Source organism: Pteropus medius, unplaced genomic scaffold, assembly GCF_902729225.1.
Source record: "Pteropus medius unplaced genomic scaffold, Ma_sr-lr_union100, whole genome shotgun sequence".
Taxonomy (NCBI): Eukaryota; Metazoa; Chordata; class Mammalia; order Chiroptera; family Pteropodidae; genus Pteropus; species Pteropus medius.
The window spans coordinates 2,695,425-2,839,603 of record NW_024356397.1 but is presented as its reverse complement, the minus strand read 5'-3'; the positions used below and the strand labels follow the sequence as shown (position 1 = coordinate 2,839,603).

Here is a 144,179-nt window from a genome sequence, read left to right as displayed (position 1 = left end):
AGCTCAACTCAGAGACAGTCACTGCCCTGCACTTGACCTCTCCTTTATTCAAATCCTTACTCTCATTTCCATCAAATGAGAATGGACCTTTTAGGCTTTCCCAGAGAGGGGCAGAGGGCTGTATGAAGAGCTGAGTTCACCCATCTTTGGCATAGCCACTCACTGGGTCCCTCTGGTCCTCTTCACTCTGGTCCTCAGCTTTACTTCCAGGGCTGGAGATGTCAGAACAGGCCCGTGGGAGACAGAGGAGGTTTGGACAATACCACCATTTTAAAAATCACAACTTACCATATCAAGTCAAGCAACAGTAATCTCCATTTTACACAGATGGAAACTGAAGCACAGGGAGGATAGGTAACTTGGCCAAGGTCACATAGCTAGGAAGTAGCAGAAGCAGGATTTGCATGCAGACCCAGGTCTCTCCAAAGCCCACTCGTTGCCTTAACCATGCCGCACACTGCCTTGCATTTGGCTGGTGCTTGGAGCTTTGCCAAAGCACTTTCATATACACCTTCTCATTAGCTTCCCACACAGGGAGTGTTTATGTGATTTGGCCAAGGTAAGACAGCTAAATTAGTGACAGGGCTGAGTCAGCTGCCTGCCTCCATTATATCCAGTGCCTCCCGGCATTCAGAGGCCCTTGGCCCTAGGATTAGCTGCCCCTCCTATTCCTGACTTCTGTTCTAGGCAATGACTACATGGACTAAGCCCATGCTCATAGCTCCTGTCCAGGGGTCTCCCACTTGAACTTGGGCTAAGATGTTTCTGACCTCAGAGGGCATCTGACAGGCATCAGGGCCTCCCCTTTCACGCCTGAGTTGTTCCATGCTGCTGTAGGTGGGAGTCAGTTGTCCTGCCAAATGTGGGCAGTGATCACCAAGAGTGAGGCCACCTTGGGCAGCCCAGTATCCTTCGTGGTTCCACCAGCTCCAGACTATCTCTTCTCTTTGACAGTCCTGTTCTGTTTTTTTACCCTGGTGCCCCTGAAAGTGGTTTTCTCTGGTTAACTTTGGATGCCTAAAGTGAATGGCATTGTTGAGGAACAGGAGCTAGGGAAGTACGTGCAATGATACTGGCTTCTGATGGATAACTTGAGCCAAAGTATATTTCAAACCCCTCACTTTAGCATGTACAATTCATCACGTGAATTTGCCTGCCTCATTCTTTTATACCCTTCCTGTGATGGGTAGGAACACAGCTCATCTGTCAGTGAGGAGAATAGGCCCTGGGTAGTGCACACACATCTTTGGTAAATGAGCACAAGCCCTATGTTCTTTGGTGTGCCCAGAGGTTAACATAACAACCCTGGACATATCAAAGAACCTTGTGGGCTTGTGGGTCTGAGGTACACTGAGAGCACAGCATCGAAACCCTCCCTGGGACTGTTGCATTGGGTTGCTGGCTAATAGAGGGGGTCTGTTCTAAGTTTTGCTGACAAACTGACACTCCCCCCACCCCATATATATATATATATACACATGGGGAGAGCCCTGTCCTACCCTCTGCAGAGGTCAGGATCTGGGATGACTGGCTCTGGGGCAAGAAAACTATTTCTCCTTTTGGTTAGTCTGCGGCTTGGAACAAATGACGAGGAAATTGGGAAGTTGGTGACAGTCACAGTCATGAACACCCAACAGATTCCCTCCCCACAATACCACACAGCTCCCACCTGCAAAAGGCCCAAGTTTTTTTGGAGACTGGCCCCCACCAGGAGGCTTCTCTTGGCTTTCTCCTTCTGCTCAGGAGCAACGTGGCAGTGGCAGGAGGGAACCTCTCTGAAAGATTTTCTGAAGCAGGGCACATGGGGTGGCCCAAACTGGCATATGGGGCACCTAAGGAATGCAGCGGCATTGGTGGGTGAAGGGAAGGAAGAAGGATAGAGTCCTGGAGGGAGTGCTAACGCTTGTCCCTCTCTCACCCCACCCCTCCAAGTCTCAGAGGTCTGAGCTTTTTTTTCATTCATCCTTTAAGGAAGGCGCAAAGGTGGGCAGGGGTCCTTTGGAGAAGGCGCTAGAGGCCACCACGACATATTAGGACCAGTCTGGTCCACCCTCTTCATTTTACTGGGGCGGGGAAGGGGAGGAAGATGGGGAGGGAAAAGGTCCATGAGGGATGGGGCCTGGCAGAAGTGAGCTCTGTTCGGCTGGAAGAGTCCCAGAAACCGGGGAGGGTTCTGAGTTCCAAAGTCGTGGCAGGGGGAGTCAGGGAGCAGGGGAGGGGAGTCGCGGGCTGCTTCTGCGCTTACCTGTCGCCCCAAAGCAGAGCCGCAGCCACGCTGCGAAGCAGCTCGCGGGTTTCCCGACGGGACGTCCTGGAGGGCGGAGCCGGGGCGGGGCCTGGCACTGCCAGAAGGGCGAGTCATACAGGCTTCTCCCGGGGCCAGGTGAAGGGGGCCACCCACTGGGCCCCCGAGCGCCGCTCTGGGCCGCGCCACGCCCCGGAGCTCCCAGGGCCGCCCCGAGGCTGGCCCCCAGCCCCATGCACCATCACCCACTCTCGCAGCCTGCGGCCGCTGCTAGGTGCCAGCTTCTCCAGTTTTTCCAGATCTCAGCTCACCCAGGGGTATAGTCTCTGCCGGCAGGCTCTCAGCGCCGGAAAAGATTGGAGGGTCTCAGGCACCCCAAAGACGACAGGCATTAGCCGAGCCGCCAGTGGCGCGGAGCAGCATGTGCAGGGAACCGCACGCCCCGTGGCGGCGCGGCTGGCGCGCTCAGAGGAGGCAGCGGCGCTGGAGGGAAAACCGCGGCCAGGCAGTGAGGAGCCCGGGGCTCTGTCCCAGGTTTGCTTCTTATTGACAGAGTGGTCTTGTCAGAGTGGGTTTGCTTGGAGGAGCAAAAGGCTCCTCCGCTCCATCCAACAGCAAGAGCAGTTATTAACTGTGTGCCACAAACAATGTTAAGGGCTTCATATAACAGGTCTTAGGTAAAGCCCAGCCCCAGCAAATACTGACGAGTAATACCCGGAATATATATGAGAGGCGGCTAATCGCACAGCTAGAGTGATGCTCAAAGTGTGGTTTCCGGACCTGCAGCTTCAGCAGCAGCTGATAATTTGTTAGAAATGTAGATTCTTGGATCCCACCCCAGAACTAATAATCCGATTCTCTGGGGATAGGACCTAGATATTTGGGTTTTTAAAAGCCCTCCAGGTGGTTCTGATTGGTGTGTACTCTCGATTTTGAGAACAATTGAACAAATAGTGACAGGGCTGGAATTAGAATACAGGTAAATTCAGTCCCTAAACCCATGCTCTAAATCAACCCTCCAGGGCCGCAGGCTGCTCACTGGTCCTCTTCAGCTCTAAGATTCTGTGATATAATCTTTGGGTCCTTACTCAGTAATAGAGAAGTAGCACAATTGACTTTAAATAACTGATAATCTGGAAATTTTCTATGACAGAAACCTGGACCACAAATTCTAGTTTGTTTGTTTGTTTGTTTGTTTAATATTTAAACGAGTTTATATTTCTAAGTCCATAAGACCTGGCAGCAGGAGTGGGTGGGTAGACAGTTCTGACATGAACTGGGACAGGCAGGGGAAGCCACTTGGAGATTAATAGTTGGATGAAGAGAAGTAATCTTGTTTTCTAATCTGGGACCCTATGGTAGGATTGAGCAGGAAGTTTTCCAGAGGTTTTCCAGTGATGGAGTCTGGAGAGACAAGGCCAATGGAGCATCGAGAATAAAATCTTGTCCTGCTATACTTGACCAGAGGGATGGTGAAAGATGGACATTCCCAAAGGAGTAGAAAAGGAAGCTTCCACTCACTCTTGGCATGGTCTCCCATCTCCCCTCACTCCAAGTAGCTGAGTAAACCCCCATCCCCCAGCAATCTTTCTTTCACACTAGATGCTTTCTGGGGTTCAAATTCCTAAAGAGAGACTTTCTACAGAGTTTACTTCGATCATCCATTTTAGCCCCTTTGCAGACACTCAGGGCTCATTTTAAATCCTGTTACTCAAGCTGCCAGTATTCTTGTCATTTGTCTTATTTGACGGCTATCTTAGAATAAGGACATTCTCTGTTGAAGACTGTGGAGTGCTGCCCCTCATATCTCTCTTTCTAGGGGCTGGACATTCCTGTACAAGTCTGACCCTACAGGCTTTGCTCTACCCTTCCTCTAACTCTGCTCTGTGACCCCAGGGGTTGTGTGATCCTGACCTAGCCCTGGAGACTTAGATTGGGCCCAGCCTGACCTGAGGGTAATAGACTAGGCTGGACTCACAGCCTCAGTTCTTCCCTAGGACAGAGTCACAACCACTAACCTCATCCTGCGGGTCCTGAGAGGGTGGTGCCCAGTTTCCCAAGGAAGCAGCATCAGTCTGCGTTGTGTGCTCCACTTTCCAGAAGCAAATTACTCATCCAATTTTAGTTCACCTGACTCTGATTTTAAACGTGACTTTGAGTTCTCAGAATCATTAACTTCCTAATTTGGAGGCATACGTAGTCTACAGGATGTGGGACCCACCCCTAATGTGTCATGGACTGAGCTGTTCTCTACTTGCAGGAAGGACGGTTCAGTCTCCCTGCCCTCTGCTCTAGGAAGGTCTGGAGTTGAGCCACTACAGAATGTTGGCTGTTCCCCCAGCTTGCCACTGGTGGCAGGCCATTTTTAAAAAGTTTTCTTTAATTGAAAAAGTTATTTAGGCACATGGTTTAAAAAAAATCGAGCACTATCAAAAGGCATACATTGAAAAATATATTTCCTCCCTCCCCAGACCTTCGGTCCTTCTCTCCAGAAATCATCTCCACATATTCGTGACCGAAACTCTTACCATCATTAAGCATTTCTGCAAGACACGCCTGAATTTTCTGTTCCTCAGGAAGTCCTGCGAATTTCACTTTTTTTTTTCTTGTTTTTATTTCTTGGCAATTTTAGCTTTTGCTTTGGGGTGTTCTGAATTTAACTTTTTACATCAGTGTGCGTCAGTGGGTTCTCCCCATCACAAGGCAGGAAATGTGGTGAGGGCGGATCAGTAGAGGCAAGGAGACAAGAGCAGCTCTGTGAGTCTGTTGACATCAGCTTTGGCCCTTATCAAGACTCTTCAACAAGCAGTCCCAGGTGAGGGAACACCCACCTCCGGGTGGGGTAGAATGAGGGAGATTTGCCCATCCTATCAGAAATCAGTGCTGGCTACACTTAGTAAGCAAAGTTTGCAGAGGAAGCTGCCTCGAGTTTGCCCGGAAGGTTAGGAGGGAGGGCAGCTGGCCTGCCAACAATCTGCCCATCCTACTTAGCACTCTACCTCTCCACCCCCCAGGGTGGCTAATCACAGAAGGAACCAAATATGTCTCTTTAACTTTCTTGCATCTCAGTTTCTTATCTGTAAAGCGGGATTAATGATACCTAGGGTTGTTGTGAAGCTCAAGCAGATATCTGAGGTGAAAGTGTGACAGCTGGGTTCTTCTACTACAGTTGTTTCTTCATCTCTTTTCTCCCTATGTTTCCCTTTCCTCCTCATCTCATTCCCAGGCCCAGAAGAGAAACAGTCAAAGTAAAAAATGTTTTAGGAACCTAAGCAGACCTGTTTCAAGTTCTTCCATAATTATTCACGCATTACTATTCACCCACCTTTGTGTGCCTCAATTTTCTCATCTGTAAGATGGGTATACTATTTTTATTTTTCAGTTTTTAGATTAAGTGAAATGTTTAACCCGCTGCCTAGTACACAAGAAGCACTCAGTAGATGTTAGAATATTAGCCATTATCATTAACATTATCCTGTTTTCCTTCTTCCCTTCCCTTCAACAAAACAATGTTGAAGCCCACCGTGGGTAGTCTCTGTGCAAGTTATTGGGTAGGACGCAGAGATACAAAGGTAAATAAGCCACATATTTCTCCTCAGGACACCTATAGTGTAGGAAAGAAAGTTGACAAGTGTAAAAAGGATTGTAACTGGGCAAAGCCAGGATAAAGTAAGGTGAGTGAGGCATATGACTTGGGTGCAGAATTGAAGGGGACAACAAAAAACTCAATAATCAAATCATATTTAATGTAACATTTTAAGAAATCAAAATTGATGCAAAAAATTTGTGACAAACAAAATATCAACAATTTAAAATAAAGAATAGTGTCCTGCTGAGCCATATTGGGGCAAAAGGCAAAAGGAAAAATGGGTATCCCATATTCATGTTTTTCTATATTTTTAAAATGGTTTTCTATTACAGTAGTTGAAAAAATATTGACAAATTGAAAAGTAACTGTATTAAAACTCATAACATTAATTTAAGTTTACTTTATTTAGACCCAAACAGAATTTACTATGATTTTACTTCAGTTTAAGTTAATTAAAATTTATTTAAGATCACCACTTGGTCAAGAGAAATTTTTGAATATGGCAATTTCTCAACTGACAATGAAATAAGCAAAGAATTAGATTTTGAAAGTATTGTTGATGACTTTGCTTGCATTAAAGCCAATTTCCTTTTTCCTCAGGCTCCAATATGGCTCAGCATGGCACTGGATTGCAGTCTGGACAAAGAACCTGGAGAGAATGGAGGGGAAAATAAGAGAAAGGGAGAAGGGTTAAAAGAATTGGAGGGGTGGGTAATATAGTATTTATTGTTTTTATTAATTACCCAAATATCATATGTTTAGAAAGCACAAAAAATCACAGAGAAGATAAGCTACCCATAAATATGGTACTTAGAGATAATCACTATAACTATTTTGATATATTATGTTCTATTTTTTTCTATGTATATATGTATTTCATCAATTCTAAGATGCATATTTTTTCACTTTTTAACATTTCTGAAGTTAGGATGTATCTTAAATTGATGATGCCATAATTTAATTAGCGGTGTTGTTTCCTTTACTGCTATATAAAACAATGTTTTGTCTTACAATCTATGTTAGATGACTATATATATAGTTGTGAAATTATATGTATACATGTATATGAAATTACATATGTATGTAATTACTATGTGTTTATTACAAAACTGGAATCATATTGAATATACTATTTTATGACCTGATTTTTTTTTTACTTACTATATTATGTATTTCTCAAGGTGAGAAAATAATCTTCTCACATAAGATTATGAATCACCGCCTAGTGGTCTGTTATGTAGATAAACCATATATATTTTTTAAACCAACCTCCTAATGCAGGACTTTTAGGTTGTTTGCCTTTTTGTTTTTCTATTATATGTAGCTGGCTATCCCACTAGCAGTTAAGTCCATGTACACGTTTTCTTTTCCTCTCTGCCCCACCTCAAGTGAGAGAGGAGCCAGGAAGTCACTTTGGTTAGCATTTGTAGGATAAGTCATCTTTGAGTCCTTAAAGTAGCTCCTGCCTGGTCTGTAAGGTTCTTGTTAAAATTATTCCTTGGTATTTTATATTTTGGTTGCTACTATAAATATTATCTATTCCAGAAGACTCTTGATCCATTTTTTAAAATATAACTCAATCCTCATATCAGACAATGAATAATTTTTCCTCCCTTGGGAAACACATGGGATTGGCAAATTGTTAACTATGGATTCTTCTGCTTAAACCTTTACACAAGATCGCCTTAAAAGCACTCACGATGCCCGGAATCTGTGTGTACCTTTTGTAAATGAGAAATTTAATGATTGCGAAGAATAAAACATCTAAATGCTTGCAAGGTTTTGTTGTGAGAACTCTTTCTGCCCCAAATTATGGTAGCTTATTGCTTTATAGGTCTCTTAAAAAAGGGGGCGGGGAGGAGATGCACATTGAACTTTCTGAAACAGAGGTAATTGGATTTCAACCTAAAAATTATTTTGCTTAAAGGGAAGTGATAAAAAGAGTAATAAACTACCCCCCAGAGCAAACTACTACCCAGCTAACAGCAAAACTTCTGTTATCTATCCCTAAAAAATAAGAGAGGAAATTCCTGTCTTCTTAGACATTTGAAAAAACAATGAATTTCATTAGAAAAAGCTGAAATCCCTTTGATAGCATCAGAATGTTGTTTATTATTGTTTTGCATTGAAAGTAGAGACATAGAAGAATTCGGTGGCTGTTCTAATGTCCTGAAGACTCACGTCCTCTTTATGTCTTGAAATTTTTGCCTTGCTGCTTGTTAATTCCCATGGAATCTTTTTAATTTATTTATTTTCAATAGGTAAGATGTACACATGGTACAAGAACTAAAAGTTCACAAGTCTAGTGATATGTAAGTCTCCTTCCTACTCCCATCCCTGGTCACCTCGTTTTCCTCCCCAGAGTCAGCCATTGGTAGAGAAGGAATCATGCTGATTTTAATAAGTACCTTAAGTTGTAACTTTCTTCATGATATTGTCTGAAATGATTAAAGTTATTATAAAAGCAGTTAAATTACCGAGTCCTCCTTATAGCTCTGATAGATTTCCAGTTGATTCTCTTGGGTTTTCTAAGTAGACAGACATATCAACAGCATGTGATTTGGGCAAAGTGAAAACAGTTTTAGAGTAAGACCTGCGTGGAATGCTGGCTCTTCCAGTTACCTGCTGTCTGATTTTGAATCCAATCTTTATAAAATGTTGGCATTTTCTAAAGGCAGCATGTAGACACAAAGTGATCCTTTTCCCTGGTTGTGGTGGATAGAGTGGGCAGAGGCCACACAGAGCCAAGCACTGTCCCTCTGCCCTCTCCTGGGTTTGTTTCACCTGGATCTGTGAATAAATCCAGAGTGCCTTGACCTAGAGATCAGGAGGAAAGACTAGAAAGGAAGCCCTAAATTAGAAAAACTTTTTCTTCCTTAATGAAGGGAATATGGGTTATGTTCACTGACATCAAGTCAAAATAGATTTTATTGTTTGAAATCAGGGATTTATAGAAACTCTTTGAAGAGCTACTGATTATCAGTGAGGTCCTGTAAACCTCCCCCGACTATGGTAGTAACCAAATAGCTAGGCACAATGGGGATGTATGTAGATTTTCTCAGAGTTGGGACCCACTGCCAGAGAACTAGTTGGTGGTAAAGAGTGGTACTTAGAAAAACCTATGGTTAGTGAGGGGGGAAAAACCCCCAAATTCTTACTTATCCATGGAATTTTATCAATTTGAAAGGATGCCTCAGAACATTTGATCCCTTTAACCACTCCATGTAAAAGGTAGATGGAGATGTGGATTATCTAGTTTGTTTACATGACATAATTTATTTCAGCAGGACCTTAAAGGAGCGTGAATGAACTCCTTTATATCTCATACTTCTAGGGGAAAACAGATCAAGTGGTGCCTTATTCTATGCACATTCTGCCAGACTACAGTAAGATGTGACAGGCATATATTGTCACAACAAGAGATGGGCTCAAACTTTGAAAAGATATTGACTCTGCTTATTAATTATCAAGACTTAAAATATCCTAAGAGTTCAACTGTTATAAGAAGTTTATATGAAACTGTTCCAGACTTGCCAAATCACAAGTGACTTAACAGGTACAAAACAAGGATGCCTCAAGAATAGAAGAATAGAAGAATAGAAGACTGGGGAGCTGAGATGGACTTTCAGACCCTGATGGGCTCTGTAATGTATTATCCTTCCCTGGCATTCAATACCCTGATAAACCTGATGCGTGACAGGGCAGATTTCCTACCTACAGGGAGCTCAAGCCCTGCACCAAGAGAGAAGGGTTCTTGGCTGAGCGCAAGAAAGAATTCAAATGCATGCCAGAGTTAGAGTCAAAAAGAAAGTTTATTAGAGAAGGGTTAACACTCCATAGACAGAAAAAGCAAAGACAAGAGAAAGTCAAGACAAGAAGCCAAGACAAGAAAAAGCTCCTCGTGTTCAGGAAATTCAGTTTATATATCATTCTTAGTTTCTGTGAATTCCAGTTTAAAGACTTCGTTTACTCATTTTCCTTTGACGGTAGGGGCATACAGTGAGACAGAATAAGAGTATGAAGTGTAAAAAAGCCTGCTGGCAATTCTCAGCCTTTGATCCATAGGTTCCCCATGGTTTTAGCCATAGGGAATAAATGATTTTATTTTGAATAGGGTGCCACTTAAAGACTCTGTTTTTCTGTTTTCCCTTCACAATGTAGGGAAATAGTTGTTAGCAATCCCAGCAGAAATCTTCCTTTGTTCCACAGGTTTCCTCCTGGTCTGGCCATAGGGCTGATCAACATATTGTAGTCTCTGAATATAGCTTGATTCAACTTTTAGTTCTCTTGCCTCTTCCCTACATTAAATCCACAGGTACTAAATTGGAAGGTTATAGTGGTCAGGGTATTTGACCTTCTGGCATTTATTTGTCCCGTGGCCATTATTCTAAGCTCAACATGGTGATCCCATTCTCCTTGCCAGTGATGGGCAAAGAAGGGTGTCTGCTGGGGGCCCCCAGGAAAGCTCTAATTCCTTTGGGAAAAACAAAACAAAACAAAACAAAACAAAACAAAACAAAACATATAACAAGAATAACACAGTCTCTCTGAAGCCTGAGAACAAAGCCCATGCAGTGACAGGGCAAAACAAAGGAATGTTATAACCTGGGCCCCTGTTGATACTACTGAGCGGGAGCTTATGCTACTCTTGGGGTCTACGCCACCCTGCTGTCTGTTATGTGAGATAACTCAGTAGGCTGTTCTGGAGCCAAGGGAGGGACTAAAGGGTAAAACAGGGGACACTAACCCAAAGGGACTTGGGCTTCCTCCAAAGGACATTAAGATTTTGCTTTGAGTCTACCTAAACTAAAATTTTCTCCAGAACCTAGAATGTGACAGTGGAAACAATCGTCCCTGGGGAGCCAGAGAACCTTAATGCCCATATGAATCTAATCTTTTAACCCCAAAAGCTGAGAAAGCCATGTCCAAATGGGAACTTTAGCCTGCTGCCTATCTGAGCAGTTTCTCTGACACCTTGCAGAGGAGTCAAGTCCTGGAGCTGGGACTCGTGTACTTCTTGCCTTTGGAACCAGAAAATTGAAGCCCAGGGAACGTTCTGGGTGACTTTGCCCATTCTTCACAGGGTTATCTTACGGCCAGATGCTATGGGAGAGGCACATCTCAGTGTCTGGGGCTGGGAGGCCCTGATAGAACACCCCCCAATCAAGAAGAGACTCACAGTGTGATGGCATGAAGGCCCATAGATAGCTAGCAGTTCTACAATTGGTGGCAAGTTGTTTAACCTCAGTTTTCTCTTTTTAAAAAGAGGATATTGGTATGAGTCTGTTGTGAAATTTAGATGAGATAATGTATGTAAATCACTCGTAATGTGCTTAGAACATGATGTTCTGTGTTCAACAACAACAGTAACAGCAACAATAACACAGACACCTAGGGCCACTCCTCTCCGCCACCAAGGAGAGCCGTGGAACTCTAATAAATGTGTGAGGGCCATTTAAGCCTGAAGACAAGGGTCGGTGGAACCAACATTTGGATTTCTTAGTATGTGCCTATAACTCTACCCAAAAGCTTTATCTACTTGTTTTCAGAGCTTGGGCAGGAGCCTAACAGCCTGTTGGGGAGCTCGGCTGACCCATACAGTTTGGTCTGGGTTTGAAGGTGGGCAAGAACAACCCCTTGGATCCTGTTCAAAGTTCTTTCATTTTGATTTACTCCCAAAGCAACTGAAAGCAGTGCAAAGAATAGAAATGAGGCAAGGGTACATCTAGTGGGTGGTTACTGCTCCCTGTGGCCTCTTGTGTCAATTCACAGAGACGCATCCCCCAGAGTGTGATGGTGTTAGCAGCCAGTGAGGAGGAAGATGTCCATCCGACTGGAGGAATGCAGAACTGCAGGTTTGCTGCCTTTATACCCCAGCCACAGCACAGCCAGAAACAACAAAACACTGCATACAAAGACAACAATTCTGTTACTCAAGCCATGTGACACGTGTCTAAAGTCCAAGCCTCGAAATCCTTCCTGTATCACCCTTGGGGAAATCACCTTATCTGTACCTGTGCTGCAGAAATGTAGTTGTCAGCTGGTAAGGAGCCTTTTGAATTGTTAGAAGGCCTCCCTTCCTCTGGGCAGATACAGACCTGGTCAGGACACAAGGTGCACAAACACCTGCGGCAGCCATGCTGCAGGGCCTTGGAGTTCCCATATTTGTCCAGGGCCTGCCTCAGTTATCTCTGTCTTAGGGTAGCCAAGGGAAGTGGGCTTCACTCAGGTGAGGCCAGAATTCTGGGCATACTCTAGAGATTGTACCACTTAGCCACTGTTGCTGTTTGCCATAAGAGTAGACCCAAATCTAATTCCAGGAGCTGCATGAAGGAGGCCAACAACTGCTTTGAAACCCAGGGCTGTCTGCTCAACATAAAATTGTCAGTCTGTGGAAGTTGACTCCTGACCAAATGCAGGAGAGACTGGGGAGCTTGGCTATGTACAAGGACAGACAGAGATTGGGACAGGTCTAGTGAATTGGAATGGATCTGCTTTCTTCTTTGTCTAGCATATCTTCAGGGAACCACCTCCCTTGTTGATTCTTAGTCCATGAAGTTCAGATGAGGCCCCACCTCACGCCCCACCACCACGGGTGGATATATGATATCTATGTGCACACATCCTTTGGCCACCATGATTGGTTTAGAGTTGGTCACATTATCTAAGTCAGGCTACTCAGAGCCTTCTTTGAGGTATTTCCTGGACCTAGCAAAAAAGATAACCCTTCCCCTTCTTCACACCTCCTATATGACCACTAATGAGATCATTAGCTGGGAAGGCTATATAAGTTTAGAGCAGCTAGTGGCCATCTTTGCCACTAGCAAAGGAGAGAGGAGAGTCGGTCTGACATGAAGCTGACATCGAGAAAGAAGGGAATAAAGAGCGAGAGGACTCCAGTGGTATGTTTTGGACTCCTGGGTCCTATTGCACCTGAAATTATTTATTCCTACACTTCTTCCTCTTCCCCTTTCCTTTCGTTTCCTCACCTCCTTACCTCCCTACCTCCCTCTCTCCCTTCCTTTCCTCCTTTCTTCCTTCTTGTTTTGGTTGAAATTTGTTTGAACGTGGTTTTGTTACCCCCTCAAAAAAAATCTGACCAATAAATAATATGATGCACTAAATTAACTTATTTTATAAGGTGGTTGAAGAAAGAGCTGTCCTTGTTCCTTTAAACCCAGGCCTGGCAGGGAGGAAGCAGAGAGAGATTCCCAAGAAAAACTTAAGAAATGATGCTTCTGACTCTCCAAAGAGCAGTAGGGAGGTGGGAACATATTGGATTGGGTAGGATGGACTGCCCACTTTTCTAGACTTTATCCTATAAGATGCCTTTGAAACAGGCAATTTCCCAGGTAGAACTGGGAGATACATGGGAGACCAAGGGAAATGGAGGACCTCCCCTTGGGAGAGGAGGTGACCCCTAGACTAGAGAGGCAAGAGGCTGGTCCAGTGTCTGGTTTATCTACAGCACCAGTCCCCCAACTTGGGGGGGCATGCTGTACCTCAACCCCTGCTAGTGCTGGGTGAGCCTAGGAGATGACCATTTTCTCCACTTTATTACAACTTTAGACTCAGACGTATTGATGTTCTGTGGCCAACTATGCCCTTTGTCTCTGCTTTGGAGAGTTTGCACCAAATTTCCCAGTGCGCTCTCCCCTGTTACATATAAATAATGCTACTGTAACCCCCTCTCCTCCTGACCTCACTTTCCTAAGGCAAACGTCTTGGAGTGGAATTTGCTGGGTCAAAGGCTATAAACATTATTAAGGTTTTTGGTTCTTCTTCCAGGAGGAAATATTATCCGTTACTAGAAAAGAGATGTAAAAAGCTCCTGCTCTTGTCATCTAGGAGAGGACTGATGGCCAAATAGCTAATGTAAGAGGTAGGCTGTTTTTCTGAAAAACAGACATGTCACAATGTCTGTAATAAATTAAATTAGGATGATACAGTGTGGTGTGGGTTCAGCAGATCACATGGTATTAAATAAATTGGACTGCCTGATTCCCTGGAGATAGATGGGACAGAAAGCACCAGAAAGACATAATGGGGTTATCAGATGCTTCCTGAAAGTAGGAAGTGTGGTAGTGGCAGCAGCTGAAATTGCATTTACAGAGGACAACTTCTGTGAAAAAGGGGTTAGGACCAGAGGAGGGCGAAGAACTAGCGTTTCTCTCTCAGGGAACTCTTTGTTTCATGAGGGAGATCACCAGCTACAAATATAATCATCCCAAGAGAGAGATTTCGGCCTGGTATAAGCAAGAACATTCTAACATTCTATCCACGGGTTGGAAAATTTAATCCATATGAAAACACTATACAGGGAGCCATAAAGCATTATCGGTGTGGAGCACAGTGCTAGGTACTAGGGAGTCAGAGATGAAAGACATATTTTCTATCTGTAAGGAACTCCCAGTCTACTGAACCATTCCTCTGGAATGTGATAAGAACAGGAACAGAGGAACATGTAAGGGGCCCAGGGATGACATAAAGGAGAGAGGGATTAATTTACCTGCTGGAAGAAGAGGTGACATGGTTTGTGAAGAATGAGTAGAAGTTTGTCAGGTGAGTAAGTGGGAGAGATGCAGGTAGAGTGAGGGGCATACATGTGACCTGGGTGGTCTCCACAATTTGGAATGCAAATAACATGTTTTAACTAGTTCCCAGGATTTAGTGCCCCAGGCCCCACATGCAGTGATTTTAGATTCAGAGATCCAATCTGAGGGCCTTTGAGTCTCCACTCTCTCCCCAGGATCTCTGGAACTGGTTACTAGTATTGTGTGACAACAGAGCCCAGTTTGATCCTGGCTAGGTGGGCTTGTTGCAGCAGAGGGTCACAGTTAATGAGGAGCCAACCCAGGCCAGTCAGTCCTCAGGGTGGAAGCTGAGCAAAGTCAGGAGGCATGTGAAAATGATGTCTTGCCCTGAGTGGGTATCTCCCAAGCATGAAATCCTTGTGCTCCTAGCTGGACCAGTCAGAACTTCCTGTTTAAAACTCTTTTGGTTTTTAAACCAGGAAGCTTCTACCAGGTGCTCAGCTTCCTGTCCTAGTGGTGTAGAATGCAAAGATTCTGACTGTAGATGTCTGACAAAGTACGACAAAACGGGTGGCTTAAAACAGAAATTTGTTGTCTCAATTCTGGAGAAATCTGCAGGGCCATGCTCCATCTAAAACCTATAGAGGAACTCTTCCTTGCCTCCCGCCCAGGTTAAGCCTCATTAAACAAATTTGTCATTCCTTGGACTGTAGACCTGTCACTCCAATCCTCTGTCTTCACATGGTGTTCTCTCCATGTCTCTCTGTGTCTTCACATGACCATCTCTTTATAAGGACACTAATCAGATTAGGGGCCTACTCTGCTTGAGTATGACCTTATCTTAATTAATTAAACCTGCGGTGACCCTATTTCCAAATGAAGTCACATTCTGAGGTACTGGGGGTTAAGACTTCAACATATCTTTTTTGGAGGAGGTAGGGGGACACAATTCAACCCACAACAGCGTCTCTCAGACATGTGGCAGAGCTTTCAGATGGCAAGGACCAGAACTCCCAGTTCTCTGAAGCACTGCTCAGGGGTGATAGCTCAGGAACATGGTGTTTACGTCTCTCTGCTTGAAGACCCAAGGCTGCTCAGGATTGCGGCTGCAAGAAAGTGTGGGCTACAGAGAGCTGGGGCTCTGACACACCATAGTGGTGTTGGGTGTGGAGGAAGAGGGCAGAAATGAATCCCTGTCAGGGTAGCCATTCTGAAGCCTGTTCACAGCCGTTCTTTAGAGAAAGAGACTCTAGTGTAATGCTCAGTCTGGAGCATTTTCTTTCCAGAACAGGTGAGGTGTGAGGAAGGGATCTAACTATGCATATTTTGTTTTTTGTCTTTTTGGAGTTTTCCTGGATATTTTTACTTGCTCATTGAAAAAATAAATCCTGTTAGTAATTTTATTGTGATGTCCTGAAATTTATAGGTAGGTAAAAGGAGAATTAACAGCTTTAATAAACTGAGTTTTTCCTACCAGAAATAGAGTGTGCCTTTTGATTTACTCAAGATTTCTTTTGTGACACTCAGTAGTAGTTGATTTTTTTCCATGTAGTTCTTGGTCATTGCTTGCTTGTTTGGTTTGTTACTCCTTTGCTTATTACTGTAATAGGAATCTTTTCTCTCATTCTATTATCTAATCAGTTGTGCTTTGTGTTACAGGAAAGTGACTTATTTTTGCATAATAATATTTTGCCAGCCACTTTTCTGAATTGTCTTATTGTTCACAATAGTTTTCAGTTGATTCTCTTGTTTTCCAGGTTTACCATGTTATACTTTAGTCTCTTCCATTCTTATTTTTCATATATTTTATTTTTTTCTGTTGTCAAGTGCACTACATTCCATTGGGTAACCCCCTCCCCGGGCATTAAGTAATTGTGATGATTATTCTTAACTAGTTTCTGGCTTTACTGGGAATACTTGTAGTGTTTTCCTATTAAGAATGATCTTGGATTTGATTGTTCTGGTTAGAGTCACTCGTGAATGTATCTGGCCTTGAATATATTCATCTTTTTAGTGGAGGGTATCCCTATGAAACTTTCTTGTCCCTTCTACCCCCATTCGTGATTTGGATTTTCTATCTCTTCTAACAATTTTTCTTTTCATAGAGCATTTGCTATTTAGTTGAGTTTTTCAGTTACATAGAGTTGAGCAAATTTTCTTTGTATTAATGAGGTTATTTATCCTCATTTTTTTATTTTTTGCATTTATACATTTCCTCTTGCCTGGCCCTTACCCATACTATGATTTGGTTAGCTGATGGCTTGCTTTTTTACTCAAAAGAATTAATTTTGAACGTACTTCCTCCCAGATTTATTGAGATATAATTGACACATAACATTGTAAAAGTTTAAGGTGTACAACCTGATAATTTGATATGTATATATTGCAAAATGATTGCCGTAGTAAGGTTAGTTAACGCATCCATTACCTCACATAATTTTGAAGTATGTATTACAGTATTGTTAACTATAGTTACCATGCTGTACATTAGATCCCCAGAACTTATTTATCTTATGACTGGAAGTTTGTACCCTTTGACCAATCTCTCCACATTTTCCCCACCCCTCAGCCCTTAGCAACAACCATTCTACACTCTATTTCTATGAATTTTGTTTTTTTAGATTCTACTTATAACTGATACTACACAGTATTTTGTCTTTCTCTGACATTTCACCTACCATGACACCCTCAAGTTCCATCCATACTGTCTCAAATGGCAGGTTTTCTTTCTATTTTTTATGGCTAAATAATATCTGTGTGTGTGTGTGTATACAATCTTTATACATTCATTGGCTGATGGACACTTAGGTTGTTTCCATGTCTTGACTATTGTAAATAATACTGCAATAAACATGGGAATGCAGATATTTCTTTGAGATAGTGATTTCATTTCTTTTGGATAAATTTCCAAAAATGAGATTGCTGGATCATATGATAGTTCTATTTTTAATTTTTTGAGGAATCGCTATACCTTTTTCAATGGTGAATGTACCAATTTACCCATTCCTACCAATAGTGCACAAAGGTTCCTTTTTTTCCACTTTTTTTCCAACACTCGTTATCTCTTATATTTTTGATCATTGTCATCCTAACAGGTATGAGGTGATATCTCATTGTGGTTTTGCTTTGCATTTCCCTGATAATCAGTGATGTTGAGCATCTTTTCATGTACCCATTGGCCATTCGATGTCTTCTTTGGAAAAATATCTATTCATGTCCTTTGCCCATTTTTTAAATTTCATTATTTTTATTTTATTATTATTAATTTTTGCCATTGAATTGTACGAGTTCCTTATACACTTTGGATACTAACCTCTTAACAGATATGTGGTTTGAAGATACTTTCTCCTATTCCTATAGGTTCTATTTATAATTTTTGAGGAAAAATTTCTCCCAAGGGTTGCCTTTTTTTGTTGATTGTTTCTTTTGCTATGCGGGAGCTTTTTAGTTTGGTGTAGTCCCATTTGTCTGTTTTTGCTTTTGTATCTTGTGCTTTCGGTGTGATACCCCCAAAATCATTGCCAAGACTAACGTCAAGGAGCTTTTCTCCTCTGTTTTCTTCTAGGAGTGTTATGGTTTCAGGTCTTACATTTAAGTCTTTAACCCATTTTGAGCTAATTTTTGTGAGAGGTGTAAGATAGGGTTCCAGTTTATTCTTTTGCATGTGAATATCCAATTTTCCCAACCACATTTATTGAAGAGATTGTTCTTTCCCTACTGAGTATCCTTGGCTTCTTTATCAAATATTAGTTGACTGAATATGATTGGGTTTATTTCTGGGCTCTCAATTGTGTTGCATTGGTCATGTGTCTGTTTTTATGCCAGTACCATTCTATTTTGATCACTATAGCTTCGTAATATAGTCTTAAATGTTCTCGAATATATTTATTAATTATGATGTTTTCCCATTTTCTCATTTAATAATTTTCTGCGACTCTCTAACTTCTTGAGTTGGATGCTTAATTCATTTATTTTCATTTTCATATTTATGTGTGTAATTATTTAAAACTATAAAATATTTTTGGTTCCAGTCTTCTGCTTTCAGTTTTAATTTTCTTATAAATGAATTAAGAGTTTTAAAAATTCCATTTAGTAGAGTTAAATATTTTTTTGTTACTGATTTTAAGTTTTATTACATTACGGTAATAGAATGTCTTTTACTCTATAGAATTTATTCCATTTTCTTTTGGTCTAATAATCAATTTTGGTGAATATTCCATAAGTCCTTGAAAAGATATATTCTTTGTTTTCAAAATATATAGTTTAATATATATCAATTAGGTCAATCATATCAGTTATATTACTCAAGTGTATATCTTTATTTTTTGTGTTGCTCTGTCACAGACTGAGAGAGGTAAAATAAACTCTTCTCACAAATAATATGTGTGTCAATTCTTAATATTTCTGGTAAATTTTGTTTTATATGTTTGTTGTTATGTTATTTGGTTGCATAGATATTGTTAGATCTTCATTGTAAAGTAAACGCCTATTGTTATAAAGTGCCTATAATTTTGCCCTGAAACCAGAGGGAAAGATCACGACTTACTCTAGGTCATGACTTCGTTTCTTTCTTCTTTCCTCCCTCTCTCCCTTTTTTTTGTGTCTGTCTGTCTCTTTCATTTACCTGACATACTTTTGCCCATCCTTTATCTTTCAAACTGTCTGAGTCATCTTGCTTTAAGCATGACTCTTATATTTTGAGGACATTCTATACTTTTGGCATTTGTTCAGATTGGGGCAAGAGATGTCCTGATGTAGTGCCCACCGGTCTGGGAATTTGTCTATTTGATAGAGGTCTTTTTGTTTGTTTGTTTGATTATTTGTGTTTTGAAAAATGTCTTTATTTCACTTTCATCCTCCTCACCTTTTTTGCCCCTCTACTTTCCAAATTTTAATTATAAAAATTTCCAAACATTGTAAGAAGATGAAAAACAATGACAACAAACATCTGTAGAGCCTCCACTAGATTCCACAATTGTTAACATCTTGTCATATTTACTTTATTTCTATCTATCTCTATCTAGGTATATCTATCTATATATCTAACTATATCAATCAATCAATCATCTATCTCTATCTATCATCTATCTATCTATCTATCTATCTACCTACCTATCTATCTAAATATTGCTATATCATTTGAAAATAAGTTGTAGATATCGTGATACTCTACCCCTAAACACTGCAGTTTGCATCTCCTAAGACTAAGAATCATCTACATAACCACAAACCATTATTACGTATGAAAAATTAACCGCGGTGGAGGTCTTTTTAAATTATGTATTTCATTGCTGGAAGTTCTCCTAGTGGTCTAGAATCATAGAAATGCAAAGGTCTTGCTGGAGACCGTAATCTCATCCCAATCATGCCCTCTAAAGAAGACAAAAACAAGGGAGGATGTTATATTTGGCTGTAAGTATTCAAAGGGCTGTCATGTGGAAGAGTGAAGAGATTTTCTCTTTGGAGCTAGAGAAGTGAGCACTTGGAATAAAGAATGGACATTTCAAGGAGGCAAATGGAACCTGATCTGAGGTTCCTGGCCTCATTCAGCAGCATGTTCCTTGTCACTGGAAAGATACAGGGAAAATTGGATGGCTCCTTCTCTGGGATGCTGTGGAGGAGAATTGTGTTGGATAGAAAACTGATCTATAGGACTTTCAAGCCCCTTCCAACAAATTTTAGGTGATAAGGACAAGGAGTTCTAAAGAGACCAAAGCTGATCTATAGGTTATAATTGAATTGTAATGGCCCTTGTTCATTTTGCCTACTCCAAACAAAGTTGATTATTTCTATATCAGTTTTAAGGCTGGGTTTTTTTTCTCTGCTATTCCCCGGCTGAATATCTCATAGCCCTGATTGTTCTTGGTAAATATAGCAAATACCTTTTTCCTGTTTTGTTTGTTTGTTTGTTTGTTAAAAGAAAGGACCAAGGAAATTGTCTTTTTTAAAGAGGAGGCCGGCTTTTTCAATTTGGTGAAATATCAGAGGTAGAAAAAGATAAATTGGTGAAATACCTTCAAATTCTATTTCTATTCCTTTTTGCTCCAGCCCAAATGTCTGAATGGCTCTCTTTTCTTTTTTATTAAGTGTAAAATAGAAGGCCTCAAGGGATGTTTCATGGGGAATGAGTAGCTTGGATTAAATTTATATCTATGTCAGATAATGTGTTTCCAGAGATAAGAAGCAGTAATAGTTATTTTCAGAACTTCATGAGAGTTTGTTCAGTAAACTAATGAATGGGTATCACTGACAAGCTTTCCAAAGTGGAAATTATATGACCCTGTCATCTGATAGGAAAGGGTAACAGAGGAGAAACTCTGGGTTTTTGCTATGAGGAGTTCATGTCAATTCTAAAGGAGATCCACATTTTCATTGTTCATTGAAGCCAGTTCAATTTTATGCAGGAACTGGCTGAATGGAATTCTATTTCTAGGAAGCCATTCAGTGAAGTGAAAGCATTAGTAATTCTTGACCCAGCTCTGCTATTAACTGGCCTGGGCAAGTCCCTGTTCTAGCCACATTTCAGCTTCCTAGTCCATGAAATGTTCTGTGTACATTTACACACTCATTGAAGGGAAATGAGATAAGGTGATAAAGAAGTTAAGCATACACAGAATAATATAAATGTGAGGTATTGAATTAGCTACTGTACACAGACCTGATTTCTAAGCACGGCAAGGTTTGGTTAATGCCTGTTTCTCCCAAATTTCTGAATGACTTCCCATCTGAATTTAGAAGTCCCATGGTGTCTTAACTCCAAAGGCCTCCTTTTCTATTTTGTTCTGCTTCCTCTACAGGTCCTTCCCCCTACCTTTGGCACTATCCAATATCTTAGTGGTGAATCCAGAGAAAGCAGGAAGTAGATTTTTACCATTTTACTTGTGTTCTGTCTACCAGAATCTCACTTTGTCTGGAGCAGGATTTAAATGAATACAGCATGAGGAATGTCTACGGATAATGTTGATGATGACAAATGGAGGGGACTGATTTTTCCGGTCAAGAGTCAGTTTCTGTGGTGCTTCATTGTTCTTCCCTGTGATGTGTAATGTTCCAGGCTGGCAGCACACTGTGAAAAAAGAAAATCGTGTTCTGTAGTCTCTTTAGATATACTGTGACTTGGCAAGGGCTGAAGGCAAGTCATGTACCTGCATAATCTTTTTGGCTTAACAAAGAATGGTGTCTCTCTCCCGCTCTCCTTCTCTTCACAGGAAATGCTCCCAGATGATAGCATGAGCAAGCCCTAATTAAGTCTTTCTTCGGATTTTGACATCTTTTCTACCAACCTTTTCTTGAGTTGAGATGTGTAATTAAGAGGAAATGGGAGAAACTAAATCAGGTATGAGATACAGCTGGGCATTGAGTATCTAATGTCAAGTAAGGACTAGAACCTCTGCCCTGACTGCTCTTTGGACAATTTAAAAAGGGTAGGAGATACAGTAAATTGACAGAGGAATTAAGATGCCTTTGCTGGTAAACTTGGTTGCAATTAGATGAGAACATTTTCTCGGAACTTTTGAATTTCTTGAATTTTTGCCTTTTTGTCTCTAAATAAGAGAATTTCAATGTTTCCAGCCAACAATTAAGATAATATATGTAAGGTGCATAGTGCTTCCCTGGGAAGGCCATGAACACATCTTTATCATTATATACAAAATTTAGGACTTTGTGTTCTTATCTGAAAGGAGAGTCTCATATATTTTGTTTATTCAAGATCTACCCTCTCCTCCCAAAATTTAAGAACCATTGGTATTAGAGAAGGATCTAGAGACGAAATCTGGAAGGACAGCAACATTTGGAAGCCATGAAAAGAGGGTGGAGCCTAAAAAGTTAAAGAAGGATGGTGGTTGCAGGCATCCCTGTGAGAGGCAGTAGGTGGTTAAGCATGTGCATTCTGGAATCGGATGTCTCTGAGCTCAGAGTCCACTGTCTCCATTTATTAACTGTGCTGGCTGTGTGACCTGGGCAAGTTACATTTCTAAGCCTCAGTCTTCAGTTTTCTCATCTATAACATGGGATAATGGAACCTACCTCACAGAATTGTTGCAAGGATTAATCGAGGTCATCCATGTAGCATGCCTCCTTGCCTTCCTGTTGTGCGTGAATGTGTGTGTTTGTATGTGAGTGTGTGTGTGTGTGTATGTGTGGTCACTGTCTCTGCATGTATTTTGCATTTTCCTGTCCATTTTATGCCTTGTTCTAGGCCAAGCACAGAACTCTGTGCAGGCCCCAGAAAACTCTGAGTTCTGTTCCGCTGTTTTTTCTGCTTTTGTTAGAAAAATAATCAGGGTGATGTGGTGCCTTTGGCTGAATATTCTCCTTCGAGCTCCTCCAGCACCTGCTTGCTGGCCAGGTAGAGAGCAGCACACTTGCATTTTTCCAAGTAATGTTAGGAGCAGTAGAAGCGAATTTTCTAGAGTCTGGAGCCTGGAACCAAGTGAGTCAGTCTCCTCTGGGAAGGAAGGAGAGACTAAATCAGCCCTGGGAGTGGAGAGCCTGTATGTGGCAGTGCTGTGATGGCAGCTGCTTCAGGCAGCCTCAGAGGCTTCCTCTGTGGCCTAGTCCCTTTTGTAATTTGTACTATTGACCAGAAGATGGGGCTCTTGACCCTGGAGTCAGGGGCCAGAGGCTCTGACTTGTTTCACATTTGAACTGAAGGAAAATCAGACCCACCAGAGCTCCTAGTAATCCTTTACCTCCTCATTCTTCTCCCTACTCCGCCCACTCAAGCCCACTCCCATGCCTGGGAGCTGTCTTTCTGAAGAGAGGGGAATGTGGGCATATCTTCCCTTTGGTCACCATCCTCGGCGCCTCCTGAATTACCATGTTGCCAGAGTTAGTCTAATTGACCCCTAGCTCAGGTTTCCCCCTCTAATACATCTTGCCCCTAATCCAAGATTTTGGCAATGATACCACTTGTATGGGACATGTTGCACAATGGCGAAGAGCTATAGAATCAGACAGCCTTGTCCTTGACTCATCTCATCAGGTGAGGCTCTCTTCATCTCCTCAGAGAAGCCCCTGACTCCATCTAAAGTAGCTCTCCCCATCCTCCCATGCCAGTCACGCACTATCATATAACTATCTACTTCATCGAAACAGTCATAACCTGTAATTATTTTGTTTGTTCATTTGTTTACTATCTTCCCACTAGATTGTAAGGCTCAAAGAGGCAAGACCCTGTTTATCTTATTGCTGTTTCCCCAACACCCAACACAGGGCTGAATACCTAGACTCTCAGTAAATATTTTTTGAGTTAATAAATGACTGAATCTCAGCTTAATGACTGCTTGACCTTGAGAAAGCTGCTAAACTTCTCTGAGCCTTGGTTTTCTTACCAGTGAAATGGGGAAATAATGGCGATACTATGAATATTAAATGATGCAATTCATTTATACCATTAAACCTGGGTCCTGGTGCATGGAAGAGTTCTCTAAAACTTTCTACAGTATTCTACTTTCTATCATGTGAACAAAATAAAGTCTGTACTAGTCGGCTCTCTATAATTTGGCTATACCTCTTCTTTACCACAATTTGTACTTCCTACTGCTCTTCTCTATAACTTTCCACTTTGACCCAAATCATGGCTACACTGAATAGGCCACGTACATTTCTATTCTTGTCTTTGCCCAAGAGTTAAGATGCTGGTTCTCTTTACCTTGGCTCAACTATTTTCAGATTGAGCTCAAATCCGTGTCCTCTATGCCATGTTTCTAAAGTGTCCCAAGTCATAAGGGTAAATTTCTCTTTTTGAGTTTTTATAACTTTTGTTGTTTATATTACTCATATGGTTCTATTAGCTTGTCACTGTAATAACACATAGTATATCCTGTTTCCCTGATTAGATCATAAGCCCCTTGGAATATGTATTATATTTTAGATTTCTCAGCATTTTCAGTACTATTTGGGCCTGTACTTAGTAAGTGTTCAATATGTTTTCGATTAGGTTGAATTAAAAGCACATATATTTGCTAACAATTTTCTATGTGCCCAGCATTCTTTGGAGTATATAGAAGCATTCATTTATGGAGTATATAGAAGGGCATAAAAAATAGCCCTTATTTTAAAAAATTTACACTATTATAGTAAGTGAAAGTCAACATAACATATAATTAAAGTACTTAAGTAACCACAGCACGATAACTGCTATAAGAAAGATATGAAGTGCTATGAAGATTCAGAGGAGGGAAAGATGATGTCTTAGGAGTATTAGGGAGAGTGAGATCAAGAAAGGCTTCTTGGAAGAGGTGGCCTTTGAGACTGACTCTGAGGAAAGGGTAAGATTTTGATGGGAAAAGATGGTGTGAATTCTAGACTCAAGGGACAGGATTAGGGAAGAGAGTGACAGAGACTATGATAAGGAATGCTAAGGCCCAGAAATGGGACTAAGGGCTTACATAAAAGATCAGAAACATGATTCTGCTTCAGTGATACTGAAGCACGACCTCGTTTCAAATTTCAGGGCCAATGCAAGATGCGGTATGCAGGGGTTGAAACATGGACCTGTGGTCCTCAAGTGCAGCTTCTTCGGAGAATAAGAATGATTATTCTTTTTGCTCTCATTTGGACTCACTGCAGTCTGATGTGATAGTGCACATAAAGGAAAAGGCCCCCTTTCTCCTTTTGGGGCAGAGGATTGGTTGGATTATGACCAGCCTCTCTTTTCTTTTAAATCCAAATCAAATTGAATGTGTTACTCACGATTTCCTAACCTTGCCTTAGATCGGTCGTTCTTGTTATTAAATAAAAATTTGCCTTAGATCATTTCTTGGAAAAGTTGGAAGCGTTTTTGTGGAATTACTTCAACAATCATCCTTAGCTCAACTCTGCTTTTCACTGCCAACCCAGAGAGGAGACCTAATCATAGTGAGTCTGTGGAGCGGTCAGGATCACTGCCTGCCTCTCTTTAATGCTCTTTAATTTGGCCACTAGCTCGTTGATTATAACGAGTAACCGTAGAAGGTCCTTTCCCCTCATCCTCAATAATGTCTTCTGCAATCCCACGGGATGTTTCACCAGAATTTAGGAATTATCCAAGGAAAAAATAGAACAGGCAAAACGGGCAAAACCGGCACTTTCCCAGTTTTCAAGGATCAGGTGCAGCTGCAAATAGAAGCATGGGATTTTCAGTTTCTAGCAAAGCCGTTAGAAGGACCTTCAAGCCCAGGGGCCCCTGAAGGGAGGGAGGCGGTTTCCACGGCAACCGGGGCTCGTTGGGCCGTTCCCTCCTCCTCCTCGTGGTAGCCCAGGGTACCGCCGGACAGCGTCCTCTCGTGCTCCGCGCCCTGATTGGCCGCACAGGCCGCGCGCTGATTGGCTGCGGCGATTCCTCGCGGGACCGTGGCTATGAAGGCGGTGGCGGTTGATGGTTGACCGTTGGCTCCAGGGGTTGAGGTCGCCGCTCGGGCGATCCGCTCAGACCCTGCCAGAGTGTGTGTGCTGCTGACGCTCGGCCTGGTGCCCACGGGCGAGAACTAGCTCGGCTCCGCCATGCCGGCCGGGAGTAACGAGCCGGACAGCGTCCTCAGCTATCAGGTAGGGCCCCGCCTCCCGTCCCTCCTCATCCTCTGCCCACCCTCCTTCCTCAGCCCCCGAGCCCGGCTCTGCAGGCCACTCCCTGAGGGCGAGGGGAGGCCAGCCTGGGACACCAGGGGGCGCTCTGGGTGGTTGGGGATCGCGCGGGGCTGCGAGAGGATGACCTTGGGCCGAACCCGGGAGCTGGCAGATCACTGCCGCATCCCTTGCGCGGCCAGTGGTGACCTCTGTTCTCCTGGGATCCTCCCTGTTGGGAATGAGGCTAGCTTCTGGCCTCGCTGTGTCCTGCCGTAATGTGGGAGAACTGGTAGCCAGAGATCTTGCTCTGGTGGGGCAGATCTCTTTGTTTTTATTTCTGGGATTTCAGGTTCTTCAATCGCTCCGAGGAAGAGCTGGAAAGATTGGAGGCTGGGACCAAACCCTGTCGGTGTGTCCAGTTATTTTACTCCTTCCACCCCACTGCACAGACACTGACAGATTTTGGGTAGGGAAGCAGAAATGGGCTGGAGATGTGTCGAGGGGTCAAGAACAAGTATTTATTTAAGGGAATGAGGAAATTAGGTTTAAGTAACTGATAACCCAACTGTTGCGGTGGCTAATGTAAGGAAAAACGTTCGACTAGGTGTCAGTCTGTAGGTTCAAATCTAAATCTACCTCACACAGGCATTGTAACCTTGAGTAAGTCACTTGCCTCTTTGAACCTCAGATCCCCATCTAGTAAAATGGGAATGATAATATCTGCTTCCCTTATCTCACAGGGTTGGTTTGAGAATGGGCTTTGTCAAATGTTATTGTGTGACAACCAGTAAGTGAGTGGTAGCTCATTGAATTCTCTACTTCCTCTTTCCTGTGCAATCAGGTGATATAGTTACTCCTTTGGAAAGAGGGATTAAAGCGGGGGTCAAGCCTGAAGTGGAGGGCTGTGAAGAGAATGATGGACCTCCTCTAGAAGGATGATGGGTCTTGGAAACAAGTGCTATATTGACATCAGGGATGGTTTCTGTAAGGAGACGGAAAACACTGAGTTTATAGCAAAATGAGTATCAGACACTAACTCTCTCCTTTACTTCCTGATAATAGTTTGCTATAAGAAGATCTGTAATTCCTTCTTTGCTTGCTCCATCAAAAAAGAACCATATCTAAGATTTTGGAAAATCTTTTGATATCTAATCCTTTTAAGGCCTACTAAGTATACTCTATGCTTGAGATACAATGATGAGCAAAAATAGGCAATGTTCTTGCCCCCTGGAGCTTCCCATCTAGTGGAGTGGGGAGAGAAATAACCATTTTGATTAAATAACCACACAAGTAAATATATTATTATAAACTGTGATGAATGCTTTGAAAGAAAGAGTGCTATGAGTGTGTATAACAGTGATTCCAGCCTTGGTCTCAGGGCCTTGGAGACGATGAGAACACCATATGCAAAAGTCCTGTGGCAGAAGGGGGCACATCTGTCTACAAGATCTAAAAGAGGGCCAGCATGACTGGAGTCATGGAGAGTAAATGAGCGGAATGGTGTGAGATGTACTCTGGCGTCAAAACATGTAGGGCCATTGTATCCCTTGCTGAGGAAGTTGGTATTCTCTGAGGAACAAGAGGAAGCCACTGAAGGGGTTTGAGCAGGGAGAGAAAGAAGAGAGAGCAGTAGAAAGAGAGAAAGAGAGCATGCCAGGGAGAGAAAGAGAGCCAATGAGATCATGATCAGATTTTCCTGCTGAAAAGATTTCTCTTGCTGCAGTGGGGAGAACAGGCTGGAATGAATGTGAGGAGACAGTGTCCTTAACGTGCAGAATGTGTACAGGTTGTATTGTCAAGATCATCATAACCCTTAGGCTTCTATTAGTGCTCTGTGAAATTGATAATTCCTGAGTGCTTCTGGAGTAGAATAGAAAATGATTATCTCCTTTATATATGGTTCATGAAAATTTCATGGGTGGTGGGATGAGAAGAAAAGGAATAGAGTGAGAACAGGAAGACCTCATAAAGACTAAGTGAAATGATGGGCAAATGGGAACTTGGATGTAGGGAGGAAAAAACTGGGGCTGACTTGTGGGAGACACAGTCAACTGACTGAAAATTACCAGTTAAGCCTCCTATGTGCCAACTGGGCTGTGTGGAGGGGAGATGGACCTTGCAAGGTGAGGAGATTTTATAATTTGATGTAAACAGAGACTGAAGGCATCACATCTAAATATGTCTATGCTATTTTCTCTGGTTTCAACTACTTGTACTACCTCCTAATGGTTTCCTCTGCCTTCTCTCTTGCTTTCCACTTTAAACATGGCAGCTAGAGAGAACTTTTAAAAACACAAATCAGATTATTTCATATCCTATTTTGAAACCCTTCAGTAGCTTCCCAGTGCCTTTTAAAATAAAATTCAAACTCCTTATCATGGCCTACTGAGCTTTAAAGTGATCAGGGCCTTGCCCACTCTCCCTGAGTGTCTCTCCTCCACTCTCACCATACATTCCTATACTGGCTTTCTGTTTCTTCAATATGGCAAGCTCCTTCATACTTCGGGACCTTTGTTCTTGTCTGTCCCTCTGCCTAAGATATTTTTCTACTTAGGCCTTCTCATGACTCAACTCAAATGTCACCTCCTCAGAATGGCTTTCTTTGACCTCTACCCATAGTCACTCCCTTTCATTTGATCCTGTTTTGTTTTCTTAATAGCACAAACAATTTATCTGAAGTGTTCTTGTTCTGATTTTTTGTTTATTTTCAAATAGAAGCTTCACGAGAGCAGGAATTAAGTACAAAGTCTTTTCATCTAGCACAGTGTCTGGTATGAAATAGGTACTCAGTTGCATGAGTAAATAAACGATTCTCTCATATCCAAAACCAATGTGCCTCTCCTTAAGGAGCTCAAGACCTTGTCAGGATTAGCCCAGGGCAACAGACAGCCACTGTTCGATCACACCAGCGCTTTCCTTTCTGTGCTATCATGTCTTTGCTCAGGTGGCCCAACTAGAAAATCTTTTTCCTGTTTTCCACCTAGACAATTCCATTTGAACCTTCAAGGTCTTGCTCCATATCACTATCAGAATTCCTCACTCTGTCTTCTCTGCTCATGACACCCACCAAGTTCTGTTACTTCTTCCACCCTTTACTTATGGAATATACATGTTCATCTCTGCTGATAACCTGAGAGCTCCCTTTGATATTGTTTATGTAAGCTGACTTTCATTGGTACTTGCTATGTGCCAGACACTATGTTAAGGGCTTTGATTCATTATCTCATCTAAGTCTCTCAATAACCCTGAGAGTTACATGCCCTTATTATCCCCATTTTCCAAATGAGGAAACCAAGATGTAGAGAGGTTAAGTAACTTCTAATCGGTGACAGAGCTGCCCCTCTCCAAAGGATGTGCCCTCGATCACTCTGCATTACTGTAGTTTGTGTCTTTGACTCCTAGACCAGTGTCTGGCTCAGAGTGAGCACTTGAGTGTTTGAGAAGATATGTGTGGCAAGATGTACAAAGGATATATTAGAGTGGGAAGAGACTGGTGTATAGCTGTAGATGAGAACAAAACCAGCTCAATATGTGTGTCATGGATTTAAGTTTCATGCAGTGCAATCCCTCTACTGGGTATTTACCCCAAAGACTGGAAAACTCATATCTGAAAACATATTTGCACACCGACATTCATAGTAGCATTTCATGATGGCCAGGACATGGAATCAACTGAAGTGTCCTACGATAAATGATTAGATAAAGAAGCTGTGGTACATAGGTACAATGTAGTATCACTCAGCCATAAGAAGAGATGAAATACTGCCACTTGCGACAAAATGGATAGACCTTGAGATAATCATGCTAAGCAAGATAAGCCAGACTGAAAGTTGAAAATCACATATCACTTACATGTGGGATATAAACCTAAAAGCAACAAATGAACAGGACAAACAGAGACTCACGGACATGGACAATAGACTAGTGGTTACCAGAGGGTAGGAGAGAGGGAGGAGAGAGGAGATAGACGGGGTAAAGTGGGTCAGATATGTGGTGACAGAAAGAAATCTAACTATGGAAGATGAACACACAGTGTAAATATATATATGTCTTACTGTTAAAGTGTACGGCTGAAACTTATTGGATTTTGTTAACCAATGTCACCATTAAAAAAATAATAATAAAATTAAAATTAAAAAAAAGTTTCATGCTGTGACCTTTGACCAACTTCACTGTCCTTAGCAAGCATATCAAAGTTTTCTAATTAATGATTATCTATGTTTCTTACAATGTAGCCATAAATACTTTTGTTTTTAACAGCTGGAATGGCATGACAACTGAGATAAATATCAAACTGGTGATAGTATTGATTATAAACAATTTTCTATCACAAGACCACTAGGAGGTATGGCTCCTGGCATTGCATTCTTTGTCTCTATCCGGTCAGTCGTTAGTACCCGAGTTATACTGTAAAAAAAAGTACTGTAACAGAGCTTTGTTAGCAGAGAATAATCTGCACTGACTTCTGGGTCATATTTTCCTTTCTGACTCAATCTTCCTGGAAGTAAATTACCCTATAATATATTGTTATATTCTGTGGAGTTGCCTGCTTCGTTTTTCGATTTTAAGATGCCTTCTTATTATGGTGGCTATTACACCTTTGCCTCACTGTTGGACAACTGGAATGAAGGAGGCCAATCAGGAGGCTGTAGTTTCGGATGAACTAAGGGAGGCCTGCATTATTGACTTTTGATGAGACATCCAGAGGTAGTTACTGGAATTTTAGGAATAAATGAGCTCTTAAAGTGGGTAGTAATGGAGGAAGAAGATCAGAAAACTTTAGGGAGAGTTCCTAGTTTGGACTGGAACTGGGGACTGGAACTGGGGTCATCTTCGAAGTTCTCCTGATCAGCACTTTCAAAACGAGCAGAAGGAAGTGCTGGAGGAGAAGGCTAGAGAGGTCAAAACCATCAGCACTTGAGCTAAGTGGTGCTGAGGCCTGCATGGAGATTCAGGAAAGGTAGAAGTGGCAGAGCGGGGAGCAAGCGAACTTGGATAATTACCAAGACTTTTATGTGAAACAGGCCTGCTCAGAATGGAAAATGTTGCAAAATCTTCAGAATAACAAACTCTGGTAAATGGGTGATAATTGGGAAGTATGGCTAATGCGAAGAGAGTTACATTGCATGTCTTAAGGTGGGCCTGAGAAAACTCTAAGACAGAAGTTCCTGAAGGAGACCTGAATGCTCATTCCCAATGACTCTGGCATATGTTGGAGCTCAGTAAGTATTTGCTGAGTGAATGAATGAATGGCTCTGTAGAAAGCAGATTAACTTTTCCGAGGTCAGCAGTAAGTATTTGCTGAATGTTATTGAACAAAAGTTATCAACCATAGCAGTTTCTCCTCTCACTACATTGCAATGTATAATTCATACTCCTCCACCCTCTCCCAACACAGGCTAGGTGTTTTTTCTCTATGTGGGAATTGGCGAAGCTGTGAACATTCTCTTTATCTGGCTTTATCGATTTTACTGGGGAACTTCAGTAGGAGAAGTATGGGCTGTCCTGCCAAGCAGAGAATTGAAGTTGTCTAGGGGACATTTCGGGCTGCAAATTTATTTCCTGTAAATTTCGTAGATAAATTTGTGGATAATTTTTAGCTCATGGTTTGCCTTGGCAGTATAGATAGGGCTCTCAGTCAAGCCTGCCACAATAGTAACCAGGACACAGCAAAGCAACCATGTTTGTTCTAAATCTGCTGCTAGGTAACAGTAACAAATCTTAGATAATGGAGAGCTTAGAGTTTCCCGTAGGACAGTATCACCTTACTCAGGTCTTGGTAGTTAGGAAGCCATAATGTATGTATTAGTTTCTATTGTTGCCATAACAAATTATCACAAATTTTGTGGCTTAAAACAACACAAATTGATTATCTTACAGTTCTGTAGTTCAGAAATCCAACAACCTCTCACTGGACTAAAATCGAAGTGCTGGTGTTTCCTTCTGGAGGCTCTAGGAGAGAATCTGTTTCCTTGACTTCTTCAGCTTCCAGAGGCTGCCTGTATTCCTTGGCTTATAGTGCTCTAACTCTGTCTTCAAACCTAGCAAAAATGTGTCTCAGACCCTGCTTTTGGCATCACATCTCTTTCTCTGATTATTATTCTGTCTCCCTCTTCCACTTTCAGGGATCTTTGTGATTATATTGAACCCGCCAGATAATCCAGGATAATCTCTATTTTAAATTCAGCTGATTAACAATTTTACTTCCATCTGGAACCTTATCGTGGGAGTCATTATTCCACCTACCATAATGTACTAACCAGTAATCTATACTGAACAGGAGTGACTCCAAGTGGGGTTCAATAAAAGAATCACCGAGAAACCAGAACCACTTTGAAATTTTAGGCCCCTAGCAGACTGCTTGGGTCAGAATAGGAAGTTTGTGGGTATTCAGGAACTCATGGTCACTAGAACATTTTTTTCTTGCAATAGGGTATCTGCATTGAGTGAGGAAGTCAAATTGAGGGCATTAGAGAGTTGGGGATCTGTGGATCAGATTCAGTGATGGAGTCTACAAGGGGCCAGAATTCACAGACTTTTCTGGATGAAGAAGAAGATGAAACTGAATGAGGTGGAGAACTATTGGAAGTCTGGTCAGTAAAGGGGCAGTTTGAAGTTCAAGGTTCTGGAGCATTAAGGATTTAAGAAGGTAATAATGTGGATCTTGAGCTGTTCTCACTGTGGACATTAATCTATGATTAGGTGACATGAGCTCTCTAAAATGACCAGGTTTTTTGCTTTTGGCAATATTAGAGTATAATGTTAATATAAAGAATAGAGACACTTGAGTTCTTCCTATCCCACTTAGCTCCTGTGATACATTATTTATCTTTGATTTAGGACTATTGTGAGGATTAAGTGAGGTAATATATATAAAGCACAATGCTAGGCATATAGTAAGTGCTCAATATTTGTTCCTAATACTAATTACATTAACTCAATTGCTGATTAGAAATTCTAGAAGCCACTTCTATATTTGTTGATTTAAAATTATTAAATATATCAGAACTTAATAAATGCTTGATTCTTTTTTTTTTTTTTGGTCTGGGGAGGGAGTGGGTGAGAGGATGGAGGGGTGGGAGAGTGCTATTTACAATTGATGCAAACATTGGATCCTTAGTAAAAAAGATTAAAGGGGTCTTTAGAGGTAGAAAGTCTGAGAGTGACTGCAGGAAAAGAGGTGGGATTGAGTTTGGCAGGTCTATAACATAGGCCCAGCATGGAGCATCAGGGGAAGCATGTCAGGGAGAGAGCTCAAGGTGGGCTCCACACTGCTGTCTTCTTCCTCCCCTGCAGCCTCTGTGGCTGCTTCCAAGAGCAGGAGGCATTATGTAAGACTCAGCCCTGCCCCTGGCTTTTAATTTGTCCATTAACTGTAAGTGAGATTCTGGTCTGCTACTCAGCTGTAATTCATTCATTTTTCAAGGCTCATAACGATGCTTTCTCTCTCACTATGTGCCTTTCAGTTTCCATGTTTTCATGTGTGTTTAACCCCCTTAGTTCTTTTTATCTTGTTCTTGTGATAGGCAGCCAAATCAATTCACATTTATGTAGTGGGTCATTGTTAGTGAACTAGGAGGAAGTACAGAAAAGAGGAGATTTTGAAATGGGGCCTTTTCTCTAGTTCACCTTTCTTTCCTTCCCTCCCTCCTTTCCTTTTTCTCCTAAACTTATACAATGTGGCTTTATGATTCTAATCTTTTCTGAGTCATAGCTCCCCTGAGAATCTGACGAAAGTTATGGACTCTTTCCCAAGAAAAATATACACTGACACATAATCCTCTGAAGCCCATTCATAGGAACCCTAGAAATCCATGGTTAAGAAATCCTTTCTGAGCATGCGGAGAAAAAGGAATCCTCATACACTGCTGGTGGGACTGCAAATTGGTACAGCCACTATGGAAAACAGTCTGGAGGTTCCTCAAAAAACTAAGAATTGATCTACCATATGATCTGGCAATCCCTCTACTGTGTATTTACCCCAAAGACTTGAAAACCCATATCCAAAAAGATATTTGCACACCGATGTTCATAGCAGTATTTTTCACAGTGGCCAGGACATGGAAGCAATGAAGTGTCCTACGATAGAAGTTTGGCTAAAGAAGCTGTGGTACATATATACAATGGAATATTACTCAGCCATAAAAAGGGATGAAATACTGCCATTTGCAACAACATGGATGGACCTCGAGATAATCATGCTAAACGAAATAAGCCAGACAGAAAAAGTTGAAAATCACATAATATCACTTATATGTGGGATATAAACCTAAAAGCAACAAATGAGCAGAATAAACAAGAGACTCGTGGACATGGACTATAGGCTAGTGGTTACCAGAAGACCATAGACTAGTGGTTACTAGTGGTGTGGGGGAGGTAGACGGAGTAAAGGGGTTCAAATACAGGGTTTAGGGTGAGGGTGAAGTGGGTAAAAGGAATCAAATATATGGTAGCTGAAGAAAACTGGACTTTGGGTGGTAAACGCACAATAGAATATACAGAGGTCAAATGATAATGTACACCTGAAAATTATATAGTTGTATGAACCAATGTTACCCCAATAAACTTAATTAAAAATTAAAAATAATCCTCTTGGCCATAAATAATAATGGTATCAGAGGAAATAAAGCCAACTGATGGGGAAGCTGCAGCAAAGGAAAGCTGCCGCAAGCACAGACCGAGGCTGGTGAGACTTGATGTTCCTTTCTTTTCATTTTTGTGATTTTAAGCAGATTTTATGTATACTTAAAATTTATGGAACATCTCAAACATGTAACAAAGTAGAAAGACTTATAAAAATGAATCATTATGTGCACAATGACCTGGCTTCAACAATGAACACACAACCTGTATTATTTGATCTATGTCTCCCCCATTCTCTGAATCTCAGACATCACATTATTTCATCAGTAAAAACTTTAGTATGTATCATTAAAGATTAAGGACTCTTTTTTTTAATGACATAACCGCCATATCAGAATATTATTACTTAAAAATTAACAAATTCTTTATATTTTCAAATATTTATTTGGTTCAAATTTCTGTGAGTGCCTTATAATTTTTTCGAATAGTTGACTTACTTGAATCATGATCCAAACAAGGTCCACACATTCACATTTAAGCCTGACTTTTCAAGTGCTCTGGCTAATGATGTTTGACAGCGGCTCTGTTTTCTTTGGCAAGACAAAGAAAGTGGATGAACATTTATTCAGTGAATTTAGGCTGTGGTTAATCAATTTAAATTAAGGAAACAAACAACAAGTCAATTTTCTAACCTGAATTTTTCAGACAGTTGACCTTCCTTTTCATATTTTGCTTTTATAGTCTTAGAGTCAAAAATCAATCATCCTTCCTCCCCCACTTCATCCAGATTCCTCTGTGTTCTATGCCGTGTCAGGTGTCAGTGGACAGTACTAAGCATCATAATTAATTGGTCTCTGCCCTCTGGATATTACAAACCTGTGGGGAAACCAACTTGAAAAATTGTTCACATTTGTGTACATAGATACATATATATGAAGTTTTATGGTAAAATATGTGATCATGTGATTTAAATGAAGAGTTCAGAAAACTAATAAATATTATCAAAATTTATTGGCTACTTACCACATACTGGACATTGTACTAGGTGCTAGATACATAGTAGTGAACATATAGGCATGCAGGCTACTTACAATGGTAAACTACTGTATTAGACTCTGGGAGAACATGAAGATGAAAATATGTGGCTGCTGCTGTTAGAAAATTTATGATCTTACAGATAAGCCAGGTGAACAAATAAGTCTAAAATAAAAGCAGGGTTCTTCTACCTAAAAGTTATTCTTCAGAAAAGACCCTACTTTACAAGAGAGTATTTACAACTTAGATGGAAGTGAAACTGACATGCTCTGGAAAATTGACTCAAACCACCTATGGTGATGATGAGGACATTGATGTTAAAGATGTATTTGAAGACTTCGAATAACATTTATAAAATGTGAGATAAGTAATATTTTTAAGTTAATATATTATTTTGCATATTTGTAATCTTTAATTTTTTTTACTATGTATTTTAATGTGCCACTAAGAGATAAGGATTCTTAAAAAAAATGAGCATAATACCACCTCAAAAGAAAAATAAGTTTCTTTAATATAATAAAAGGTCTGGCCAATATTCAAATTTCCAGTTGTCTCAAATGTCATAACTTTAGAAAAGTTATTAAAAAAATAAAGAATTATTTCAGTTAGTTTGTTTGAAGCAAGATTGTTGTGGTTGGTTTATTGTTTCTTTTTACCCATTGGTTTCACCTTCCTCTCTGTTTTTGTCTCTTTCTCTTCTTGCAATTATTTATTTTAAAAAAGGGGGCGGGGGAGGATTTATTCTATATAGTTTCCTACAGTCTGACCTTTGTTGATTGTATTCTCACAGTGTTGTTTTTCTGTGGAGCTCTGTTTCACTGTATTTTCAGTAAATTGGTATTTGGATTTAGAGGCTTGATCAGATTCAGGGACAATTTATTTGGTAAGATTACCTCATGGGTGATGATAACGTCTCCCATTAGGAGGCATATAATGTCTGGTTGTCTCTCTGTGACGTTTGTGAAAATCAATACAATCCATTTGGGATTGTAAAGAGCAATGTTTTAATTCTAACACTCCTTTCCATTTATTCTTTTTTATTATAAGAAACTTCCCTCATCTACTTTATGGTAATACTCTATGGTTACAATTTATATAAGAAAACCAGAGTAAATTTTTCCACTTTTGAAAATAATGAGTTGGTTTATTAGCATTATCTTCCAATGGTGACCAAATAGTTAATTTTTAAACTGACACTGTGAACTTAGGGATTTTAACATATTTAATATGTTCAATCTGTTGCAATTATTACCCTTATTGATGCTCAAATTGCCCTATTTGGCAAAAGACCTCTTTCAGTTGGCTCCTGAGTTCCTTTGACACAACCTTAGCTGTCTTTGAGTTCCTTTCAGTAGAAAATGGTACTTTAAGAGACCACAATCTAGGTGCTAATGATACTCGTTGCTACTGGCTGATTATTTTTTCTAAGCTTTTTGAATGGACAGAGATAGAAAAATATACATTTATAAATTTTAAAACATTTACAGATAAAAATAATATATTCTTGCTGATATTTCCAACTCAGATTTAGGACTGCATGGTTTTTACTTTTTTCTTACAACTGTATCTCCTCTCACCCCTGCTGAGAATTCCAGTTCTCAATCACATTGAGTGTGACAAAAGTTCACATAATTATTGTTTATTTTATCTCACAATACACAACCGTCTCAGAAGAATAAAACCGACAGACAATCAACAGGATGATAACTAAAAAGCAGTTTAAGATCTTCTTTAATTCCTTTTGTCCTTAGGATATGTGCCACTAAATCAGTTTATCATGTTTTAAAGTTACTATAAATAATTTCTCTTGGAGTAGTTATACCATCAATTTGGCATTTCTTTTCATTTTGTTTTTGATTTCTAGGAATTGCTTTAAAAATTTTAAATTTTGTTTTTAAGTTACGTAAAATATTTACAAAATAAGGTATATTCCAAGAAGTTTAGTTTCTATCTTTATCTCCTTTCCCCTATGTCCTTCCTCCTTTATAGATGACTATTTAAAAACATCTTTTATGACTTATTCTTCCTTTATGTTTTTAAGTATAAGCAGATGCTTATGTTCTAATACTCTTTCTTAGATAAAAGTTAGCAAATAATACAGTTTTCTCCACTTTGCTTTTTAAACTTAGTATTATATCTTAGAGATTATCCCATGGTAGTAATAATATGGAATTTTAAATATGTCTGTAAAACGAAATCCATAAATAAAATACTATAAGTAAATATTTGAGTATTTCATCTATTTCTCTAAAAGTTTGTTTATTCAAGTTGCCCTCAAAACCTTATTTTTTGAATCTTCTGATTGAGAAAATGGATTGTTTTATGTTCAGTTTGCCTTATTTGGAGGCATAGATTTAAATTATGTAAAATTACAAAATAGTAAAATTGGAACAGTAAGCTGAAGTTTGAGCAGGATCTGGAAAGATGGTAAGGATTTGGTGTCCTGGAGGGTGGGGAAGGGGACTGGTAAGTGACCAGACAGTGTGAGCACAAGCATGGAGGAACATGCATGGTAGGAACATGCCTGGCTGTGGCTATATGGTTGGTAAGGAAATAGACTAGTGGGAAAATCAGCTAAGACATTTTTTGAAATAATTCAGGGTCTGGCGAAGGTCTTGATAAGGTAAGTGCCATTATATTCATTCTTCTAACAAAGGTTTATTGAGCCCTTACTATGTGAAAAGTCTGTGTAGAGTGCTGGGTAAAGTCTGTGTAACTGTGGTGAGGAAGACAGATATGGTTCCTCCCCTAAGGAGCAGAGCATCCCATTACTAAGGAGAAGTATAGTATGCTATGAGGGCATAAAAACGGGGGAACCTAGCTTAGTTCAGAGGAAGGACAGTCGGGAGGGCTTCCAAGGAAGTGCATTTAGGCTGACATCTATGGGATGATGAATAAGTACTAGCTGCTGGTGGTAGAGGTGGGGGTAGCTGGCAGAGGGCAGAAGAAGCAGCTTTGAGGGAAGGAAGTTGATGTGGTTCTAGAACTGAAAAAAATGTCCAGTGTGACTGAAAGTGTTGGAGAATATGGGATCGAGTAGATGTGTGATGAGACTGAATTTGAAGGAAATTACAAAGGAGGTCTTGATAAGAAAAGGCAACTGTTTTCCTGAGGGCATGTAATAGGCACTAAATACATATAGAATGGATGAATAAAAAAGTGTGAAATTTCAGGTGTGGACTAAGAAATGATGGTGCCATAGCAAAGAGTAAGTAAGTGAGTACAGGCTACTAGTTTTGGAAGGAATATTAGTTTGGTTTTAGACACATGGCTCTTGAGGTGCGGCATCCCAGTGGTTCGTCAAATACTGAGCCACACCATTTCAGGCTGCTGTTGAAATTGTAAGACTCAAGAAAGGGAAACAAAAGGTAGAGTGCTATTTCTTGGAGATTAATGGCTGGAGAAAGATGAGCCTTAGTATGAGACAGAGGATGTACGGTCAGAGGAGTAGGTTGGAGAATTTCAAGGTCAGAGTGGTAAACAGGACCAGTTTACACCAAATGAGACAATGTGGTCAACACTACTTAAAAAATACTTGTGTTATACAGATGTATAAGTGGAGTGCAGAGGTAGAAAAGGCATGAGATCTGCAATCACAAGACCTGGGCTCAGTTCTAGCTCAGCCTTTTACCATACTTGTGACTGTGGGCAATAATTACTTACCATTTCCTAGTCTTGGGCTGCTCATTTATAAAAACGAGAAAGAGAATGGCTGCCATATTTGCATCTGAAAGTTATTGTGAGTTTCAAATTTAAAATATGCATAAACCATTGTGTTTGTTTCCCCAAGCATTGCATAAAGGATCTGGATGTACACGGTACTTAACTGAATGTTTGGATGAATATAGGGGTATTACTATAACTACTTATTTATGTTTCAACAGAGACCAGATGAAGAAGCTGTGGTGGATCAGGGTGGGACCAGTACAATTCTCAACATTCACTATGAGAAAGAAGAGTTGGAAGGTAAGAACTGCTATTCTATGTAATGGGGAAAGTTAGTGAAGGGCAGCTTGGTGTGGGAGGAGCAGCTTTGTCATCAGGGGACCTGGGTTTGAGTCCTAGCTCTCTTTCACTAGTTGTTAAGACCTTGGGAGAAAACCACTTAATTTCCCTTAGCCTCAGTTTCCTTGTCTGTTAAATAAAGGTAGGGATGATAATACCTATCTTACTATTAGGTTCTAATAGACAGCTTGTGAGACAGTGCTTTGAGCACTGTAAAGTCCACTATAAATATTACTAAATGACTTATCCCTTGAGAATGTGAAGTATACAGATCAGTTTATTGATTCTTGATAACTGATTAGAAATATAAATATATACAAAATTTTAAAAGAAAAAATACAAATAACTTTTAAAACTCAGTTTTGCTTTAAAACCCTGTTTTTTTTGTACCCCATTTCCAATGTTGGTTCTTCTCTTCTAACTATATGCATTTCTGCCTGATACTTTTTTCTAAACAAGAAAAGGGAAAACACATACACATCTATAACATATTCTTTAAGAGGTCACAGCACAGAGTTGTATAAAAACTCAGCTAAAGTGGACAGGAAGAAAAAGGCATTTTTATTGGCCCACTCTGTCTAGTTTACCTTATTAAGGCTCTTTTTCCCTTTCTTTTCTGCCTCACCCCTGCTTCCTTCATAACCATTGAGTGGTGTCCTGCTTCCCTTTTTCCCATGGGGCCTAGTTTCCTGGTAAGTGGTGATGACCAGTCTTATTAGAGAAAGGCTCATGTCTAGTACAGCTTTAATGAGAACCCACATTTGGCTCAAAAGCCTTTGCGAGCTCTCTGCAGCATCCCCTGCAATGTTGAAGGCTATGATACAGCAACTTTCTAATGACTAGGACAGCATGTGAAATAGTCTCTCTGTACTACTTGTTCCCATGACTTTTTTTTCATCAAAGTTGTATAATCCCCAGAGAAAACTTGTCCTTTGGATGGAGAGAGCGAAAGCTGTGGAGGCTGACTCAGCTTCTGGGTCTGTTACCATGAGAACTTATGTGGGTGGCTCTGTGGAGGTCAGTGGAGTTCGAATATATCAAGGTCAAGTTTTCCAAGTTATTTTAACCAGAAGGAAGAAGAACCAATGTGAATTTCAGCAACTGGGAAAAAGTAGGAGAAGGAAAGGGCGTGGGAGTGGGAAACTTACATTTGTTGAATGCCCCTTACGTGTTAGGCATTTGATTAGGGCCTTTGTGCAAGTCGTCTTTTTTTATCTTCATAGCAACAAAGACAGGTAAGTTTTATCCCTATTTTACATGTGGGGAAACTGCTCACGGTCATGTAGTCAAGTGGCAGGAGAGGCAGGAGAGACTGGGACGGAAGTCTGCTCTTTCCACTCTACCACAGTGCCTGCAAGTGAGGACAGTATCCAGCATTAACCACCAACCTCAACATCTTGTTCTATTGTATATAAACATTTTTATGTATTGCCTCACCCTCCTTCTGCCCTGATAATCCTGTTGCCATTCTACCCTCTCATTGCTTTGTGGGGGCAATGCTGCTTTCAATTTAGTTATTGGGGCCCACTAGACCTTTGTCCTCAGCAAGGAGGTAACCATTTATGGACATTCTTATGTACTTGGAAGTAGAATAATAAACTTGGGCAAACTCTCTTGAACCCTGAGGACTATGTTCCATCCATAGAGATCAGCTGAGTAATTGGCAGTAAGAGCAGCTTGTTGTGATGATATCACCTATTTGTTATGTGCTCTCCATTTTTCCATAAAAGAAAGCCATCTATGATGATGTCATTACGAGGGGATAGTGTGTTGGGAAATGGTCCTTTATACATAGACCTTTTTGAAAACTAGAAGCTTATTTATGGTAGTACTATTAACAAAAAGCACTCCAGGCAAATGGAGGACAAATGGTGCCCATTCCTCAGGCCTGATGTGTCACTTGAGCTGCTCTAGTGAGAAGAGGGATTTGCTTTAGGGTTGGACATGCTGTGGGCTCCACCCTGACTCACTCTGAAGGCAGCCTAGGACTCAGTTAGGCTGCGCTCAGGGTGGCCTTGTTTCTTCAGGTGTGGGATAAAATCAATCACACTTTGATGGGAGACAAGTAAATTACATTCTGATTTGATGTGTATGCCATGATACAAGGTTGTGTGGCTGCAGATAAATCCCTGGGTCTTTCTTCCCCTTTATTCCATACCCTCTACCTCACATGACATAAACCATTTCCTAACCCATTTTCAGAACTACTCTGATATTTAGTCTCTGGACATTGTGAGAGACTTTTGTAAATGTGGTTTTTTTTTTTTTTGGCATAAGTTAATTCCATCAGTAGAATATAGTGCATTAAAGGATGACGTTGCTTCTTTTATTCTTTTATATGTGAGAAGAGTCAAAAGCAAACATTAGAACAGATTTCTAAAAGTAAACTCATGAAGAGCAATTGTCCATGATGTGTTTCAGGGGACTCTCCTCATCCCAGAGGAATGCGGAGCAGTTGCTTTAGTTAGAGGAATGGATTTTTACATTTTCCCTGGCAGATCATTATTCTTGATTAACTAGATTTATGAATCCTAGAGTAAGGTTAGTGCCTTCTAATAAGTTTTTAGCAAATGTGTAAGAGCCATTTGGTCATATTTATAAGTTAAAAAAAAAAAAAGCTTGCATCTGTTCCATATGTTAGATTCCCCCTGTGGTTATTGATTTTGAGTCAACATCTATCCCAGGGGAATGGAACACCCTTTGTATGTGCTAATGAGTTCTGTCAACACACTTGGTAAACAGTATGTATGGAATGGTGGGCCCAATCTACATCTGTAAGGTGGGTCCCACCTGTGATTTCAGTCCCAGTTTGATTATGATGATTGCTCTCTGTATGTGTATACATACATACTTATTTTAAAAAATATACACTAAAGTTACATCTTTCTCATAGGCTTTGCTAAATGAATACTTGCCTTTGCAAACAGCCCCCAAAGAGTAGATTTGACAATGACTGGGAAAAAGAATGGAGAATAAGATAGGAAGGAGGTGAGATTTGACTGAATTGATTGGTAGATGAGGAAGATGAAGGCTGTAGGTACAAGAGCAATTGAATGGCTGGCAAAGTAACCAGATGATCAGTTTAGTAAAGTCACCAGACTGCCAGGATCCAGTTATATGGACTGGGTTTTATTGGTAATATATTCATTTCCTAGTGTCCATTTGTTTGTCATCTTTTCTGCTGATTTCAGTAGAAAATTCAGGTTTCTGCTTCAGAGTCCCCAGCCCAGAACCTGATGCCTTATTTTCTGATAGATACTTGGTCCTACTTAGCTATGACCTGCCAGGGCTTGTTTTCATTTCTGCCTATCTCGCTGCTGTTTTCAAAAGACAGGCGTGGTTGGCTAATGTTTGTGAGAACTGATTAGACTCTTCCTTCTCTAAGATTTTAGTTTTACCTTACATCCTACAAATCCATCAAAGGCATCTGTAGGATGTCTTCCCCATTATGCCTCAGGCTTGCCTGGTGGAATTTAAATATCAAACAAAACCATACATTATTTACTCAACAAGTATTAACTGAGCTTCTTTTATGGTCTCTTTTTGCATCAGTAAGTAAGGATAGTGAGGACAATTGAACCATTGTGATTTCTCCAGAGAATGCCCTAGGCTGAGACTTTCCTAGGTTTTGAACATTAGAACCTGGACTAGCCACCATCTAGACAAGATCTGAGAAGTCATTTGGTCCATCCTCCTTGTGTTATTTTAGTAGTGTCAGTGGGTAAATTAACCAAGAAAGATGCAATAACACAGGTTCTAATGCCTAATCACTGTATTTTCAACTTCTCTTTAGAATGTAGTTAAAATTAAATAATATTAGCAGTATACCAGCACAAGCCCAGTGGAGGTACTTGGAATGTGTTTAAGGAAAAGTGGAGGTCTTAGCCTGGCCAGTAACCTTCTGGGGGCTTTGCTGGAAAGAGGAAGCACATGGTCGAGATGGCTCTATTGAAGGACTGAGAGTTATCCCTCAGACTGTTCTTCACTTAAGTCTACTCTACCTAGACACATCTGATTTTACAGCAGGTAGGACACTATTATAGGGGCTGGTTGAAGTGATTCTCTAGGATATAATTATGCTTTTTATGGCCCACGTGTTCTTCATGATCTGCCCTGTCTGTCTCTCTAAACTTTTCACTCTTCTCTTCTTTCCTCTTTCACTTTATTCTGGCCCTACTAGCTGTCCTTTTGCCTTGGAACCAGCCCTGCCCATTGCTATTGTATGGCCTGTGCACTTGATCTTCTCTCTCCCTGGAATACTCTCCTCCCAGATCTTTTCATGGCCTCTCCTCATTACTCAGATGTCCCTTCTAATCATATAGTTAAAGTCTCCCTTCTTCATCCTACCCGCCACCACAGACATTCTAGCACTTTAGTATATTTCAGTCATGATAATTATCAATATTTGAGATAAGATGTTTTTGTTTTTATGATGTCTGTCTTCCCCAACTAGAGTATGTGTCTTGAAGACAGGGATTTTGTTCTGTTCACTACTGTATCCCCAGGCCATGGGACAGGAGCTGGCACAATTAGGTGACACGAGCCTAGGTTGATCTCAGTGATGTGCTATGGGGACTTAATTAACATACTATAGTTGACTATTATTAGTTAACAAATGCTATTATATTTAAGATAATATTCAATTTAGTCATTTTCACACTTTATAGTTTTCACTGATAATGTCAGAGGTCTGGAATCCCACATCTTAGCAAATGACCTCTTCTGGTTCTCTATTTCTGTTTTAATGAAGTTGCAAGATGAATACATTATGGTTAGAGATCTTCCTCTCAAAAATATCCTGAGATGTGCACAAGTCAATATAAGACTGGTTTTAAGAAGGAAGAATGTAAAAGGTATAATTCTACCAGATAATGCAAGACATAAACATTTTGTCCATCTGTCTGTCAACGCTCTAACAAATTTCTGATCATCTCCTCTAACCTTCACTGTTTCTTTTTTATTTTACTTTGTCACTTTGGAATTTGGAAGTCAGGGCAGGACAAAGCAAAGGAAGGAGAAATAGAGAAAGGGGTGCTAGGGCAGTACGCCAAGGCACTTTAACCCCACTTGGAAGTTGAGAGCACTATCAGGGACTCCTCAAAGAAACTGAACACAGTCTTAGGAAACCCCATTGCTGGGAAAAGAAGATGATGAAGAGTTGGTAACTTTTTCCATAAAGTTCTCTTACCTAGGAAGTCTTCCTGGATTAAACTTTCAATTCTCAGGTTTGCTAGGACCTTCTCAATCCTCTTATGTCCTGGTAAGTATTTCATCCACCCTAAAAACATTCACTTTGGTTGCTCATTCCTTTTGTGGCCCTCTTCAGATTAGAGGCCTTCTTAGGTTAGATTGTTTTCTCCTGAGGAGGTCTTAAGGGGTTATGTTTCTTGTGGAGGCACATAGGAGATATTCTATTTTATGAATATTTGTGGAGGGATGATCATGTATAAGACTACCATGCTTCGTTATGTGAGGGATTCCAAGAGGAAGATGGTCTGACCTGGGACCTTGAAGAGCTTGCAGATGAATAGTGGGAGACAAGACTGATAGATGCTTAACTTTAATGCAAGACATAATAAGTGCATAAGAGAATGCCTGACAAGGACGCTGAGGAATTAGAGGAAGGAGGTAGCACATCCGATCAGGAGATCAGAAGTAATACCGAGAAGGAAGGTGCATTTGCAATGAATCTTGAAGCAGTGAGCCAAGTCGGTGTTTGAGGAATAGCAGTTTGGTTCAGGTAGAAGAAAGAGGTGAAACGATGGTGGGTGCAGTAGCTGAGGCTGTGAAGAGACAGAGTCAAAACCAGGCCATTCTGTTGCTGCAGTATGTCTCTCGATTTCTTTGCCCCTAGAATGTTTATTCGATGTGAGCCTGTGTGGGATTTCTATTTTTATCTCTCTTGAGCTGATTTCTCTGTTCTTTTAGAGGTTTTTCCCTTTACTTTCCTATTGAATGTATAATTTGTCCTGGAGGAAGAAAAGACTAGAAAGCAGGATGAGGCCCCAGCATGCTGGAGCATGAAGGGTCCTGACTATGTAGGAGTTAGCCATGATCAGAGTAGTGCCTCGGGGGGATTGGTTTGTAGGATTGAATTGGTGTGGGAGACGGAAGGAGGCCCCTGCTATCCTCAAAGTGGTAGGAGAGAAAGGCTTGACATCCCTAATCTATAGGATGTAGCACTGAGGGGCAAGGGATAGAGGTGGAACTAAGGTATCTCTGAGGTTTCAAGCCTGGAGAGTTGAGAGAATGGTGATGCCATGGACAGAAACATGGACGAAATGAGCATGAGCCTGACTTGAGATGGAGGATGGTGAGTTTGCTTTGGGACACATTGAATCACTGTAGATAAAGATTTGGGAGTCATTTGTAGAAGTGAATTTTGAAATCAGGACAGCAAATATCACTAAAAACAGAGAAAAAAGGGATCAAAGAGGGAAACCCAGGGAGCTTTCTTTTGGTGGATTGCGGAAGGGATAGAGAAATACAGTCAGAAGAGGACAAGCGAGCCAGGGAGAGCAGTGGGACAGGAGCTGAGGGCGCCCAGACAACCAAGGGGAGGAAGTGGTCAAAGGATTTGGATACTGCCTGGAACGTAGTAGGCTCTTAAAGTCTTTTGAATTGAACTGAGAGAGATGTAAGATGATGGAGATCTGGTGGTAGAAATTAGATGGTCTTGTGTCCCTAATGAGGGAAGTTTCAGTGGAAAATGGCCACATGTAGAGGTTATGGAACAAGGAGATGGTAAGGAAAGGGAGCTAGGTTGGTAGACTATTCTTGAAAGTGGTTTGATGGAGAAAGGAAGAGGATGGGGCAGAAACTTGGGAGAGTTTAACTGCACTGGGAAATTTTCTTTCTAGAATAAGAGACTTGAGCGTGTGTGTGTAGTCAGGAGAAACCGGTGGAAGGGATGGATGGGAAGGAGAGACCAAGGATAACAGCAGCGGGAGACAATGTTCATTAGCCTGGCAAAGAGAAGAAGCTGGGGGAGGAAAGTGAGCTGGGCTGAGATGGAGGAGCTCACATGAGAGCCTGAGTCTTCTCATTAGAACATGAAGCGAGATAACCTGCTCAGAGGGAAGATCTGTGCAGAAGGTTGTGGATTTGAAGACAGTGACTAAAAATTGGAACAGCTCTTGTGGTAGAAGATGTGGGGAGTCAGCCTGAGATCTAGAGTGCTGAGCATCAGTAACTGGGCAGAAATGGGGGAAGATCAAGGCTCTGTGTGTCGGGGGTTGTAGCACCTGGAAGCTTCTCATTTTGGCTTGGCAGGAAGGCAAGTGAAGCCAGGTGGAGGTGAGAGAGGCCTGCAAATCATGAACAGAACAAAATATGATTTACAGAAAGAATGATGGAGTAGGAAAGGAGAAACTAGAAAGGAACACTGTTGGGTTATTTTTTCATGTTCCTCTCTTTTTGTACAATATTTAATATCTTCCTGTAACCCCAGCCTATGCGCCTTCTGATTTGTAATCAGTCTCTCACTGCTATTCTATATTGTATGTTCTACAGTGCAGGAAAAAAAATAATGGAAACTGATCCTAGAATGTATTGGCTGCTAAAACTTATTCAAGGCATTGTGTTAAGCATTTTACATATATTGTCTTAAATTTATTGCTCACGAACCCCACTAAGTTTAAATAATAAGCTTTTAGTACTCCTTTTTAAAGACAGTCACAGAGAGATTCGATAACTTGTTCAGGGTCATAAGGCTAGTGAATGATGCAGTCAAGCTTTGGACCCAGGCAGGTTGACCTGAGCACTTAACCACTTTTCTAAACTGCCTCCCTGCCAAGACTTGCTGCAGTTGTCACAGAGTGACTATATTGCTTTTTAACAATTGATCAAATTGTCATTGTAATAACAACTAGCATTTGTATTGGCCTTTAATGTTCATGCACATTATTTCCTTTGATCTTAACAACACTCCTGTGAGGTTTGCAGACATGTGCAAGACGAAAGAGACCTTCAGCTCCAAGATCCCTATATTCTTAGTCCTGGAAATCTTTGAACTTTTATAATTACAGAGTTGTGGCCAGCTGAAAGTTGTAATTTTTTTCCCCCTGCTTTAGTTCTCTCTACTACCTTCCGCTTCTTTTCAGGTCATAGAACTCTGTATGTAGGGGTTCGGATGCCACTGGGCCGGCAGAGTCATCGGCACCACCGAACCCATGGCCAGAAGCACCGGAGACGAGGCCGGGGAAAAGGAGCCAGCCAAGGGGAGGAAGGCCCGGAGGCCCTGGCCCACGGTAACAACCTTGGGAGAGAGGGTGGGTATCCATGGCTGGGAGGCTTGGTGAGGCTGAGGGAATGTGTGATGGACATTCAAGCAGGTGGTCTTGATTCTCTAGCCCTTGTAGAGTTCTCAGAGCTTGCTTCCAAGAAGAAATGCCACTAAGAATCAAAAGTATCTTACTGAAAACTACAGAGTTCAGGCCCCCAAATCAATACCAAACTAGGTGGAATCATTTTCTAGAGAATGAGTCATTCCCTTTTGATAAAATTCATCAGATTTTAAAATTCTCGTGGGTTTTCTTCAAGTGGTTTTAGTTAGTAATTTTTCTCTCCCATGAAACTGCTTCCACAGAAGAGCTTTTCAAAAAATTCCTAGGAATAAAGAAATCTTTTTGATCTGCATTCAGGATTATCTTTTATATGTTCCTGAAATTGTAAGGCCCCCAGATGAACTAAGTATGACAGAATACTATTTCTGTTCTAAGTTGAGGCTGGGAGCAGATCTTTCTCTGTGGTTGATTTTCCAGACACACCATCTCAGCGTGTTCAGTTCATTCTTGGCACTGAGGAAGATGAAGAGCATGTGCCTCATGAGCTGTTCACAGAGTTGGATGAGATTTGTATGAAAGAGGGAGAAGATGCTGAGTGGAAGGAGACAGCCAGGTGAGGCCCTCAAATAAACTGGGTCAAGATTTGCTTAGGTAGGCAAATATGTACCTTTCAGCAAGTGACAGGCCTGCCTGTCTTTTATTTCTTCATGGGAGAAATGATGACTGACATAGGGACTGATGTTCCAGAGTCCTCTGTGGAGAGTCTTGACATTGGCCTATCTGTGATGTCTCTGGTCACACCTATGCCAATTGACCTCGAGCCTGGGATTAGTGACAGAAACATGGAACCTTCAGGGAGTCTTCTCTTATTTGTCTGGGGCCTGGAATACCTCTGGGCTATTTTGACATTATAAGTCTAGTTTAGAAGATGCCCGATAGGGCCATCTTGGTTTGGACCTAGCCCAGAAGATAGTGCATACGTCCAAACTTTTCCTGTAGGTGAACCATGGAGTCATTTGGATTTTAATTCACTAGAAGTCTCAGAATTTTTGAGACTTTAACTTCCTATGGGACAGTCCAACCTCATAGCGACCCTTGGGATTATAGTCAGCCTGACAGTAGGCTTCCTAGGATAGCTGTAGAGTGACCATGCTTGTCTGAACTCAAACCCCAGAAGAGCCCTCAGATTAACCGGGGCCATGTCCAGGGCTCCTCTAGTTGCTGATCTAGTGAGCCTTGTGGATGGTACAAAGCCAGCATGCCCGAGTCTTGGAGAAGGAGACGAGGTGGGTTAACTAACAAAGCGTGGCTTGAGCTCTCATTGGAACAGCTCTTCCTGGATGCCTGCCATATCCGTGGCTGTTTTCTATGGGTAGAGAGAATTAAACAAGCCAATCGACCTGATACCAAGGGAAAAGGCAATTAATCTTGTCATTCTGTCTTTGCCGATTGCTGAAGGTCACACAGATAGGCTTTTTTAAAAAGAAAACTATTATCGTTTTATTAATGTGATTTGTCAATGTATCCAAGTGATGTAGATCTACTTTTAATTGCATAAGTAATGCATACTCATAAAAATTAGAAAGTAAAGATAAACAAAAAAAGAAAAGAAAAATTATGTATGAAACCCCAGGATAATGAAGAATATTATATTTGGTGTCTTATACATGTATCTGTTTGTATTTTTTAAATTTTCTTTAAATAAAAATGAACTGAACTATATACTCAATCTTGCACTGTTTTATAGCCTGCTGTTTTCACTTACCAATGTACTCTGAGGATATAGATTAGATTACAATGTTCAGTCTGATTATTCAGAATCTTTCTTTGTGGTTTACATTAAAGATTCTCTCTTGAAAAGTCCTCATTTTCCGTCTTTGGCATCTAGTTCTTTGCAATGCTTTCAGGTGGCTGAAGTTTGAAGAAGATGTTGAGGATGGAGGAGAACGCTGGAGCAAGCCTTATGTGGCAACCCTTTCATTGCATAGTCTCTTTGAGCTGAGGAGCTGCCTTATTAATGGAACGGTCCTTCTGGATATGCGTGCAAATAGCATAGAAGAAATTTCAGGTAAGGTTAGGTGAGGGAAAACAGAGGAGTGTTTGTGTAAATTAAGTGTGGTGTAGAGGAAATAATAAAGTGGCTGTGTGTCCTTAGGCAAGTCAGTTAACCTTCTTGACCTCAACTGTTCTCAGCTGTAGGATGGGTTTTAAACTAAGAAATTACTCTTATCTATTTCACAGGCTTATGGAATTTAGACTACATGGTGTTTATTCTTCCATTTGTCTATACATTCAACGAACACTTATTTTGTATCTATTTATGCTTGATAATGTGCTAGGCACGAGGGAGTAAAGATAAGATAGTTCTTACCTTCAAAGAGCTCACTTTCTAGTAGGAAAAATAGCCATGGAACAATGAATGTAAGTGCAACAATGGAGATATGTTTTGATAATAATTAGAGAGGGGCAACTGGGAATTCTTGAATTAAAGAAAGATTTTTAAAATATTGCAGCTAGAGAACACATGTAAGAGATTGAGCCAAAGTACCCACACTCCTTCAGCAGGTTGTGAAGGGGAGATGTCTAATGGAGTTTCCTGGAGTGGTTGAGTGCTAAGTTACTATGTTTTGGGAATTGAGTTTGGGAAACACCTGGGTGCATGTGAGGAATTTTTTCCTTAGCTTGGCTCAGTTTGGCTGGATAGGTTAAAGAAGGATTTCTCCAAACCTTTCTCCATTTCCAGTATCCAAGTAATTCTGCCTCTCTGGGATCACATGGGGACTCAAGGGAGGGGTCAGCACTGATGGGACCCTGTGTCCCCTCCAAATATTCTAGGGGAAAGTTATGCCTTGCTGCTTCTAGCTTCCAGCTTCTAGTGCCTCTAGTTATTTCTTAGCTCATGGCTGCATAACTCCAAACTGCCTCTGTCTTCACATGGATTTCTCATCTGTGTCTCTATTATAAAGATATTTGTCAGTATCGTCCAGGGTGATCTCATCTCGAGATCCTTAATTACATCTGCAAAGACCCTTTTTACAAATAAGATCACATTCATGGATCTCGGGGGATAATACATAGACATATCTTTTGGGGGGCCGCCATTCAACCCACTACAAAAGCCGAGAGGGGAGAGATTTTCAGTTCATCAATGTCACATGCCTCAGAGAGGTCAAGTTAGGTAAGGACTAGAAACATCCATCAGATTTAGCAATTGGAAGGTTATTGATGATTTTATCAAAAGCAGTTTCATTGAGGTAGCCAAACTGCAGGGGCCTGAGGAATTTTTGTTTTGAGAACCTTAAGTGATAAGAGAAGAGGCATTAGATAAAGGGGCACCTGGGATAGATATTCTTTTTTCTTTCTCAAGATGAAGGATCCCAAAGCATGTTCATAAAGGGAGTAGGGGGCGGTAGGGAACCAATTAACTTAGAGGTTAAAGATAGGGAAACATGGATCTTTGGCTTGAATATTCAAAATATATTTTCTTTATTTACTGCTACTAGCAGTTGAATAGTCATGGATGAAGTTAGAGTTGAAAGTGGTTTGAAGTATTGGGGAGGCTTGGGGAGGTATGTAGGATTGTGGTAAACCTGCTGTGGTTCTCCACATTAGGTACTTGATGTATTCATGTTAGTCATGAATCACAGCAATGTTAAAATCTTAGAGGAAGGGAATATCGAGAAATTTTGGCAGATAACAGAACAAAATGGGTAATATTTTGGGCTTTGGGTGAGACAGTCTTGGGTTTGAATCCCAGCTCTGCAACTTACTAGATGTGAGACCTTGAGAAGTTTTGTAGTGTTTGGGCCTCAGTTTCCTGATAATAACTGTTTTCTATAATAACTGTTATAATACCAGCCACTTCTCAGAGTTTTTATAAGGATTAAATTAGATGATCTATATAAAGTTCATAGTATAGCTCCTGGCACATACTAAGTGCTCAGTAGTTTCTATTTCTAATAATAATGATATACTGTATAAATAAAGTATAACTTGTCACAGCTACTGTCAGCAAATAGCTCTTTCAGGCAATGAAGTGGGAATCGTACCTCAATGACCCTGGTTGAACTGCTTCCCCCTACTGCTTACTCCTCACCCCTTATCCCACTTGATGTTGGCCTTTTTGGGTCCACTGACCATCAGTTTGAGTGTTCATGTTAGCATCTACTTCCAGACTTGGTTTTGGACCAGCAAGAACTGTTCAGTGACCTGAATGACAGCATGAGGGTTAAAGTACGAGAAGCTCTTCTCAAAAAGCATCATCATCAGAATGAAAAGAAGAGAAATAATCTCATTCCCATTGTTCGCTCCTTTGCTGAGGTTGGCAAGAAGCAGTCTGATCCACATTCAATGGATAAAAATGGTAAGATTATTAGGAGCGACTTTATCTTTTATTAATAAGGCTTTTAGGAATTAGCTGGAGATACTAAGTTACTAGAAGATAAGGGCTATATTTATCTAATATGCTTCCATACTCGCTTAGACACTGTACTTTTTGGTGATTGGCAAGTGTTTAAGCTGGGACTGGTGACTTATCTCTTGTGGCACTATGAATGCATGCCTCAGTTAGATCTCAGTGGACCCAGAGTGAGAGGTTTGTGCCCCAGAGCGGCCTCAGGGAGATATCCACATGGGGATAATTTGGGTCTGGAGAAAGTCAACTGGAACGTTTTAGAAGTAAAGAAATGTCTTAGATTAGGGAGGCAAAATATAATAGTGTATACTCTTGGGTCAGACTTCTAGGCTTGAGATTCTGGCTTCACCACTTGCAAAATGTGTGACCTTGAGCAACCTCCTAAGCCTCTTTAAGTCTCATTTTCTCCTCTGTAAAATAAGGATGATAGTAGGATCTACTCCAAAAGTTTATCGTGAGGCTTCAATAACTTAATCCATGTAAAACCCTTAGCCAGGTACATGATAGGTTATAAATATCAATGAATTTCAGCTGCTGATTGGTTTCCTCTTCTGTGGCCAGGCAAAGTGTAACCTATATTGGTCTCTCCTTGTCTCCACATTAATGGATCACAATGTGCAGGGGATATGCCTGGGACTCTATATATTTTATAAGTTTTCCATAGGGTTCTCTGATGTGCATTCCTCGTTAAGGATTACTACCTTAATAGAGGAAGAAAAGAGGATCACAAAGTGTTCAGGAGTAGTAAGACCTCTATTTACCACTAACTAGTAGGTAAGGAGATAGGTATGTATGGGTCCTGGCTTATAGTTATCTTCACCTCTTCTCCATGTGGGCTTTGCAGGAGATAGTCATAGGCAAACAGTGGTGGATGAGGCATATTAGAGAGGGAAAAAGCAGAGATTCAGAGAATTCTGTTTGATTTTCTCCAAGTAGGTCAAACTGTGTCTCCTCAGTCTGTTCCAACTACAAATCTTGAAGTAAAAAATGGAGTGAATTGTGAACACAGCCCCGTGGATTTAAGCAAGGTGAGCAGAGACATGGGAAGTTGGCTTATCGGCCTAAGAGCATCTCTAGTGGAACCCAGAGTCCAATTGCTGGGTAAGCTTTGTTATTTCAGCACCCTTTCTCCAAAACCAGAGCTCCTTCTGTGGAAAAGGAGGCCCATCTGCTTATGTCTTCTCCCTTCTACACCAGCCTGGATGGAGCTGACTCATCAGTTTGTTCTACCCGGTTCAACATGCTGAAACTGAGACTGACCATGGATAATTCTCCCTGACACAGATCTCCTGATTTTTCAGAATTATCTTTTGGTACTTACTCTCTAGCAATTCTTTCTTACCTCCAAAAATTTTGCCAAGACAATGTTTTCTAAAGCTACTTCGTGGTTGAAACTCTTTTCGGGGACTGTGACTTTGATATCCGAGGACTTCTGTAGTAGCAGTGCCTCATTGCAGTTTGTGGTTTAAGCCTTGATTTTCTCTTCCATCCTCTTTTTGCCTGGTCTACTCTTGACACTGTCTTTCTAAAATACAGATAGTGTAAGGTCACTTCTCTGCTTATAAGGCAGGGACCCTTATAAAAACTGGGAATCTCTGACAAAACATTCAAGTGTTTTTAAATGGAAAAAATTTGACCTAGAGCTTCAAAAACATTTTTCTTTGAGGAAGCATGGTGTCATGGAATTCAAATTTGAGCACCTGGATTTCAGTTCTCTCTCTCAAAAGCTCTGTCATCCTGGGCAAGTCAGCTTCACCTCTCTGGGTCTCAGTTGCTTCATTTTTAAAAAATAAAAAATGGGCTGATAAGATCTGTCTCATCTACCTTACAGAGTTGTGCAAGTATCAGATAAAATAGGGTAAGAAAACATTTCTTAAATCATAAAATGCCATATGAATGTAAGGCATGAGGAAGGTGATTGACGTTTGGGGTTATGGCTCCCAAGTTGTCAGAGGTTCTTTTGGACTTTCAGGTGGACCTTCATTTCATGAAAAAAATTCCCACTGGGGCAGAGGCTTCAAACGTCCTGGTTGGCGAGGTGGATACTCTGGACCGTCCCATCGTTGCCTTTGTGAGGCTATCTCCAGCTGTTCTTCTCTCAGGCCTGACAGAAGTGCCCATCCCAACAAGGTAAAGACAAAGGCAGCACAACTCAGTGCATTCTGTCCATAGTACAGATTTCCATGAGCTCTGAGGGAAGAAAACAGCTAATGCCAAAATATAGGATTAATTAATTTTGGGAATGATGTTTAAAATTCCGCAGTGATCTCACTGAGGTATATTTGAATGACCTTTATGAAGAAGAATTCTAGGATTTTTAAGGCTGTGACTGCACAGTACCTACTGCCTTGGAAGTGGAGAACTGAAGAGTGAGCATCCAAAGGGCATAGCAAGGGCCAGTCACTTGTTATGATGGGAAGCCTCTTACTCTCCTAGTTCTACAGAGTTGTATCCCAGAGAAATGTCTCTGAGCAAAGGCATTGATGTCTCTTTCCACAGTTCTGGCAGGATTTATTTGGCTTGCAGATATGCCCACATTTGTTAAGAAGGCTATTCATGTACTGTGAAGGTGGCAGTTCAGGTGACTCAGAGCCTCATTAATTAACAGAGTATTCAGGTGTCCAGAACACAATTTAGACTCCTCTCCAGGGTTTGATAATTTCAACTTCCTTATTCCTTTCCTCTCCCCACCATTTTCTTAGAGCAATGAATGAGATTTAGATAACCTGGAATTTGCACTACAATGCCATGTTTTGAAAAAGCAAGGAATTATGTCTATAGAAACCTTAAGAATTACAACCACATTTTTTGAATGGAGTCACACGAATAGCTTCCAATGCCCACAATGAGCTATTAGGTCAAGGCAACTCATATTGCTCCATCATTAGTCTGCCACCTTTTATTGAAGGTACCGTCCTGATTTCTGTTTGATAGGAAAGAGAAATGTTTTGCTGTTTAGAGAGAAGATGTCATTTCTTTATGTTTACTTATATAATTTCATCCTTTGTGTGTGTTGCCAGGTTTTTGTTTATCCTATTGGGTCCAGTAGGGAAAGGTCAGCAATATCACGAGATTGGCAGATCCATGGCCACCATCATGACAGATGAGGTACATGTCAGTTCTGTTTTTCATTTATTTATCTCATAAATATTTATTGAGCATTTACTTTGTGCCAAAGCACAGTGCTAGTTGTTGGGGATAGAATAACTGCAATTGCTATGTCTGCTGAGGAGCAGTTCAGGTCACTTCTATGAATGTTTATGGTGGGAGGACTGAGCCCTCTGGGAGATTTTTCTCCCTATGTCATCCCTCTCTTTTTGAATAATCAGGGGTGCAGAGAAATCTTTTTCTAGAAAAATTATTATTGCCAAGTAGGATACTTAGAGGGAAAGATATTAAGGCTGACTCAAGTTTCTAGAGAAGATGGTTAATTAAATGCACCCAACTTATTTATATAAAGAAAGCTCAGTCCTGTTCCGCGTAACTGAGACCAGTTTGTATAAGAGTTAGGGGTTTGTGCTTGGCACAGTAATGTGAAGGTACCAAGGCAACCAGACAGTTTGGCTGCCATGGTGATGAACTCCCACTGCACACCCTGGTGAGGACTTTGCTGCTCACGTAAGTTGCAAAGCAGGGCTTTCAAGGCATATGTCTTAGCAAGCAGAAGGAGATGGGAGCTGTGTTTTATCAACTCTCTTTGATTGGGAGGCTTATTTTACAGAGGATCTTCATTAGTAATTCCGTATAGTTTTTCCAACCATTATGATCAGGAAATTTTCCTATGTATCTTGCCTTTTGTTTCATTCTTTGAGGAGATGACAGAACTATGCAACTATAGAGTCCTGTCTTATCTTTTCTTATACTAATAGACATTTACTTAGTTCTATGGGACCCATCTCATCTTTAGGTTCATTTTTTTATCCTTTTATCCATGTACTTCTCCAAGGGCTAAAATTTTCCACATTTCATATCCCCATGGCAGAGACAAAAATCAAGAGATTGTATCCATCCTTCACTATATCCATTGCTGATTGTTTTAAATAAAGTCATTTTCAGTTTTCCTGAAGGTTTTTTCTTCTCTGTAGATTTTTCATGATGTGGCATATAAGGCAAAGGAGCGAGATGATCTCCTGGCAGGCATTGATGAGTTCCTAGACCAGGTGACGGTGCTCCCTCCAGGAGAGTGGGATCCCTCAATTAGAATTGAGCCACCCAAAAACGTCCCTTCCCAGGTAATGTGTACACATTAGCTAATGGTGGTTTAGTGTCACTTAACTGAGTGTCCACCATGGACAAAGCAATGACCATGTTGGGTATATATGCTAAGTAAATCAAGACATGGCCCTGTTTGGGGGCACCTAGAATGTCAGAACAGTAATAAAAAATGAATATACAAAAACACAGATTGGCTCAGGTGTGATAGGTCAGTCAGAATGACCTGGCATGAATTTTAAGCCAACTTTTGAAGGATTAATGTGGAAGGGCAGAGAGGAGAGGAAAGGACATTTCTTGGGAGTATATCATGAATGAAGCCATTAAATGAAAAGAACAAATTGTACAGAGAGAGCAAACAGAGTTCCCCGTACTTTTTTGACAGGTTCAAGATATGAAGGGCACTCCTACTGTGCACTAGACACAAGGCCACGTGCTGTACATATGCTAATTTAATCTTCTCAGCAACATCTCCAGCTAGTTATTGTTATCTTTAGTTTTACAAACGAGAAGTAAAACTTGGAATAAAATTATCTTCAAGGTTTTAAGGTAAACTAAGATTGCACAGACGCAGATTTGAAACTGGAACTTAGATCATATCTAATGCCAGAGCCTCCATTTTTCTGTTTATGGGCAAGGCAGAGTTAGGATTTAGGTACTAGTGGAAAGGAGGAGAAATTAGATATTGCTATTGGTTTTTTTTCCCAGGAAAGTCCATAAACTGCCCCAAATCAGTAAATGCATTTGAAAGCTACAAACACTTGGGTATTTTTTGGCTGCTTTTGTATTATTTTACCACCACCCTCACCCTATTAGCAGGAAGGACTTTACTAATTTTGTGTTCCTCTGTTAAAAGGAGAAAAGGAAAATGCCTGGAGTTCCTAATGGAAATGTTTGTCACATAGAACCAGAACCACATGGGGGCCACAGCGGGCCAGAACTTCAACGCACTGGGCGGTAAGTTCTATGATGTCACAACTGATACTGCTTGCTGGGCAGAAGTTGTGTAAAAGAATGAGTCATCCTTTTTGCTTGCAGCCTCCTTCTCTGTAGTATCTTAATTGGCTGGGAATGATTTTTCAATGGGACCACTGACTAAGTATTATGAATCTATCAAATATTGTATTCATTCATTCAAGTTTCTGAAACCACCTACCATGTTCTGTCTCACCTCCTGTCCTTCCCACACATTGTTCCCACAGATTTGAGCACACATGTTCCCTTCCTCATCTCCCGGCTAACTGCTACTTATCCTTTGTCTCAGCTAAGGTGTCATTTTCTTTGGAAAGCTTTCCAGGATTCTCTATAGGTGAAGTTAGGTGTTCCTGCTATGCAGTGTCACAGCTTTGTCCCCTGCTTGCCTGCTACCATCCCCAGACCCCTGGTAGAGCCCTTATCATACTTTATTATTATTGCTTGAATTGTTGTCTTTCCTTCTAGAATGTTTGCTCCATAAGGGCAGGGACCCCATTATATACCTAGTACTCAGCACCATGTCCAGCACAGAGTGGGCACTCAATATCTGATGAATGAATGAATGAATGAATATTTTTAGAATGATGCCTGTTCAGTAACATGAATGGACTGGGTATGGATAAATATTGAGTGATTATTTTAAGAAACTCCTGTAGGGTAGGAAAGTAGGTACTATTTTAGGTGTATGTCTCAGATAGGCAGTCTGCTCTTCTAGGCCAAAATTTCAAGGAGTGACATCCAAGAAGAAGATTCTCTATGGTGAAGGAAATGGGTTTCCAGACTAGGTTTTATTTGCCAGGTAAGAAGGTGGTATAAGAGGATGATATTTTGGGTTGGAGTGACACCCAGAGGTGTCTCTCAAATCGTGGGAGAAGGTTGAGACTATGGTTCTGGCTCTGTAAGTTGTGCTGTGTCTGAGAAGGATCTGCTGGGTGGAGATTCTCAGGACAGGACTCATATCATGGAAAGAAGCTTTTAATGTCCTCTACTCCCTTGCTTTCCGTTTATTTTTTCCCTCCTTGCTTAAAGTTGCTTTCCTTATTTTTCTATCAGTAGTACTCTACCCAACGGAAACGGAAGGCTTTTTTTGAATTGTGGAGAGTGATCTATTTTTTCATTCTTGGAAATTCAGAGAGAGGAAGTGAGAGGAGACTGAAGCAGGAGACAATGGCACTAAACTAACAGTGTCCTGAAAGAGGAGTATATTTCCTGGTTGGAGGAATATATTTGATGTGCAGTTTGGGTGTTTTTTGTTGAGTTTTAGATGTTCAGCTTATTGTCATTTCAAGGGGAGATGGTCAGATAACACTCCACCATGTTTCTGGAGGAAGGTATTTGAGAATAGGGAAAGATAACTAACCAGGTTCTGGGGAGGATTCACTGGAGGAAAGGAGGAGTCCTTTGATAGAAGGGTCACCAAAAAGAGGGAGCAGCTTCTAAGAGTAAATTTAACATTTTCTTTAAAGAGGTCTGAGTTTCGTAGGGAGGTCTGGTATTGAGAGACAGTTCAAGGGAAGCAGCTGTCCTTAGAATAGGTTCCAGAATTGAGAGTGTCTTAGAAGAGGTGGTCTTGGGTATGAATTTGACAGTATTTCAGAGTTATGATTTATCTTTTAACTGCAAAGGGTGTCCACACCCTAAGATTTAGAATTTGAAAGTAATGGAAAGGAAGGCAACAAGGTCTCCTCCAAACAGACAATCTGTGCAGGAGTAGGATTTCAGGTTTCTTTTGGTATCAAAGAGAGGAGAATAAACTAGGGTTCCCAGCCTTTTGAGGGGAGTCACTTCTAATCAGTTTCATATGGGAGTTTGGGAGACCATTAGTTTGGATCACAACAATTATAGAATCTCGAAAATGGTGCCTAACATCCTAAAAGAAAATCCTAGATAGCCAGAACCATCACATGTTTAATCACCAACCCCAAATACCTTTACTCATAAATTCAAATAGGATTTGAGGACGTTGTCCCATAATGTCATGTCAGGAACTTCTGGAATTGACAAAGCTGAAAGGAAGGAAGGGTTATCTGGGCTCAGAGCCTAGTTCTGCTTGGTGTGGGAGATGTGCTTCTTCTTCCTGAGCTCCTAAAGTTTTCCTGAGAGCCCTTTGTAAAAGACCTCAAGACACATGGCCTTCCTCCCATTGTAGCCTTTTTGGAGACCGTATTGGGGACCATAGTTCTATGCCAACTCTGGCCCCTTTCCCAATTTCAAATTATATAGGGAGTCAATGTGAACCTTCCCCTGCAGATGGACATTCTAGAACTTTCTGGATCCTCCTGGACTACACGGACTAAAAATAAATTAGCCTAGTTTTTATAATTTTTCATACCTTTAGTTGTGTTTCTTTGAAGTGGTACACAACCTGGGGCAAAACTGAGAGACTTAGGGAATATTATCTTCGTTGGATGGAGCATTATTGGGAGATGTAGGAATGTAGACTCTTATGGAGGAGGGAAAAGAGACAAAGTTGAACACAGTGCTCTGAATTCTGTGTTATCTGACCTGCCACACCAGGGCTCCTACAGTGTCTGGACCTCCCTGATGTTGATGTAGACAGTGATGCCAGTACATTCCCATACATAACAAAGAGGAAGATTTGATTAGAGTGTACCTAGGTTAAAAGCTTCACAGCAAAGGAGATACTCTGGAAAGGGAGTTTCCAAGGTAGATTTATGTACTTCATTGGGGATTCCATTTTGGGGAAGGGTTAATGAAGAAAAGAATCAGGAGCTGCTGTCTCGATGATCCCCCCAAACTTCAAACAGGTTTCTTCCAAAGCACACCAGACAAATGGATGGCTGGCCTGTCCCTAAAGCCCTCCAGAGAAGGGCTCCCTAAGTCAGTGCTCCAGAGCCTAGTGACCCTCTACACGGGTAAGTCCTTTTTTGTATCAAGCTTAAATTCATATCCCTGTGTGCTTCCTGCCACCACCTCCCACCCCCGCCAAAAAAAAACCTTGAACATTAAGGGTAGTGTTGAAAGGTAAAGGAAGTCTCAAATGTGGAGAGAGGCATCCATGTCTAATAGATATCTGTGGTCGATGTGCAATTATGATCTGATTTTATGCATGAGTGAGCTATGTGGCTGAATCCATAAAGTGTTCAGAAATTATTTTATTAATTTATAGTTATACCATCAGTAAGAGCCTCAGATCTTTCCTCTCCTTTTTAAATCACTTCTAGGCAGACAGATGTCCTCCCTTTCTATGCTTCTCATAAATCCATTTCACATAAATTTTTTGTCTGTTACTGAAAGATACTCCTCCTGAAGGCGCCTCCTGTGTCCCAGGGCCAACCAATCGTGGCAGCATCTCAGGTTGTCTCAGTGGGGTGAGGCTCATTATTGCAGAAGGAGATTCTTCTCCTAGAATAACACCTTTCAGAGGAAGGCCATTGGTCATTAAGAAGTGGTATTTACATGTTGGCTAAAGATCCAGAAACACTTGAATCTCACCCCAGCCTAATTGCAGCTGCCTGTAAATTCCTTAAGGGGCTATTTGCCCATAGAAGAAAGCAAGATAAACGATATTACAAACTCGAGCCTTGGTCCCAAACCGTGAGGCAGAGCTCTGGTGCTCTAGGTTAGACCCTATGGATAGCTCCTTACCTACATATGTTTGCCAGACAGGCATTTAAAACCAAAGCAGGTCACGTGGCTGGCTCTGCCTCTCTCCCTTAAGCCCAGATCCAGACTGTGATGTTACTGCTGTAAGTTGAGGAAGTGTTTATCCCAACTATGCCCCACCAGACCAGAGGAAAAGAACAAGTGGGTAAGATAGTCTTCTGTATCCACCCGACACCCATTGTACCTGGCCAGATGAGAGAGAGAGCTTTTGAACGAGAGAGTAGATTGGTTTTTTTAAAGCTGTTTGTTAGGGAAAATTTCAAACATATAAACAAGAAGAGAGGATAGTATAATGAACCCCCCATGTGTCCATCAACAGTTATCAACATTTTACCAATCTTGTTTCATCTATTTCTCCTTACTTAATTGTTTTATTTTTGTTTTCTAGATTATTTTAAACCAAATCACCGGTAGCATGTCATTTTACCTGTAACTACTTCAGTATGTATCTTTGTCTGATAAGGATATATTTTAAAACAACTATTATGCCATTATTAAATCTAACAAAATTAATAATTATTATTGAAATCACATAATGCTCAGTCCATTTTCAACTTTCTGTGATTGTCTTAGCAACATCTTTTTATAGTTCATTTGTTTGACCAATCAGTGTTTACATTTGGTTATTATGTTCCCATTCTGTAACAGTCTTCTCTCCTTTTTTTCTATGCCATTGCTTTGTAGAAGAAACCAATTTGTCCTATGGAACGCTGAGTGGCTCTTTTCATTACTCACCTAACAACTTTCACCATGGTGCAATGACTCCGCTCTTAGAAAAAGTGACTCAGTCTGGAAACACTACTCTTTGGTGGGGGATATCTTGCTGTTGATCTGTCTTTTCCTTGGGAAGTAGAGATGGGTCCTGCCACCAAGTCCTGTTGATTCTAACTCCTGATTAGACCTTGAATCCATCTAGTTTTCCTCATCTCAGTCCACTGCTTCAGTCTTGCCCCACATTCCATCCATTACAGCCCCCACCAAAGTGATCCTTCCAGATGCATGTTTAATTATGTCGTTCCTCTGTTTACAATCCTCCAGTGACTTGACATATCATTAAGATAAAGTCCTGATTCCTCAAAACAGTTTATAAGGCCTTTCGTGACTCAGCTTTTCCAGCTGCTCCAGTCTCAGCTGTTGGTATCTGGCTCTCACACTGTCTTATCCAGCCACATCTCTTTCAGCACCTTGAACCTGCCATGCGCTCTCACCTCCAGGTGTCATTTATGCTAGCACATCTGCCTTATCAGGCTAACTCCTGGTGCATTCTCAGAGTCCCCGCTGAAATGCTGTTCTGTGCTGCCATGGCACCCTCACAACACTGCCTGTCTTACGCACCAGACCTTTGGTCCTGGAGAGAAAGGCTGTGTTTATCTTGCTCACTACTGCATCTCCAGTACCTGGCACAGTGCCTGGCATGAAGTACCTGCTACTACTTGTCAACAGCATGAATGAATTATTATCCTAATTCCTCAAGGGTAAGGTGGGTAGTTGTTCAGAGTAGGAAAGTACACATGAAAGAGGCTTTTAATATAGAAAGATGTAATAAAACTAACAATTTTAATATCTTGAATTGGTTTTGCATATTTCTTCCTAACAGCTCAGAATTTGAAGTTTGAAGCTAATACTTAATTTCATATTTATTTTTTGGAACTTTTGATTGAATGGGTAATGTGCCCACCCAAATTAATTCTTTTTATGCTGGGGATAATCATTCAAATTCATGGCCTTGGTTGCAAATAGAATCTGTGCTGACCCGAGACAGATCTCTTGTACTTGGGGTCAAATCGAAGCCAAACTATTACCTGAATACAGGGCACATGTGAAGTGCTTTCAAATGTGTGTGCTGTTCATATGCTTCTGCGGGAGAGGGACTGTGTTAGAGACTTGCCTGCCATGTTTCCACAGGCTATTTGGGGGCTTGGTGCTGGACATCAAACGGAAGGCCCCTTGGTACTGGAGTGACTACCGGGATGCCCTCAGCTTACAGTGTTTGGCCTCTTTTCTGTTCCTGTACTGTGCCTGCATGTCACCTGTCATCACCTTTGGTGGATTGCTTGGAGAAGCCACTGAGGGACGCATAGTAAGAACTTTTAACTACTTCTCATGGTCCCAGAGAAGACTTGAAAGGTTGTGGTGGCAGCCAAGTTCACTGGGGGGAAGGGGGAATTCTGTGTGCTAGGACCGAGGAGATTGGAGTCTTTCTATTGAATTGCTCTGGCATTCTGACTTCATACCATGCAGCAACATAGTTCTTCCTTTAGAACAGACTCTCCTCTGCTTGAATATCAATTTCAGTAGCTGATTACCCAGTTGAATTGCCCATTGCTCCAAGGATGCAAAATGATATATTAATGTCATTTGAAAATAAGATTTAAGGTGATTCTGTATGACAGTTCATAGTGTGAACATTATCACTGTGCTTCCTATATATATTTAAATACTGAATTGAATCACTGCACAATAGAACTTAGCTAAGGAATCATGTGTGGATGGATTTGGGCACCTGAATTATCAAAGTGATATCCATTTACAGGAGTATTAGACAGTATGTACATATCATTCTTGCTAAGATGAAAGACAAGCAAATGACTTGTCAGAGCATGCATGACAGCTAAGTGAAGAATGTACATGAGCCCACATTACTCATTACAGATGAGCTGTGGACTCAGGGATGATTTTTTTTCTCTCTCAGAGTGCAATTGAATCCTTATTTGGAGCCTCCATGACCGGGATTGCCTATTCCTTGTTTGCGGGGCAGGCTCTCACCATCCTGGGAAGTACTGGGCCAGTGCTTGTGTTTGAAAAGATTTTGTTCAAATTCTGCAAGTAAGACATTTAGTTTTTGAAAACTCTAACTGGATGTGTTATTGTGCTGTTAGGGTTGAATGCCAGGGTCCCAGGCAAGTATGAGTAGGCATATGTCATTCTGGATGGTAAAAACCTGAAGTAAGAACATCATTTGGTCTCTTTTCCTGCCCCCAGGTGGTACCATACCTAAAACAGCAGATCTCCGAGTCTTAAAGAGCTTTATTAGTGTCCCTCAGTCATTACTGAAATCTTGACTTTTTAGCTTTAAAAAAACTTTCCATAGCTAATTCAAGCTCCTCCATTTCCATTTTAAGTCAGTTTTTAATTTGGCCTAACATACTCCTTAATGTTGCTAGCAGTGGTGGAGGCTTAGCAATGCCCTTGTTTCCTTACTTTTCCCATAAAATCTTTTTTTTTTTTTAATTTTGTATTAGAAGTAAGAGCACGTGGAACCAAGGGCCATCTCCTTTTTCTTATCTGCAAGAATAAGATCTTAATCGTGTTGGGCAGTAATGGCAGAAATGTGTGTGGGACAATTCCTTCTTTCTCTACCTTCTATGTCTTTGCTATAGCGAATTCTACCCATGAAGCAAATCTTTGCCACAACTGTCCCCTCAGGGCAGCATTTAGGAGTGAAGCGCAGTCAGACTTAGGGAGAAACTGGGTTGCAATACTGGTATAGATAATGTGAGATAAATGAACCATATTGCTAATCCTTTGTCTCTTAATGCCATCTATCCAGGCTTTTTGATGAACTTTGGTTTTGTTTCAGAGACTATGCTCTTTCATACCTCTCCCTGAGAGCTTGTATCGGACTATGGACCGCCTTCCTGTGTATTGTCCTTGTGGCAACTGATGCCAGTTCCCTTGTCTGCTACATTACCCGCTTCACTGAAGAAGCGTTTGCCTCCTTGATTTGCATAATTTTCATTTATGAAGCAATAGAAAAGCTGATTCATCTGGCAGAGACCTACCCGATCCACATGCATAGCCAGCTGGACCACCTTAGTCTGTATTAGTAAGTGTGCATTCTGCTGTTTTTGTTTGTTTGTTTGTTTGTTTTTAATTGAGCAGAGGTCGTGAGTATAATGGCTGATGCAGTACACCAGGTAGTGCTTACTGCTTCTGTTAAGGAAGTATCTTGGCCCTGTGTGAACAGAGCTCAGATATGGATGTAGAGACTTGGGGAGCTGCCAGAGAAGAACAGTCAAAATTGATGACAGAGAGGATGGACCGAGAGTGAAATTCAGAGGGGACTTGAAAAATGCTTTCCAAGCATGTCTTTTGGTTCCAGGCATCAAGACAAAAATAGGCTGCAAATGTAGCAGGGAGAATTCAAGTTAGTTATTGGGAAAAATTTCTTTTTCTAAGGACTTGTGAGACCCTGAACCATGTTATCAAGATTCACTGAAAGTATGTACAGGCTACTTTTAGGAATCATTAGGTAGAGATATATTAATAATTCCTTCCAGACTCACAGGTCTCTTACCCTATAGCCTAAAGATCTAGAAATATATTTACTTACCTGGATTTCAACTAATGACACTGTGTTTTATTCATGTGTTCAGAATAATTTGGACCAGCTGGAAAAGAAACACAGTATTTGGTTGTGTTTTTAATCATCTAGGAGAGTCTTGTCCTATAAAACATTTCTTCTCTGGAATAGTATCCTCCAAATTATTACCAAAGGTCCACATCCTTTAGCTCTGTATATCAAGTCCCTGCCCCTTTTGGCTATACAGTTCTCATGTGGAGGGTCTAGTTGTGAAGTGGACAGTTTCAACCTGAAACTGCCTGAGTAGAGAGAGCATACAGCATGAAGAGTCTGTTAACTAGCCACAGATACACTTTTATAGATTCTAGTTATCCATTTATTAACCTGAAAAACATAAGTCATACAAAATTTATTAGAATTTTAAAAAATTATTTTGTTACAAAATGGCAACCATTAGGGAGCATGCTCTTTGAAGCCTAGTAGATTGCCCATTGGCATTGGAGTAAGGTTCATACTTTGACCTTTTTTTTTAGCATTTATTTAACAAATATTTGTTAAGCACCTACTATATGTCAGGCACTGTTTTAGGTCCTGGAAGCATAGCAATGAACATGACAGACAAAGGATCTTCTCTCATGAGGCTTATCTTCTAGTGGGAGAAGACAAAAGTGACCGGCTGTGGATTGAGTAGACTTTGGATTCAAATACTTTAATTCTTTGTTAATAAAGCTCAAGATAGTATTTTTCTTAGTTGCATTCCACTGTTGGTTCATATGGAGTTGATGTGAAGCTAGAATTTCCTTTAAATGATTTTATCTTAATATGTGTGAAACTGATTTTTTAATGGACTTAATTTTTTTTAGAGCAGTTTTAGGTTCACAGCAAAATTGAGCAGAAAGTACAGAGTTCCCATATACTCCCTGCCCCCACAAATGCACAGCTTCCCCCACTATCAACATCCCATGCCAGAGTGGTACATAAGTTACAATCAATGAACCTGCATTGATACACCATTATTACTTAGAGTCCATAGTTTACATGAGGGCTCACTCCAGTGCTGTAAAAATCTTCTGTGCTCTGCCTATTCATTGTTCCCCACCGCCCCAGCCCCTGGCAACCAGTGATCTTTATACTGTTTCCTTATTTTTACCTTTTCCACACAACATCATACAGTTGTAATCACACAGTATTTGGCTTTTCAGATTGGCTTCGTTCCCTTAGTAATATACATTGAAAGGTCTTCTATGTGTTTTGGCTTGGTAGCTCATTTCTTTTTATTTATATTTAAATATTTTTTAAATTGAAATTAAATTTATTGCGATAACATTGATTAATAATTATATAAGTTTCAAGTGTATAATTCTTTGTCATCTACGTATTGCATTGTGTACTCAACACCCAAAGTCTAGTCTCCTTCTGTTACCATATATTTGATCCCCCTTACCCTCTTCATCCTCCCCCTACCCTGTTCACCTCTGGTAACTACCATGCTGTTGTCTGTGTATGAGTTTGTTTGTTGCTTTTGTTTGTTTGTTGCTTTCTGTTTTATATCCCACAGATGAGTGAAATCATACGGTTCTTGTCCTTTTCCATCTAACTTATTTCACTTAGCACGATACTCTCGAGATCCATTCATGTTGTTGCAAATGGCAGTATTTCATCCTTTCTTATAGCTAAGTAATATTCCATTGTATATATATATACCACATCTTCTTTATCCAGTCATCCATTGAAGGACACTTAGGTTGTTTCTTTTTAGTGCTGAATAATAGTCCATTGTTTAGATGTACTACAGTATAGCCATTCATCTACTGGAGGACATCTGTTGTTTCCAAGTTTGGAACTGATTTTTTTATACCTAAAGGTAGGACTTTATAGCTTTCCCTATTTTTGTTTTGTTGATTTTCTCCTATTACTATAGTCTGTTGAGAGCTTTTTGAATTTTAATTCTGTTCATGCTATATCCTTAGAAGACATGTTCATTAAATTCACAGATGAAACAAAGTTGGTAGGAATGGCTATGTCAGTTTAGTATACTAGGCATGAAGTATGCTGGGAGTGGGAGGCAACATAGTGGCCCACAGGATAGGTATGGTCTGGTCTGGTTTAGATTGAAGACGCAGCCTGGGAAGCCAGAGAATGGCCAAGGCAGTGGAATATTACCAGGGATGATGCAGTGTCAGGAAGAGCTTACATCACAATTCTAGGAGATTGAATTTTAGAGCAAGAATGTGGCAGGGGTATAGGGAACAAGATATTTAGGCTTGGAAGGAGCTGTGGGGAGCCTAATGAGGTATCACGTCCTCCTTGCTATGCAGATTGAATTCCATAGGATAAGCCTAAGAGATAGAAACTAAGCAAGAAACCACCAGGGCTCATTCTGGGCACATCAGATGCCAAGCTTGGTTGTCAGCATGATTTAATCCAAGACCTGCATGCTGATTTGAGTCCATCTTTATTAATAACTGATGGAAAAGTTGGGGTATGGTTGGGCCTACAGATGGGCCTCAACCAATAAGACCAATTTCAGGGATCTGAAGTGGGCAAAGGAGAAACAGGCAGGCTCTGATAGAACCTTTAGGCCAGTCATAGCTAAAAATATTTCAATGAATACTTGGCTGCTTTCCTCAGGAATCTTTATTTTTTTAATCCCTCAGCTGCAGGTGTACTCTCCCAGAGAATCCAAACAATCATACACTACAGTACTGGAAGGACCACAACATCGTGACAACAGAAGTCCACTGGGCTAACCTGACTGTTACTGTAAGTCTGGGAGCTGCCAGATGGCCTAGCACTGTGACCGCCAGGTTTAAGGGGGAGGGACTTCTAGGTAGAAGTGGGTAGTCCTTCCGCAAGGTCTGGCATTTAAAGAAGTAAAACTTTTAAAAAACTATTCTTACTGTCATTTTTTCCTCCTTCGAAATCCTCTTATACATAAAGGGAAAGAGAAAAAGAAGATTATCTCTCTCTTCTCTTCCCATATACAATAGCTATACCCTGCCCAGTGACCCTACACTAAGGATATGTGGAGATGAAACCAGGCAGGGGTGGGGGGCAGATCCAGGTTTTATGGGGCTTGAGGAACACTCAAATTTGGAAGTCTTCTGTCATAAAAATAATATAGATTGCTAGGGCCCTCCCAGAACCTTATGTTTGCTTGAGACAGTTCTGGTTTCATTTTCAAAAGTGTCTTAGTTAAAACCTTAAGTAAGTAGTCAGCCTACCTGGAAGGGGCCTGTGCAAGTGAGATCCTCACAAGTGCATGGAGGTCAGTGCCGTTGGCAGCCTGTGACCCCCAGCAAGTATGGGATGACAGTGAGTGGTGGACTCTGAAAGCAGTAGCCAGTTTACTCCCTCCTGCCTGCCTTTCATTACTCAGAATGCTTGTTCCTCTAGGAATGCCAGATGATGCATGGAGAGTTCACGGGATCTGCGTGTGGCCATCATGGACCCTATACTCCTGATGTTCTCTTTTGGTCCTGCATTCTCTTCTTCACCACCTTCATCCTCTCAAGCACCTTAAAGACATTTAAGACAAGCCGCTATTTCCCAACCAGAGTAGGTAGCATGTTCATCCTTTTCTTTTGTATTAGAATTCTAACATAACAGAACCTATTCTCAGCCTCTGTGCTGCTTGCTGAGTAGAGTAGCAGGTGAGAGCTCTAAATGTCCTGATGAGCCACATTGTAGCATCTCTTCTTCTAGTGTCCGGCAGCCTCTTTCATAGGTGTGTAGCATGGAATAAGGAGTTAAAAGCGTTTTGATTTAAAAGTGCCAGGTGAGTTTAAGGTGGAGTAGTAGTCTCGAAAACCTATTGTCTCATTTTCAGAATACTGTTAAATCTCATTTCCAGAATGTTGAGACATGTAACATGCAATAGCTGGCTCTGGAATATAGTCAATTGGGATGATCACTTTGGATATGTAGGGGACCCCAAGGTCTCCTCCCGGGGATGGCTCTTGTAATAGCTTGTGAAATTACTTGTCACATTGACTGCAGCAGCCAAAATGCTTCTGGGAAATGACTTGGTTTGCATGACTGGTTGAAGTCTCAACAACCTTTCCCCGATGCAGATGGCACTGTTTTGTCATGACCAAAGGGCAGAATTATTTAAGGGCAGAATTAGAGGCCAAGTATAGAGCGGCTAAAGGAGCCATCGCTTTGAAAAAAAGCTCAAATCAGGAAGAAATGGTAGTTTTTTTTGTAAGTAAAGTTTCAGTCAGGTACATTTTCAGAGCAGGACGTGTGAATGGATGGAGGGCTCAGTTGATTAGATAGTTACTGTACACATCTACATGACCAAAACACATTCTTAGACATCAGTGAGCCTACTGATGTCTAAGTAGTTAAAGGAGTTAAAAGGAGGCACATATATAAGTTCTAGGTCGTCGTTCTGATCTGGACAAACAGTGAACAAGTGGCAGTTGTGCACTAATTCCTTGCTCAGGTCTGGACTATATGCTATGGGGGATGCAAAATAAATTTAAAACATGGTCACTGCCATTGGACAGGAAGGGGAAACACATGAAACAACCAGGTCCACATGAGACAGTAGTAAATAGCTGTATGCCAACCTGGGATGTAAGTGCTCTAAGAGTTCCGAGGAGAGCATTTGTGTGACATTAAGAGGAGAACAAATAAAACCAGGGATGGGGAGCTGGAAACCTCAGGTTTCAAAGGAAAGCAAAGTCTGGTTAAGGTGTTAGTGATGTTACACGTGGCTGAAATATATTTTTCTCTATAACTGTTGAAAGTTCAGAGTAAGGCGGGCACTAGGCATTTCAGAGGCATTGTATTTTTTTAAAGCTACTCTAAACTATAAAGTGAGATAGTCCTTTTAGGAACAAAATGGTGGTAAGTGCTGTGGAGAAAAATGAAGCAGGAAAGTAATATAGAAAGTACTGAGGTGCAGGGTGGTGACCAGTTTTAAGTAGGGTCATCAGAGAAGATCTCATAGAGAAGGTGATATTTTAGTGAACATAAAGGAGATAAGGAAGCAACCCAAGAGGTTACTGGAGAAAGAGCATTTGAGGTAGAGGGATGAGAAAGTACAAAGACCCTGAGGCAGGCCTGAGTCTAGCATGTTTAAGAAACAAGGAGGTCTTTGTGGCTGGAACAGAGTGAGGGAGCGGGAGAGCTTTAGGAGCTGGGGCCAGAGAGGGCATGATGCTTGCGTATGTGGGCCTCTTAGGCCAAGAGGGCCTTTTAGGTTTTTAACTAAGTGAAATTAGGAACCATTTCAAGGTTTTGGTGGAGGCATTAACTTGGATATATTAACATATTCCTGTTGTTTAAATATGCTTTTATTAATTCACTATAAAATTAAAACATTCTTCTGCGGATTTTTAAACCTTCTACAATACTAAATTCTTTTCTACCACATGCCAGGTACGCTCCATGGTGAGTGACTTTGCTGTTTTCCTCACAATCTTCACAATGGTGATTATTGATTTTTTGATTGGAATCCCATCACCAAAGCTTCAAGTTCCCAGTGTGTTCAAGGTAAACAGAGCTCAGGGTACTTGATACCTCATGTAGTTTCGTAGAATCTGGTTCCAGGTTTATTTAAAAGGCCTTTCCATAGTCTAATCATGAGTCTGGCAGTCCTCTAAATCTGAACCTTGCTCTTCATGCCTTACCTTTCAGAAAAGCAGACTCCTCAGGCTTCGCTAAGTTCAAGTCAGAAAAGTCAAAAAACAGCAAACCTAAGGTTGTTTAATGATTGAAAAGTATTATTTATGATCATTAATGTCACTGTTTTTAATATGTTAAGATTTAAAACAATGGAATGTGTGCATTTACATACATATACACTAGTTACTGTGGAAATGTGGGTCTCTGGAACAAGTCTGGATGACAGCACTTTCATTGAGCACCAACTGCATAAGGGGACCGGGAAGGATGAGAAAGCTAAGCATAGAACTCGGGCCTGCCCCTCAGGATCTTGCCTTGTGAGGAGGTAATCTGGCCGAGTGGCCTCATCTGGCATCCAGGGCTCCTGCCAGAGTAACCGGGACATCTCTTCAACCCTATTTCATTGTTTGTTTGTAGAACTCTCTATAATCTATAATATTTTTCCAAAAACCTATATAAAAAATAAAATGAATGTTCAATATATAGGGACTCCAAATATATTTGTTTGGGAGCACTAACTGAGTAAACAGAGAAGATGGAGAAGCTGAGCTCAGCTCCATAGATCCCCACAGAGTGGAGAGGAAAGAAAACCTGGACATATTCAGTGACTGGAAAAGAATTATAAAATGAAAGAATGGGAGAGGCTGGGGAGGAGAAGGAAGGCAGGAATAAAGGCAGTCTTTGAATAAAGGCAGGAATAAATGCCCTGTACAGTTGGCAGTTGGCCTTTGTCTCCTCTCTCTCTCTTTCTCCCTCCCTCCCTCCCCCGCCCCATACATCTCTCTCTTTCTCTCTTTCTCTCTTCTCTCTTTCCCCCTGAAGTAGGCCTGGTTAAAAATATCTTTTTCCATATTGCCTGAAATTTTTAATTTTGTTTTGTTAAATTTGCTAAAATGCCACCAGTTCGAGATTTATGGGTTTAAAAGCACCCTCTTTAAACATATATCTCTGAGAATATGTTATTCTCACCTTAGGTGAATGAGCGCAATCAGCTTTCTCTCTAATACCTAGCTGAGGTCAGCCCTGCAGGAGGAACGGACTTTGTGTAAAAATAAGTAATTTGGGAGCATTAAGTAGTCCTTGGAAAGGTTCCCTGATGGGCAGGCTGAAGATAGTCAGAAGGCACTGAATTTCTGGGACATTTGGGAAGAAGGCCTCTGGGAAGTGGGAGAAAGGTGAGAAAGGGAAATGGAAGAATATGGAAGTCATTAAATTATTTTTTGTCAACAGTTTTGTTGTTAATTATATTTTACTTGGGCTAATGTTGAGAAAAAGTTGCTTTCTTTGTGCACGGGGATTTCGAGAGTAGGGGGAGGAAATAAAGGATTTATGAATATTCCATAAGAAGTTGATAATTGAGGATCGACTCTTTCAAAGGGGATTTGTAACAAAGTCATAGATTTCCTAAGGAGTTTCTGAATTTCATGCTTTTTGTTTGTTTGTTTTTAAAGGATTTTCATTTAAGAATAAAAAGAAATGTGACTATTGTGATTCAGTTTGATTTGTTTTGCTGTAATGGCTATAGTTAACTTAAAATACAAAAATAAAACCTTGTTTTTTCCCTTTAGCCAACAAGGGATGATCGAGGGTGGATTATTAGTCCCATTGGCCCCAATCCCTGGTGGACTGTGATAGCTGCAATTATCCCAGCTCTTCTCTGCACTATCTTAATATTCATGGACCAGCAGATCACAGCTGTCATCATTAACAGGAAGGAACACAAGCTCAAGGTAACAAGAAGTTCTGACCTAGAAGGACTAATGACAGCCTGTAACATTTTTTTAATTGTAGGGTAAACCCATTTAGGCCAGGAACTGTAGAACCTGGATGGAAGCAGTCACGGAAAGAAGGAGCTCATGAGAGGTTTCCAGGGGTTTCTAATCCCTAGAGTGGAACATGATGGTATGATGCAAAAGAAGCTTGGGCTCCATTACTCTTCTCTTAAACCTGTGGGGAAAGTGGCCAGGCTGAGTTCCTGGTGGTCCTTATATAGCCACATGCTGTGTGTCAGGTTATCTTCCTGAGGTTCAGGTCAGAGCTTGGGCTACTGTTTCCTAGATCAGGTATTCTCCCATTAGTGTCCATTACTGAGGTTTCCAGACTGAACATTAAGCCCAAGGATCCTCAAGAGGTAAGGTTGGCTCCACTGCATGTTTTAGGGAGAGGCTTCATGGCCTCATCTCTGTTCTTTCCTTACTTAGAGTAGGCAACATGCATATTTGTCAAGGATCTGGGGGTGCATTGTAGGAACCTAATAAGTACATTTAATTTCAACTCCTTTAGTGTCTACCATCTAGAATGGTCAAGATGTGGCTTGGTCTCTGGCGACTCTGCCAAGGAAGGATGAATCTTCGAATGTGTGAGACTCAGAGTGAGATCTGGGGCACTTGGATAAAGAACGGATGTTGGCATGTTTTGCATAGGCTAAGGTTTCCCTTTTTCTTCTCTGTTCCCTCCAAATGAAGAGTGGCCGAAAGACCTGTCTGGTATCACTGGACCCCTTCCTCCTTACCTATACAGCCCTTCCTGCTTTGGGCCTGAGACTCTTAGCTCACCGTTCTATGCCCTACTACAGCCAGACCATTGGTAGTGACAGAGACTCTTTTCCTCCCACAGAAAGGCTGTGGCTACCACCTGGACCTGCTGATGGTGGCCATCATGTTGGGTGTCTGCTCCATCATGGGCCTGCCCTGGTTTGTGGCTGCAACTGTCCTGTCCATCACACATGTGAATAGCCTCAAACTGGAATCTGAGTGCTCTGCTCCTGGAGAACAGCCCAAGTTCTTGGGCATCCGAGAGCAGAGAGTGACAGGCCTTATGATCTTTGTGCTGATGGGCTGCTCGGTCTTCATGACAGCAATATTAAAGGTAATCATTCATTCACTCATTAGGTAATATATTGAGTGCCTGATTTGAAAATAAGAGCTTATTCTAGTGGTGTAAGACAGATAAGACATGGTTAAGAAAGTTAGTTAAGAAAACAATAATTACAGAATAAAAGTGATCAATGAAAATATACAGTGGTCTACAGTGCTATAGAAAATTAAGGAGGTGCTGTTTTAGTTAGTGTGGTCAAAGAAGGCCTCTCTAAGGAGATGGTATTTAAGCTGAGATGCAGCCAGCCATGCCAGGGAGAGCGGGGAATGGCTTGGGGGAAAGGGAGAAAAACAGTCTAGTGAGGCCCCGAGTTGGAAAGAGTGATGAATAGGAAACCTCCGGGCCATGTGACTCAAGGATGTTGAGTAAAGGCAAAAGCACAGTGAGATGAGATTGAAGAGTAAGCAGGGGCAGACCATGCAGGGCCTTGTTGACGCTGGTAAAGGTAGCATTTGAAGGGTTTTAACAGAAGGACATGATCGATTTAGTATTTTCAAAAGATCACTCTGGCTGATGGCTAGAGTCTGAGGTTTTAGGGTTGGGGAAAAATAGAAGCAGAGAGACCAGTGAGGTTATTACAGATAGGGATGTGGTGGCTCGGGTAAGGAAGTTGGCAGTAGGGATGGATAAAAGGCATGTCTGCTGTATATCTTGGAGGCAGATCCAAAGGTCTTGCCTGTTGACTAGATGTAGAATTGAGTGAGGAAAATGGAAAAACACCTGCTAGGTTTCTGACTTGGGCAGATGGCATTTAGATGGGGAAATGATTTTGTGACAGGCGTGACTGTGGTCAGATTTTGGGTGAGATCTTTAGGAGGCATCTGAGTAAAGAAGCTAGAGGAGGGTTCTGAACTAAAAATATAAATGCGGGAGCACATAAGTGATATTGAAAGCCAAGGGAGTAGATGAGATAACTGAAGGAGAAGGGTAGATATAAAAGAGAAGTAGGACCAGAGAGAACAGTCTAAAGAGCTCCGTATTTAGAAGTTGGATAGAGGAGGAAATGTAACAGAGACTCAGAAGGAGCTGCCAGAGGTAGGAGGGAAACCAGGAGAGTGTGGTGTCAGGGAAGTGATGTGAGGGGAGTGTTTCAGGTAGGAGAGATTAGTTAGAAACTGTCTGGAAAGATGAAGACTAAACCAAGGCCATTGGATTTGACAACATGGAGGCCTAATGTGACTTGACAAGAGCAGATTCAGTGGAACAATAAGGCAGAAGCTGAATTAACAAGGGACTAATGAGTAAATAGGATGTGAGGAAGTAAAGAGTGTGAGTGGACAACTCTTTCAAGAGGTTTTTCTGTAAAGTGGAACAGAAAAATGGGCAGTGGCTGGTGTGAGATTTGAGGTTAAAAGGGAATTTTTAGAAAGATGAAAAATACCTGAATGTGAGAAAAAACTTTTGTGTGTGGGTGTAAGGCCTGCATCTGGGAAAAATGGGGTGAGAAGGAAAGCTCTGTGGCCGTATCTTCAAGCCCCAACCATTCTGGAGCACTTACTTGTGTCTCTCTTGCTTCCATTTCTCTTTTTTTCGTGAATCTCTGACCACCCTAGCCTGCACTGCAAATACTATTTAAGGGTGAGATGAGAGAGATGGGAAAGAATTCTGCACTATCTGCCTGTCCACTCAATCTTGCCACCTCTTCTCATTACCCTCTTCTACTCTCTGTCCCTAGTCCTTCCCCACTCCTACTGCTGGTCTAGGTGCCATCTGAAGAAGCCCAAAGATTGCTGCTCCTCCAGGAATGTAACCACAAAGGCATGGTGGTGGGCATTGCCTGGCCTTCCTTTAACTACCTTGGGAGGATTCTTTTAGGAAACCATTCAATAGTTCTGCAAACAAGGTAGCACCAAATTGAGACATCTACTCACTCTAGAGCTGGAACAACATAAAAATCCAATGGGGAATTTTCTAGTGCTGAGAGCAATTATGTTTGGGAATGTTCTTTAGCCTCAGAATAAAAGCAAGTCGAGTTTAGTCTTCAGCTCTGAGATTTTCCTTGCCTTGATTCTATAGACCTCATTTCCCTACCTCATAGAGTTGCTCTGAAAATTACTTGGATTAATGTATGTGATGTGGTAGGTATATATGTAGATTCAATATAAAAACGTTGTTATTTCTCCCCAGGTCATTCCTTCTCTGATAAGGTATCTTATTTCCCCACTCCTGCCCTCAAGTCTGCTTAGTAAAAGAAACTTTTCTAGTCCATGTTAAAATACACCAAATCCCTGAGGAGATGACTATGTGATTACAAAATGTTTAAGAGGTATCAGTTTTATAAAAGAGGTGTGTCTATGGGTGTGTGTGTGTGTGTGTGTGTGTGTCCACCCATCCCCACGGAAGAGGAAGAGCCAGACATAGGTGAGAGGTGAAGCCTATGATTAAACCAGGACCAGATTACACTTACATGTAATCATTTCATTTCAGAACAAAATGATTTTTATCACTGTCGACTTGCTTTTACTTCTGCTTCTTAATCATGTAAAGGCAGCAGAAACTAATGCAATATGTATACAGTGATTTTGTGACTGTGCTTCCTTCTTGAAGATTTAAAAGTTGATATAGTCCAGAGTGTGCTGATACCAAGTATAATCTCTGGTCTTTCTGCCCTTGTCTTCAGTTCATCCCGATGCCGGTACTCTACGGAGTCTTCCTCTACATGGGAGTCTCTTCACTACAGGGAATTCAGGTATTGCATGGCTCAGCCAGAGCAGTCTTCTCACTGTGAGCTCACCTGTCCTGACTGAGGGCAGGGTGGAGGGACACAGCTCCCTCCCCTAGGGAAGCACAAACCAGTTTTGAGAAACCATTTCCTAGTCTTGTTAAGCTATTGTAAACATTTCTTTGGACATCGGGCAAAATACAGTCATGTTGGCATGAGGGTGCAGACACTTACAGCTGGTCTGGCTTGATGTCATGATTCTAGTCATTTGTTAATTATTCAACAGACAATTATTAGGCACACATTAAACACTAGGTGCTTTGTCAGATGCTAGTAAACTTAGATACAAAAGATTGGTCAAGAATCAAACTGGCTTCCACACAGGAACAATGCTAGTTTTAGTGCTAGGCTAAAGTGTGAGAGAGGGGGTTTAGTTGTACATTGATGAAGAGATTGGGTAGTAGTGGGAGCTGCTCCATGTAAGCAGATATAGCTTCCTGTCACACTCTGCCTTTTCCTATCTATCAACTCATTCCTCTCAGACCTTTGAACAGAGAAACTCAGGAGCTCGTTACTGATTACTTGGGTACCCCAGATGATATGATGACTTAGCTGCTGCTTCTATTTTTGGCTAGTTCCTCTTTGTTTTTATGGAATATCTAGTGGTTATTCTTATACACTGAATTCTAATGTGACTTTGGGCAGGTTATTTAATCCCTCTGGGTCTCTGTTTTCCATTTTATAATATAAGGATGGTCATATTTTCTGTATCGATTGTTATGAGGTTTGATTTTATGTTTCCACTATAAGTAATCATGAGAATCTTCAAACTCCTCCAATAACCAGGAGGAGATTTAGTTTTGATAATAAAGAGAAAGATGCAATTACCTTATTTTGTTTTCTCAGGAGCCATAGTGTGGGGTAGGAAAAAGAAATTTGAACCTAGACTTTAAAATGGTGGATCTGAATTTTGACTCCGTCACTTACCAACCGTGGCCAAATTACATGCCCTCTCTGAGATTCAGTTTCCATTTCTGTCCAGTGGAAATGGTATTATCTACCTTTCAGAGCAGGTGATACAAGGGATACGAATGGGCCCAACAAGGCTTCTGACCCAGAGAAGCCTCCTGAAAATAAATGCCAGTCCCTCCCTTTCAGTTCTTTGATCGTCTGAAGCTCTTTGGGATGCCTGCAAAGCACCAGCCAGATTTCATCTACCTTCGGCATGTGCCACTGCGCAAAGTGCACCTCTTCACCCTCGTCCAACTAACTTGCCTTGTTCTGCTCTGGGTCATCAAGGCGTCTCCAGCCGCTATTATCTTTCCAATGATGGTGAGTTTTTCAAAAATTATTTGTTTTTTAAAACTGTGATAAAATATACATAACATATAATTTACCATCTTAACCTTTTAAAGTGTATAGTTCAGTACATTCACATTGTTGTGCAACTATTGCCACCATCCATTTCAACTTTTTTCATCTTGCAGAACTGAAACTCTGTGCTCATTAAACAGCTCATTTAACAATAATTCCCCATTTCCTTCTCCCTTCATCCCCTGGCGACCACCATTCTGCTTTCTGTCTCTATAAATATGACTACTCTAGGGATCTCATAAGAGGAAAACCATACAGTATTTGTCCTTTTGTGATGGGCTTATTTCACTTGGCATAATGTCTTCCAGGTTCATCCACGTTGTAGCGTGTGTCAGAATTTCCTTCCTTTTTAAAGACCGAATAATATTCCATATGTATGTGTATACACACATGCACACATATACCACATTATCGTGAATAATGCTAACAGGAAACAAATACCTGTTTGTGTCCCTGCTTTCATTTCTTTTGGGTATATACCCAGAAGTAGGATCACTGGATCATATGGCACTTCCATTTTTAATTTTTTGAGGACCTGTCATACTGTTTTTCATTGCAGCAATACCATTTTATATTACTAACCAGCGCAGAGGGTTCCGATTTCTCCACATTTTGCCAACACGTATTTTCTGTGTTTTTGTTTTTGAGGTTTTTGTTTGTTTGTTTGTTTTTAGATAACAGCCAAACAATGGTATCTCATTGTGGTTTTGATTTGCATTTCCCTAATGAGTAGTGATATTGAGCATCTTTTCATGTGCTTATTGGCTATTTGTATCTCTTCTTTGAGAAATGTCTATCCGAGTCCTTTGCCCATTTTTTAATTAGGTTGGTTTTTTTGTTGTTGTTGTTGTTGAGTTTTAGGAGTTCTTTATATAATATGGATATTAATCCCTTATTGATGATGACTTTTTGGTTGATCTTCATAGGAGCAGCATTATTTAGGGGACCTTGAGGTGGGGATGCATGTGTGTAACAGTTTGTTATGTTTATTTTCTAGATTATCAGTCTGCCTGGCCTTCTTTCCTTTCCTTCCTTCTTCCCTCCCTCCCTCCTTTCCTCCTTCCTTCCCTCCCTTCCTTCCCCTTTCCCTTCCTTCCTTTCCTCTTCCTCTTCCTCTTTCTCTTTCTCTCTTTCTCTTTCTCTCTCCCCCTGTCTCTCTTTCTTTTGTGAATCTGACATGGAGAGGAGCCTTCATGTTTGCAATAATTTGCATATTACTTTAAAGCAATAGAGTTCCAATTTAGAATTTATTGTGATCAGAACTGCCTAAAGTGGTAGAAGTACACTGTTTTAAGCCACTGAGGAGAGGAGGAGGTTCGTCTAGGACTGATAAGTGACTGGGACATCCTTATGTCCTTTCTAACCGAAGCAAGATCTTTGGAAAGAAGACTAGAGAAGCTGAACTATGTGTGGTGCAACAGGTGACAAGCTGTTTTCTAAATCTAGGGCGATGATGAAATTCTTGCCACCTGACTGTTTCATCGCCTCTTCTTGATTCCTTCCTTTCTCTGGCTCACTCTGTGTTACAAAGATACTGAAAATTCAGTGGAATGTTTGACAGTTACCCAAAGGGTAGGCCTCTAGAGAAAAGAGGCAATGAGGATAATGTTTGGTACTTGTTTAGGTACTTTTGAACTCTGTCTTACCGGGAGAATATTCAAGGGTGAGGAAACTAGAGGCGGGTTTCTTTTTCCCTGGTCTCCTAGGCATATGCTTTTCTGACGGTTTCTCAATTTTGTCAGAATACACATAGGGTTCTGCATTTGGGTGTTATGTTCAGGGGTTTAGTGTTTGGTTAAAGAAATAGCAAGTTCCTAACAAATCCCGGAGGGATGCTATCAATTTTGGATTTATTGGGAAAATAGTCACTGAAATTCAGAAGAAATTTGGTTGAATTTAATAAGCTTTATTTGCCTCATTCTTTGTCCAGCCACCAGATGTAGCTGGTGAACACCAGTCAATCCAGGCAGGTCTTTCTGGATTATTACTGGTTCACGTTTGACTAAAATGGCCCTTGTGGGGAAAAAAAAGTAGAGTAGCAGTTGAGATCCATTGACCTGTTTCTGTTGAGGAAATTAGGCAAGTCACTTTCTCTCCCTGGGCCTCAATTTTCTCACTTATAAAGAGTGTCAGACCAGACCAGAAGGCAGAGACAAAAACCACTAGAGATCCATGATGCAGGCATAAAGCAAGGATTTGGTGGAGAAATGCATAGGCAAGGCATCAGAGGGAATCCAGAGGGTCCTTCAAGGTCCCTTCACCCCATGGGGAGTCATGCCTGGGATGGGCATGGCTGGCCCCACCATAGCCATGCTCCTGCAGAGGCTCTGCAACCCCATGTGCCCTGTAGCTCTGCAGGCCCCAGGCCAGGGGAAGGCAGCTCTTAGGGCCATCTGCAGATGAAGTGTTTCTCTTTTCATTAAGGGAATTAAATTAGTTGCTCTCTAGGTTGTAGAGTTGTTAAGATAGTTAAATAAATATTGTATATAAAACACTTACCTTAGTATCTGGTCCGAAGAGGGCACTCAATAAAAGGCAACTATCATTATTATTATGGTTTGATTTTGCTTGAAATGTCCTCATCCGCTGTGAAAGTAAGACTTTGCTTTTAACTCCAGGAAGTAAATGAGCCCCTTTAATTCAGTTTCTTTATTTTTCTTCAGGTTTTGGCCTTGGTCTTTGTCAGGAAAGTCATGGATCTTTGCTTCTCAAAGCGAGAGCTGAGCTGGTTAGATGATCTCATGCCTGAAAGCAAAAAGAAGAAGTTGGATGATGCCAAAAAGAAGGCCAAGGAGGAAGAGGTCATAGTTCTTGCACCAACTGTACACTTTGGGGCAGCCTCAAATTTCAGAACATAGGATGGGCCACATGAAAAGTCAGCATGTCTGGAATCCCAAGGGTTATATTTAGGAGCTGGGAAGAGTCTTCCAAAGCTGTTTTCAGCTGAGAAAGGATTAAAGATTCTTGTCCCTGTCTGCCCTTCATTTTTGGATTTGACAACCAATTGTTTTGTTTGTTTGTTTATTTGTTTTCTACAGTCTACTCACCAGGTTCACACTTAGACTATGAACATAGAATCTGCTCTTATTATCAGATCTAATGGTTCATGTTCTCCTAAAAGGTCTAATTTGACAAGTATACAAAACCTATTATTTCTGAGAGTATTTGTTATGTACCTAATTGCAGATGATGTTGTGGTTGGCACCATGCAAAGATAACTTGCACAAGACTTTCTATCCTTCCTCATTTCCCTCAGCACTTGGCATCTGCCAGCCACACAATGGACCCTCAGTTGGTAGCCTATATGTGCAAAGGATGAATGTGTAGCAAAATGAAAATACCCGACCAAGAAACGAAAGAGCCGGAAAGTGTTTTCAAATACAGTTAGTGTCTGAACGTGTCCTTTGAAATACATTTTAAAAGGACTTTTTTCCTAATATCTTGAATTTTTAAAATCTTATATTATTTTTTTCCAGTCTTATTGAGATATAATTGACATGACATTGTGTAAGTTTAAGGTATACAATGTAAGGAATTGATGTATGTATATATTGAAAAATGATTACCACAATAGAGTTAGTTAATGCATTTATCACCTTACATAGTCACAATTATTATTTTTTGTGGTGAGAACTTTTAAAATCTATTCTCTTAGCAACTTTCGAATATACCTACAGTATTGTTAACAATATTGTGTATTATATTCCCAGAAATTATTCATCTTATAACTGAAAGTGTGCACCCTTTGACTATCTTCACTTATTTCCCCCCATCAGCCCTGCAAACACCAATTTATTCTTTCTATGACTTCAGTTTTTTTAGATTCCACATATTAGTGATATTATACAGTATTTGTCTGACTTCTTTCACTTAGCATAATGCCCTCAAGATTCATTCATGTTGTTGGAAATGGCAGGATTTCCTTTTTATATGGCTGAACAATATTTGTGTGTGTGTATATGTGTGTAACCTTTTCTTTATCCATCCATCTATTGATGGACATTTAGGTTGTTTCCATGTTTTGGCTATTGTAAATAGTGCTGTGATGAACATAGGGTGCAGATATCCCTTTGAGATAGTGATTTCATTTCCTTTGGTTATGTATATGTATGGATCATGTATATGTATGGATCATGCAATAATTCTCTTTGTAATTTTTTGAGGAATCTCCATACTTTTTTTCATAGTGGCTGTACCGATCTACCTTCCCACCAACAGTGCATGAGAGTTCCCTTTTTTCCCATCTTCACTAACACTTACCTCTTGTCTTTTGCCATCCTAACAGATGTGAGGTGATATCTCATTGTAGTTTCGATTTGTATTTTCCTTATGATTGATCATATTGAATGTTTTTTTCATATACCTGTTGCCCATTTATATGTCTTCTTAGGAAAAAGAAGGGCCTTTGCCTATTTTTTAATTGGATTATCATCATCATCATCATCATCATCATCATCATTTTGCTATTGAGTTGTATATGTTCTTTGTATATTTTGGACATTAACTCCTTATTAGGTTATGTGGTTTACAAATATTTTTTCCCATTCCGTAGATTGCCTTTTCATTTTGTTGATCATTTCTTTTGCTGTGTAGAAGCTTTTTGTTTGATGTAGTCGTGCTTATTTACTTTTGTTTCTGTTGCTTGTGCTTTTGGTGTCAAATCCAAAAATCATTGCCAAGACCAATGTCAAAGAGCTTTTTCCCTATGTTTTCTTCTAGGTATTTTACTGTTTCAGGTCTCACATTTAAGTATTTAATGCATTTCAAGTTAATTTTTGTGAGTGGTGTAAGAGAGGGTCCAGTTTCATTCTTCTGCATGCGACTATCCAGTTTTCCCAGCAGCATTTATTGAAGAGATTGTCCTTTCTCTATTGTGTGATCTTGGCTCCCTTGTCAAATATTAGTTGACCGTATATGCATGAGTTTATTTCTGGGCTCCCAATTCTGTTCCATTGGTCTATCTGTTTTGTGTTATTAAATAAGCTTTAATAATTATAGGCACAAAAGCAATGGAGGAAAACTTTAAAGTGAAGATTGATAGAATTCACTGCATAAAATGTGAAGCTTTTAGACATCCAAAAACACAAACAAAATTTTAAAATTACATATATGCGCACACAAATATTTATTTACGTTAGGTAGTAACATTTTATAAATATTTATAAAACGTTAGGTAGTGATATGGTTTAAGAAGACAGAAGGGGATATGGGAGTTGCTTTTTTTAGGGTGATCAAGGACGACTCCTCGAAGGAGACATTTCAGCAGAAACCTCACTAACTTAAAGTCCAAGTCATGAGAATATCTAGGAGTAGCAGCATTCCAGGCCATGGGAACAGTGAATGCAAAGGAATGAGCTTGGTGTCCTTGAGGATCATCAAGAAAACCAGTGAGGCTGGAAATGGGAGAGAAGTAGCCAGGAGACTAGTTAGAAATCTGTGGCAATAGTTCAGGCAAGAAGTGACGGTAGCTTAGGCTAAGAGAGAGGTGGTGAAAGTGGCTTGGTTTGGGACTTATTTGGAATACAGAGCTGATAAGTTTTGCCAATGTATAGTAGCATGGGTGAAAGAGAGGAATCAAGGACGACAGATTTTTGGAGTGAACAAATGGATGAATGGCCATGCTATTTATTAAGATGGGGAAGACCTAGGAACAGCAGTTTGGGGAGGAAAAATCAAGGGATCTCTTTTGGATGTTAAGTTCAAGGTGGCTGGTAAACATTATATTTCTTATTTTTCAAAATTTCTAAAGTTTAAAATGATATAATTATGTTAAAAACTAAATGAAATAAAAGAAAAAAATAGACTTTATCCCAAATCTTCACATCAGCATCTAACATTCTGTTCAGTTTTTAAAATGTTCTATTTAAATTCTTAATACAGTTTCATATAACCATAATAATTGTATGTTTTTGTGTGTTGTTATATATAAATATATTCTGATTTTTTATCCTCAACTTGATTTCATAAGACACTTTCATGTTTCTATATGTCTATAGGGTAATCATATATGTTGTTTTAATGGTTGCATAATATTCTATAGTATTATTATCTCAATTTAAACATTCTTCCTTTTTTAAAACTTATAGTTGTTTTTGGTTTTATTATTAATTATACTACTTCAACCATATTTGTACATATTTTTTCTCTAATTCTTTTTTTTAATTAATGAGATTATTTTTTGATAAAACATTTTATCATAGAACATTTCAAACATATGCAAAAGTAGAAAGAACGGTCATTATTCTTATTTCCCCAGATGACTTACTATTATTTTTATTTATTTTTTATTAAATTTATTGTGGTGACATTGGTGACTCACTATTATTTTTAACAATCAGTTTGAAATAAGATCCACATAAGGTCCATATATTACAATTGGTTGATATGCTTCTTAAATCTCCTTGGGCTTCCCCTTCTATCTCTTTTTCTTTTGGTTGCATACACTGGGTCTTTGAACTGTAAGGTTTCCCACCATTTAGATTTTACTAAATGTATCCCTTGCTGTCATTTAATATGTTCTTCTTTTCCCTATATTTCTAGTAAATTGGTAGTTGGATCTAGGGCTTATTCAAATTCAGGCTCTTTTTTAAAAAAATACTATTCTGTATACAAATATCTGGTTGCCTTTCTTTTTGTGATGAGTCAAATCTATGAAAGAACATAATTGCACTCTTTTATAATAAATGTGAGAAAAATTAGGTAGAAACTGTAGTGATAGAAAATGCACTGGTGTAGACTCACGGTTTTACTTGGTCCAAGATATTATAATGTCTTTTTTTCTTCCAGGAGGCTGAGAAAATATTAGAAATGGGAGGAGACAAGTTCTCCTTAGAAAGCAGGAAGTTACTAAGTAGTCCTGGAAAGAACAACAGTTTCAGGTAAAAACTCCCTAAACACCAAGGGGTTTACTGTTTTGGGTATTCTATAAATGTCCTGGCTTTGTTGGGGGAGGGGATGTCACACAAGCAGCTGCTGGTATAAAAAGCCAACACTCAGCCTCCCAGTTCCAACCTGTGAAAACACCTTTTCCTGTCAGGGTTTTCTGAGTAGCTACCTGCCATGTATCAGGCACTTGACCAGGTGCTGGAAATCACAAGGAGAACAGTGTGAGGGAGCCCAGGTACTGAGTGCCTTCTCTGTGCCAGGAGTCTGCTAGAAGGTTTGCTATCTACTGCCATTTAATCTTTACACCAACTCTCTGACATAAGTCTCATTATCTACATTCATGCAGCAAGGAAACCAAGGCATGGAGGGTTTTATGTAATTTGCCCAAGGTCACAATGCTGCTAAGAAGAAAGGTTAAGACTCAAACCCTAGCCTTTGTATTCCTCAAAGCAGTGTTCCTTCTGCCTTTCTTTGCCACCTTCCTAAGATGAATAGGATATGATCTTCATTTCCAGAGAGTTCTTAGCCTGGTAGGCATGAAATTCCCAAGCTTCGGCAAGCCTTTGGGGATGAGCAAAGACAGCCTGTTCCAGCTTGGCTCATGGCATCCACAGTCCTAGGAGCCAAGGAGGACCAAACTGGTATCTTAAAAATTCCTTACTTCTGCCGTAATTTTACTCCCTTTCCCTACTGAAGCTGTTGCTCTCCACAAGTCACAGGAAGCTAAGTTGGTCCATTTGTGGTTTTATTACTGGCTTTTGTTTCCTCTATGGAAGAGAGACATACACAAGCAGAAAGAAGCCCAAAGGTTGAGACGGGGCGGAAAAGGAAGAGAGGAGATCTGGGTCATCTGGATACTGGATAATTTATTGCTGAATCATTGAATTGAATTGATTATCGTTTATATTTTATATGGAGGGGAAATGAGGAAAGTTTTTTTATCTTAAAAAATTTTTGATTTGTTTATTTTTGACAAAAATAGTATATATTTAAGGTGTACAATGTGGTGTTCTGTTATATGTATACATCATGAAATGATTACTACGCTTACACTAATAACATATCTGTCCCCTCTTATAGTTACCATTCCTTTTTTGTGTTTGCAGTGAGAACACTTGAGATCGACTTTCTTAGCAAATTTCAAGTGTATAATACATGATTATTAATTATGGTCATGCTGTACATAGATCATCAGAATTTCTTTATCTTATAACTGCAAGTTTGTACTCTTTGATCAGTATCTCTCCCCTTTCCCCCACCTGTGCCCCACCCACCCACGCAGCCTCTGGTAACCACCATTCTACTTTCTGTTACTATGAGTTTGACTTTTTATTTTAACTGATCCCAAAGCATTGGAATCTTTGGGTCTTAATAAACTCTCTACAGGTTGTTCTGCAAGGAGCCATAGGCTTTGAATTCTCTGGCGGCAGAGTAGGAGCAATGTTCCTCCTCCACTGGGATGCTGCCTCCTCCACTGCCCTTTTGAAAGGAGACAGTCTGGCTTGTAGAAAACTTCAGAGTGCTCTGGGGTTCTAGGGGACCAAGGACTGGATTCTTGATTCTCCACTTACTGGTGTTTGACCTTCAAAGGTTTCTTAGCCCTAGGAGCTTTGGTTTCTGCACCTTTAAATGAAGATGTTAATATTCGCTGAGGCCGTGATAGTTAAGATAATATATTATAAAAGTCCTTCATAAACTACAAATGGGAAGCATTTGGCTATGTAAGTGAGAAAATGAAGAGTGCTTAGTGCCATGCCTGACACACACTCAGTAAGTGGGAGCTCCTGATGCCACCACTGCTGGCCTCACAGTGCTGCCATCGGCACCCCTGGAGGAACTCCTCCAAGGAGTGCAGAATAGTGGGGGTGGGGCTGGCTGCCATCTGGCACCTCAGTCAGCTCTCCGCATTGCCTCATGGGTCACCTTGCCTCTATATTCCAACTGTCCTAGCTTTCCTGAGAGCTGTTAGCTGAGCTCCCTCAGACATAATCTTTTCCCTTTCGGTGGGTGGTGGTCATTACAGACTGAGATATATATTTTGATGGAATGTTTGACATTTACTGTCCTGAGTATTGATTTCAGATGTGACCCCTCTGAGATTAATATATCTGATGAAATGCCTAAAACAACAGTGTGGAAAGCTCTCAGTATGAATTCTGGAAATTCAAAGGAACAGAGGTAAAGAGAACTATAATTGCTGATTTTTATTTATTTCTGCTTTTAAAAAAATAGTAATCGTGTTGAAAGTAGAAGATATTTTAGCTGTAAAATTGAATCTGTCTAATAAATATCGCTTCCAAGACTGCTGCTATCCCCACGAGAATAACTATAAACTCAAGAAAAGTAAAAAATGTTTTCTAACTATTTGAACAGATGTGCTTTTTTGAACTGCCCATTTACACAGATCCAAAGTCAGGATGGAATTATTTTGGGATATAAAAATTTGCTCTATCTATTTAGTTCCCTTAATCTTCTTTCTAGTTTCCATTTCAAAATCTATAGAGCATCTTTCTGGTAACTGCAACCACACAAACTGAGAAATTGCTAAAATATTCAGATAGTGTTCATAGTATTAATACAATTCCATAATAAAAATTATTGCCAAGTAAAGATTTTGAAATATTGAGTCGTAACTATTTTCTTATTTTGGAAACAAAATTCTGTACATCATTTGCCAATAGCATAGATCAGTGTTAATCAGGTTAATGAAGAAAATGGAAGGACTTGAGGCATATTTGCTTGCATTGAAGCAGACTATGCACCCAAATTGAATAATTATTTCAAACACCATTTAAGTTTAAGTAGGCAGACAACTGTAGGTAAAATCTTAGGTGTTATTAAAGGCAACTTTTTTAGTTAAAAAAAAAAAAGCAGTAGGCTAGAAGTTAGAGACCTAATTTAGTTATTAATTCCATGTATAACCTGCAGGCCACTGTTTCTGGCTCTCAGTTTATTCAGCAGGAAAATGGGAACAATCCTGCCTCACTCATAAGGCTGGTCTGAGGAGAAACTGAAGTCCTATGAAAAGTCACAGCCACCAGTGGGTGGTAGTGGTGGGTTATTTCTTCATCGAATGGGTTAAAATAAATCTATGCTGAATGTGAGTGAAATATAGAATCTTGTTTCCTTCAGAGGAAAATCCAGGCAGCTGTCGAAATGTATAAGGCACATGGTTATTTTTAGTTGAGAACTAGTCTACTTGTAAATGAACTTAAAATATAACCAGATCCAAATTGTGGTGACATCTTCAAAGTATTGTGTTAAAAGCAGGAATGAATCATGTGTTCTCTTTTTGTCTAATTGTAACACTTTTATTCAGTCTCTTCAACTAAAAGTCTTTGCTGGGAAGGAAGATTTGAGCTGTGAGGTGCCTCAGGGAAATTCTGGTTACAGAGAAGATGGCGAACCTCTGGGAGAAGAAGCAAGACCAAGTCTGACCCTGTTCTTGGTCGTGTAAAAGCCATGCCGCGGCATTCAGTTATTCATGGTGTGCACTGAAGGGCATCCAGCCATCCTCATACCAGCAGCCAGTCACCAGATGTGAATGTGGAAGCAGAAGACCACCTCCCGCTGGTACTTCTCCTCTTCCTTCTCTTTCTCTTCAGAACTGCCACCATTGAAGACCCAGCCTCCCATTTTCCAGACATTTTCTCTGAAACTCTCTGCTGACCTGCCAAGCCATATGGATCCATTCTGCCACTGAGGAGTCCTTCAATGAGGTCCCTCTTCCTGAAGGACGGGATAGGGCAGTAGGAGCAGAGAGAAAAGGGAAGGCTCTCCAGTCCCATAGTATCTGTGGGCCTTGGGTGGATTACCTGCTCTGGGGGATGCTGGTCAGACCCAGAGGCTGTTAGGAAGGTCTGCTACGAGGAGAGTCAGCAACCTGGGCATTGGCAGTGCCCACGACCGCAGCCAGAAGATGCCGCTGACCTGGGTGCATCTTCATTGTTCCTTAGCAGCAGTCTGCATAACTCAGCAAGAACCTTGGATGATGAAAGGGCCAAGAGGAGGGACATTGGTGTTGTTTAGCTTAGACGGGAAAAGACTCAGGCAAAAGTCAATAATGATAAGTGAGGATGGGAAGCTTCTCTTAGTTTCATCGAGGATAGAGTAAGAAAATGAACTTAAATTGTTACAGAAGGAATTAGTTTAGACACCAGGAAGGACTTCCTAGGCTGAAAATTTGTCATAGTTCGCTTTCTAGATATCTGGGAAAGGTTTGATAATAGTTGTTTGTGAGTAGAAAGGGAGATAAGGTGTTTTTATTGGCCATGGTGTGGAAACATCCATGTCTTGCTGCTCTCTCTTGAAGACACATTTGATTCCATACCTGGAGAGATCCAAGTGCTTACGTAATGTCTCCTTAGCTGCCTTAGTAGCAAACCATCATCATCAACTCAATGGACCAAAGCCACCTTCAGCCATGTGGTTTCTTCATCATGGATTTCTATTGGTCAACAAATATTCTGGCTCTTAGATGTAAAAAGCCAAACTGAGAAATGAACTTTAAGTGGTGAAATTAATTTTGATATTTAGTATACAACTATATTTATAGTTTTTCTCTTCTCTGTTGCATTGAATATCAAGGGTTTGGGCTCCAGTATGTATAGACCTTCCCTTCCTTTGTGCACAGAATGTGACTAGTGAGCATGTCAGGGAATATGATCGTATTAGTTTTCCATCCTGGAAACTCTCTGGATAGTGGGACATTCCTCCAGTATGCTCTCCTTTCACAGGTGAAGAGTTAGTTACAAGAACTTTACTGAATTTTCTATTCCGTACTCTTATATTAGTCTATTCTAGGCTTACTCTAAAGACTTCTGATATCAAAGGAATTCTGTATTTCTTTCATATTTCACTTCTCTTAGAGCCACAATTATTTTAAAACACAGATGATTTTCAAAATATTTAACAACTGGTACAGGATGGATACCATCCACTCAGAACGGATGCTTGCTGTAAACAAGCAGTATGGATGGCCTATTGGCTGAATGTCATGCTGCTTTCAAATAATGTTAAAATGATATTCCTTTGAATTGTGGGTATTATTCCTGGTTTGTCTGATTTCTACTCACAAGGCTGTTTTAGGGACAGCTTCAGCTTCCTTTTATATGGTGCAGATAGGAACAGGCATTTTTCTTTTTATATGAGCATTAAAATCTTTGTGAACCAAAGCGTCACCTTTTGTCACTTTAGGATAAATGTAATAATTGTACCCATTTACCTACCCAACCTAGAAAAATCAGAAGGCAACCTTTCAATGGGAAAAGCTTTCTTGCTAGCTTTTCCTGTCCCTCTCAGGCTGCTTCCTTGAGCTTACCTCCTTTTTCACCTTTGTTTCCTGAGAACGCCCATGCTTTCTTCCTCCATCTTGCCCCTCCCATCTTCTCCTGCCACCTTTGTGCAGGGAGATTGGTGACTGCTTCACCTATGTCCCTGCCTCAGCGTGGCTGTAATAATGTAATAGGGAAGAGCCCATCGTGCATCAAAACTAGGTGACAATGTCACTTAGAAAAATCTTTTTCCTAATGCACTGATGTCTTATGACGCCTTGTGTATTCTAGGCTTCTTGAGAGTAGGGAACCTGTCTTTGTTTCCTCTGTGCAGTACGGTTACAGAAGCACGTGTGTCCTTCTGAGTCCTTCCTGAGCCAGACCCTCCTAGGTTACTGCGCCTTAGGAATGTTAGCCGCTTTCGAAGGCTGTGCCAATCTTTTTAGGCCATTCAATTTTTCTCAGACAATAGCCAGCCTCATTTCTAGTATATCTCGGTAATAGGAATCATTTCCTAGTCTTACTCTCTCCCCCTTCCCAGCTCCCACCAAACACTCAAAACCAGCCCTGGCTGCTTCTATACTCAAGTCTGTGGCTGGCGACTGTGGTGGCAGAGCCAAGCTGGGCTGTGTGTGGGAGTAGAGGTGAAGCAGCAGCACTGTGTGTGTATGTACGTGCATATGCATGCATGTTTATTGACAAAGTGTATCCATAAGATTTCACTGCTGCTATTAAACGGCCTTTGCACCTAAGCTATGGGGACATCAAAAAATATGATCATTCTCCCATCTAGGTTCCCCGCTTAGACTTCTCTAATAGAATAGCTTGAAACAAATACAGGCTGCTTAGTCTATAGAAAAAGGTGTTTAAGTTCAACATTAAGGAGAAACTGATTTAGGGGTGGGAAGCATAGCAGGTATTTAGGTGATTTCCATGCCCAGGTTTGCTTGGTCAAGAGGAGTAGTCCACCTCTTATGATTTTAGGAATAGTTGAGTGATGGCAGGCCAATGCCCCAATGGGCTGGTAGTACAGAGGTAGGAAGGGAGCGGGGGCGGGGATTTAAAAAAGTGATGATTGTTGGAATCTTGGTTCTAGTGGGGAGAACTGGTATTGCTAGGAGGGTGGGTCACTTCCTAGCCCATTACATTTAGGGAGGGGTTGGTCGAGAGAAGGTGAAAACCAGCAGAAATATGCTGAAGTTGTCAAATATGTTTGGTTGCATAAAATGCAGGCTAGCTCTTTGTGGCTCTATATTATTTCAAACTTGCGATGATGGGATTATCAGGAGATCTGGTCTTTACCACATACCATTGCTATCCTTGTCTCATTCTTATAAACTTGCTATTAGGTTACAAGGATAGTGAACCATATACTTCCAAATGACATTGTGAATATCTGCCATTTCTCTGGGATGCGATTGATTGGCTTTTAAATTAGTCATAAATGTTTAATAAAAATCTGGTATATGCTAAGTCTCAGACTTGGTTAACATCTCGGGCTGTGACCACCGTGACCCTTCAAGAAGTCTCTGGTTCTAGGCATTTGTGGTTTCCGTCATCCAAAATAGACAACTCCCAGTTCTACTTTATTTTCTACCTACTCAACTCTCCAGATTCTCTCTTGGTAGAGGAGTCAGCAATTCTCCCTGCATTTTCTCCATCAATTTCAATTTCCATGTTCTGAGTCTCCACCTTTTCTTGAAGTATAGGAGAAGGCTTGACCTTGGGTCCCCTGGTTTTCCATTTAACTAGCATCAGAAGTACTATTCAGTTTGTTCTCTCTGCTACTTTAACAGCTTCTCTAAATTTCTTCTTTTGCAAGAGAATTAGCACTTCCTCTTGGGACTATAAGCAGTCTTTGCTAGTTTGTTACTGCATTTTTCTTGGACTTCTCAGGTTCCCAAGCCACATCCTGGTAGGATATTAAGAAGCCCTGTATTGAATGTTCTCAACCTTTCTGACTTTCTTTTGATCATAGCTGTCGGGCCTCCCATAAGGTGGAAATCCTTCCTACAGGCTCTGGCTGGTCCAATAAGGCATCATCCAAGACAACACCTCTTTTTACTGACTCAGCTTTTTCAAGCACCCTTTCCTCTCCTTTCTGCCTTTTCCTCAGTCTTTCAAGTTCTCCTCAGAGGGAAGAAGTTCTTGGTTAGAGGTCCTGAAAACCCACCAACGCTTAGGGGTGGTGAGAGATGTGAGGAGCTTGAACAGTTCTGGAGCTTCTCGCAAAGGGGACTTTACAGTTATTTTCCTTATTTAGAATGAGGGACTAAGGATTCTCAAGCCGTCAGGCTCATCTGTATTTCAGAGTAAAGAGAAAAAAGACATTCTAAAACCAAATAGAAGTGATTTTTCTACCAAATCTATTCTTTATGATTCTTGGTGCCCTTAGACCCTTACATTAATTATACAAAATAGGCAGTTGACTTAACATTTCTTTACCAAAAAGGAGGCTAATTTTCATAACCAAAAGAGGTATGAAGTAACTATATCACTGCTTGAAACATAAAAAGAGGAAAGGAGTCTTATGTGAGTCTTTTCAATAGGAAAATTCAGAGAGTGGAATGATTCATCCATAGGCATCATTCTTTTAGGAGATTCTGTGTGCAAAGGGAATGGAATGGTTTCTGATCCTTGTGAAAAGAAAAAGACGGGCATTTTTCTTAAACCTAACCCACTTTGAGCACCGGAGAATACAGAACTTCTTTCTTCTAGCTGATGGCATTAATATTTCCTGAGAGAGAGAAAACCCACCCACGGCACTTTTCTCAGCCCAGCAGAAATCAGCAGAGCTTGGGCTTCTCTTAGCGGGTTTGCACTTGACTCCAACATGCAGGTTTTTCACACATGCAATAATGTTGGAAGCAGAAGTACCAAACTGAATGTGCAATTACTCCTTTTGCAGAAGAGGCCAAAGTCCTCCGTTCCACTCCTCTATCCCACATTCACTCCTCCAAGATGATAAGCCTCCCTCTTGTTTATCTGCGTCTGTCTGTCTGATTGGTTAGACATGGTCGCCCTCCCAAGCTAGTGGTGTCAGGTGGTGAGCAGAGCAACCTTCCCATGGGAGGGGACAACTTGAGGTGCTGGTACATTTCCCTTGTTTCTTATGTTCTTTCTAGCAGGTCTCGTGTAAAGATAGAGATATTTTTGTTTTAGAGATTCCAAAGTATATATTTTTAGTGTAAGCAATGTACCCTCTCCACAATCCATGGTGTAAATATAATCAAGAGAACAACGTGTTATTGTGATAACCCCATAGCAATGTGGTAGGAATAGGATCCCTGTCCTTTACCAGCCAAGTCTAATGGTCTGTCTGTGAACCAGGGGAAGTGGTTGTGTCACCTCTGCCTGCCCAGACTTTCCTGTGCTCAATGGGTGAAAAATAAAATCTGTGTAAACTGCTCACACCTTTAGTGTTCTTTGAGCCGAAACCAAGGGGCTGAGCCAATGCCGACCAACTTCAGAACCCGTGAAGGGGAGTTGTGAAGATGGGTGAGAGAAGCGTGTGGTGTCTGCTGAATGTGCTTTGCGAGGGCTGTGTACACCTCCTTGAGGCAGACCCCGAACAGTCTTTGGGGCAGAGACATGGAAGGGAGCTATACTGGCCCTTTCTTTGGAGACCGCTTAGACTTATGTTTGGGTGGGAGGACAGGACAGCATGAAAAGAGAACCATTTTGGAGATAAAACCAGGCTGATGAGAGCAATTGCTAATATTTAAGGACTCTACTGCTTAGAAATTCAGATTTTTAAAATCTATCACTCCAGAGTTTTGATTTTGGGGGGTGGGGATTGCTCAATTTCTTTCCCTCTCAAAGCCAGTTGTTGGCGGGTTGGAGAAAAGGGGAAGAGGGAAGCAATGGAGTAAGAGTATAGAGAACAGTGAGGGGGTGAGAGGCAAGGGTGGTGGGAGAGGCAATCAGCAGGCTTTATGGAGTGACTCAAATGGAATCAACTGACAACATCCTGAATATGTAGCAATGTGAATATTTTATTAGAGAGAGCCAGTACAAGCTGGCCTCCCGTCTGTTAAACACAAAACTCACTAGCTTTGAGGACTTTTGCTCTTTTGGCTATTTTTTAAATATCTCGACAGTATACACATTATGTCATTTTGTCTCAGAGAGACATGCTTCAGTTGCATCGAGTATTGGGAAGGCTACCCATGCAGGAAACGGAGCTAGTTCTGATGTGGGAGAGTGGGTGTGGGGGAGCATTTATCATTCTCACATCTAGAGGACTAGCTTCAGAGTTGTTAAGGATTACATCGAGTGATACACAAAATGCGTAGACTGCTCCCTGGCACATAGGAAGCATAGAGTTAAGTAATAAGAAATCTGAAGGTAGGTATGTCCTGGGCTGGTTAATTCAGCAGCGATCACAGCAGGGTCAGATTCTCTGCAATTCTCTTGGTTTTCCTCTCATAGTCACAAGATGGCTCTAGAAGCTCTAGGCATCATATCAGCCAGCATAACTTCTAAGTGCAGAGGAGTGTGAGGGGGCATTTCTCTAGTTTCTCTCTCTTTCAAACAGGAAAATCTTTCCAAGAGGGTTGCCTCTTCCCATGTCATTGGTCGGAACTGGATCACATAACCGTCTCTAATATGGGAAAAGCATCAAGATTACCTTGTTTGGTTTGGACCAATTAGGCTTCATCCTCTGGGGCCGGGCCCATCTTCTTTGACCATGTTGATGCTCCAATACTTGTACAAAATTAGGATTTTGTTAGCAAGGAATAAGGCAGGAACTGTAAATGATAAAATATCCAAATGTGTCTTCCAAAGAATCCAGGAGAACCTGAACCATGGGGCCTTCCACAGAGCAAGAACCTCAGGGGCCAGGGAATGTGACTGAGGTCAGTGGTCCTCTACCTGCCTTGACCTGAAAGTCACCTGATGAGATTTGTAACCTCCTGGAGTCTGGCTCCCATTCTACACCAATTAAATAGAATCTCTGGGGATAAGCACAGGCACTGATGTTTAAATTCTCTCGATTATTCTTATGTGCAGGCAGGATCTCATGTCAACTGCTATAATGCTTTGGCTCTTCTGTGTCTGCTTCACTTCCAACTACCTTATTCTCGTCTTCCACCATATAAATGTTCTTCTACATTGTAGCTCTTATACAATGTCAGTGTCTCTTTGCCTAATCTGTCACAGCCTTAACTACCTCCAGCTTCTTTGGGCCTCAAACCCCATTGCTCAGTTTCACTGTCTCTGTATTTCCAAAATCACATTCCCAAGACTTAGAGTGTGATTGGTCCCTGCTCATCGTTGCTTAGCCGGCCACACAGTAGGTCCCTTACAAGCCTAAGGATTGGGGGCCTTTGAGTCTAGTGCCACCGTGGGCCACCTGAAGGAGAGTGAGGGTCAAGCAGTAAAAAATGTCAGTTGAGTGATGTTCTTCCAGCAGGGGCTATGATATGTCATTTTCCCTTGGCAGGAGACAAGGGCCAGGGGGACATAGTAACTGACATGTCTGTTATCTTAGTGCTGTCCAAAGGCTGATCCCCAGGTTACAGACAAATTCACCCCTTTTTACCTCCTGGTTGTGTTTAATTACAGGGACACACAAGCACACACTGGTAAGAAAAATGTACTAGTTATTGCATTGCTTCCTCCTTCAACCATTACCCAAAAGGTCCCCAGCCAGGGCACGCTCCCCGCAGTTTTGCCTGTGTAGTGGATAGCGATGCTCATGAGTGGAGGGAAACACAGAATCTCCCTGACGGGAAGCTCTGTGGTATGAGTGAGGCTTTCAGCAAGTGGCAGGGTATGGAACAGATAAGCTAGGAACAAGCCTGCCTGAGTTCAAGTCCCAGCTCTGCCTTCACAGCTGTGTGACCTTGGGCAACTTGTTTCCTCTGTGCTTCAGTTTCTTCACTGCAAAATGGGAGTGATAATACCATTGACTTTATAGGTCTGTGCGGAGACTAAGTGGATTAAGCATGGTAAGGCAGGCTCCTCCCTAGGTGCCCTCTGGGCCTCCTCTAATAGTAGGTCCTCTCTCCTCTCCCGGTTCTAGTCCTTGGATTTGCAACTGTGTGGTGAAATCAAGGAGAAAGGAGTCATGGTCATTGTTACCTTTGTCTGTGTGGTTTACAGGTATTTCCTCATAGGGAGAAAGAAGCCTCGCTTGGGCTTCCCGGCTGGGGTTATGGATGGGTGCTTGCCCATTACAAGATCATCAGTCCTTGTTCGGCCACTGATCTTCGAGTGTGTTCTCCCAAGGTCCAGAGGGGAGAGATGGGGAGACTAACAGGTTTACGAGCCCCTACAGGGTATTGGCCATTTCCCTTTAATTATCATAGTCCCCAAAGCTCTTCCTTTTCTCAGAAATTACACTTATTTCCCTAATAGACACAGTGGATAAAGAAAACGTGCTCAGGCCTCGACTACCCAGGCAAAAATAGTAGTAAAGGTTATCTCATAACATTGAGCTTTGTGATTCTAGCACTAATTTTGAGTCATAAGGGCCTCCATGTCCTCTTTTAACAATTATGTCATCACTAGCACTATCATCGAAGGCCTTTCTGGGGCATTTCATAACCTGCCATGCAAGGCTGAAGCACTCCATCAGAGAATCGCCGACAATAGTGACCAGCATTCTGTTGTGTGTGTGTATGATGTGCCCGGCTCAGCACTTCACACATACGTTATCTAATTTTCACAGTACTTGGAATGGGTACTATTCCTTTTACAGGTCAGGAAAACAGATACTCGCAAAGATTAAATGAATTATTTAGGTTCAGACAGCTGGTAGTAGCAGAGCCCAGAGTGAAACAGTGTTTGTGTGTTTGAATCTGTGCCCTCAGCTTCACGCTCTACTGGCTTCCTAGGTTCCTGACCATGGGGTCTGTGTCTGAAATATACTGATATACACAGGAAAATGAAAGGACATACTGAAAAATAACAGTATTAGAGAAATAGGAAATTCAAGAATATACCAATTATAGCACTTGTAAACAGCAGGAGAAATTGGGGAAACAAGAATTCGGTGTTCCAGAAAGAATGCCTAGGAAATGGCCAGACTGTTTCATCATAATCTACTGCATCCCCCCTCTGTATCTTTGGCTCAGGGGAACTGTGGTTTTTCGGTATCTGACAGTGGTCAGACCCCATAGAGAGTACTCTCTGAGTAGTCTTCAGAGGATGCTGGAAAAACAGAGATGCCCAAAGCATGCTCATAGGGAGAACATTTGAAGAAAATGGGGAAGAGACTCAAGGAGTCTTGGCAGCTGCGTTTATCACATCATTGTCCTCCAAACTCACGGTTTGAGTGCCTACCTATGAAGTATTGGGGGGAATAAAAGAGTTCTCAGAGGACCTAATTGAAAACAAGACAGCATTGACAAAGCACAGTGGCGAGGACTGAGGATTCTGCAGGTTGTGGGAGGGAACTCTTTCAGAGCCTTGGGATAGTCAGACCTCCAAAGATAAAACAGGATTGGAGGAGGGAAGAGGAGGGTGTAGACTGGGTCCCAGAGGCAAGAGCGCTGATGGAAAGTTCTGATGATAGTGAATTTCACTAGTTTGCGTGCAGTGAAGGGTTTTGTGTCAGGAAGCAATTGTACATAAAATGGAGACAGAGGACAGAAGACCTTAAAAGCCAGGTTAAGTAATGAGGACTCCCCTAGAGGCTCCACGCCACTATCAAAAGGGAGATGTATGCTTGTTTGGAAAAATTCATCTTGTGGTAATGAAGAAGAATTGGAAGATGGGAAAACTAGAGCGGGTGGGCCATGCACAAGGTGGTGAGGCTCTGGACCAGGGCTAGGTTAGTGGTGACAGAGAGGACAGGCAGATGGAGAAGACAAGGAGAAAAGTGACTGGGTGTGGGGAAAATGCAGGTGGATTGAATATCATTCTAATGTCACACATCTGAGAGAAAAGCTGCCATGTAAATAAATAAAGAGTAAACTTGTTCGACAAAGCTCCAGAGGACACAACCAGGACCAATTTGTTTTTGTAGGAGGCAGACTGGGCTCATGTTATAAACTTAGAGCTAAAGCTGTCCAGGAATGGAATTGGCTGCCTCAGGAGCCAGCGAGTGCCCAATGCCGGAGATGCTCACTGGGGCGCAGGGTGACGTCTGACGGGAAAGCTGCAGATGTGGGAGGGTGGACTGGAGAGCCCATGACTCGGTGACAGGGATAGGGAGGGTGTGCAGACAGACAACATCGCCTGGGAGGAGGATGAGAGATGGGAGGGTGGTGATGAAGGAGTGGGTGGGGAACAGATGTCTGAGTCGAATGGAGGGAGCAAACGGTGCGGGGAAGAAAGAGTGAGTGGGATGAGGCTGTCTGCTTTGAGGCCCAGCAGAGGATGAAGGCCTCAGCACTTTGAGTCCCCACCGCTCTGGGGCTGGGTCTTTGGGTTACATGTATCCCAGGTTACATGGATCTAGGTTAAAAAAAAAAGATTCCATAAACACACAAGAGGGTATTTTCCTATCTCCTGCCCACCACCTGCTATTATAGGAACTCTAGGCTCTCTTAAAAGCTCCCAGAGCCAATGCATATCTGTTTGTGAACATGGTGACTTCAGTAACAACCTTTCCATCCCAGACCCCAGTTCTAACTCTTTGTGCCTCGCCTACTATTGAGTGAGACCCTGCTGCTGCCGCCACCTCCATCACTCACTGCAGACATACTGTGCCACTCTGTCCTGGGCCAATGCTCCTGTGCGTTGTTGGCATCTGGCTCGCCAGGGCCCTCCAGGTAGCAACGCCAAGCAGTTCACCCCGATTCAGGGGTGCGGAGCCTTTTCTCCCAGCATTGAGGCCCCCTCTGCTAATGAATTCCCAAAGCTAAGTTGCCTTGGTTCTTCTAGTGGGCCAGAGCAAGAGAGTGAATTACAAGGTGGCAATTGCCTGGAAGGTCCAGGTCTCACAAAGAAGGGGACTGAACAGGTTGACCTCTACTACTAATTCCCCACTTGGGTCCAATTAGCTGTGTCCAATGTCAGCGTCATGGGGCAGTAGAAACCATGAGCGGGGGTTGCATGTAGAAAGAAGTATGAGTAAGACCGGCAGTGAGTAGCAACTCTAATATAAAAATCTACCACTCTTTGAGTATGTATCCAACTCTGGACAAAGTACTTTAAATGAATAATTTGGTTAATTTGCAGCAACTCTTTGAGGCAAGTTTCGTTACTCCAATGGGAAGCTGAGGTTAAGGAAGTTAAATGATTTGCCTGATGATGTACAGCCAGTAGATGGCAGAGCTAGGATTCAGACCTAGGTCTCCCTGAGTCTAAACCACATGCATACTCCAAAACACATCATCGTGCATTGTTCTGACCACACTGATGCAGCGCATCCAGTTTGCTAGCCCAAATGACCACTTAGGGCTGAATAATTTGGTTGGCCATATCTACACTGACTTGTTTCTTGCTTCAACAAATAATGATCGTACACTTACTCTGTGCCAGGCAGTATTCCCAGTGCTTAGGACACAGTGGTGAACAAATTCATAGAGCTTCCAGTCTAGGAGTGGGTGACATAAAGGAGCACATTGCACTAAGGAGGAGGCTGATCTCACCACAAGATGGACAGTTTGGAAGATCTTTGTAAGGGACCCCAGCCCCATGGTTGTCACACCGCCCTGGGCAGGAGGAATTCAGGAGATGTGGTTCTGGTCCTGCCTCTGCTCTTTACTAGCGTGTTTCCTTCCCTGGGCTCCAGTTTCTTCGTCAGTATAAACAAAGGGTCATGTTTAGTTTCTTAGCTCCCTTCCAAGTTTGATGTCCCCTGAGTCTATGATGAGGGCAGGAATTGCTTGGCAGGAACCACCCTGGGCTTTAGGTGTGGTGAGCCAGGAGCCACAGAGGTGGGACACACCTGGAAGATTGGACAGGTCCTAGTCTGGGGACTCATATTTAGAGGACCAGAGACAGGTAGGAGGGTCCAAGCAAGCTGGAATCTGGAATCCAGCGGGTGAAAGCTTGAGGCAGTGGCAGCAGGAGGGTGAAGTTCCTCACAGGACCTAGACCTTCAGGGACCTTGTTAAAGGCAGCCTGGTGTCCATGGCCATGTGTGGTCTCTGGACCTGGCACATTGACATTTATGAAAGTCCAAAGTAAGGGGTTTGTGGCCTTGATCTGCCTGGAAAAGGGAACACAGATCCATTCATATCATCACTCGGTTATGGATTCAGCTTTGTATGGCCTTTAATGAGTTATTGGAAAAATCCATCCAGCAGGAACCTGCATTATGTTGGCTAGTGATAGCCACACCTCCAGACAACACTGTGACCTTGCAGATCAAATCCCTGGTATCGGAGTCTGTCCCACTGGCAACATCCCAACTAGGAAGGGTGGAAATGAACACCTATAGAGAAAAGAGGGCCCTGCCTAGCCTTCCAGATCAGCCTTCCATCATCTACATCAGCGGTCCCCAAACCTTTTGGCATCAGGGACCAGTACTCCTATGAGAATCTAATACCTGATGATCTGAGGCAGAGCTGAAGTGGCGATGCTAGTCCTGGGGAGCGGGCGCACATACAGATGAAGCTTCGCTCACTTGCTCGCTTACTATTCACCTCTTGTTGTGCAGCCTTTTTTCTAACAGGCCACAGACTGGTACTGGTTCGTGGCCCCGGGGGTTGGAGACCCTTGGTCTACATGACAAATGGCTCACTACTGGTTATCTCTCCAGTGCCTTTGGGGAGGTGATGAAAACTAATCATCTGCCTGCATCTGGGTCTCATCTTTCCCACATACTACTCTTCTAACACAGCCCTTCCCCATATCTTCAACCCTCATTCTTCCCACTGGTTTATTCTCGTTCATCTCCCCCCTTGCCCAGGACAAACATGCCAAGAAGTGTCATACCTCAGAGAACACTATGGGGCCTCATTCTCCTCTTCAACCCCAGCTCCCGGTCTTCCCTGGTTCCTGCTCACATTGACTCCCCACAGTGCGTGCTCGGCAAGTCCCTCTCCTGCCTCCATCTTGTCTCCCATCTACCTATTACTCTCAGCTTCACCAGAGAATTGGAATTGGATGAGGTATATGGATGCTCTTGGGCTATACGCAGTTTCACATAAAACATACCTTTTGTATAGTTGGTATAATCCTATTTTATAGATGAAGAAACCAAGGCTCAGAGAGGCTAAGTAATTTTCCCAAGATCACACAGCTATTAAGGTAGCAGATATGACTCCAAAGTCCTTTGTACTAGGCGGATTTACCTCCCAGAGCTTCTGGAGGAGGCTTTCTTAAGCCTTTTAAAATGATGCTCACTATTCAAATATAAAATTATTTTGTAATACTAAATATGCTTTTTCTTAATCTACTTCCTGCTCCCTCCTCGCTCCCTAGAGAGTTTGCTATGCACATTCATAGAAAGAGATTCCACTCCCAACCCAGCTCCCAAGGGCCATGTGCCATCTTAGATCGGTGTGATTCCATTTGGGGAGAGGCCAAAATTCTCCTGTACTCAGCCACAGTGTACATCTGGAAAGAAAGTTATGTGCCTGTGCCTTAGAATGGGAGGCACAAGTGCCTTTGAGCCAGAATGAGTCAAAGCACCAGAGAGCAGGCCGTCGGGATGCTAGATGGGAACAGGAACCTGTCTTCCCTCTCTCCTTTGCCTGGGTCAGAAAGTGCTGAAGTCCCCTGAAAGCAGTTCCTTTTCCATTCAGTTTGTCCCAAACTGGAGGGGAATAAGTGGGCCTGGCTTCTTTCTTTTTGCATACAGCATCTTATTTGTTCCTTGAAACAATCCAAGGGCAGTTATTCTTATTTCCTTTTTAGAGAGAAGAACATTCAAGCCACAGGGCCAATTACTGCTGTCCTTACTGTCCCTTGCTACCTGTCTAGGTTCGTAGATTTCACACTCTTTCCTTTGAAAGTGGCCATTTGGCTGCAGCTTGCTTCATGGGTCAAATTTTAAAAATTCATCATAGAAGTAAAATATAGAACTGTGTTGTCAGATATGCTACTCACTAGCCACATGTGGCTATTTAAACTTAATCAAAATAAAAAATGTAAAACTTCAGTTCCTGAGTCTCACGAGCTGCATTTCCAATGCTCCATAGCCACGCATAGCTAATAGCTAATGAGTTAGTTAGCAGGGTAGAACATTTCCATCACTGCAGAAAGTTCTATTTGACACAGAGCTATTACCAGATATTTAGAAAGTAGAGAAAATTATGAAGTTACACATAAGAATAAATGTATTAGTTTTCCATTGCTCTGTAACGAATGACTACAACCTTAGTGACTTAACACATTTATTAACTCACAGTTTCCATAGATCAGGAGTCTGGATGTGGCTTAGCTGGGTTCTCTGCTCCGGGTCTCTCACAAGGCTATAATCAAGGTGTCAGGCGTCTCATCTGAGGCTCAGGGTCTTCCGAGATCATTCAAGTTGTTGGGAGAATTCAATTTCTTTTGGCTGTAGGCCGAAGCCCTCGGCTCCCAGAGGCTACCAGTCTCTATAGGCCCTTCAGACATGACTGCTTTTGATTAACCGAGAGCCACAAGATTAGCTAACTCTAATTACAGTTGAAAGATCCTTTTACCTTTGCCAGATAATGTTACATAATCCCAGGGCGACAGCCCATCACCTTTGCTGTTGTCTATGGGTTAGAAGCACTTGCTACTAGTCTCACAGGATCCACCCACACTCAAGGAGAGGAGATTATACAAAAATATGGATACAGGGGTCAGAAATCGCAGGGCCATTTGAAAGTTCCACTTGCCACAATAAAGTATAACAGTATGAAAAGAAGAATTCCACAATTGAAGAGAACCATTGGTAACATTTTGGTACATTTCCTTGCAATCTTTTTCTAAGCACATTTCTTTTTACATTACTAAAATCATGCTGTATGTAAAACTTGAGTCTGGATTATTTTTTACCACTATCTATCATGAAAAAATCATTACGAATGTCATTATTAATGACTGGATAACATCCTATCAAAGGATATATGATGACTTATTTAACCAATTCCATATTGCTGGACATACATATTGTGTGCAATTTTTTGCCTCTTATCAATACCATTGACAAACATCTTTGTGCATAAATGTTTTCTATATGTCACATTATTTCTTTAGAAGAGATTCCACTATGGAAATTATTGACGCAAAGAGTATGGCAATTGGTAAGCCTCTTGATATAATTGACTCACTGCTTTTCCCAAATGTACCCACTGATATTCCCCCACGGGGAATGCCCATTTTGCTGCACTCAGTCACAATTTGATACCTCTTGATTTTGGCAGAGTTGAAATGGTTGAGCCTGCCTAAGCAGGATTACAGGATCTCCAGCTCGGTCTCCCCACGACTGAGCACCTCTCCCAAAACAGATAGGGTAGCCTAGATTCTTCATCAGCCCCCAGGACTTGAACAGAACCTTTACCAAGAAACAAAATGTTTCCCCAGTCCAGAGAAACTGACCACTACCAGGCTGGGCTAGGCCTCCTCGACCTCTGAACTTCGAGAAGAAAGAGTAGGTTTCCGACTGTCAGGGTTTTACCTGCTATTTGAGCGAGTATAGGTACATGTCAAGAGAAATAGAGATCTCAAGAAATATTCTGAAATTTAGAAACTGTGTTTCCAGATTCTGGGGGATTTCTTCATTTTTCAGGGAAAACCGCCCCATATATACCATCAGTTTACTAGAGAGCAACTTCCCCCTCTCCTGTTGAGATCTACATCATGCAGAGGAGAGGATATTTTCTGTTCCAGTACTGAGCATGCTCATGGAACAGGGAAAATCTCTTCTGCCATTTCTCAGACTCACAACACTTCTGACACCAAATGTGTGGGTTTTTCACATCAAGCAATTCTGACACTAACTGCCTGGAGTTAGCACAGATCCCACACGTTAAAGGCCCAGTCCCACAAGACGGCCCTCCCCGCCACTTCAGATGCCATTGCAAGTAGTGGATCCCCAGTATACCCCCAACTTCTGTCCAACTTCGCTACAAACCGGAGGGTCCCATGACCCTCTCCTCAGTTTTGATAATTTGCTAATTGCTTACAGAACCCAGGAAAACAGTTTACCTACTGTTGCCAATTTATTTCAAAAGATATTTTAAAGGATACAAATGAATAGCCACATGAAGAGAGACACAGGACAAGGTCTATAAGGGTCTCAAGTTTCTGTCCCCAGGGAGCTGAGGTGCCCACCCTCCCAAGCACTGTGAATGAGTTCACCAACTCGGAATCTTTATGAACACTGTACTTCTGAGATTTTTATGGAGGCTTCATTACTTAGGCATAATCAATTATTAACTCAATTTCCAGCCCCACTTCCCTTTTCAGAGAATGGGGGTGGGGCTGAAAGTTCCAAGCTTCTAATCATGGCTTGGTCTTTCTGGTGACCAGCCCCATTCAGAAGCCCACCAAGAGCTGCCTCATTAGAATAAAAGATGCACCTATCACCCAGAAAATTCTGAGAGATTTAGGAGCCCTGTGTCAGATGCTTTCATCACTCAAGAGATTATAATAGTTTCAAAAGCTCTGTACCAGAAACCAGGGGCAGAAACCAATATATATTTTTTCTGTTATTTCACATTCCCTTTCTGCTTCAGCTACATGGATGAGGAGCAAAGGCAAGGCCTGGCCCCTCAGCCATTAGCGAGCCTTCTCCCCACTTTTCAGGCCCAAACTTCACTCCCCTTCTGGCTATTATTTCAGCTCCTCATCCCAGCTCTGCCACTCACTAACTGCGTGACTCTTTATAAGACACTTCCCTACTTTGAGTATCAGTTTCCTTCTCTGTAGAGAGAATGTTGAATTTCAAGGAGCATAAGATCCCTTCCATCACTATCACTTTATGGTATCTTTGAAATTACTCTGCTGCAATGCAATGTATATATTATGCATTTATGTATTTAATGGTGCAAACGCACCGTAAAGATGGCATTCATAGTGAGAACTGGTCTCTGTGCTTAAGCCACAAGCTTTTATTGTGTGTGAGCAGAGCTGATGCTGAGCTGAGAGATCCAGAAATGATGCAGAATAGCAGAATCTGAGGTGCTGGCATTGACACAGCCTGGGAGTCTCAGGGAGGGGCAGTGGTAACAGGGGGGACTTCCTAGTAAGGGCCCAGAGATCTGCTTGCCTGGCTCCCAGCAGCTTGCCTGGCTGCTTGTTCTTGGTCTCAGCAGCCACTGGAACCCAGCATTAGGCTGGAGGTCTGCCCCTTCTTCATTTCTACTAGTTCTAAAATGAGTTTCCAAGACCTTTCTTTCCTAGCAGAGCCCTGCCAGGGTAACATTCAAATTGCCACCAGACTCTGAAAACCACTGCTATCCAAATCCCACAGCTATGTCTGTCCTGCCCCTTGGATGAGAATGCTTGGAATGGATGTTTGCCAACACCGCTTTGGACCTAGTCTGCTTATCTCACTTAGGGAGGAGAATGGGGGCAGGGCTGCCTACTCTGCCCTGGGGTTTCCCAGAGCCACTCTGCATATTCGCCTGCAGGCTGCCTTCACAGGTGCCCAGCTGAATAGGAAAACGGAAGCTGGAATCCTGCTCACACTCCACTCACCAAGCTGTGTGCCCTAACATGGCTGCGTTCAGCTGGTAGAAGGAGCATCTTTTTCAAATTTGCACAAAGGCTAGTGGTGGCTCTGAGTTTCCCAAGCTCCTGTAATTTCATGTGTCATTACCTTGGTCCATCTTCCCTTGCCACATGCCTTAGAGTTCCTCATCTTTTCTTGCCTGGTGAAATGGGACTCTGGGACTTCCTGATCTGTCCTTGGGTGTTTTTTCTTGAACTCTTGTTTCCGTCTTCATTACTGTCCTAGCTTGCTTCTCAGACTTCAGACTGATTCTGTCACCAGCTCATTGGTTACCTGAGCTGAGAATCAATGTATCTGGGGAAAGCCTGGCTCTGGTGCCAAAAATGTTAGCAGGAAAGTTCAAGAATATAGGGGAGTATATTCTCAAAAGAAAGGGGGTTTCTAAGGACATAAAAACAGGGACTGGTTAAAAAGAGGCCAAGGAGAACATGAGCTTGAGATGGGAGAGTTAAGCTAATGGACATTTGAGAATAAGAAAGCACTGGATCTGGAAGGGGCTTCAGATGCAGAGCGAGTGCTGTCTGCTGCTCTCCCCAGGACATGCAGCCTACAGAGCATCAGGGCCGCCAGAACTGCAGCCAGAGGTGGGGCGGGGGTGCAGTGTGCTAATATCTATAAAGTGCTTGAAACAGTGTCTGGCACTGTTTGGTAAAGAAATATGGACATAACATTGATATTTCCTGGCTGCCCTTTATCTCAGAAGGCAGCCTTGCTCCGAGCACATCTCTATGGCCTTGAACAAGCCATAGGAGGTCCCTCAGGATCTGCAGCCACCGGTTCAAAGGGCAGAGCTGACTGTAGAGAAGTAGTTTTCTCATCCATACCTTTATTACCTTCGCCGCACAATAATCCCTTTTCCCTGTCTACCTTCGGAATAGATTGTAATCTCAGAAGAATCCTTTATGTGCCAAAGTTCAAAACCTGTAACTAGACTAGACTATAAACTTCTTGAAGACGGGGACCAGTTCTGTCGTGTTCATCTTTGCATTCCCAGTAAATGTGTGCATCTAGCACACAGTAAATGCTCATTAAGTGTTTGTTAAATGAGTATGTGCCCAACTCTGTGGCAGAATTGGTATATGTACTAATGTATGTGTATATATATCTTCAAGCATATGCTAATTAGGTACAGTGATATTTAAGGATAAGTCAGATTAACACCAAATAAATGAATTACAGAACAGGTTCAGTTGGGTCCACGTTGAGGGTCTGCTTATTGGTGTCTGTGCAGAAAAGAGTTAGCTCATCAGGCTTGGATTGCTCAAACCCTGCCTGGCCCTTGACCTGAGCTCATGAAATATTCTGCCTGATAAGAGTTTCTTTCTATGCTTGAGGCCTTGGGCCACACTGTATCAGTTTGACTAGGTGGTTTATGCTAACAATATGACTTATGATGAATGCCTGGTTCTGTATGCCTGAGGCTCTGGACTATGCTGTATGTTTGACCTGTAGGGAAGCAGGGAGCTAGAGACTGAGTAGCTAAGATCAATCTCATGGGCACTGAATGCTTACATGACTGGCTCCCAATAAAAACCCTGGACAACAAGGCTTGGATGTGATTCTCTGGTTGGAAACACTTGGCATGTGCTGTCACAGATAGTTTCCGGGGGGAATTAAGTGCATCCTTGTGCAATTCCACTGGGAGGAGACACCGGGAAGGTTGAGCCTGGTTTCTTCTGGACTTCACCCAATGCACTTTTGCCCTTGGCTGACTTTAATTTGTATGCTCTTTCTGTAAGAAACCATAACTGTGAGCTTTTCTAAGTCCTGAGTCCTTCCAGTAAATTATTGCACCTGAGTGTGGTCTTGAGACCCCCCCAACACAATGCCTGAGATGAAAGAAGCTTAGAAGTGAAAATAATCTTTGTCTTCAGCTATACTGATGTCTCTCCACAGAAATATTTCTTCATTAATGCTACAAATGTCTATTGAACACCTGCAATGTGTAGATGTTGCAATCCAGGAAGGGAGTACACCAGTCAGTGAAACAAAGATCTCTGCCCTCATGGAGCTTGGGTCCTAGTGGAGGCAAGGAGAGAGAGACAATAAACATAATAAACAAGGTGATAAATGTTGTGGTAAAAAGAAAAAGTGGAGCAGGTACAGGAATCTGGGGTGCTGGGTTGGGGGTAGGGCTCATTGAGAAGGTGAGATGTGGCTTGATGGAGATGAGGGAGTTGGTCATGTGGGTTACTGCTTCAAAAGTTCTCTGGAGGACCTTCCTTGACCCTCAAGTGTTGGGCAGCAGTTCTCATTCTTTAATGAACACCATAACCACTTAAGGATCTTATGAAAAACACTAGATTCCCAGATTCCTTTTGTGTGTGTGGAGGGAAGAAGTGGATTGATATTTTTAACAAACACTTCCAGTTAGTCTGACACTGGAGGTCTGTGAGCCACACCACGTTAGGCAGCCTGAAAGGTGAATAAGACACAGCCCTTCCCCTTGAAGAACTGACTCTTCAGTAAAATAGAGGGATACCTGAATAAAATGTAATGCCTTTTGGAGCATTTCTCTGCCATTAATGTATCCACAGGGCTTTCTAAATTAAAAATTGCTGAGAGCAGAGAATTCTGAAGGGATAAAATTTGAGGTGCTGGGGTAGGAGGGATTAGGAGACAGAGATGAGAACTCCTACAATGAAGATTTAGGTTCCCAAAAGCAACAGCGGAGGTGCTGAGATATTGGGATGGCGAGAGCTCTCCGAATCTCCACAGGTTTTCCTAGAGGCGGCTCCGCCTGAAGGGACAAAGTCTTTGACCATGAGGAGACTGGATAAATAGAAGGGGCCTTGGAGAGAGCAGCAAATGCTATCGGTGCTGCCTCCTGATCCCCTGAGATCCCAGTCACCAGCTTTGTGTCCATCCCACAGCTTCTGTGTGTTCGCTCCTAAAGTCTCCTGCCAGCAATTGTCTTCAGAGGATAAAACGTAGGCTACCCCAGACGTTCCACCCAGATGTACCAAAAACTGAAAGTGCCTGCGAGTTTACACCTTCCTTGGGCAGCCGTAGCCAGTGAATGATGGGTGCATGAGCATGCAAGAACAGTCCCTTTGCCCCGAGGTGGGACAAACTCTGTGCTACAAGTTATACTCCAGAGCTTCCTGCAGGGTCAGGCTGAGGCTGGGACTTCACCTGAAATCAAACATTGGCTTCTTCTTCCCTAGTCTGCCTTTCCCATCTCCTTATAGGAGTTGAGGTATTTCCTTAGTAAACCACTTGCAAATGAATCTTTGTGTCATCCGACCTAAGACAGAGAGACAGTTCAAGCACTAAACTAACCTGTGCCCTGGCTCACCGTTCTTTAGGTAGAAAGAACAAAATGAGAGGTGGATGGAAAAGTTGAACCTGTTCCCATGGCAACCCAGACACACACACACACACACACACACACACACACACACACACACACTATATTCCTTTCTCCTTTCCCATCCTGGATGGCCCAAACCTGCCTTGCCTGGCTTCTCCAGACAGGATATTGTTAGTGCCCAAGGAGAGGTGACACCAGGCTTCAGACTGCCTTGAACTGAGGAAAATGCAAACCCAATATCAATCCAGGCAAAGCCAAAGGTGTAAATCTGGAGTCCAAAGCTTGGGGCAAATAACTTTAAAACTCACACAGAAAGGACTTCTTAGTAAGCCTAGAAAGCTATCCAGATGGTTCAGGGTGTGCTGAGATCAACAGGAGACTTGGCTAAAGACAGGCTTTCGATCCCACCTTTGCCCAGCCTGCCCTCTGCTGGAGTGAATCATGAACAGTGGCTGGTCAGGAGGAACGGAGCCCAAAGCAAGAGGCCTCCATGATCTCACTCAAGCCCCACTCATCCTTCAGGCGCCAATTTAAACGTCACCTCCTCCAAGAAGCCTCTTCTATGATTCTTGCAGCTAGAAGCAAGTTCTTTAATGTGAGTTCTCACAGCCCTTCATTTCCACTTCCCTAATGGTGCTGTCTACCTTATGCCATGGTTATGTAGCACACATGTTATCTCCCTGACTAATTTGTGAGCTCCCAGGGTGAAAGGATTTTTCTTTGAACTTTACTCCTGAAGGATTTTGCACCTGCTCAGAAATCTCTCCTACAAATAAGCCCTAAATATACAGCATTAAGGAGAGTTCTTTGAATTCAAATGTATCTCCAGAAAGACCCAATTAAAATATAACTATAAAAAGATGTAAACATGTTGCTTGGACTGTGAGTCATTAACTACTTAGGGCATTACACATTAGCAGAGCTCAGAAACTCCTGGTGTTATGTGAAATTTTTTTTAGATGGCAAAGAAAGATGAGAAATGGAAGAAGGGTAAAGAATAAAGGAGATTTGAGCATGAGGTACTTTTGAAGACAGTTGATTGGATAAGGTCGGGGGGAGGTTGGGACCTTGAAGGGAGGCAGAAGGGAACTAAGGACTCACTTACCCTGAGGTAGAGGTTCCAGAAGGAAAGGTGGGGGACACTGATCAAAGGCTGTTTTATCTGGTAGGACTGGAAAGAAATTGTTGGCTCCAAATACAAAAAGAAAACAATAAAACAAAAGTGACAAAAAATTAAATGTCAGCAAAACATAACATTATGTCAACTTCATTAATTGCAAAACTTAGCATTTATAAATATTCATTCCATCTGAAAAGAATCTGTGGGTTAGATTTTCTCACTTCATAAGAATTCCCAAGTAGAGACAGTGAGTCCTGAAAAATCATAGCCAACTGCAAATGAAATATTACTCATAGCCAAATAATTCCCAAAGCAAAATTATAACTCTTCAAATTTGCGGGGCAAAATTATATTTAATGTACGATGTGAGTGCATTTTAATACATTTGATATAATAAAACTAGGAGTCACTGGGACTTGCAAAGTTTTTTAAATGTCCCTGAGTATCAAAGATCAATTTCATTCATCTCCTTCAATTCCACTCTCGGTGACATCACAGTCTAGATAAGCACCTTCCTTCTCCGAAACACAACTTAAACACAATTTACTTTCTTGTCCACCTGCCTGGGCTGATCCCTCATAATTGATTGATTGATTAAATGCTTAGGCTAGATAACTGAAAAGTTTTCCTGTTCCCAAGGGACCCCCCAATGTTCTTCATTTCTTATGTATATTTTCTGAGTATCTTATGCATTTATAAGCAAAAATTAAATATGTCTTCTCCGCCTTCCCCTTTTTCATAGCTATTAATATACTGCGTACCCTCCTCATGCAGCCATGTCCTTGTCTTTTCTACTTAACGATTGAATCCCCTTTTAAAAACCCTTAGTTATGAGGAAACTACTAGTAACCCTCCCCTCAAAATAGTCAGAAAGGAGAAACTTACAGCCCTTTAGGAAGTAGAAGCAGTCTGTATCTAGTCAGAAAACACCGCACTATAGAACGTATTTAAAGAGAACTCAAGTCATTTTACGAAGGAAGAATTTAGATACCAGTAGAGAATGCCAAAGTCAGAGGATATGGAATGAGTGAGCCCTGTAGAAGCCTGATGGCCAAGAGTGGCGTTGCTTTATTGCACCAGAAAGGTGATGGAGAAGGCCAATGCAGCATCTTTCTCCTCCCCCTCCCCGTCTTTCCCCTTTCTTTCTTCTCTCATTCTTGATAGAAATAAAAAAGATAGCTCAGAATTCTGGAGGAATGGCCACGTGGAAGCAAAGAGAAGCCAGCTATTCAGCAAAAGCTGAGCACACACTGGTAGGTGTATGGGCTGAAGGGTGTGGTTATAGTAGGGCTGCCAAGAACTCAACACCAATGTAAGAGACCGTAGAAGCCAAGCTTGAGTGCACAGTTAAAGAAGGAAAGGAAGAAAATCCAAGGTTTAGTCAAGCCATGTTTTCTCTACTTATATCTAGAAATTTAAAGAATTTAACAAACTCACATTTATTTGGTGGCTGCTGAGGTCCAGGCAGGAGGACACAGCACTGAGCAAAACAGATCAAATCCATGTTACATGGGGCTGACGTTCTAGCCAGGGAGAAAGACAACACATCAATACATGGCAAATATATGTGACCATATCAGGTGGTGATCAGTGTCACAAAGACATAGAAAGCAGGGTAATTAGACAGGATTTGTGGCGGGAGTTGGGTGTGATTTTGAACAGGGTAGTCATGGAATGCCTTTCTGGGTGTGGGGCGGAGTGTGGGCAGAGACCAGAGGAAAGCAAGGGACTGAACTATTACAGCATTTGCATAATGAGTGTTCCAGGTGGGAGCGATAACACTTGGCAAATGTGCTGGGCGTGGTGGGAGATGAGGTTGGGAAGCTGGTCACGACAAGTAGAGTCCCAGAGAGAGTCTCATTAGTGGGGTGAGAACAGCATGTAAAAAAATGAAATTTATTAGAATAGGAAAGAAATTTTTGTTTCAAATATGTTTATGTGCACAATGTAAACAGTATTTCTTATACTAGGTGTCTCAATCAGAAAAGTTTGAAAGCCAGCGAAGGCACTTAATTTAAATCTGGATCATCTTTACACACACACATGGTAATATATAACATACATATATACACATTAATATTCATATATAGTAATTAACTTTTTATTTTGGAATAATTTTAGATTTATAGAAAAGTTCTAAAGATAAAATATAGGGAGTTCCCATGTACCCCCTCACCCATTTCCCCTTAACGTTAACATCTTACATTACTATGGTACATTTGTTAAAACTAAGAAAACAATATTGGTACATTAACTGAGCTATAAACTCTATTTGGATTTTAGTAATTTTTACAGTTTTTAGTTCCAGGATCTAATCCAGGGTACTGCTTTGCATTTACTCATCATGTCTCCTTAGCCATCTCTGGTCTGTGACAATTTTTGCCTTTGTTTTTCATGACCTTGATAATTTTGAGGGGTATTGGCATAAGGTATTTTCTAGAATGTGCCTCAATCCACAAACTCTCCAGAGCTTTGGAGGGTGTTTCTAGTGTTTTCTCATGATTAGAATGGGATTATGAGTTTTTAGGAAGAATCCCGCAGAGGTGAAATGCCTATCACATCCTATCAGGGGTATATGATAGTAACCTGACTTACCTCTGGTGCTGTTATGCTTAATCATTAGGTTTAGGTCATGTTTGCCAGGTTTCTGCACTGTAAGGTGACTATTTTTCCATTTTCCATACTGTATTCTTTGGATGTGAGTCACTAAGTTCAGCCCACACTCAAGGGACGGTGAAAATTAGGCTTTGTTTCCTAAGGGTGGGGTATCTACTTATATTATTTGGAATTCTTCTTTAAGGAAGATTTGTCCTTTGTCACCCATCTGTGTGTTGAATCATTAATTTATACTAAGATGGACTTATGTATATTCTATACTTTCGGTTGTGGTCTAATACTGTGCTATTTATTTTGTTGCTCAAATTGTTCCAGCTTTGGTCATTGGGAGCGCATTCAAATTGGTTCCTGTGTCTCTGTTGGTTATTCATCTTTCTTTTTTTTTTTTTTGAGTGCTCCTTGCTTTCTGGCACTACAAGTTGCCAATCTTTATTATTTTTAAAAGTCTTTCTTTGTAGTGTATCACTTTGTTGTTTTTTTTCCTAGCAAAAATTTGCATTTTTATACTGTTATGTTAGACATGAGCTGGAAAGAGGGAAGTGAGGAGATGGAGATTCTTGCTGTCCCCTAATATCTATTCTCCCTTTCTTCCAAAATTACAGAGGTCACCAGGTAAACCTACATTTCCTAGCCTTTTTTTGCAGCCAAATGCATCTATTGACTGAGTTCGGTCCAATGATTTATAAGTAGAAGTGATATAAGACACTCCCAAGTTCCTGCCCTTAAAAAGACTGAGCATGAATGAGTTCCCTGGGTCCTTTTTTTCCTCTCTCCTGGCTGAAAGACGGCGAGACCCACAATACCATATGATCTTACTTACATGTGGAATGTAAGAAACAAATAAACAAACAAAACAGAAACAAACTCATAGATACAGAGAACATTTTGAGGCTTGCCAGATGGTAGAGGGGTTGGAGGAGTTGGTAAAAAGGGGACAGGATTAAGAAGTACAAATTGGTAGTTACACAATAGTCATGGGGGTGTAAAGTATAGCATAAGGAATATAGTCAATAATATTGTAATAACTATGTAGGGTGTCAGATGGGTATTAGATTTATTGGGGTGATCATTTTGTAAATTACATAAATGTCTAATCATGAGGTTGTACACCTGAAACTAATATAATATTGTATGCTAACTATAATTGAAAAATAAAAAAATATTTTTAAAAAAGAATATTCTGAAAAAGGGACATAAAACTGTATCCAAGTTCTTGTCACTAAGATGGTCATATTCAGTGCTGAAATATTAAATAATAAAGTTCTTCTGTGCCTAAAATAAAATACCACCTTTTAAGACTTGGGATTATTTTAATTGTTCTTTCTTCTTTTTCCTCAATGTGTAAAACAATGGGATTCCCTACCCCACCATTTTCGAGCATCAGTATACACTAGATGTTTCAAGGGGATCCCAGACAGTACCCCCATCTCCACAGCCACTCCATCAGTGGGACAGTACCCAAGACTGGTATGGTGGCCATAGGAGGACATCCGGGTCGAGCATTTCCGATTGGTTCTTTTTAAAGTTTTCTATCTCCTTTTTTGTTTTCTATATCTTTGTTAAAATTTTAACTGAATTCATCTACTTCTTCCCTAAATTCACGGAACATCCTTATAATCAGTGTTTTGAACTCTGTATCTGGTAGATTGCTTATCTCCATTTCGTTTAGTTCTTTTTCTAGAGCTTTCTTCTAGAGCTTTGTTTCCCCATTTTGGCTACTTCTCTGTGTTTATTTCTGTCTTAGGTAGGGCTCCTAAGTCTCCTGGGCTTAATAGAGTGGCTTTATGTAGTAGGTATCCTGTGGGGCCCAGCGAAGCAATCTTCTGGTCACCTGAGCCAGGTGCTCAAGGTGTGTCCCTTGAATGGGTTGTATATACTCTCCTGTTGTAGTTGAGCTTTGGTTCTGTTTACACCTCAATGGGAGAGATTTAACCTCAGGCTGATTGGCTGTGAGGATTGGCTGGTGAGAGGCTGACTCTATGGAGCAGAATTCACTTTAGCAGAGCTCTAGTGCCTCTTTGAGTGTGTCCTCCTCAAATGCTCCCTGGGTGGCACTACAGCTTTGGTCAAAGCTGGTCCCTGGGCGTGCCGGCCCAAGGGCTTCTTGGGAGTGGCCCAGCTGCAGGCCAAGTTCAGCCGCAGCCTGTACACTGCCAAGGGCCACCTGACAAGAATCACCAAGCAATCTGCAGATGGCTGCCATCCGTGCTGGGCTTAGAGGTGAGGTACCTTGAGAGGCCAAGCCAGGAATCAAGGCTGGCTATAGCTAGTGCCAGGCTTGGGACTGCTCAACAAGAAGTATGGGGCACACCAAGGCCAGATGCTGCTTCTTTGGGTTTTGTGAACCTCAGAAATTTTACGAAAGTCTGTAGCACATGCCAGGACAGGCCATTTGTATGGATCAACCTGCTGTAGGCGGCTTGGGTGGGCCCACAAGTTGAGAGGTGTGGGGTCTCAGGGAATCATTTGGGTGGAGTGACCTGTGTTATCCAGGTTGATAGAGACTCAGATATGGCGGCTACCTGCATCTGCACACTGGGAGCAGGGAGGGCTCAACAAAAGAACAATGGATTCTGTCAGCACTTCTGTCTGGGAGAAAGCCATCCCTCCAGCCCTTGTCCTAAAGCCAGACAACTCAATTCCTCCCAGTATGTCCCTGGCACTCTTTGAGCAGCTGCCTCAGTGCTGGAGCTCAGAGCAAGTGATTCCATTACTGAGTAAGTCTGCACATGGGCCTTTTAAGAGAAACATGACTCCTGCAGCTTGTCTTCCTCAGCCACAATCTCCATTGGTTTTCACAGCCAGAAGTTGTGGAGACTTCTCTTTCTGCCACTGGAACCCTGGGCTGGGGAGCCCAGTATGGAGCTGGGTCCCCTCACTCCTCAGGTTAGATGTCTGCAGCTAAGATATCCCTCCTGATTCTCAACCTCCACACGTGGTTGTGGGATCTGCCCATTTCGTGTCTGCGCCCCTCCTACAAGTCTCAAGGTGGCATCTTCTGTATGTCCCCAGTTGTAGGACTTCTGTTCAGCCAGATCTCAGGTGACTCCCAATGATAGCTGTTCTGTATTTCTGTTGTTATTTTGATGTGGTTGTGAGAGAAGGCAAGCACAGCGTTTGCCTTCTACACCATCTTCAAAGCGTGGTATTTTTTGAAATTTTTCATTCTTACAGTTTGCTTGAGCTAAATGTGCTTGTTACATTAGTGGTAAGAAGGCCTGAGGCAGCATTCATGGGACTTTAAGAAGTCAAGTGTTTTCTCAAATGTTTTCTGTATATTCTCTTAAATTTTCTCAAGGAAGCTTTAGCATTTTTTAAATTCACATTTAGATTTGAAATCCACCTGGAATTGGTTTTTATGTATGATATGAAGTAAGGACAAAATTTCAATTGTTTTAAAAACCACCCTTTTCCTGTGGCTCTGCAGTGGATAACTTTGTCATAAATCAAAGGCATTTGGCAGTATCTACTAAAATTGAACATATGCATATCCTCTTATTGACTAAATCCACTCCTAGATATATACCTAACAGAAATACATTCATATGTGCATGAAAAGACAGACTTAAGAATGTTTATAACAGCACTATTCAAAATATAGCAGCACTATTCAAAATAGCCCTAAAATGAAAACGACCCAAATGTTGATCATCAGTAGAATAGAGTCACGGTATATTCATGCAATAAAATAATATACGGCCATGAAAACATGTAAGCTAATTTACACATGATAATTTTGATAAATCCCACAACGGTATTATTGAGTGAAAGAATTGAAAAGTAAAATAACATAAATTATATCATTCTATTTGTATAAAGTTTTAAAATGGAAAAAACTAATCTGCGGTGTTAGCAGGTTACCTTTGGGGAGCAGAGTGGAGTTAGCAACTGGGGGAAACTGAGGAGGGTTTCTGAGGTGCTATTATTGTCCTATTTCTTTATCTGGGTGGTGTTTACTTTGTGATAATTCTTTTAACTGTGTACTTATATGTTTGCACTTTTTTGGATGTGTATTATACACCAATCTAAAAGTTATTTGAAAAGAGAAGTTGGATTTTATGTTATATTCTAAAGGAAGTAAGACTGAAGAGAGGCATCATACAGTTAGGACACATCATACATGGAGGTGGCCTTCTTTTGGTTTTAAAGTAGTTGTTGCATTTCTCTAGTGAAGCACCAAAACATAAAAGACACCTGATATACATGCGAACAATGTATGATATTTGATATAAAATGGTGGATGAAAGAGGAAAACCAGTAGTCAGATTTCAGCAAATCTCAAATACCACTGTACCATTATTTTAACAAACCATTTATATGGAAAATGTTACTAATTAAATATAAAACCATGCCTTAATGATGGTCCTGGGGGACACATGAATTGGTCATATCAGCTTCTCATTGCTTTGAGATTTCCTTGATTTATTCCAAGGAATTTGGCAATTTTTCCTACCTACAGTTGTCTTATTTGCTTGGCTTGTAATATTATGATAGACATGTTTTTGCATATATTACAGGAACAAAATGGAGTACGATTTCTTCTAATTGTGGATCTCTTCTGTTCTTAGTTCCTGTAAAGCTCTTGGTTGAACTTTACAAGAGAATTTAGCAGTTTGGCCATTCTTCCGAGTGAAATGTTTGCTTTATTACTACCAATTTGCCCCTGCTGCTCTGTTTCCTAGCCTTTCTGTGACAATAACCTTTTGTTTCAATGAGAAGTCTTTTAAAAGACATTTTAAACATCAGTTAAACTCATCTACTGCAATGCCAATGGAATAGCTCTGGCCAAGTTCACACATGTGAAGGTAGTGACACAGTTGCTGCCTGGCCAGCAGTGACTGTAAGAGGTGTCTCAATTTCAGAGATGTTAAAATGTGAAAAAATGTGCATCTTAGAATTGATGAATCAGTGTGTTAAAGGGAAAGGCAAAGTCAGAAAATTACTATTTACAGAGTTAGAGGAAGTCTTACACACTTGCATAATTTAGGCTGAAAATAAGCTGTGATGTATTTCAAGGACCTAGAAGAAAATCAGAGAATAAGTCAAAAGAAAATAACATAGTTTTCCTAAAGTAAATATATTGTGCTTGAATGGAAGCTGGTATTCATCAAGTTGATATGGAGAAGCATGGCTAGTCTCTTTCTTCGCTTGGGAGGCAAGGTGATGTGATAACTTAGAGCAGTGGAATGTTAGTGAATGTTTAGCAATTGGCTCTTTGGAAAAAAATGTCCATATATGTATATTATAAATTTGATTGATATAAAACACGTAGCACACAGTTTATAAGTAATAGTAAACATATAATACTCTTTGTTGTAAATTACCATATAGCCAATTGGCCAAATGAGTCCTATAGCATGCTTTTGCAAATTTTTCCCTAATTCTGTATCCATAGCCAAACTTGGTTGCAATTAACAAATAAGTACAAATCTGACATAAATGTTGGTTGATATTTTTGTTTGTGTGAGTGAATATGAGCAAAGTGAAACGGCAAAGATATATGTTGGAACTTCACTCATTTGTGAATGACATAAGTGACTTCTTCGCTGATTCAGATAACAGTCTTCTAACACTGAAAGAATTTTTCTTCAGTGTTTTTGTGTTATGAAAAATGTAACAGCTATAGACAACACATATTTTAGTCTATATTATTAACACTTTCCCACTTCTTAAGTCTAAACAATCAACAAAATGATAAATCAAGCCCCGATATGTAGTGTGTACCAATTGCTGTGTTGTAAATACTCCCATTATGGCTAATTTCCAGCTATCAATGTGATCTTACTGAATGTGGAGATGGGAAGAGATGTGTAGTAGCACACCAATAGATAATATTTCCACCCAACAGATATAAGAGATGTAAATAACATTAAGAGCACAGACACTAGTAAAAGGTAGTGATAATAATTAGGTGTGATTAATTTTGAGTATTTATTACCTTCTTCTAAATATAATTTATTTAATTGTAAGTTTTTATCAGTTAATTTTTAATAATGGTTGTATTTAACAAATGCTAACAAAATTCCTGAAATTTTAACTATCAGCTTTTGCAAGCCTGAATGAGTCAGCTCTGGAACACCTCTGCTATGGAGTCAGACAACTTTAGGTTTATATTTAACTTTACCAGTTCCTATTCTCCAACCATGGACAATACACCAAGCCTCTTCAAGCCCAGTTATTTCTACAGCAGGGCTAATGATACCTACACCATAGAGTTGAATGAGTATGGAACAAGATCAAGTTTGTGAAGTCCACACAAAGTAGGAGCACGATATTAATTTTTTTCTCTTTTTCTGGTCTTTCTCTTGTCTCATCCATTCTGAACACTGCTTGTTAAAATTATCTTCCTGAAACAGAGATATTACTATGTCATCCCTCTGACTTACATTGGTATTAAGCACAAACTTCAATTTACAAGGTACACATCTCACTTATCTCATTCTTTCATTACTATTCAGAAGGTCATCCACACCCCGATTATAAATCTGTTGACATCTCCCACATCATCCTTGTGGATCCCCTCTCTACACCTTTGCTCTCTGCATTCCTTCCCAGGAGATCTTTGTGCCATCCGTGCCACCTTCCACCTTCCCCATGGAAACACATCCCCATGAGGCTTCCTTCGTTAGCTCCATCTTATAATAATAACTAACCTGTATTGAGTGCTGGGGATGTGTCAAGAAGTGTGCAAAGTGCTTTATATGCATTATCCCATTTAGTTGGTCCAATTTAAAGATGAAGAAACAGAGGCACAGCGAGAATAAATAACTTACACAAGTAATACACCCAATGAATGGTAGAGCTGGCATAGCAAATCAGGTGGTCTGATTTCAGAACTTGGGCTCTTAGACATTATGTCCCACTTAACTGCCTGAATAACTACCTAATTAAATAAATTACTTGTTTAATGTGAATATATCATGTATAATGTTATATATCATGTTCTTGGCCTTTTGCATGTCTAGGTTTATAGGCTTTATCATAGTACCAATCCTCTTGAGGGCAGAGGTATTCATTTATCAAAATTTATAAAGTACCCTCCTATGTATCAGGTACTCTACTAAGCACTGGGTATACAGGACCAGTCCTCAGTGAAAGAAATGGCAAAAACATCCATACAGAATACTATGCAGCTATAACAAAGAACGAGGAGGCTCTTTATGTAAGGACATGGGAAGATTTCCGAGCTATACTGTTAAGTGAATAAAAAGCAAGGTGCAGAACACTTTGTGCACTATGCCATCCTTTATGTAAAATATAAAGAGGGGTTGATAAAAAAAATTTTCTGTATTTTAACTGGTAAAACAAAGTCCCAGTCTTTATCATCATGATGTTCGAAGAATGAACAATGTACTACAATAATGCTAAAATTGATGTACAATGAAAACTTGACCTTCAAAAAATATGTATTCTGAAACCTTTACAAATTCCTAAAATAACATATACCACTATGGCAGTGAAGGCCAGCTGTTTAATGAAGTCTCATGCTCCCATTCTAGAATGTAGAGTTGTTGATGAGAAGTGGCTTCTAGCAAAGTACTATATTTCCCAGTCTTCCTGGTATGTGGGACTATATGATTAAATTCTAGCCAATGGAATGTGGGGAGAAGTGATGTGATCACTTCTAGGACTAACCATAAAAACTTCCTGTGGGATCTGCAGGCTGGAGGTTGACATCCAGGAAGTTTCTGAATGACTGTGTGTGGAGCAAAGCTACTTTACTCCCCTTCCCCGCACTGGGCGGCACATGAGAAATGAAATTCTATTCCATTTAGCCAGTGAGAGTACAGTGTTTATCTTTATTAAAGTTTGTATTACCTTCATTAATACATCACTCCAGTATACAGTTTTCCCCTCAAAACTTAAGTAAAATTTTTAAATGACTCTTTCAGACTCTTACTAATTTATCTCACCTTTTAGGCATGTATTTGTACACTGGCTGGAACACTTGAAACAGTTTCACTAATTGGTTTTTCTTATTTTTACCTAATTCCTATGGTAGGATTATCCGTATCACAAAGCTATGCTACAGACATATGTGACATCTCCCTTTTTAAGTGATCCAATATTTCCATTTTCTTGCCAGAACTATATTTTCTTAGACCTTTTAACTTCTGTCTCTAGTGTAAACAACTGCCAGCTTTCCTCTTCTTTTTCTCCTTTTTAAAATTTTATTTTATTATGAAATGCATCATACATACAGCAGAGGGCATAAAAGAGAGTACAGTTTTCAAGAAAATGAGAAGACAAAGACTTGTGAAACACCACCCAAGTCAAGAAATGGAACATTGCCAACTCCCCAAAGCCCTCCAGTTGTCTCTTTCTTACAATTTCCTTCCTTCATCCACAGAGGCAAGCACTATCCTGACCTTGGTAATAATCATTTCCTTGCTTTTCTTTATTGTTTTACCACCTATGTCTGATTCTTAAGTTATGTAAAGTAGTTGATCTGTTGTTGAACTTCATATAAAGGGAATAATAAGCCCCATCTACTGTGTCTTGCTTCTGTGTCCAACATGATGTTTGAGAGTCATCCATGTTGTTTCATGTGCTCTAGTTAGTTCATTTTCATTGTTGTAGAGTAGTCCTTTCTGTGAATATACTGCATTTCACTTAGTCATTCTAGTGTTGAAAAACATTGGATTACTGTAAACATTGCTTTTATGAACATTCTTTTCCATATATCCTGGTGCAGATGAGCATGTGTTTCTTTAAGGTATTCACTGAGAGTGAACTTGACAGGATATGGAATATGCCTGTCTTTAAATTAGATAACGCCATACTGTTTTGCAAAGTGCTTGTACCATTTCATGTGCCCATCAGTGTTGTATGAAAGTTCTTCTTGTTCCTCACTACGCCAACATTTGGTGTTGTCAGACTTCGATTATTTTTTGTTAATCCGGTAGGCATTTCATTGTGGTTTTAATTTGAATTTTTGTTTATTAATAAGGTTAACTACCTCTTTATATGTTTATTGACCGTTTAGATTCCCTTTCATGTGAAGTGCCTAATTTAAATCTTTTGCCCAGTCTCTAATGATGGTTTTACTCTTGATTGTAGCTCTTAATCCTGGATTTGTGTCAGTTATATGTATTTCAAATATATTCTTTATCCAACACCTGTCTTTTCACGTTCATTATGGTATCTTTTGAAAAATAGACAGCCTTAACTTGATCAGGTCTGGATTTATCTTCTCCTTTATAGATAGTGCTTTTTTGTGTCTTAAGAAATCCTTCTTTTCCCTGAAGTCATAGTTATTTCCCAGTATTATTTTCAAAGATTTTATAGTTCTAGCTTTCACATTTAGGTCTTTATTTCACCTGGAAGTAGAGGTCTAGCTTCATTATTTTCTATGTGGTTACCCAATTGTTCCAGCACCATTTATTGAAAAGTCTGTCAATCCCCCATTGATCTGCAATGCCACCTGTGGTCATACATCAAAGATTCATGTATGTGGGGGTCTGTTTTGGGGATTTACATTCCGTTCCATGGTCTATTTGTCTAACCCTGTGCCAATACCATATATATTTTTTTCCATTACAATTTTCTTTTGTCATTCATCCTACATATTTGTTTTGAGTGCCTGATAGATACTGTTCCACGTACTGAGAATAAAGCAGTGAATAAAGCAGACAAAAATCCCTGCCCTCTCAGAGTTTATGTTCTAGTTGGAAAGTCAGACAATAAACAAGTAAATAAAATACACAGTATGGTGGATAACAACATGTGCTAAGGAGAAAAATAAACCAGAGAATGGGAATTGGAAATGTGGGGATGGAGCTGAAATTATGAATAGGATGGCCAGGGAAGGTATCATTAAGAAGGAAATATTTGAGTTTACATCTAAAGGAAATAAAGAAACACCCTGTGGCTATCTGGAGGAGGAGAGCTATAGGCAGAAGGATCAGCAAGTGCAAATGCCCCAAGACAGGACTGTGCCTGGTGTGTCTGAGTAATGGGTGAGGCCAGTGTGTGCGTGCGGTGTGAATGAAGACAAAAGGAGAAGTTAGAGTCGATAGGGGCCCATCATGGGGGGCCTTGTAATTCATAGTACAGAATTTTGCTTTCACTGCTATTAGAGGCTTTTGAGTGGAGCAATTTGATCTAACATGTAGTTAAAAGGATCCTTCTGGATACTGAGTTGAGAACAGACTGAAGAGGAGCCAGAATAGAAACAAGGAGATCAGCTAAGAGGCTGTTGAAACAAGTCAGATGAAAGATAATGATGACTTGATAGCTATGTTGATACAAGTTAGAATCTGAATTGCTGATGGATTAGATGTGATATTTGAGAGAAAGAGAGTAGTCAGAGATGACTCCAGAATTTCTTCTTGGGGCCATGTTCTACAGAGGAACAAAGTTTTTCTTATTTGATGAGGATTACCATACACAGACTGTGTCCACAGAGAAGAGGAACTTCAATATGATGTAGGTACTGGGCCAAACTCATCTGCCTCTACATCCATCAATAAAAGTCAAAGGAGACTTCTTAGAGGAGGCTGACTTCAAGCTAACTTTTTGGAAGGAGAATTTTCCAGATGAACTCTGGGCCTTTCAAGTATGGGCTCCAGGCTGCAGGGTAGGTCCAGGTCTGTTCAATGTGTCTCTACATTAGCCCTGGACCAGAGACTACTTGGGGGCATGCTCTTCTCTTGGTAGATCTCAGTGCAAGAGACCAAGACAAATGGTGTACAGGCATATGTAGAGCCTCTGCTTGGATAATGTCTGCTACTTTTGTATTGAACTAAGCAGGTCACATAGCTCAATCCAAAGTCACTGAGGCAGGGAAATATGCTCTACGTATTCTACGACATTGCAAGGTCACACGGCTGGGAAAGGGAGCAAGAATTAACAATACTCCATTAACAATACTCCTGTCATCGTAGTAGCAGCAAGAAATGATTAGGGCAATAACATTGGAAAGGAAGATATAGAGTCAAAGGAATTAGGGAGCATGAGCTCCTAGGACTTAGGGTTCATTAGAAGTAAAGTGAGTGGAAAGATAGAAGCTTCTATTCTGAGCATGTGGGTAATAAACTAATACTTACAGAGTGCTTAGTAGCTAGTAGAACTTATTCTAAGTACTTATATACACTGACTAATATAATCTTCTCATAACATTATGAGATAGGAGCTACATTAACTCTGTTTAACAGATAAGGATACCAAAGCACAGTCATTATATAATTTGCCCAGGATTATAAGACATAGTGATGCTTAGATTTGAGTCCTTAACATCTTGCTCTACAGTCCATGTGGCTGACCACTATGAATACTGCCTTTTAACTATGCCTAGTTGAGTGTACTTACTACATAAGATGCGTAGCAGAGCCATTGGTGGAGTTCCAGATGCTGACCTTGAGGCATGAGATATGCTCTTGTAGATGCAATTTGATGAAATTAGTTGGTCAATTATTTGTAAATCTTCAATACAAAGCAGGAAAAATCAAAAATAAGATAAACCAAAAGTGCAATAGTCCAAAAGTCCACACAGGCTAACACCTGAGGCATATTGTTGTAGGGGATTTCATGCTGGTTGCAGTGAAAAGGAAGACTAGAGTGAGTGATATCTTCCATATCACCAATATTTCTGCAGGGCTTGCCAGTGTAGGAGGAGATTAGGAGTAATCTCAGAGATAAAATCTTCAGACTGGAGTCTACTGGCATCACAGGAAGCTAAGGGATTAAATCCTGTTTCCATTGAAGGGAACAGTAAATTTAGAGGAAGCAGTAATGTCTGGAATGAGGGACAGAAGATTAAGTAAATTATTATTGGGTCAAAAGATAGAAGGAGAAGTGAAGCAGAACATCCAAAGAAGAAAAATACTTCTGCTGGATTTCCATCAGGAAAACCTAGGTGACCTCTAAAAGTAGTGGTGAGGATAGGGACAGAACCAGATCATAGGCTCTCAGAGTGGAAAGAGGCAGGGTCTCATCTCATGCTTTAAATATCTGTGTACACTGGGCATTCTTCACCTGGAATTTGAGAATGAGTTTCACACTTGAATGTAAAGCTGTGTATTAATATATGTGTATGTGTGTGTATGGATCTGCAAATTTATCTGAAAAGAAAAAGATCCATAGCTGTCATCAGATTTTCAAAGGGGTCTTTGATTCCCAAAATGTCCAAAACAACTGATTTTATAGTTTCTTCTTGAACAAACACTTTTGGCTCCTTTTCTCAGGGGTGGTCTGTTTTGCTGACAGCACTGTTAGAACATCCTTCTTCATACTGAGCTGACATCTATCTTCTAGGAACTCCCACCTTTGGTCTTGATTTTGCCCTCTGGAGCAACACTGGCTAAGACTAATCCCTCTTTCATCTTTCTAAATGGAAACTCATTTCTCAATGTACTGAATTTTTTCCTGATATGAGCTTAGTTGTGAAAGGAAATCCTTGACATTTCTGATGCCTTCAAAGATTCTAATGGAGTCAGCAAATATGCTCATATTTTGAAAGTTTATAAGTTTAGCCAACTAGAGCTTAAAAGTAACAGATTCTATTACTTGAACCCCATGTAATCCCATGAAGCTGAATTTCTACGTTTCTTAAAATATTGGAGAAAGAATACAGAAGTCTATCCTCTTACTGTTTGGCAAATAATGTCTAATGATAATGCCAAAGAGTCTGACTTTCAGGAAAAGCAGCATTAATAAGGAGGACATATATCTTGATTGTAACAACCACATAGCTTTGAAAAATGAAAAATAAAAATTATTTGGAAAGCCAAGACTATTAGGAAGAAAGAATTTCTCTATGTTATGGGATTGGATTTTTAAAAAAGTCTGTGACCTCAAATTTCTCATTAAAACACATTGGTTTTCTTACAAATTATGCTACATAAAGGTCATAAAAAAAACTCTCAGGAAAATAGGAATAGAAGAGAACTTCTTCAACATAAAGGTAACTAAGAAAAACCTATAGCTAACATCATACTTAATGATAAAAGATTGAATGTTTTCCCCCTAAGATGAGAAACGAAGCAAAGATGTTTGCTCTTTCCATTTCTATTCAACATTGTACTAGAGGTCCTAGCCAGTGCAATAAGGCAAGAAAAAGAAATAAAAGGCATTCAGATTGTAAATGGAAAAACAAAACTGTGTTTCTTTGCAGGTTGACATGATTGTCTCTGTAGAAAACCTGATGGAATCTCAAAAAATCTACTACAGCTAATAAGCAAATTTATCGAAATTTTAGCACTGACCAGTTGACTCTAAAATTCATATGAAAATGCAAAGGACCTAGAGGAGCAAAATCAATGTTAAGAAAAGAAGAGCCAAGTCAGAGGGCTTACACTATCTGACATTAAGATTTATTTTAAAGCTAGAGTAATCAAGTATTAATGTTAAGATAGACAAACAGATCAATGAAGTAGAACAGAGAGTTCAGAAATAGACCCTTAACATGGCTGATTCATTTTTAACAAGGTGCAAGGGTAATCAAAAAGTGCAGGAACATATTAGATATATTTTTTAAACCCTTAGATATAACTCCAAAAGCATGACCCATAGAAGAGGAAATAATAAATTAGACTTCATAAAAATTAAGAATTTCTGCTCTTTGAAAGACACTGCTAAAAGAATAAAAAGGTATGCCCACACTAGGAGACAATATTTATAAGTCATATATCTGATAAAAGACTTGTATCCAGAATACATAAATATCTCTCAAGACTCAATAATAAGAAAACAAACAATTCAGCTTAAAGAGTAGGCAAAAGACTTGAACACTTCACCAAAGAGGATTTACTGATGACAAACAAGCCCATGAAAAGATGCTCAGTATCTTTGGTCATTAAGGTAATGCCAATCAAAACCACAATAAGATAACACTACTGTTAGAATGGCTTAAATGAAAAAGACTGACCATATCTAATGTTGTCAAGGATGTAGAGCCACTGAAACTCTCACACACTTCTAGTATGGATGTAAAATGGCACCACAACTTTGGAAAGCAGTTTGGCCCCTTCCTAATATGTTAAATATACAGCTACGATAGGTAGGACTCAGTAATTCCATTCCTAGATATTTATACCCAAGAGAAATGAAAGCATATGTCCATACAGAGTTGCATACAAATACTCATAACAGCTTTATTTGTAATAGGCAAAAACTGGAAATAACCTAGATGTCATCAACAGGTGACTGGATAAACAAATTGTGGTATATCTCTATAATGAATACTACTCAGCAATAAAAAGGAGTGAGCTATTGATAGAAAACTGAATAATTGACAACAGATTAATCTCAAAATAAGCATGAGTGGAAGAAGCTACAAGAAGAGTACATATGGTATGATTCCATTTGTTTAAAGTTCTGGAAAATGCAAACTAACACACAGTAATGGAAATATTAGTGGTTGCCTGGAAAAGGAGTGAGCGTGGGAGAGTGATGCATGGAGGGATTACAGAGGCATGGGGAAACTTCTGGCAGTGATGGGTATGTTCATTACCTTGATGATGGTGATAGTTTCATACATGTATACAGATGGCAAAATTGTTCACTCTAAACATGCGTAGTTTATCGTATGACAATTACACCTCAGGAAAGCTATGTATGCAGTATGCATACCACGTGATAGGCATACTGTGTGCTAGGTTGTGTTGTAAATGTGTGAAATGCGTTCTCTTTTTTAATTATAACAAACCCGTCAGGTTTGTTCTCTTTTGATTGTTCCCTTTTACAGACAAGAACACTGAAGCGTAGGAGTTTGATCATGTCCAAGGCAAGTAAGTGGCAGCCTGACCATACTCTCACTCTTAACTATGAACTTGTGGTAGAAAGAAATATATAGAAGAGAAGCACAACAAAATGCTAAGAGTTCTCACATTCATTATCTAGGTCCTCGTAAGAGAGTGTGGCGTAAGCGGTTCAAATGCTCATGCCTACTTTACAGATGGACAAACTGAGGTTCAAACAGATTAAGGTGATCTTTACACAGTTTCAGAGGTTGGGCTGTCAGAGAAGCTATGTCTCCCTACTCCTCAAATCAGGGCCCTGTCCACTGAATCACAAAATTTCAATTGCGTTTTTTTTTTTTTTTTTCAGTCCGATGAAGATCATGTAAATTGAGTTGTGTTTATAGATATCTGAAACTCCAACAACTGACCATGGCAATATTACCTAGTATTTCCTTCTGCGATTGCCGCTCAGGAGAAAGGTAAGACTTGGCACTTACAGGGTCACGCGGCACTCGAGTCCATATAGAACCTTTTGGCTTTCAACACCCAAGAACTGGCTGGCGGGCAGCTGGCCGAAGCCCCGCGGCCACGTCCCGGCGCCCAGGCCGGGGCCCCTCCCGCTCGGCTCCGCGGGGGCGTCGAGGAGGCGGGCCCGGGGACGCTCGCGAGTCGCTCAGGAGCGGCGCCCCCTGCCGGCGCCCTGCTCGCTCGCCCTGGATCCGGTCCGGGCGGCGCGGGGACGCCCGCCTGAGAGCCAGCAAGCAAGCGGGCGGGCGTCGGGTGCGCTGCGGGTGAGCGGGCGCGCCCTGCAGGGGTAGGTGGACCGCAGGCGGGAGGGGGGCCGGCGCGCGCGGGCGGGGGCCGGGGCTGGCGAGGGGCGCGCGCCGGGGGTCGGCGCGGGGGCCCGGCGGCGGGGGCGCGCGCGGGGGCGCGCAGCGGGCGCGAGTCATCAATTATGCAAGAACTCGGGCGGTGCGGGGGGCGGGCGCGGGGAGCGCTCCAAGATGGCGCCCACCGCAGTCCCGCCCGCCGCAGCCTCGGCGCCTCTGCAGTCCGGCCGCGCCTCCCGGGCTCCGCACTAGGGCCGCCGCTGCCTCCTTCGCCGCCGCTGCCGTAAGTCGCCCCAGAGACCCCGCCCTGCTGCCGCTCCTCGCCCGCTGGGTTCCCCCTCTGGTTTCGGGACCCTGGAGCGGGGCTCGCCCATCTCCAGTCAGGGGCTTTGCCGCAGCGTGCGCGGTGGGGCTCCAGGGGCCATGGAGCTGGGCTTCTGCCCTCCCTGTTTTGGACAGATGTTTGGAAGTCTTGCTTCCTTCTCCCATGTTTACCGGGGGTCGCTGAGGAAAATTGAGGATCACCGGCCCCCATCCCCATACATCCTCGCTCTCCTCGTCTCTTGCCTGCATTGGGGGACCCTGGCCTCAGCGCCTCTTTGGTAGTGCGGCGCTCCCTCCTCCCCCACTCCTCCGCCGCCCCATCTCCCAGGGCTCGGGAAGAGTCGGAGGCCCCTCGCCGGGTTGTACTGGGAAGGGCAGCGCTGTCGGGATCTTCCTACAGTAGCCCCTCAGGTCTACTCCCTCCCCCATATCTTACTGCATCCATCTCCCCATGTGGCTCCAGATTGTTACCAACTGCAGAAGCCTGGGGTTCTTAGGGCAGCCAGGACTCTCCCTGTCCTTTACTCGGATGTGTCTGGACCCCTTCCGACAGGGTGCTCTGGGGCTGTGTTAGGGGCACCCAGGACCTTCCTGGGAAGGCTAGGATTCCTGCATTAGGGAGTACATCACTTTCAGAATATCCCCCCCCCACCCCACCCCCATGCCACCCGATGCAGAGCTTGTTCCTGTCCTCCTCTCTCCCTTCCCTCCCCCACCTCACCACCACAGGCAGCACCGTGGGCTTCTTGTTTGCGTTGGGCATAGGGGACTGCCCAGCTCCACAGGCGTGGACCCCTCTTCTCTAGTTCTCTGTAGGTACTTGGGGGACTGCAAAGCCTCTGCATTTTTCCTGAGAGCTCAGCTCCATCCCCTCCGTGCCCCCAGCAACCACTGGTGAAGACTTGGCAGTTAACTTTCCAGGGGTTAGCCAGGGCTTTCAGACCCCTTCCGGGGCACCAGCTTGGAGATGATGTGGAGTGGTAATCATTTTTCAGTCTGATAAATATGCATTTATTATTATCTTCAAACCATGCATTCCTTCCAACAACTCCACCCTGTGCCCTCTTCCTCACTTACACTGCAGTTTTTGAAACATGGGGGAATACATTTTATATCCGGAGATTCCAAAATTCAGCATCAGTGTTTATAATAAAAGGATGTCTTCTGTTGGGGGTAGGAGTAAAAGAAACTTTGCATTACATCTGGCCAATTCAGGGGATGGGAGAAATAAGTAACATGGAGCAAGCTTTGCTTACAGGGAAAACTGTTTTTAATGCACAGTGGGCACCAGAGAAGCAGGGATGGAATCAGGGAGTGTGGGTGACGGCTTTGGGGGCAAAGGGGGAGAGTGCATTTTATAACTGTTTCTCAAGTTCGAACCTGGAGATCCTTTAGAGAGGTAGCGATGTGTTAGGGCTCGGGGTTGTTTTAGATTTCCAAGGGAGATTTCGGGTGTGGTAGTTTTTCACTGTTTCAGGAGCTCTGTACTTCTCTTTTCTACACGTGCATTAGAAGGTATTTGGGAGAAGGGGGCTTCCCTCCGCCCCTTTTTTGATGTGTAATGCAAATGGAGAACATTACCACCGGATACCATCCTGGTAGGGATCTCTGGGGAATCAGACTTAAAATGCTGAAAGCTTTGTAGCACATTGCCTGTAACCTGGTTCTTGAAATACTGCAGCATTTTTCCTTTGGAACTCATGACCCATAAGGCCTTCAATTCTCCCTGAAAGAGAATTTGATTGCTCAGAAGGGGGGTGGTAGTAATGGTTTGGTATTCAGCAAGCATTCTCTGTCCTAGAAATTGAGGTTCTCCCTAGAGAGGACTTCAAGCATGTTCCATGTTCTTTGAACATCTGATTCAGGGTATGTGTAAATGTGTTGTATTTCTTAGTAGGGCCGGTGGTGGGTATTGCAAAGCAATTCTTAATAGTGCAGGCCAGTTATTGGTTCCTTTGGTTGAGTTCTAGAGGCTGATTTAGTATACCTTTGGTTTTCATTTGGAGTTTTTGTCAGCTTTTATCAAAATATTTGAAGGATTTTATTTTAAATTAATAAAGGATTATGAATTAGAATATAGCATGCTTAAAAACAAACAGTATGCAGTTGCTTGTTGCTTTCTTTGTAGGAGCATTAACAAATTTTTCTTACCAGTCAGCTTTGGTTGCCTGTGTTTAGGCTTGCACCAGGGTTTCTGGATGTGGTGCTGAAAGGACAGTTCCCTGACCAGTCCTGTGGTGAAGTAAGTGTATACATGCTGAACATGATTTGGGCTTTTCTTTGCTTTTATTATTAGCAGGCTTTCCTGTAGATGTGTGTGTGCATACGCAGCTGGGTTTATATTTGACGTTGCAGGCCTAGTTATCATATTTTATTACTCCCACATAATTCTTCATTTTGGCTGTCCCTCATAGAGGCAGTTTTACCGGCTACAGCAGATCCATGTGTAAGTTATACAGTGACATTTTGCTGACAGCATTTTTCCAGCACATTTTAATAATTTCAAAAAGCAAGAAACTGTTAATATTATAGGAATTGGTCTCCACAGGGAGTAATCAGAAAGCTCACTAAATTAACCTGGATCAGAAGGACATCTTCTCTGGGTTGATATAAACAGTGAGCTGGGGAAAAGAACTCAACAGAGGCCTGTATGTGATCCATTATATCACTAAAGTAGACTTGTCAAAAAAATTATTTTAAAATCTTAGACTAGGAAGGGGGCCATAAATTTCAGCTTGTACAACCTCCTACTCAGGAATCCCCTTATGAGATATTTCTGCTTTAAATATTTCCATTGGTAGGGAACTTACTACCAAATAAAGTAGCTCATTCCACTTTGATCAAAGTGCTTTAACATCACTGAAAAGGTAACATACATAAAGTTAGAAGACAAACTGGGACTATATCAGGGGTAAATGTCATACTTGTGTTTGTTATCAAGACAAGATTGAAAATTAGTGTTCTATGGAGAGTATATAAGAAACCTGTACCTGCTTGAAAAAACACAAAGATAGGGACATATCCACCGAAAGCAAGAAAAGCATTCTAGGGATGGAAAAAAAAATTTTTAATGTGTTATTATATAATAAGTTGTTCTAGAGACACACACATGGATTAATGAATACTTAATTTCTGTGGATTATGTCTGAGAAAATAAACACACTGTATAAAAAGTATTAAAATATATAGTTTATGCAGAGTGGGGTCAGTTTCCATAATTATAAAAATGACATACTTATTGCAGAAAAATTTTGTCATATTTAAAAAATGAAAAAAAGTCTTACCACCCTACGCAAAAGCTATCTGTGTTTTACTGTGTCAATTACAGTTGACATACAATATTATATTAGTTTCAGGTGTACAACATAGTGATTAGACATTTATATAATTTGTAAAGTGATCACCCCAGTAAGTCTCATACCCACCTGACACCATACATAGTTATTATAATATTATTGACTATATTTTCTATGCTGTACATCCCCGTGACTTTTATAACTGGCAATTTGTATTCCTTAATCTGTTCACCTTTTTCACCCATCTCCTCAACCGCACATCTGGCAACCATCAGTTCTCTGTATCCATGAGTTCGTTTCTGTTTTGTTTGTTCACTTATTTTGAGAATAACAGTATTTTTAAACCGAGCCTTAAAACTCTTTAAGTTCATAGTCCATTAGTTAGTTACTTAGGGACTTAAACACTAGATTTTTATATTTCAATTTACCTTTTTTCTGAATCATTTTTAAAGTTTCCAAAAAATTATCTAATGTGAAAGAATTCATTCTTAGAGTTGGACTCCTATAAAGTCTCTTGATTTAAATATAGCAAGTTAACTAGAGGAATAAAGAAACCTTCCTCAGTCAGTGAATCAACAAATATTTTCCCTCTGCACCTACTGTGTATGAGGCATTGTAGGCGCTAACACTCTTTAAATGGCAAGAACCAGCTTAGAAAATGATACCATGCTCAAAAACTATGGCTATTAAAGTGTTAAATGAAGGAAATAGAACATTCACCCTTTAGGTATATTAGTTGCTGAAATGTATTTCAGACTATGAGGTCTAACCCAGTGATTCAGCCTAAAACAATAGTTTGTGCAGGAATAGGAAGTAAATGCAGGAAAGGAGAACACAAAGAAATTTTATGGACATTTTTTCTCTATCCCCTCATGAAGTTATAAAAATATAACCAGGACATGCAGTTAAGTACTATGTCAAGAATTAATGTAAAATGAAGACCCAAGAAGTTTGCCGTCGTTATACCATTGAGAAGAAAATGCCAGAAGCAGTGTGGGCTTTGGAGTTAGGCAAAACTAAGGTCAAGCCTTGACTCTGCTACTTATTAGCTTTGTGACCTTGGGCAAGTTATTTAATCTATCTGAGCTTCAGTGTTCTCATCTATAAAAGTAGGAATAATAATACTTACATTTCAGGGTGTTTGTGAGGATTAAATGAAATCTCTGTTTCCTTATGGTTTCTGACATACGGAGCTCACTATATATTAGCTCCTTTCTGTCTGGGGATTTAGCAGCTTAGTGTGTATTTATATGCGTATTTGATAGAGTATATATACGAACTATTAAATTTCAGTAGTCTGAAAAGCAGATGGTTGCTTTATCTTCAGTCTGGCATGGAGGATAGAATCGCAGGTGCCCTGACTTGGGGGTGGACATAGCTAGTCTAAATGGAGAAAAGTTTTACTGTAAAACTGCAGTGCTGATCTCCACCACCACAGTGCAAATGCAGTTATCAGAGTAACTCTTTCCTCATTCATTCCCAAACTATCTAGAATAGGACTATACCAAAAAGGAAAACCTTGGCACTCACCAATTGGCAGGCAACTGGGCTCTTTTTGGCTATAGCCTGGGACTTGAAGGTGAAATGGGCCCAAAGGCTGAGGCTCCCCTTTTTTCTTCCTTGGGCTGGATATTTTAATATAGTAAGTGACTATACAAGTTTGGAGTTGCTCTGTCTTCAGCACCATTCTAGGTTTTTTTCCGTTATATAGTCTTTGAACTGCTTTATTTGATTGGGTCTCATACGTTTAGATCTCATGGCTAACCATTTACCTTTGTTAATTATTACTCTATGTTTGTCTGTTTATAAAAGCTTTAAAAATCTTTCTGTCAGTTAATAGTTGAGTTAGGTAAGACAAATATTATTCTACCCATTTTATAGCCGAAGAATCTGAGTAAGAATCCTGGTGCTTAGGTGAGTTGTCCAAGGCTGTAGGACCATTAATTAAATGGTGATGTGGAGATGGGTGTCCAGGTTGGTTGACTCATGCTTAAAGATTTTTTCCCATTAAATGGTATTATATTCTGGTGTTCATATAATCAAGAATGTGAACAATTTTGGCTTTATTTTAAGAAATTATCATTATCCTAGGTAGCTAAACATATCTTAGTGAGTGGGCATAGTGAAAGATTCTGGGATAGGCAGAAGGAGAGCAAAAGTACTTTTGAAGGAGAGCGTCTTGGAAGCAGGAAGGATGAGGAAACATGAACAGAAAATTTATCAACAAATAGAATATGGATGAAAATAGAAGGCATTAAAGTAATGTACTCGTTTTGTTTCTGTAGTTATCCTAGCGACTTTTTAGAAGGTCATCATATCTTGGTGTCTGCCTATCTTTTTGCCTTTTCTTTTGCAAATAAATATATACACTTGGCTACTGATAAATGCTCTCATATTGCCAACATAACTTATAACTAGGACCACAGGGGAATTTTGACCACTACCACCTGGACTTCTTTGCTTATGCAAGGCTGAACTTGGCATAGAACTTGGAGAAGAACAGTATACTGGGGACTGATGCCGGCAGGGATGTGAGCATTGAAGCAGAAAAAGTACTGGGAGGCTCGGGCTAGAAGAGCAAAGATGAAAGAGGATACTAGTTAAGATTTCCCTTAGGTATGTGGAGATGTGTCAACTTGAGGAGAGTGGAATTAAAAAAACACTGGGAGCCTTAGGGTCTAAGAGGACCTCTTAGTTTGAGACTGAAACCCTCTTCATCCTGGAAGGAGTCTATTGGGTTAGGATGACTAAAATGTTAGCTGAAGAGGTTTGGAGCACTTGTACATGCACCATTGCTGATAGAGAGAGGTATCTTGTGTTTATTGAGTTTGTCCCAGGGTCTGGAAATGGAAAGCACCGAAATCCCTCAGAAGACATATTAACAGGCTCCTTTCATGTCGGTTAATTAGTGCAGTTTTTATGCTGTAAAATCTTTTGGGTTTCTGGGGAGTAAGAACATTAGAGAAATATAGTGAATGCTTATTTATCCAAGGATGGGTTATCTAGGCTGTGAATTATGTATGTCATTTATTTGCTTCTTCTTTTTTGCATTTTTGGTATTTAATTGATATTTACCAGAGTGAACTTGAGAAGGGAGAAAAAGTCACAATTAAAATATTACTTTAAATTTTTAAATGGTTGATAAAGGAAGAGATCGCAACTACTGTATCAATGAAAAAGCAGCTAATTATTTCTCCTTTCTTATTCTCTTCTTATTTTAATTGTACAGACAGTTGAACGCTGAGCCTCTAGAAGCTTAATGTCTGCCAAAAGCCAGTGTGAAATAGCATTTTCCCTTCATTTTACTGAGCGACAGCCCCACAAATAAATCAGGCTTAATTTATTACATCGTTAGTTTCTTGTTTCAGGAGGAATTCTTCGTCAATTAAGGATAATGCAACAGGCTTTCACTTCATATTCACTAGTGTCTCTTTGTCTTAATAAGAAGCTAAATAAAATGCTTTTAAATGAAAACAAATTGATGCATTATTAAATTGCAGAGAAAAAAATTGAGCTGGTTGCAAATGTGACTGGTGGAGCTTTTTCAAAGGTCAAAATACCCAGGAATCTCATTTGCTATGGAATTCTCAATTGGATTTCCTAAGCTTTTGGTGAAGACTTAAGAGGAGAAATGTCTTGTTTCTGGGAAAAATGGCTCGAAGCAAATAAGGCATTGTAAAATATTTGTGTTGTGATAGGGAAGTAAGTATTGGGAGTGTGAGGAATCATTGGAGCGGAGAGTGAGAGTGAAAGAATGGCTGCAGTGAAAAGGGACAGGGGAATTTGGATGTGAATTTAGGGAACTGTTGGTATTTTAAGAGAAGGAATTCTCTTCTCTATGCAGATTCCCTTGGATACATCTCTGTATACTACTGAACGAGAATTATCCTGATCTGGATAGGGCGTGGAACTTTAGGAAGGTGTTTTGTTTTTTAAATATTAATGTATCTCTTCCATTCTGTGTCATAAAGTATATCTTCTAAATTTATGTGTTTGCATAGTTAACAGCACAGGGTTCAAAAATTAGAAGCTTCGATGTTAAGTCTTCTTATACTGTCTTCCAGTCACCTAGTATGTTCTCCATAAAGGCAACTACAGTTAGTTACCAGTTTCTCTTTATCCTTTTCTACGTACGTATGTATATGCACCTATATACATTCTCTCCTCTTACCCCAGATACAGTTGTTTCCATTGTCTTTGGAGGAAGACTGTTAAAATAGTTTAAGAATTTTAACTCATTCTGGATCATCTTAGATCAATTAATTCCCCCCTTTCCTTTTGGTATAGATAATCCTTTATGTTTTATTTTTCTTAGTGAAATTTATAGTCTAGTTTCTTGGCTTATTTAAAGTAAAATGTTAGTTTGGGCCAAAACAATCCTTTCTACTAACTACATTGTATTTTTGAGTTTCTGTTTGAGAATCATCTATGAAAAATAAAAGTACAGAGGAAGATATGACCTTGAGAACTGTTAGTTTTCACATAGAACTAACACACATAGAACTTTTGCTTTCTTTAAGGAGTTATAAATCACATATCTTGACCACACCAATCAACAAATATTTACTGAGTAGCAACTAAGGGTGAGGCATTGTGACAGTCACTGAAAGATATAGAAAAGACAGGCTTTATGTTCTAGGAACTTATTTGATAAAATATAAATACAATATTTAATAAAAGGTTTTTGAATCATTCATGATAACAGTTGAAAAGGGTTTAATTGCCACACAAGTGGTATAGAAAATAAGTAAATTGATTTTTTAGAAAGGAGAGAGCTTCAAGCTGGTATGATCAGAGACAGGTTGATGGAAGAAGTATGATTTGAGCTGGGCTTTACAAAATGGTTGTGTAGAGCAGTGTGAGCCAAAGTGAGAAGGTGAGAATGTACAAAGTGTTTTGGGGGAGCAGTGAATAAATCAGTTGGGTTGGGGTGTGGCAGATAAGCTTGCAAAGATAGGGTAGAGTTAGCCAAACATTAAGAATTTTTGGAAATTGCATTTATCCTGAGAGGCAGTGGAGAACATAGAAAATTTCTGAGGGAGTACAGAATGACACATCATCAAAGCTGTGCTGTAATGTTTTAGGAGGATTGGGCAGCAGTGTATAATAGGATAGACTAGAACAAGGAATGGACATCTAGCTGATTGGCTCTTGGATTTGGCCTAGTTGTGTGGTGACAAAGGCTTGGACTAGGATAGTAAAGATGAAGACCGGAAGGAAAGAAAATAATATAATTTTGCAATGTGTGTCACATGGATGTGTATGTTTAACATTTTTCTAATGTAAGAAGTGGTTAATAGGAAGACTTTCAGTAGGGCTTGGTGAATGACTTTACATTGGGGAAAGGGAAGAGGAGTAGTTAAAAATTATTTTGCTGTCTTAAAGTTCTTCTGTTTAGAAAATCTGGGAAAGTATGTTCTGTAATAAATGTAGGCAGTCTAGTCCAGAGCATCTTGGTTAGCAAGCTATCTTTATTTCTAATTTTTAATCCTTTCTCTGTAGAGGGGTTTTCCCCCTTGAACTTATAATGTTATTTAAGGAAAACTTAAATCTTCCAGATTCCTAATTCTCTGTGCTCTCTCACTGATAAAGATTACTTAATCTTTGTGGGTCTATTCTTTTCTTGCTTTGGAGTCTTTCATTCTATCTATTTATAGACACTTAACTCATCTTTTTTCTTGATATTCTCAACTAACCTTTAGCTTAGTGGATAAAGAAATAAGGATTATGGTCCTTTTCATAGACCTAGTGGATGACCATTTTGTCCTTACTGAAACTCGGTGGCTTTCTTTCTTTGATTATATGCTTATGGTCTGTGTGCTTCATGAGAGCCATGGTATTTGAAATTGCAGGCTGAGTTAAAGGTGGAAAATGAGAGGATTCTAATAGGTGAAAGCGGAAGGAAAGAAGTAAGCCTTACTAGCCAGTATTGTTACTTTTGTTTAGGGGACTGAATCTTAGACTGTGGATACAAAATGTCAGACTTGAATAAACTTCCTTGGTGAAATTGGGGTGTATGACTGGCCAGTGGGCTATAATGTGCAACTTCTGTATACAGTGGTCATTGGAGAAAAGGTTGAGCTCAGGGAGCTTGGGCTCTGTTTCAACCTTTTGTAGTCAGTAAAGATCACTGAGTAAGAAAAAAATAAAGGGCGAATGGAACATCAGAACATAATACATACAAAATAACAGAATGCACCTAGAGAAAAGCAATTTAATGCAATAAAAATTTTCCTTTAATTTGTTAATATTATTTTCCTCTCACCACTGAAGTTGCTGAGTTCTTGCAAATTCTATTAATATTTGCCACAGTTTGCACCCAGACAGTTGTCAGAAGTCCCCATGGTTTGTGTGGAACTAGTAGATCAGGCAGAGTTCATGTACAAGATGTTAGTAAATTCATCACTCTATTTAGGGATGCAAAGCATCCTTATAGTAATCCCATTAGGAGGCTCTCTGTGCAATTACATTGTAAGTTTGTACCTGCTTCCTAGTTTGAATGCTCAAAGTAACAGTAATTAAGAACAGTTAAACAACAGCCTCTTAGGAAGGGATTCTTAAGGTAGCCTGGGATGAGGAAAGTCCATAAAGACCACTTATCTGAATGATGAATATCTATTTTATTAATCTAGATGTTCTAGTACAAGTAATATTTATAGATTTTATTTTTACTTTCTTCTTTTTGCAATATTTCTTCTTCCTTGTCTTTAGAAAAGAGGTGGGTGGGTATGAGACTCAAGAAAGGCACAGATTGAGTGATTAAGTGTAGAGGGGAAACAAAGTAGAATGATCATGTGAGTATTTCACTTACCTCACAAGGCTTTTTTTTTTTTTTTTTCTGACTCATACTGGAAACTTCAGACATAAGTGCCAAAGGGATAGGACTTCTTTTATTTTGGGATCTTAATGTAGACTCATGGCATTAGAAATTGCTCAAAAGCTTTATAGGTCAAAGAAAAGTCCATTTTGTTTTATGAGTGGATGGATATCAAAGACTTGTTATTTATTAGATCTATGTTTTCTACCTTTGTTTCTAATTAGCTTATATCCAACCTGACCCTTGGGGGCTGATGGGCTTTGTTGCTAGCCACATGCTACTTCCTGACCATTACTGTCTTTGGTTTATATTGTCCTTTGTAGGTTGTAGGAGTTGCCATGTCTTTCACCTCCCACTCCTCAGCAGGCTGCCTTGCTGTTTTCTGGTGAGGAGGTATAGCAGTCATCAGGGCACTGTGACTTACTTGCTCTGCTCTAGAGCCCTGTCTTTGCCCTTTGCCTAGGGTAGTGCTCAAAGAAAAGGTGTTTTGTTTTTTTGTTTTGTTTTATAAAGAGCAGCGCACTTGTCACTCAGTGCAATCTGTTGCACAATCTCAAGAAAAAATATCATCCCCAGAAAGCAGTGTCACTTTTCTAGCCAGGATTCCAGAACCATCAGCTTCTTATAAGCACTGCTTCTGTTTATAGATATTGGATTGTCAAGGCCTTTCCAGCTGTTTTTTCCTTCCATGGTTTAATCATAGAACCTAGTAAGAACTTTTATTTGTGAGAATTGAATGCTGACTTTTGGGAGTGTTATAAAAAATCCATTGTGGATCTATAGAGTTTAAAGTATGAATGCTAGTCTGCATTTTTGGCAAGTGGTTTCTGATGTTTCTATGCCCAGAATTTAGGTATCAGAACCCCTGCAGTCTAGTTGTGGCCAATACACAGTGCCCCTGGGACAGAACTCTTTTTCCTATTTGGAAACCTGTTCCTGTTATGGCACCAGAACCAAATAAGATACTCGTTCCTTCTCAAGCATAAGTTTAATAAAACTAATATTTGAAAAACATTTGAAGTTTTAGCTCGTGTATGACAACTTTTTTTTTTATTTTAATGTTTTTAACAGCTTTGGTAATTTTTTTCTTTTATGATTATTATTTTCTAAATTTACAAATAGTACGACTGAAAAAAATTTTGGTGTACAGTTCAATGAATTTTAACGCATGTATATAGATCTGTTTAACCACCACCACAGTCAGCACACAGAACAGTTCCATTACCTCAGAGAGCTCCTCACTGCTACCCCTTTGTAGCCAGACTCTCCCTAACCCCTAATGCCTAGCTACTGTGATCAGTGCTCCATTCCTATGGTTTTGTCTTTTCTAAAATGTCATATAAATGGAATCGTACTACAGTAGATAATCTTTTGAGGTTGGCTTCTTTCACTCAGCACAATAGCTTCGAGGTTTATCCATGTTATTATATTTATCAGTAATTTGTTCTTTTTTATTGCTGAGTACTATTCCATTATATGGTTACCTGATAGTTTATTTATTCAGTCATCCGTTGAATGATATTTGAATGTGTCCAGTTTCAAGTGATTATGAATAGTGCTGCTGTAAACATTCATGTATGGGTTTTTCTGTGAACCTAAATTTACATTTCTCAAAGATATCCCTAAGACTGAAATTGCTGGGTAATATCGTAAGTGTATGTTTACTTTTATAAGAAACTGCCAAACTATTTTTTGGAGTGGTTATACCATTTTGCATCCCCACCAGTAATGTTCAGTTGCTCCATATCCTCGTTTGTACTTGGTATTGTCAGATTTTTTTAAAGTTTATTTTATTGAGGTGTGAGATCTAGTCTCAGCAAAATTTTAGATGTGTAATACATTATTGTTGACTATAGGTACAGTGTTGTACAGTGGATCTCTAGAGCTTACTCATCCTACTTAACTGAAACTTTATGCCCATCGATTAGTAAACTCCCATTTTTCTCTCCCCCCAGCCCCTGACAACCGTCATTCCACTTGGATCTCATATAAGTCAATCATGCAGTATTTCTCTTTCTGTGACTGGCTTATCACACTTAGCATAATGTCATCAAATTCCATCCAATGTAACACATGTCAGAATTTCCTTCTTTTTTTCCTTTTGGCTTTATTGAAATATAATAGATGATTAGTTGCTTGTATTTACGTTGTACAATGCAATGAGTTTTTTTCAATTATAGTTGGCATACAATAATATATTCTTTTCAGTTGTACAGCATAGTAATTAGAGGTCTATATATTACAAAGCGATCACTAAATCTAGTACTGCCTTACACATTTATTACAACGTTGTTAACTATTTTCCTTATGCTATACTTTATATTTCCATGACCATTTTTTAACTATCCATTTGTACTTTTTAATCTCTTTGCCCTTCTTCACCATCCCCCTAGCCCGCCTCCCATCTTGTAGCCCTCAAAATATTCTTTGTATCTCTGAGTTTATTTCCATTGTTGTTATTGTTGTTGTTTATTTTGTTCTTTCGATTTCACATGTATGTGAAATCATGCGATATTTGTCTTTCTCTATCTGACTTATTTCAGTCAGCGCAATACCCTCTAGGTCTATCAAGGCAATATCTTTTTCCATCTCCTTCCTTTTAGTCTGTGTGTCTTTTAATCTGAAGTGAGTCTCTTGTAGACAGCATATATAGGGGTCTTGTTTTCTTGTCCATTCAGCCACCCTATTTTTTGGTTGGAGCACTTAATTCTTTTCCATTTGAGGTACTTGTTGATAGGAATGTAGTTATTACCTTTCTTTATTCATGCTGTTGATACATGTTTTTTCTTTTTAAAGAAGTCCCTCCAACAATTCCTGTAATACTGGCTTGGTGTCAGTGAATTCCTTTAGCTTATTTTTGTCTGGGAAGCTCTTTATCTGTCTTTTGATTCTAAGTGATAGCTTTGCCGGATAAGCATTCTTGGTTATAGGTCCTGGGTTTTCATCACATTGAATATTTTGTGTCAAGCCCTTGTGTCCTGCATAGTTTCTTTTGAGAAATCAGCTGCCAGTCTTATGGGTGCTCCCTTGTAGGTAACTGTTTTTCTCTTGCTGTTTTTAAGATTCTCTCTTTGTATTTAACCTTTGGCATTTTAATTATAATGTGTCTTGGTGTGGACCTCTTTGGATTCATCTTTTTTTGAGACTCTGAGCTTCCTGGTGTTGTATGTCTATTTCCTTCACCAGGTTAGGGAAGTTTTCCATCATTATTTCTTCAAATAGATTTTCAGCTTCTTGTTTTACTTCAGGTATCCCTGTGACATGGATATTTTTACATTTAATCGTGTCCCATAGGCTCCTTAAATTATTATTATAGTCTTGGCTTCTTTTTTCTTGCTGTTCTGGTTGAGTGTCCTTGGCTTACCCATCCTCTATATCGGCGGTTCGATCCTCTTCTTTATCCCCTCTGTTGATTCCCTGTAATATACTCTTCATCTCAGATAATATGTTCTTCATTTCTGACTGGTTCCATTTTATAATTTCCACCTTCATTTTTATGTTTTTTATCTCTTTGTTAAAGTTCTCACTCAATTCATCTACACTTCCCGTAAGTTATTGAGCATTTTATAACCAGTGTTTTGAACTCTGCATCTGTTAGATTGCTTGACTCCATTATTCCTGGATTTCTGTTCTGTTCTCTCATATGGTTTCTGCTTCTTTCCCCATTTTGGCTGCCTTTCTGTGTCTGTTTCTATGTAGTAATCAAAGCTCCTAAGTCTTTCGGTCTTTTTAGCATGGCTTTGTGTAGTAGGTATCCAGTGGCACAGTCCTGAGAGGGGTTCAGCTGCAGGCCAAGTGTGCCCCTCTAGGACCACCTGTTAAGATTCATCAAGCAGATGCTGTGCTTATAGTTGCCTCAAGGGGCCACACCAGAAACTGAGGTCAGCTGCCACTAGTGTGAGTCTTGGTGCTGCTCAGCAAGGAGCACCAGACTCATCGAGGACACAACAGGAGGTGGCTTGGGTGGGGCCACGAGTTGGAGAAGGTGGAGTTTCAGGGAATCCTCTGGGTGGAGGGACCTCTGTTATCCAGTTTGATGACGTCTCAGCTATGGTGGCACTGAGTCTGCACACTGGTGGGGTGGGGAGGGATCAACAGAGGAACAATGGATACCACCAGCACTTCTGCCCAAGATAGAGTCTTGCCTCTGGCCCTCACTCCAACAACTCAGTGTCCTCCTGTAAGTCCCTGGTGCTCCCCACGCAGCCCACCTGGCACCGGTGCTCAGAGTGAGCAGGTCCATCACTGCAAAAGTCCGCTTGCAGACAGCCCCTTCAAGAGGTGTCAGCAGCTGCTGGCTGGCACTGTTCCACTCAGCCACTGGGAACCAGGCAGCCTCGTGTCTCTGCCGTCTCCTGTCTTCTACCATTGCAGGTAGATTAATTATTTCCCTCCCTAGTTGTGGTGCTTCTGTTTGTCTGGATCCCAGGCGACTTTGCTTGCTGTTTGCTCCGTGTTTCTGTCGCAACTTTGATTTGGTTGCAGGAGGGATGAACAAAGCCTCGGTCATCCATGCCATTTTTCCCCTTCCTGCAGAATTTCTTTCTTTTTAAAGGCTGAATAGTATTTTATTTTATGTATATGCTGCATTTTTTACAACAATTCATCTGTTGATGGACATTTAGGTTGTTTCCAACTTAGCTATTGTGACTGGTGCTGTGATGAACATGGGAGTGCTAATACCTCTTCAAGATTCTGATTTCAGTTTCTTGGGATATATATATTGAAGTGGTATTGCTAGATTATATGGTAGTTCTATTTTTAATTTTTTGAGGAACCTCCGTATTGTTTTCCATAGCAGCTGCATCCTTTTGCATTCTTAGCAGCAGTGTACAGGGTTGCAGATTTCTCCACATAAGTCTTTTTTTTTTTTTGTTATAGTCATCTGACAGAAGTGAGATAATATCTTATTGTAGCTTTGATTTGTTCTGATGATTAGTAACATCAAGCATTCAGATTTTTTATTTTAGCTATTTTAATAGGTGTGTAGTGTTACCTCTTGTGTTTTCAGTTTGCATATCCCTAATGGCTAATGATATCGAGCATCTTTTCGCATGCTTATTGCCATCTGTATATTTTTGGGGAAGTGTCTGTTCAAATCTTTTCCTCATTTTTTAAATTGGATTATTTGTTTTCTTAGAAACTGAGTTTTGAGAGTATTTTTCTTTTACTGTATACTGGATACAAGTCTTTTATCAGATAAATTACTTGGACATATTTTCTCCTAGTGAGTAGCTTTTCTTTTTTATCTCTTAGCAATGTCTTCTGTCAAGTTAAAGTTTTAAATTTTGGTTAAATTTAATTTATTAATTTCTTTTATGGATTGCGTTTTGATATAAGAATTCTTTGTCTAACCCAAGGTCATAAAGATGTTCTTTGTTTTCTTCTAAAAGTTTTTCTAATTTCATATTTTACATTTAGTTCTATGATTTATTTGAGTTAATTTTTGTATGAGTTATGAAATTTAGGTCAAAGTTCATTTAACAAAATTTTTTGCAGATGTGCAATTACTCCAGCAACATTATTATTGAAAAGATAGTCCTTTCTCCATTGAATTGATTTTGCACCTT

General features: G+C 40.8%; 3 protein-coding genes across 19 annotated transcripts in view; 2 read left to right on the top strand and 1 right to left on the bottom strand.

The window, feature by feature from the left end:
• Nucleotides 1–4,398, bottom strand: part of GALNT6 (polypeptide N-acetylgalactosaminyltransferase 6) — a 32,570-nt gene extending 28,172 nt beyond the window's left edge. For 2 of the 4 annotated variants that reach the window (XM_039862122.1, XM_039862121.1), the window contains exon 1: nucleotides 2,246–2,802. The gene's annotated coding sequence lies outside the window, so the exon portion shown is untranslated. Of the gene's footprint in view, nucleotides 1–1,669; nucleotides 1,833–2,245; nucleotides 2,803–4,263 lie in introns of those variants that run through there. The other 2 variants (XM_039862123.1, XM_039862120.1) reach the window with 2 other exon arrangements.
• Nucleotides 4,399–25,683: 21,285 nt separating this feature from the next.
• SLC4A8 (solute carrier family 4 member 8) lies at nucleotides 25,684–93,473 on the top strand. 4 transcript variants are annotated; one of them, XM_039862081.1, is made up of 25 exons: nucleotides 25,684–25,900; nucleotides 39,421–39,502; nucleotides 47,644–47,790; nucleotides 48,304–48,439; nucleotides 49,734–49,894; nucleotides 52,001–52,189; nucleotides 53,177–53,268; nucleotides 54,213–54,370; nucleotides 55,261–55,348; nucleotides 56,326–56,472; nucleotides 57,309–57,409; nucleotides 62,960–63,134; nucleotides 63,747–63,880; nucleotides 64,635–64,880; nucleotides 68,015–68,120; nucleotides 68,754–68,915; nucleotides 70,746–70,859; nucleotides 72,560–72,721; nucleotides 73,608–73,859; nucleotides 76,489–76,557; nucleotides 77,689–77,862; nucleotides 80,568–80,705; nucleotides 84,691–84,782; nucleotides 86,872–86,967; nucleotides 88,109–93,473. In XM_039862081.1, exons 1-25 carry the CDS (start codon nucleotides 25,856–25,858, stop codon nucleotides 88,119–88,121), a joined length of 3,279 nt encoding a protein of 1,092 aa, XP_039718015.1. In that variant the 5' UTR covers nucleotides 25,684–25,855; the 3' UTR covers nucleotides 88,122–93,473. The 4 variants fall into 4 exon arrangements, with proteins under 4 accessions (XP_039718015.1, XP_039718014.1, XP_039718017.1 ...); XM_039862080.1 differs by having other exon boundaries at nucleotides 53,174–53,268; XM_039862082.1 differs by lacking the exon at nucleotides 25,684–25,900 and having other exon boundaries at nucleotides 39,409–39,502; nucleotides 53,174–53,268.
• Nucleotides 93,474–128,030: 34,557 nt separating this feature from the next.
• SCN8A (sodium voltage-gated channel alpha subunit 8) overlaps nucleotides 128,031–144,179 on the top strand; it is a 172,229-nt gene continuing 156,080 nt past the window's right edge. For 3 of the 11 annotated variants that reach the window (XM_039862217.1, XM_039862213.1, XM_039862220.1), the window contains exon 1: nucleotides 128,330–128,455. The gene's annotated coding sequence lies outside the window, so the exon portion shown is untranslated. Of the gene's footprint in view, nucleotides 128,157–128,329; nucleotides 128,456–130,658; nucleotides 130,739–144,179 lie in introns of those variants that run through there. The other 8 variants (XM_039862210.1, XM_039862215.1, XM_039862216.1 and 5 more) reach the window with 6 other exon arrangements.

Coding starts and splice junctions, on each gene's coding strand:
- SLC4A8 (XM_039862080.1), top strand. CDS start 25,856: ATGCCGGCCGGGAGTAACGAGCCGGACAGCGTCCTCAGCTATCAG. Junction 57,410..62,959: donor GAACTTCAACGCACTGGGCG/GTAAGTTCTATG, acceptor ATGTTTCCACAG/GCTATTTGGGGGCTTGGTGC. Junction 72,722..73,607: donor GGAAGGAACACAAGCTCAAG/GTAACAAGAAGT, acceptor TTCCTCCCACAG/AAAGGCTGTGGCTACCACCT.